The sequence below is a fragment of the Loxodonta africana genome, chromosome 18 (genome assembly GCF_030014295.1).
Source record: "Loxodonta africana isolate mLoxAfr1 chromosome 18, mLoxAfr1.hap2, whole genome shotgun sequence".
Classification (NCBI taxonomy): Eukaryota; Metazoa; Chordata; class Mammalia; order Proboscidea; family Elephantidae; genus Loxodonta; species Loxodonta africana.
In genome coordinates this window covers 69,529,568-69,668,595 of record NC_087359.1, presented here as the reverse complement: position 1 = coordinate 69,668,595, position 139,028 = coordinate 69,529,568, and the positions used below count along the sequence as shown (strand labels likewise).

Below are 139,028 nucleotides of genomic sequence, written 5' to 3'. Positions count from 1 at the left end.
AGAATACTAAGCAACGATGAAGAACAGTGACGAATATGTGAAACATGTTACAACATGGATGAATCTGAATGGCATTATGCTGAGTGAAATAAGTCAATTGGAAACGGACAAATACTATATGAGACCACTATTATAAAAACTTGTGAAAAGGTTTACACACAGAAAAAAGGAACAATCTTTGATGGTTACGAGGTAGGGAAGGTGTCATGGATTGAATTATGTCCCTCCAAAAATATGTGTATCCAATACTGTGGAAGCCAGCACAATTTGTACAAGGCAAGGTCATGGAAGCTCCGTAGACACATCCAAACTCCCTGAGGGACCGAATTGCTGGGCTGGGGGTGGGGACTATGGTCTCGGGGAACATCTAGCTCAGTTGGCATAACATAGTTTATCAAGAAAATGTTCTACATTCTACTGTGATGCGTAGCACCTGGGGTCTTTAAAAGCCTATGAGGGGCTGTCTAGGTTACTCCACTGGTCTCACCCGTTCTGGAGCAAGAGAGAATGAAGAAAATGAAAGATACAAGGGAAAGATTAGTCCAAAGGACCAATGGACCACATCTACCACAGCCTCCCCTAGACTGAGTCCAGTACAACTAGATGGTGCCTGGCTACCACCACTGACTGCTCTAACAGGGATCACAATAGAGGGTCCCAGACAGAGCTAGAGCAAAATGTAGAACAAAATTCTAACTCAAAAAGAAAGACCAGACTTGCTGGCCTGACAGAGACTGCAGAAACCCTGAGAGTATGGCCCCTGGACACTGTTTCAGCTCAGTAATGTAGTTACTCCTGAGGTTCACACCCTTCAGCCAAAGATCGGACAGACCCATAAAACAAAACGAGACTAAAGGGGCACACCAGCCAAGGGCAAGGACCAGAAGGCAGGAGGGAACAGGAAAGTTGGTAACAGGGAACACAAGGTTGAGAAGGGAGAGTGTTGACATGTTGTGAGGTTGTTAACCAGTGTCATAAAACAATATGTGTACTAACTGTTTAATAAGAAACTAGTTTGTTCTGTAAAACTTCATCTAAGTACAATTAAAAAAGAAAAAAATATGTGTATCAATTTGGCTGGGCCATGATTCCCAGTATTGTGTGAAATTCCTATATGCTGTAAATCCTGCCTTTATGATGTTAATGAGGGAAGATGGGTGGCAGTTGTGTTAGTGGGGCAGGACTCAATCTACAAGTTTGGATTGTGTTTTGAGGCAATCTCTTAACATATAAGACAGAGAAGCAAGCAGAGAGACCGGGGACCTCATACCACCAAGAAAGCTGTGCTGGAAGTAGAGTGAGTCCTTTGGACCCAGGGTCCCTGCGCAGGGAAGCTCCTAGTTGGGGGAAAAGATTGATGAGACGGTTGACAGAGAGAGAAAGCCTTCCCCTGGAGCTGATGCCCTGAATTTGAACTTTTACCCTACTTTAGTCTGTGGAAATAAATTTCTCTTTGTTAAAGACAACCACTTGTGGTATTTCTGTTATAACAGTACTTGATGGGAAAACACTAAATAGACTTTGGTGAAGGGTAAGATAGTACGCAATACCGGGGAAGTCAGCATAACTTGACCAAGGCAAGGTCATGGAAGCTTCATAGACACATCTAAACACCCTGAGGGACTGAATTACTGGGCTGAGGGCTGGGGATCATGGTCTCAGGGAACATCTATCTCAATTGGCATAACATAGTTTATAAAGAAAATTTTCTACATCCTACTTTGGTGAATAGCTTCTGGGGTCTTGTAAGCTTGTGAGCGGCCATCTAAGACATTCCACTGGTCCCACCCCGCCTGGAGCAAGGGAGGATGAAGAAAACCAAGCACACAAGGGAAAGATTAGTCCAAAGGACTAATGGACCACAACTACCACAACCTCCACCAGACTGAGCCCAGCGCAACTAGATGGTGCCCAGCTACCACCACCGACAGCTCTGACAGGGATCACAATCGAGGGTCCTGGACAGAGCTGGAGAAAAATGTAGAACAAAATTCTAACTCACAAAAAAAGACCAAACTTACTAGTCTAACAGAAACTGGAGAAACCCCCAGAGATGCCTTTTTAACTCAGTACTGAAGTCACTCCTGAGGTTCACCCTTCAGCCAAAGATTAGACAGGCCCATAAACAAAACGAGATTAAATAGGCACACCAGCCTAGGGGCAAGGACGAGAAGGCAGGAGGGGACGGGAAAGCTGGTAATGGGGAACCCAAGGTCGAGAAGTAGAGAATGTTGACATATCATTCGGTTGGCAACCAATGTCACAAAACAATATATGTGTTAATTGTTTAATGAGAAGATAGCTTGCTCTGTAAAAACTTCAACTAAATATGATTAAAAAAAAAACTTTTGCTTTCATAATATACAAAAGCTATTGATCATGGGAGAAGTTGCTAGGCACCCCGCCCCTACCTGTGGCCTGTGCCCATGAGGGGCCCTTGTGTTCAAACTCCATTAACCAGTTGCATCCAGTCTATTCCGACTCATGGCAACCTCGATTCATGGCGATCCCAAGTGTGTCAGCTCCTGGCAAGCACCAACCTGCTTTCTGTCTCTATGCATGTAAGCGAAATCATAAAATATGTGGCTTTTGTGTCTGACTTATTTCACTTAGCCTAATGTTTCCAACCACAATCTGTCCGTCAGTCTGTCATACTATGGTGGCTTGTGTGTTTCTATGATTCTGGAAATTATGTCACCTTTATTTCAAATACCAGCAGGGTCACCCATAGCGGACAGTTTTCAGTGGAGCTTCCAGACTAAGACTGATTAGAAAGAAAGGCCTGGAGATCTTTTTCTGAAAATTTGCCAGTGAAATCCCTATGGATCACAGCAGAATATCGTCCAATATAGTGCTAGAAGATGAGCCCCCTGGATTGGCAGGCACTCAGAATACACAATGGCAACCATTAATCTGTTCTCTATTTCTATAGTTTTTATGATTTCAAGAATGTTATATGAATAGAATCATACAGGAATTGAACTTTTTTACTCAGCATAATTCCCTGGAGAGTCATTCAAACAGTTCTATGTATCAATAGTTTGTTCTTTTTAATTGCTCAGTAGTATTCCACAGTATGAAGGTACCACAGTTTGTTTAACCAGCCACCCATTGAAGGACATCAGCGTTGTCTCCAGTTTTTCAATATTATGAATAAAGCTGCTGTGAACATTGATGTACCCGTTTTTGTGTGACCATGAGTTTTCGTTTCTCCGGGATAAATGCCCAAGAGTGCGATCGCTGGATCATATGGTAGTTACATGTTTAGTTTTAGAAGGAACTGCCAAATTGCTTTCCCGAGTGGCGTGCCATCTTATATTCCCATTGACAGTGTGTGAATGATCCAGTTTGTCCACATCCTCACCTGCATTTGGCCATTGTTACTATTTTTTACTTCAGCTATTCTGCTAGCAGTGTGGTGATATATCCTTGTGGTTTTAATTTGCATTTCCCTCATGACTGATGATAATGTACCTCTTTTCATATGGTTATTTTCCATCTGCATATCCTCTTTGCTAAAATGGCTCCTTATGTCTTTTGCCCATTTTCTAATTGGATTTTTTTTTTTCTCAAAATGGATGAGTTTTGAAAAGAATTTCAAATCCTCATGGAATCCAGAGTTTCTGGAGCCATGGAGGCTGAATGAACCCCTGAAATGATTGCCCTGAGATAATCTTTAAACCTTAAACCAAAAACATCCCCTGAAGTCTACTCAAAACCAAACAATAGTTTAGTTTAAATAGCAAAGAATGTCTGCCTTGAGCATGGTGCTCTTTTTTGTTGTTGTTGCTGTATGTGTGCCTATATACATATATTTTTTTTTACTTGTGCTTTAAGTGAAAGTTTACAGTTCAAGTTAGTTTCTCATACAAAAATTTATACACACATTGTAATGTGACCCCAGTTGCTATCCCTATGTCAGCACATTCCTCCTTTCCACCCCAGATTCCCCATGTCCGTTCAATCAGCTCCTGTCCCTTTCCGCCATCTCATTTCGCCTCCGGACAGAAGCTGCCCATTTAGTCTCATGTATCTACTTGAAGTAAGAAGCACACTCTTTATGAGTATCATTTTATGTCTTATAGTCCAGTCTAATCTTTGTCTGAAGAGTTGGCTTGGGGAATGGTTTTAGTTCTGGGTTAACGGAGAGTCCGGGGGCCATGTCTCCTGGGGTTCCCCCAGTCTCAGTCAGACTACTAAGTCTTGTCTTTTTACTAGAATTTGAGATCTGCACCCTACTTTTTTCCTACTCCATCAGGGACTTTCTGTTGTGTTCGCTTCAGGGTGGTCATTGGTAGCAACTGGGCACCATCTAGTCCTTCTGGTCTCAGGCTAATGGAGTCTCTGGTTTATGTGGCCCTTTTTGTTTCTAGTGGTAATATTTTCCTGGTGTCTTTGGTGTTGTTCATTCTCCTTTGCTCCAGGTGAGTTGGGACCAATTGATACATCAAAGAATGTTCTGTTCTGTGTTTAAGCCTTTTCCTGAGTTCTTGTAATAGTGGTCTCATGCAATATTTGTCCTTTCGCAACTGACTAATTTCGCTCAGCATAATGCCTTCCAGATTCATCCATGTTATGAGATGTTTTGCAGATTCATTGTTGTTCTTTATTGTTACGTAGTATTCCATTGTGTGAATATACCGTAATTTGTTTATCCATTCATCTGTTGATGTGCACCTAGGTTGTTTCCATCTTTTTGCTGTTGTGAACACTGCTGTAAGGAACATGTGTGTACATATATCTGTTTGTGTGACAGCTCTTAAATCTCTAGGGTATATTACAAGGAGTGGAATTGCTGGATGGTATGGTACTCCTTATGGTACTTCTATTTCTAGCTTTTTAAGGAAGTGTTAAATCAATTTCCAAAGTGGATGTGCCATTTTACATTCCTACCAGCAGTGTGTAAATGTTACAGTCTCTCTACAACCTCTCCAAAATTTATTATTTTGTGTTTTTTGGATTAACGCTAGCCTTGTTAGGGTGAGATGGTATCTCATTGTAGTTTTGGTTTACATTTCTCTAATGGCTGATGATTGTGAGCATTTCCTCACGTATCTGTTAGCTGCCTGAATGTCTTCTTTGGTGAAGTGCCTATTCATATCCTTTGCCCATTTTTTAATTGGGTTGTCTTTTTGTTGTTGAGGTTTTGCAGTATCTTGTAGATTTTAGAGATTAGGCCCTGATTGGATATGTCATAGCCAAAAATTTTTTTTCCCAGTGCGTAGGTTTTCTCTTTACTCTTCTGGTCAAGTCTTTTGATGAGCATAAGTGTTTGATTTTTAGGAGCTCCTAGTTAGCTGACTTGACAGCACTGGGTTTGAACTGGGTTAGTTAGCTAGTTTCTCTTTTGGTGTTTGTGCATTGTTAGTAATGTTACGTATTCTGTTTATACCATGTATTAGGGCTCCTAGTGTTGTCTGTATTTTTTCTTCCATGATCTTTATCATTTTACGTTTTATATTTAGATCTTTGATCCATTTTTAGTTAGTTTTTGTGCATGGTGTGAGGAATGGGTCTTGTTTCATTTTTTTGCACGTGGATATCCAGTTATGCCAGCACCATTTGTTAAGAAGACTGTCTGTTCCCCATTTAACAGACTTTAGGCCTTTGTCAAATATCAGCTGCTCATAGGTGGATGAATTTACATCCGGATTCTCAATTCTGTCCCATTGGCCTATATATCTGTTGTGGTACCAGTACCAGGCTGTTTTGACTACTGTGGCTGTATAATATGTTCTAAAATCAGGTAGAGTGAGGCCTCCCACTTTCTTCTTCTTTTTCAGTAATGCTTTACTTACCCGGGGCTTCTTTCCCTTCCATATGAAGTTGGTGATTTGTTTCTCCATCACATTAAAAAATGTCATTGGAATTTGGATCGGAAGTGCATTGTATGTATAGATGGCTTTTGGTAGAATAGGCCTCTTCACAATGTTGAGTCTTCCTATCCATGAGCAAGGTATGTTTTTCCACTTATGTAGGTCTCTTCTGGTTTCTTGCAGTAGTGTTTTGTAGTTTTCTTTGTATAGGTCTTTTACATCTCTGGTTAGGCTTATTCCTAAGTATTTTATCTTCTTGGGGGCTATTGTAAATGGTATGGATTTGATGATTTTCTCTTTGAAGTTCTCTTTGTTGGTGTGGAGGAACCCAACTGCTTTTTGTATTTTTATCTTGTATCCTGATACTTTGCTGAAATCTTCTATTAGTTCCAGTAGTTTTCTTGTGGATTCTTTGGGCTTTTCTGTGTATAAGATCATATCATCTGAAAATAGGGACATTTTTACTCCTTTCTTACCAATTTGGATACCTTTTATTTCTTTTTCTAGCCTAATTGCTATGGCTAGGACCTCCAGCACAATGTTGAATAAGAGTGGTGATAAAGGGCATCCTTGTGTGGTTCCTGTTCTCAAGGGGAATGCTTTCAGTCTCTGTCTATTTAGGATGATGTTGGCTATTGGCTTTGTATAAATGCCCTTTATTATGCTGAGGAATTTCCCTGCTATTCCCAGTTTGCTAAGAGTTTTTATTACGAATGGGTGTTGGATTTTGTCAAATGCCTTTTCTGCATCAATTGATAAGATCATGTGGTTCTTGTCTTTTATTTACGTGATGGACTACATTGATTGTTTTTCTAATGTTGAACCATCCCTGCATACCTGGTACGAATCCCACTTGGTCATGGTGAATTATTTTTTAAATATGTTGAATTTTATTGGGTAGAATTTTGTTGATAATTTTCATATCTACATTCAAGAGGGATATTGGTCTCTAGGTTTTTTTTTTTTTTTTGTGTGTGTGTGGTGTCTTTACCTGGTTTTAGTATCTGGGTTATGCAGGCTTCATAGAACGAGTTTGGGAATATTCCATCCTTTTCTATGCTCTGAAATAACTTTAGTAGTAGTGGTGTTAAATCTTCTCCGAAAGTTTTGTAGAATTCTCCAGCGAAGTCGTCAGGGCCAGGGCTTTTTTTTTGTCATTGGAAGTTTTTTAATTACCTTTTCGATCTCTTCTTTTGCTATAGGTTTATTTAGTTGTTCTGCCTCTGTTTGCGTTAGTTTAGGCAGGTAGTAAGTTCCCAGAAATTTTTCCTTTTTTTCTAGGTTTTCCAATTTGTTGGAGTAGAGTTTTTCATAGTATTCTGTTATGATTCTTTTAATTTCAGTTGGGTCTGTTGTGATATTGCACATCCCATTTCTTATTCGGGTTATTTGCTTCCTCTTCTGTTTTTCTTTTGTCAGTTTGGCCAATGATTTATTGATTTTGTTAATCTTTTCGAAGAGCCATCTTTTGGTCTTGTTAACTCTTTCAATAGTTTTTCTATTCTCTATTTCATTTAATTCTCCTGTAATTTTTAAATTTTCCTTTCTTCTGGTGCCCAAGGACTTCTTTTACTGATCTCTTTCAATTTGTTTGAGTTGTTGGGTTAAAGGTTTGATTGTGGCCTTTTCTTCTTTTTGGATATGTGCATTTATTGCTCTGAATTGACCTCTGAGTGCTGCCTTTGCTGCGTCCCAAAGGTTCTGGGAGGATGTATTTTCATTCTCATTTGATACTGTGAATGTCTTTATTCTGTCCTTAATTTCTTCTATAACCCTGTAGTTTCTGAGTAAGGTGTTGTTCAGCTTCCATGTATTCGATTTTCTTTTTTCCTTGCTTTTTCTATTATTGACTTTTTTTTCTTTTATGGCTTTATGGTCAGAAAAGATGCTTTGTAAAATTTCTATGCTTTGGATTCTGTTAAGGCTTGCTTTGTGGGCTAATATGTTGTCTATTTTCCAAGTCTGGAGAATGTCCCAAGCGAGTTGGAAAAGAAAGTATACTTGTCTGCTGTTGGGTGGAGTGTTCTGTATATCTATGAGATTGTGGCATTTAGATCTTCGTGTCTGTATTGAGCTTCTTTCTGAATAGTCTGTCCAGTGGTGTGTTGAAATCTCCTACTATTATTGTGGAGCTGCCTATTTCTCTTTTCAACGCTGTTAGAGTTTGTTTTATGTATTTTGGAGCCCTGTCGTTGGATGCGTAAATATTTATTATGATTATCTCCTCCTGTTGTATATAGTGTCCTTCCTTATCCTTTGTGGTAGATTTTGCTTTAAAGTCTATTTTGTCAGAGATTAATATTGCTACTTCTGCTCTTTTTTGATTGTTGTTTGCTTGATGTATTTTTTTCCAACCTTTGAGTTTTAGTTTTTTTGTGCCTTTAAGTCTAAGGTGTGTCTCTTGTGGGCAGCATATAGATGAATAGTGTTTTTTTTTTTTTTTATTATCCATTCTGCCATTCTCTGTCTCTTTATTGGTGCATTTAGTCCATTTACATTCAGCGTAATTATTGATAGGTATGAGTTTAGCGCTATCATTTTCATGTATTTTTTTGTGTGTTGTTGACAGTTTCTTTGTTTCACTTAGTTTTCTGTGCACAGTCGCTTTTCTTTATGTATTTTCTTTTCATCTTTTTCATTGTTGTTGATTTTGTATTGCTGAGTCTATGTTTTTCTTGTTTTTTATTTTGATATGTAGGATTGTTAGTTTCCTTTATGGTTACCTTAATATTTACCCCAATTTTTCCAAGTTTAAACCAATCTTTTATTATCTTTATATCACCTTGACTATGACTCCATTATTTAGTTCCTCTTTTTTGTTTTAGTGTTGTCATCTCTTGCATATTGATGTCTCTGTTTTGCTATTTTCAGTGTTTTAGCTTTGATTTATTTTTGCAACTTCCCTATCTGGGTTGATATCTGGTTGTTCTGTCCTGTTCTAGTCTTAGGTTGTTATCTGATGTTATTGATTTTCTAACAGGAGGATTCCTTTTATTATTTATTGTAATTTTGGTTTGGTTTTTACAAATTCCCTAAACTTCTGTTTATCTGGAAATGCCCTAATTTTGCCATCATATTTAAGAGACAATTTTGCTGGATATATAATTCTTGGTTGGCAATTTTTTTTCCTTCAAGGCTTTATACATGTCATCCAATTGCCTTCTTGCCTGCATGGTTTCTGCTGAGTACTCCAAGCTTAGTCTTATTGACTCTCCTTTGTAAATGACTTTTTGTTTATCCCTAGTGGTCTTAAAATTCTGTCTTTGTCTTTGGTTTGGCAAGTTTGATTGTCATATGTCTTGGTAATTTTCTTTTGGGGTCTACCTTGAGTGGGATTCAATGAGCTTCTTGGATAGATATCTTCTTGTCTTTCCTGGTATCAGAGAAGTTTTCTCCCAACAAATCTTCAACAATTCTCTCTGAATTTTCTGTTATCCCCCCTGTTCTGGTACTCCAATCACTCATAGATAATATCTCTTGATAGGGTCCCACATAATTCTGAGGGTTTCTTCATTTTTTTCTTAAATTATTTTATCTGATTTTTCCTCAGATAAGTTGGTTTCAAGTGCTTTATCTTCAGTCTCACTAATTCTGCTTCCCATTGCCTCAATTCTGGTCCTATGACTTTCTACTGAGTTGTCTAACTCTGAAATTTTATTGTCAATCTTTTGGATTTCTGTTTGCTCTCTCTCTACAGATTCTTGCAGCCTGTTAAATTTGTCATGGTCTCGTATAACCTTAAGTTCCTCTATTGCTTTATCTGTGTGTTCCTTGGATTGTTCTGTGTTTTGCCTCGTCTCCTTCCTGATCTCTTGAAGAGCTTTTTATATTAATTTTTTGACTTCTACCTTCAGTGTTTCCTAAAGGTTCTCTTCCTCTGGGAGGTTTCTTTATCTTTTGTTTTGTGCACTTGCTGAAGCTCTCATAGTCTGACTCTTTACATGATTTTATGTTGACTGTTGTCTCTGAGTCATCAATAAGTTATTATATTTATTTATTTATTATTTGGTTATTGTGTCCTAGCTTCTTGTTTTGTTTTGATATGCCCAAATAGGCTGGTCGTGTGAGCTAGTTTGATTATTGGTGTCTTTGAAGTGCTCACATCCTGATACCAGGTATTTAGAGCTGTTACTAGGTATGTGAGCCCAGGAATCCGTTTACTTTCCTTGTGTGGATTCAGCTCAGGTGTTCAGGTAGTTGATCACCAAGTGCTTGGTGCAGGCTCTCACCTACAGTTCTAGATGGGCTGGGGTGATTGGAGTAGGCACAGGTATCTGGCTGCAATGGGGGGTCATGCACTGAGTAATGCAGGGGCTGATGGCTGCCCCTGAGTGTCTGGGAGGAAAGTATATTCCTGTTCCCTATAGCACATAGGTGGGTGGGTTTTGCAGCCAATCTATGGTCACCCAGTGCTGTTGGCTGTAAGGTTTGGGAGGCACCACTTATTCTTGGATCCCAGTCATGGGTGGCTAGGTGACATGGGTGGAGCCCCCAGTCCTCAGGCCCCTGATGTGGGTAGGTGAGGACCCTGCTTAATGGACAGGGTGCTGTCACATGTCAAGAATCTGCAATTCCCCTTTAGAAATGATATAGTTGAAAATCTGAACAAAAAACCCAGTGCCAAAAATAAGCTTCAGGTATATACCCAGTTGTACTGTGCTAATGAGGGTCTACACTGTTGATATGGGCCCACACAGGTCTATGCAGGGGTGAAAGGCATTCAAAGTCTGTGGACCACTTACGCCTGTGCCTAGGCAAAGGTGCTGTGCCTTCTCTGAGTTCCTGGCTTAGGGGAGCTGACAGATTATTTTTTTCCTGTTTCCTAAGAATTATCTCTATGGGATCAAATTGGCAACAGCAACCCAGAAGACCAGATAGGAAACTTAGGGGCAGTAAGTTTGTGTTAACAGGAAGGAACAATTCAGAAAAGGAGGGTGAGAATGGTTGTATAACTTGAAGAATGTGATCAATGTCACTGAATTGTACATGCAAAAATTGTTGAATTGGTGTACATTCTGCTGTGTATATTCTCAACAACAAAAATAAATTATTTAAAAAACTGCTGAGTTTTGAAAGTTCTTTGTGTATTCTTTACATAGTCTAGATATCAGTCCTTTGCTAGGTACGTAATTTGCAAATATATCCTCCAAGTCTGTATCTTCCCTTTGTATCCTCTTAACAAAAAACCATTTTCAAAAAGATTAATATGATAGATAAAATCTTGGCAAGCCCAATTAAGGAACTGAGAAAAGTGACATGACCACATGAAACAGGAAGTTAACAGGTACTTTTCCTGTTTTTATGGAAATGCAACTGGATTCCCCAAACTGAGAATGATTGTTGATACATACTCACAAGTTTAAAACATAGAGGAGCTGGACACATCTAGCAGAACTCACTAAGAGGTGGCAAAACCAGCAACCACCACTAACTCTATGAAACAGAACAGAAATTTAGGAAATTATTTCAAGGTATAGAAAGGGTTTCAACTCTTTTTCTCTCCATAACAGGGAGGGGGATGCTTCCCCCCAACCCTACCAGCCAGATAAAGGGAACTACTTGTAGAAACTGGGGTTGTTTACAAGGGGGAAAGACAGGCATCTAACTACCAGGTCAGACAGTAGCTAAGAGGGTAAGGCAGGCATCTAACTACCAGGTCAGACAGTAGCTAAGCTGCAGATACTATTGAGGTCACATTGGACTACTATTTGAGAGCAGCAAGGAGGGTTTTGGGAGAGTCTCTGGATGTGTCCTCAGGAGTTTTAGGGAAATCATGAAGAAATACACTCATCCCTGATTCTCTTTTTTGAAAATTTTATTTTATTTTTCTCTGTTGTTATTGAGACTATACACAGCAGAGTATACACCAGTTCAACAATTTCTACATGTACAATTTAGTAACACTGATTACATTCTTTGAGTGTGCAATGATCTTCACCCTCCTTTTCTGAATTGTTCCTTCTCCATTAGCACAAATTCATTGCTCCCTAAGTTCCCTATCAAATATTTTGAGTTGCTATTGTCATTTTGATCCCATGTAGACAGTTCTCAAAAGAGCACCATGCTCAAGGCAGGCATTCTTCACTAATTAAGCTAAACTACTGTTTAGTTTAAAGAAGACCTCAGTGGATATTTTTGGTTTAAGGCTTAAAGATTATGTCAGGGCAATGGTTTCAGAGGTTCATCCAGCCTCCATGGCTCCAGAAACTCTGGATTCCACAAGGACTTGAAATTCGGTTCTTCATATTCCCCCATTTGATCAAGGTTCTTCTATAGAATCTTGGTCAAAACGTTCAGTAATGGTAGCTGGGCATCATCCAGTTCTGGTCTCATGGCAAAGGAGGCAGTTGTTCACCGGGGCAATTAGCTTCGCATTCCATTTCCTCCACCTATTCCTGATTCTCTTTCTTCCTCTGTTGCTCCAGGCAAGTAGAGACCAATTGTTGTACCTTGGATGGCTGCTTGCAAGTTTTTAAGACCCCAGGCACTATGCAAGGAATTAGGAGAGAACAGAAGCGATAAACACAATATGAGGCTAGTTAACTGGGCGTCGAGTGAAACCATGATCATAAACCTCCAAACCAAGAAACCAAATCCCATGAGATGTTTGGTTGTACATAAGCAGTATCAGCAGCTGCTCTTTTTTTTTTTTTTTGTAAATGTATGTATCACACAATATTTTCCAATTCAACTTTTTACAAATGTACAATTTATTGACATCAATTAATCAGTTGTACATCTTTTACCTTTAATCAATGCAATTTTCCATCACTGTAAATTGAAACTCAGTGCTCCATAAGCTATAACCTCCCCTTTCTCCTCCCTTCTGCCTCTGGTAACCCCTAATAAGCTTTGGTCTCTATGCTTTTACCTGTTCTTGACTTTTTACTTAAGTGAGGTCATACATTTGCCCTTTTATGATTGACTAATTTTACTCAGCCTAATGTCTTCAAGCTCTATGCATGTTGTAGCATATACTAGCACTTCATTTCTCTTTGTGGTTGATCATTCTTGCTTCTTCACGGTAGAAGCCTGTGAGCAAAAACCTGGGGTGGAGCTGCCCCATTCATCAGTTGATCAAGTTGCACTGATTGTCTGACAGAGCAAGGATGTCAGAGAACATGGCAGCCTAGCGGAATCCATGGATGTCAGGCTTGAGCTGTTTTGGAAGGAAGCTGCCCAAGAGAAGTACATGGTAGAGTGAGGCAGAAAGAGGATATGGATCTACAGCCACATTATGGGTCAGGAACCAATGGTGAATATCACAGAGGGTGTTCAGACAGTGTATCATCCTCGTGAGGAGCCGCGGTGGTGCAGAAGATCCCACCAGGGCCTCCAAGGGAGCCTCCAATAGATCTTCATGAAAGGCCAGTGTTTAGATACCTGCAGTGAAGAGCATCTCAACAGCGACAGCTGCAATAACATCAGATCATGGGCCTCTTTTCCTTTAATTCTCCTTTCCTTTCCTCTCCCTTGAAGATTAATACAGGGAGTAGAGGAAAGAAAAAGGAAAAACAGAACAGCCCATGACTCCTTTCCTAAGTTTTCCAGAAGCAGACCCTGAGAGGACAATTCTTGTAGAAGTCATTCATGAGGAAGTGTGTCTTAGTTATCTAATGCTGCTATAACAGAAATACCACAAGTGGATGCCTTTAACAAACAGAAATTGATTATCTCACAGTCTAGGAAGATAAAAGTCCAAATTCAGGGCACCAGCTCCAGGGGAAGGCTTTCTTTCTGTGTCAGCTCTGGGGGAAGGTCCTTTTCATCAATATTCTCCTGGCCTAGGAGTTTGTCAGCACAGGGACTCTGAGCATGTGATCTGCCCCGGCTCTTTTTTCTTGTTGGTATGAAGTCCTCTCTGCTCTCCTCTCTGCTCACGTGTCTCTCTTTTATCTCAAAAAGGATTGACTCAAGATACGACCTAATCCTATAGATTGTGTTCTGCCTCGTTAACATCATAGAGGTTACAATTTACAACACATAGGCTAAATGCATCAGATCACAAAATGGAGGACAGCTACACAATACCAGGAATCATGGCCTAGCCATGTTGACACAAATTTGGGGAGGACACAATTAAACCCATATCAAAGTGTTTCTAGGAAAAAATGGGCAGGGGAAGGGGAAACAAGATGAAGAAGAAGTCAAACAAGGGTGCAAAAGAAGCTGCCTGGGAGATGAGGATTCTTGTGAAAGTGATTCATTAGGAAAGATTTCCAGGCCATATCAAGTAAAGTCCCCTGGTAGTGTTGGTGTAAACTTTAGCTCAATCCCACAGGTGAGCAAGGAAGACAACATAGGTCAGTCATACCTCAGAGTTGTCCTCACCAGGAAAAAGGGGGCTGAAGTATTCTTACCCTTGTACTCAACAACCATTGGTTAAGAGCTGCTTATGGTTGGAGAGAGGTCCCTGGGTGGTGCAAAGGGTTTGTTTCTGGCTACTAACCAAAAGTTGGCCTTTCGAATCTACCCAGAGTTGCCACAGAAAAAAGTCCAGATGATCCGCTTCTGTAAAGATTACAGCCAAGAAAACCCTGGGGAGCTAAATTCTCCTCTGTAACACATGAGGTCGCCATGAGTCAGAATTGACTCAATGGCAAGGGGTCTGTTTTGGGTTGGTGGTTAGGAATGAGAAAGAGCACCCTAAAACGAAACTCTTCGGGGCATTTGACATGACTAAAAGAAGGCTACCTCTGGGTCTGAACTTAAGCCCCATTTTGAAAAAGCCTTCTTTACTTTAAGAAATCAATCTTTAAATAGAACTTAATCTGGTATCTAAGGAAATGTTTTCTTTGTAACCAAGCTATGCAAGACATTCCTGGGGACTACATTGTACAAGAAAGCTATGTTAGTGGAAAATAATGTCCTGTGATTATTTCGTAACTGCTGTGTAGGTTTGCAGAGCCTTAGCTCTAAAATACATGTTACATAAGGGACTGGGGTATTATTACCCTTGCAAGAATATTATTTTAAATTTTTATGATAATTATTATCATCATCCCACAGACCCCACCAGTTCAGTCTTATGAGTCACCAAGTGGTAACTAATAAGCAAAGCTCACATATCAGAGGTTCTTAAACCAACCATAACAAAAGCCTTGCTTTCAAATATCCCGCCCTCAACTATCTTACCTCACCAAGCACCCATCAGAATGCTGTTAGCTTTTTCCCAAGAAGCCTTAACACAAATAGCTCATCTCTATGGCTTATTCCTGAGGAGCCATAAAATAAAACTCTAAGTCACCAATTCGGCATGCCCACATACATTTGATGACCCTATCAGTGTAAAGCCCCTGCTTTTGTTAACCCACTTTGGACTTTTCCAAACCACTAGTGAGCCAAGCAGAATATTATGTTGTTAGTTCCTGGTATAATAATATCAACACTGCCTGGATGCCTGTAACTCTTTGGAGAACATAGTTTCCCTTTATGGACTCTGCTTATCCCCAGTTTAAACTCTCTCTTGCCTTCAACAAATCTCTCGTTTTAGTTCTTAATAGAGTCAGAGTTTTACTCTATAACAGGGAGAACATAAATTCCAAGGTATTTCCATCTCTCTGTGTGTCCAGACAAAGTAGCTTGAGGGCAGCGCCCTGAGAAAGTGACACAGGTCCTGGCTGGTAAGAATAAAACCACACTGGGAATCATTGTGCATGATCTGAGAGGAAATTCTTCAGGTAGAAGGAATATTACCAGATAGAAACATTAATCTATATGAAGAAATGAAGAGTGCCAGAAATGGTAAATATATGAGTAGATATAAAATATCTTGTTTCCCCTAAAGTTAGAAAACATAATTAATTGATATACCATGTTCATAGATCAAAAGGCTTAATATTATTACAATGACAATTCACCCAAAATTGATTTATATATTCAGAACAGTTTCAATAAAAATCCCAGCAGACTTTTTTTTTTTTCTTTTAGAGAAATTGATAAGCCTATTCTAAAATTTATTTGGAAACATAAAGGACCTAGAATAGACAAAACAATTTTGAAAATGAAAACAAAGTTGGAGGACTTACTACCTGACTTCAAGATTTAGTACAAAGCTACAGTAAACAACGCTATGGTATTTGTGTAAAGATAGACATATAGATCAATGGAACAGAACAGAGTTCAAAAATAGATTAACACGTTTTTTGACAAAGATGTCAAGATAATTAAATGGGAGAAAGAAGTCTTTTTAACAAATGATGTTTTGAGATAATTATATATATATATATTAAAAAACAAACAACTAACTCATAGTGGTCATAGACTTATAGGTAAAAGCTGAACCTATAAAATTCTAGAAAAAACATAGTACAACATCTTTGCACCTTTGTGTAGGCAAATATTTCTTAGCTAGGACACAAAAAGCATGAATCATAATAAAAAAATTGATAAACTGGACTTCATAAAAATAAAGAAAAGTCTGCTTCTTGCAGGACAACATTAATAAAACAAAAAGACAAGCCACTGACTGGTAGAAAATACAGTACTTATATCTAGCAAAGGACTTGTATTAAAAATACACAAAGAATTCACACAAGCAATTAAAATATGTGCAAAATTTTGAACGGAAACGTCACAAAAGAAGATATCCAAATGGCCAATAAGTCTATGAAAAGATGCTCAACATCATTAGTCATCAGGGAAATGCAAATTAAAACTACGAAAAAAGACTTATTAGAATGGGAAAAATTAAAAGTCTGAAAAATATTAACTGTTGGTGAGGATGTGTAGTAGCTGGATCTTTCATGCATTGCATTTAGGAAGGTATAAATGGTACAAATACTTTGGAAAATCTTTTGTCAGTTTCTTATAAATTTGAACAAACACTTACCATCCCAGTGCCGTCGAGTCAATTCTGACTCATAGTCTATTCGTAATAGCCCAAATCTGGAAACAACGTAAATGTCTATCAGCAGGTGAATGGGTGAACAAATTGTGACATAGCCTTACAATGGAATATTACACAGCAATAAAAAGAATGGACTATTGATACCTGCAACAACATGGATGAATCTGAAAAACATTATGGCAAGTGAAAGAAACCAGGCCCCAAAAATGTACATACAATATGATTGCATTTATTTGAACGTCTAGAAAAGGAAAACCTAATATACAACAACAGAATGAAGAACAGCGGTTACCTGGAGCCGAACGTCAGGGATGATTGACTGGGAAATGGCCCAAAGGAACTTTTGTGGTGATGGATATGTTCTTGATTGTGGTGGTTATCTGGATGCATAAACTTATTAAGACTTATTGAACTTAAACTGGATACATTTTATTGTACATAAATTATAACGATAAAGTTGATTAAAAAAACACAACGTGAGACAACTACATATCCTTCAAAATGGCAAAAATGAAAAAGAGAAAATCAAGTGTTACCCAAAATGAGGTGCAACCGGTACTCTCATACCCTCTTGGTGGAAGTGTAAATTGTTCCAAACACACTGGAAAGGTCTTCGGCCATAAGTACTAAAGCCGAACACACACATGTCCTATGACCCAGCAATTCCATTCCTGGATGTATACCCAGATGAAGTATTTACATACATTCACCAAAAGGCTAGTACAGGAATATTCATAGCAGTACTATTCAAAATAGTGAAAAACTGACAGTATACCAAATGCTCACCTACAGTGGATTGAAGAAATAAATTGTGGCATGGTTATAAAATGGACTTCCACACAGCACCGAAAATGAACAAACCACAACTACATGCAACAACATGGATGGGTCTACAAACATGATGTTGGTGTTCTTTTTCTTTTAATAATATCTTTTTAATAATATATAAAAATGTTATCACTTCAACATGTAATCAATGTAAAAATTATTTTAGATTCTTTTAATCTATGTAAAAATTATTTTAGATTCTTTTTCATACTAAGTCTTTGAAATCCAGTGTGTACTTTACACTTATAACACGACACGACTTAATCTAGCCACATTTCAAGTGCTCAGTAGCTGCATGTAGCTAGTGGCTACTGTACCGGACAGCACAGGTCTATAGCAGTGTGTCTCGGGGGCTACTTAAAAGACTAGCAGGAAGTTCAATAACTGGTTCAGAGGTGAGCGTGCAGAGACAACACAGGTCATCTGTTAACTCTTTAATTATAGGACTCACTCCTTAAAAAGTACCTAAAACTGTCAATCTCTTCGATAGACTACCTTCAATCAGGATACATGCCGAAAAACTCCTTTCTAGATTTTACGAGCATAGTAAAGAGATCAGTATCCCAATATCTGTCCCCCCAAAAAAGTAGCTGCCAGGCTAATAACCATGTTGTCCTCCACTTAAAGAATAACAGGCATAGGTGACAAAGCATTTACATATCGTAGTCAGTAAAAGATTGCAATATAATGCAGGCCGAAGACAGTTGTCAAATATACAGAAGTATGAAATGGTTGGAAGTCAGCCATGTGACCACCAGGTGGAGTTCTCAATCTCGTGCTGCAGCGCTCTGGCCTCTGGCCTTGGCAGCCCAGGCACAAGGGCTGGCAGAGGAACCCCGAGTTGGGGACGCTGGGGGACTGCTGCTGATGGGCTTCAGGCTGCTCTGGTGGTGGCTGTTGCTGTTCCCCTGCCATCCCTGCTGGGAGGGTGGGAGGGAAGATGGGGGGCCAGGAAGGGTGAGGGAAGAAGGGGGGCCAGGAAGAGTGAGGGAAGATGGGGGCCAGGAAGAGTGAGGGAAGATGGGGGGCCAGGAAGGGTGAGGGAAGAAGGGGGGCCAGGAAGAGTGAGGGAAGATGAGGGCCAGGAAGGGTGAGGGAAGATGGGCGGCCAGGAAGGGTGAGGGAAGAAGGGGGGCCAGGAAGAGTGAGGGAAGATGGGGGCCAGGAGGGGTGAGGGAAGATGGGGGGCCAGGAAGGGTGAGGGAAGATGGAGGCCAGGAAGGGTGACGGAAGATGGGGGGCCAGGAAGGGTGAGGGAAGAGAGATGGAAAGCGGAGGATGAAGTGGGGAAAGAAGGAGGAGAGGAAGGGGGAGGGGGAGAAGAGGAGGAGGAGTAGAATAAGGAAGATGGAAGGAGGAGGAAGTGAAAGAAGTCCGATGTAAAAAAAAGAAAAAGAGTATGTACCGAAGTCCGAAAAACAACAATAACAACAACAAACCCGGTGCCGTCCAGTCGATTCCAACTCATAGCGACCTTATAGGACAGAGTGGAACTGCCCCATAGGGTTTCCAAGGAGCTCTTGGTGGATTCAAACTGCTGACCTTTTTGTTAGCAACTGTAGTTCCTAATCACTATGCCACCAGGGTTTTCATAAAGTCCCAAGGTAGGCAAAATGATTCTGAGATGTTAGAAGTCTGGATAGCGTTAACTTTGGGGGGCTGTTCGTACTGACAGGTGTTGTGAGGGGGCTTCTGAGATGCTGGTAATGTTCCGTTTCTTGAACTTCATGCTGGTTCCACGGATTCACTTTGTGAAGATTAATCGAACAGTAAACGTATGATTTCTGCACTCTTCTTTGTGCATGTTACATTTGAATAAAAGTTACAATAAAATACAATATAAATGAACTAACATAAAAATTCAAGCACAAGACAGATTTCTGCTTTCACCGATAGTATTCAACACTGGAGCATCTAGCTAAAGCCACAGGCAAAAAAAAATTTGTATAAATGTAGGAATTAACCAGAATTAATTAGAACATGCGCTATTGTGGCTGGATAAGATATAAACATAAAAAACAAAGTACTTTATTTACATCAGTAATAAGTACCCAGCCACAACAGTTAAATATAGAAGAAACATCTATTAAAAATTCAAACAATGTTAGAGGATGAAAAGACAAGCCACGGATTGGAGACAATATTTGCAAATTACATGCTTAACGAAGGACTTGTATCTAGAATATATAAAGAACTCTTAAAACTCAACAAGAAAACACATCTGGAATGACAGAGTAAGGACTTCCAAAAATTTGCTGTTCAATAAAACAAATGATGATGCTGGCAAAACTTGTCAAAATCAACTTTCTCAGAAATCTGGAATTTAACCAAAGTCTTCCAATAAAGTAAGAAGCGTTTTTTCAAGAAAAGTGACTGAATTTTGGTAGTAACAGCAAAAAAATTTTTTTATTCTGATTTAGGTGAAAGTTTACACAGCAAATTAGTTTCTTACTCAAAAATTTATACACAAATTATTTCATGGCGAGGCTGCAATCCTGCATTGTGTCAGCACTCTCCCCCTTTCCCTTTCCACCATCCTGTCCATTCCCCTCCTGCCCTCTTGTCTTTGTACCTGGGCAGGTGTTGCCCATTTGATCTTGTATACTTGATTGGTCTAAGAAGTATGTTCCTCACGTGTGTTATTGTTTGTTACAGGCCTGTCTAATCTTTGGAGCCCTGGTGGCGCAGTAGTTAAGAGCTTGGCTGCTAACCAAAAGGTTGGCAGTTTGAATCTACCAGCCGCTCTTTGGAAACCCTATGGGACAGCTCTACTCTGTCCTACAAGGCCACTATGAGTGGGAATCGACTTGTCATCAATGGGTTAGTTGGTTGGTTGAATCTTTGGCTGAAAAATGAACTTCAGGAGTGGCTTCAAGTCTGATTTAGAAGGGTCCAAGGGCCATAGTCTTGGGGGTTCCTCCAGTCTCTGTCGCACATGTAAGTCTGGTCTTTTTTTCATAACAGCGAATTTTATAGTGTTTTAACTTGCTGTATTTCCACCCACTACTTCCCAGCTCTGCAGTTACCTTGAAAGCCAACAGCCTTGTAATTACCAAACTAAACTCATTACCGTAAAGTTGATTACGATTCATAGCGAACCTATAGGACAGAGGAGAACTGCCCCATGGAGTTTCTAAGGCTGTAACCTTTATGGAAGCAGACTGTCACATCTTCCTCCTGCTGAGCAGCTGGTGGATTCAAACCTCCAACCTTCTGGTCAGCAGCCGAGCACCTAAGTGCTGTGCCACGAGGGCTCCTTTTTGCAGCTACAGTAGCCGAGAAAATCAGCAGCCACTGCAGAGGGTGCAATGGGTCTGGAGATTTCTAAAAAGCCTCATTATTAGAGAATTTTTGTCATTATTTGATCTGTCTGACAGCTCCCTGGAAACCCCACTCTCAGAACTCATTTTTATTTGACCTGATTCAAAGCTTGTTCACTGAGAAGAGCCTTTCCCCTGGGGATTGTCTAAATCAATCATTGGCAATTGTTTGACATCACAGCTGCCTCAGGCTGCAATAATAGTTGGGACAAACAAGAGGCTGACCAAAAAGTTTAAAGGGAAAAGCTGGGTAATGAGATTTCCCTAAGGGGCTTTGAAAATTTCTGACATGTCTAGATTCTAGAAGGCAACGTGATTGTGCCAGGCTGTATGTTTGCCCAAGAAAGACCTCAGAAGACCCCAGACTCTCACCTTGGGCTGACCTTGAGGCTCTGCACAGGCAGGAAGCGAAGGCTAAAGCAGAGTTGTAAACTGCTAGTGTTAAAGGCATCCGCCCAACACGCACACACAGAGCCCATCAGCAAAGGCTGGGAGACCTATTTGTTCAAGACATAGCTGTTCAATTATTAGCTGACAGCTAGTCTAACTGAGGAGCCCTGGTGGTGCAGTGGTTAAGAGATCAGCTACAAACCAAAAGGTTGGCAGTTCAAATCCACCAGTCACTCTATGGAAACATTATGGGGCAGTTCTACTCTGTCTTACAGGGTCATTATAAGGTGGAATCGACTAGATGGCAAAAGTTTTTTTTTTTTTTTTTTAATCTAACTGAGCAGAGACCTCAGTGGTCACAAATGACAAATAATATATATTTTACAGAAGAGGCTCAGGAAAATCACTAAACAAACAACCCTGGGGATGAAGAAAATCTGATTTCTAGAATTGCTACATTGTTGTTGTTGTTGTTAACTGTCATCCAGTTGCCTCCGACCTTATGGGCTGGAGGAGCAAGGGCTGAGCCCTCCCCACCACGCACTGAGGAAGCTGGGGCTGGGGCTCAGATGCCAGGAGTCAGGCTGCTATTGAGTAAAACAAACAAACAAAAAATTGGGCTCTGTGGGACCTGGGTGTGCAATGACTGCAGACACCAACAATTATGGGAAATTGAGGCAGGAAGTGAAAGCAGGTCTGGGGTGGAGGGAAAATAACAAACTGCCCTGTGGCCTTTCTGGTCTGGTACTCCTTCTCAAGTGGTAAAAATGAGGAAGCCAGGAGAGCTGGAAGGAAGGGGCGAAGGAAGAAGGCACACCCTGGAGGAGGAGGCAAAGTTGGACCCAAACCAATCACACACACACACACACACACACACACACAAGAAATCTGCCTACATTCCAATTTAAATGCATTCTCATTATTATTCGTTGTCCAGAGTCAGGGAAGTGGGATGTTGCTGATTATAGATACCTGGGCTTTCAGATATAAAGACTGCTAAGACACCCGGTAACTGGTGTGGATCCTCATTTGGCCACCCCTGACCCCGGTTCTCCAGGGTTTAGTTCTTCCCAGCTCTGGTGACTGTGCTACATGAGGAACCCAGAAATCACAGCTCCAGACTTTCCACAGGTAACTGGCCTAGGGAGACAGATGGGACCAAGGGGGTGAGGAGGATGCAGGAGAAAGCAGAGAGAGGGGAAATTTGGGTCTTGGGTGGAACCAAATGGGAAGAAATATAAGGGGTCAGATTGGGGATTTAATTACTAAGTGGAGATTTGAGATTCCTCCCTCCACTGGATTCTAGATTGAATTATGGCAGCCACTACTCTCAGCTACAAACTAAGACTCAAACTCAGCCCATTTCTGAACCATCCTCAGCCCCAACACTAGCCACAGTCACAATCCCCAACACTAACCCCAACCCCAGGTTCTCCTTTAACTGCAGTGTCAACTTCAACCCCAGAAACAGCCTGAATCTTAACACCAGCCCAATCAAAAGTTGAGCTTTGACCCTATTCTATTTCCAACTTCAGTGCGAAGCTTAGGCCCAGTTCCATCTATGGCCCAAGATGAGTAATGGCCTCAGTCCTAGCATGAGACACAACCTCAATTCCAGCCCCCCAAATCAGATTAGGTTATAGCAACAAATTTAGTTCCAATCTTATCTTCAATTCCAAACTCAACTCCACCCCAAACCCTGGTCCCAAGCCCACTCCCCACCTCAGCTTCAAACTCAGGTCCACTCCCATTCCTAGCCCTAGCTCTGGGCTCATTCTCAACCTGAACCTCATCTCTTACCTCAACTAGGCCTTGACCTCAGTCCCAAAGCCAGTCCCAGCTGGCCTCTTGGCCTACCTCCTGCCCCAGCCTGGCCACTGTCCCTGCCTTCCTTTCAGCTCGGCAAGCCTCAGAGGTTGTGTGGGTCCAAGTATGTCAGTGAAGTATGAAGACCTTCAGCCCCTGGAGAGTGAGGAGAAAAGCCAGACGTTTAGGAATGGTAAGAGGAAAGAAGCCCCAAAGAAGCAGTCTTTCCTAAAACACCTTCTCCATGTGTCTAGGAGAGTTTCTGCTGTCAGATCATGTCTGTATCTTCCATGAGTACTGGTGGGGGGTCCCTGCTCTGGAGGGGGTCAGGGCCCAGGCTCTGGTGGTTCTCATCTGAAGAGGATCTGAGGCTCTCACAACAGACACAGGGAGGATTACAGTTGGCCTGGCTTCCTGGGCTCTGTGGGGGAGGGGATGAGAGGTTAGAGTGGGATGGGGGAGGGTGACGAGTAGTTGAGTTTGGAAGGGAAATTCATTCCTTAACTTGATATTACAGATGAATGTGAGCCTGATAGTGTCCAGAATGCCCCTGACTCTCTCTGTGTCCTTCTGTCACCTCCCCGAGCTCTGATGATAGGACTTTACACATCACCATTGTCCCCTACCTGTGTGCACATATGCCTATGTGTGTTCCCGAGGTGGGAGGGGGCTGTGTGCCTGAGAATTTTGCTGGCCCACAATTGGAAGGTCAAAGCCTAGGATCCCCTATCCCACAATCCACCCAGTCCAGCCCTTCCCCCTAGTTTACCTGTGCCCAGCCTTCACTCCTAGACAGCTTCCTCCAGCCCTCTTCTCCTGTTCCTCTCTTGTCCTGGACCCTCCTCCTTTTGACACCTTCTCCTCCTGCAGGGCCATGTTCTCCTCAGTCCTTGCTGCGGCATCTCTGGTCTGGACCCCACCTCTACCTGCTCACCCTGGGCCTCAGCCTCCTTTTGCTGGTCATCATCTGTGTGATCGGATCTCAAAGTGAGGGATGGGGCAGTAATGGGGTGTAGGGGTGGCAGGGATGGGTCAATAACAGGGTACAGTGGTGAGGCAGTGATGGGGGCAGTGATGAGGACCATAGCAGGAGCAATGATGGGGCACAGTGACCATAGCAGGGCAGTCATGGGGACAACAGTGAGGGTTAGTGACAATGGCAGTGCCATCAACAGTCATTGGGGCCTTAACGGGGCCACTGTGTGATGCAATGATGGAGGCATTTATGGGGCGATGGATGAGCAGTGGTGGGGGCAGCCATGGGGGTAATGATGGAGACAGTGATGGGTCCATGACAAGGATGGTTGTAGAAGCACTGGAGTTAGACAAAAAGGGTTGAATCCTGTTTCTGTCACTTATTAACTGGGTAATGTAGATAAATTAAGGACCCTGGGTGGCCCAAATTATTTGCACTCAAATACTAACCTAAAGATTGGCACTGGGACCCCGCCCAGAGGCTCTGAGGAAGAAAGGCCTGGTGATCTGCTTCTGTAAAGAAAGCCTTATGGAGCAGCTCTATTCTGCACACATAGGGTCACCACGTATGGAAATCAACTTGATGGCAATGGGTAGACAAATTATTTCACCTCTCTAAGCCTCAGTTTCCTCAACTGCAATATGGGATAACAATAGTGTCTGCCCCTTTGGGTCATCATGAGGACTGAATGAGATAATGCATGTAAGGTGCCTTGCTCGGTGCCTGGCACAGGGCAAGGAGGCCATCAATCTAGGCTCTGATTGGCCCATCCTACTAATCAGTTCCCAAGCTTCAGTGGGACCTGGTGACCCTGAGAACAACTTCCCACAACTTCACATCAAGCATCATGGCTGAGGTCCAGGCACTGAACTCCCACAGTAAGCTTGGGGGTGGGGGTGGGGCTGGCTGGGGGAGAGGGTGGGAGCTGACTCTCCCTGGCACTGAGCTCGCCCCTGTGCTCCAGGTGGCAGCTTGCAAGAAATGATAACATCTCTGCGAGGTGAGATGGAGGAACACAAACAGGAGCTGCAAGCAGGTGAGAGACCCTCCAGGAGTGTGTGTGGAAGGGTGGGGGCCCGGGAGCTCAGGACAAAGAGGGGTGCAGCCTAGTGGGTGCTGAGCTCCACTCCCCTCCAGCCCGCAGCTTGAACGATAAGGTGTTTACTCTGGAAAGCGAGCTGGATAAACAGGTGCAGGAACTCAAAGCAGGTCAGAGACCACTGCTCGGCTTCACCTTGGGAAGGTGTGTGGGAGGGCGTGATGGCTCCTAGGCTGGGGTCTGTGCATGGTCACCTGACCTCCAGGGACTGGTTGAGCAGGAACCACACCCAGGCCACTGCCCCCACTGTCCATCTGTCTGTGTTCCAGTTCATTCCAGTATATTCCAGCAAGTCCAGCAGCAGGCCAAGGACCTGAAATCCCTGACTTGCCAGATGGCTGCTCTCAAGAGCAACAGTGAGTAGAGGCGGGGGGGGGGGCGCCTAGAAGGGGGACTGGGGGCATTTTTCCCTGGGCTCAAGTTCAAGGGGCTGATAGACAAGGCTGGACAGCAAATCACCCCCCTCCCTGTTGACGAATCACCACTTCCCTGGGTGCTCATTACCCCTCATTCCTCTGATGGTGAGGACTGTGTGTAGGAGAACCTGGCCCCACATTCCTGTCCACAATTCCCTGGGCAGCATCTCAGACACACACCCACTCTGCCTCCTCAGGCTCTGGGAATACCCACTGTCGCACCTACTGGGTGGAGCATGAAGGCAGCTGCTACTGGTTCTCTCATTCTAAGAAGTCCTGGTCTGAGGCTGAGGAATACTGCCAGCTGAGTGGCGCCCACCTGGTTGTCATCAACTCCTTGGAGGAGCAGGTGAGGGCTTCTTGCATCCATGTCCCCAGAGGGCCTAGATTTAGGGCAATGGTTCTTAACCTTGGCTGCACAGCGGTGTCACCAGGGAGCTTTAAAAATTGCTGATGTCTGTGTTGCACCCAGAGACTTTGTTGGCTTGGGCATTGGATGTTTGAATGCTCCAGAACTGATTTAATAGATAGCAAAATTTTAGAACCGCTAGTCCAAGGAGTTGACTGGGGTCAGGAGAAGTCATCATTGCCCTTCTGTCCTCCCAGAATTTTGTCCAGGATTATATAGGCTCCTTCGAATCCTGGATTGGCCTCAATGATCCTGAAGGAGTTTGGAAATGGGTGGATGGGACAGACTATGACACCAACTTCAAGTGAGTATGTCTTCCATCAGCTGGGCCCTCAAGGAGCTGACCCTCAGCCCCTCTTCCCCACACCTGAATTCTGCACCATCTGACCTTCCTAACTTGATGTTCTCCTCTCCCCTCAGGAACTGGGATGAGAACCAGCCGGACGACTGGGATGGGCATGGCCTGGGTGGAGGTGAGGACTGTGCCCACATCCAGACCAGTGGCAAATGGAATGACAATGTCTGCCAGAGACGTTTCCACTGGGTCTGCGAGACCAGCTTGGGCAAGGCCAGCTAGGAAAATCATTGAGTTGCTTCCTGTTGACCCCTCAGCCCTGGAAATGGTGGGGGGAAAAAAAAATCTTTCCTAGAAATTACCCCTCCGAGGGAGAGAAATAAGCCCTGGAAGATTGGAAACACTGCCATTATTTTGCTTTTTTTCCTCCTTAACTTTAAAAATCTATATAGAGTTTGTGAGTTTTTATTTTTACCTTTAAAAATCAACTTTGTTGCGGTATAATTATCGCACAATAAAAAGCACCTATTTGAAGTATAGAGGTGAGTTTTTTCTTCTTTTATTGTGGTGATAATATGCATAACAAAACATATAGTAATTCAACTTGTACATGTACAGTCAGTGACATGGATTACGTTCTTCAAGTTGTACTACCATTCTTGCTATCTTTTTCCAAATTATCCCACCACCAATAACATAAGTTCAATGGGCTGTAAGCAAAAACTCCCTCTTTTCCCCTCCCTCCTACCCCTGGTAACCGTTAATAATTTTTAGTTTCTATATATTTGCTTATTTTATACAAGTGAGGTCATACAGTATTTGTCCTTTTGTGACTGACTTATTCCACTCTAGAGATGAGCTTTGACAAATGTCAATACCAAGGCAACTATCACCCGAATCAAGATACAGAATATTTCCATCACCCCAAAAAGTTCCTTCATGCCCCTTTGCAGTCTAACCCACCTCCCTGTCTCCAGGTAACTAGTGAGCTCCTTTCTTCAATAACCAATAGTATTGATTAGCTTTGCCTGTTCTAGAATTTCATATAATGAAATCATACAGTATAGACTTGTGAGATCTTATGTATTTTGTGTTGCCTATTGTTTTGGCAATCTTAAAATGGCAGAGTAAAGAAGCTCTGCGAGGCCTTGGAAGATCCTATATTATTGTGAAAAGAACGTTGAGTTCTTTCGTACGGATTGGAGTTCAAAATTTTCTGTCACTCAAAAGCTGTGTAAACTTAGGGTAATCAGGAAAGGCAATTCTTTAATTTCTCTGAAGTTGTCAGAGTTGTTGGGAGAAGCAGATAAGATCCTCAAGTGTATTGGTTAACTGTTGCTGTGTAACAAACAACCCCCAAACTGGAGTAGCTTAAAACAAAAGCATTTATTATAGCTCATGAGTCAACTGGTCAGTTGGGTGGTTTTCTGATGTGGCCAAACATGACTGATCTTGCTGGACGCATTCAGGCATCTGTGGTCAGCTGGTGGGTTCGTTGTAGGCTGGCTGATCTAGGATAGCCTCGCACCCACGTTTGACTTTTGGGTAGTGTCTTAGTTATCTAGTTCTGCTGTAAGAGTAACACCACAAGCGGATGGCTTTAACAAACACGGATCTATTCTCTCACAGTTTAGGAGGCTAGAAGTCTGAATGCAGGGTGCCAGCTCCAAGGGAAAATTTTCTTTCTCTGTCAGTCCTAGGGGAAGGTCCTTGTCATCAATCTTCCCCTGGGTCTAGGATTTTCTGAGCAAAGGGACCCCGGGTCCAAAGGACATGCTTTTCTCCTGGCTCTTTTTTCGTGGTGGTAGGATGTCCCCTTCCTCTCTGCTCACTTCTCTCTTTCACATCTCAAAACAGACTGACTCAAGATACAACCTAATCCTATAGATTGTGTCCTGCCTCATTAACATAACTGCCTCTAATCCTGCCTCATCAACATCATAGAGGTAGGATTTACAACACATAGGATAATGGAGGACAACTACACAATACTGGGAATCATGGCCTAGCCAAGTTGACACACATTTTGTGGGGGGACACAATTCAATCCAAAACAGGTAGCTATCGACTGGAACAATGGGGATGACTAAGCCACGTTAGGCTAGCCTGAGCTTGTTCATATGGTGGCTGGGCAGGGTTCCAAGAGAGTAACTGAAAGAGCGTAAGGACACTGGAGTCTTAGGCTTGGAACTAAAACACTACTTTTGCCCTGGTGGCACAGTGGTTAAGAGCTATAGCTGCTAACCAAACGGTTGTCAATTTGAATCCACTGCCGCTCCTTGGAAACTCTAGGGGGGAAGTTCTACTCTGTCCTATAGAGTCGCGGTGAGTCAGAATCGACTTGGCAGCAAAGGGTTTGGTTTTTGGTTTTTTATTGGCTAAAGCAGGTCACAAGGCAGCTCAGATTCAAGGACAGGGAAATTGACTCCGACTTTGACGAGAAGAACTACAAAGTCATATTGTGTAGAGAATGTATATCAGGAGATATCTGTAAATTTCTGTTGTTGCAAGCAATCTAGCATACCAGGGGAAGCATCCCAGCCATAAAAAACCAGCTCACAGCTAAGGGAGTTCACTAAGGAAGAGCAGGGCCTCACTCCTCACTATATTGCCTGCACCCAGAAAACTGTCTGGCATATGGGAGAGTCTCGATGAATATTAGTTAAAAATAAAGAGGATGAGATCAGAAAGAAAGTATGGGAAAGACAGGATTTAGCTCCCAGGGAGGCAACACCCCCTCACCCCTTCCTGCCCACCAGCATCACATGAAAGTCACGGGACTGGAGAAGAGAGAGGTTTTGGCAGAAAGTTCTCAGAGGAGACCCAGCACTAACAGGGGACCCAGTGTGTGAGAGATTCCACAAGAAGCAGCTTCACCCTGTGGTTCGATGGGCACCAAATACTATGCAGAGGGTCCATGAGTCTTCAAGTGATTCTTGATTTCTCTTTCATAGTTCTCTTCATTGGTGTATAGGAATCCAACTGATTTTTGTATCTTGTATCCTGCTACTCTGCTGAATCTATTAGTTCCAGTAGTTTTCTTGTGGAGGCTTTAAGGTTGTGTAGGTATAGTATCATATCATCCCCCAAAAGGGATAGTTTTACCTCTTCCTTACCAATTTGAGCGCTCTTTATTTCTTTTTCTTGCCTTATTGCTCTGGCTACGATTCCCAGCACAACGTTAAATAAAAACCACCAAACCAAACCCGTTGCCATCAAGTCAATCCCAACTCATAGCAACCCTATAGGACAGAGTAGAACTGCCCACAGAGTTTCCAAGCAGTGCCTGGTGTATTCGAACTGCTGGTCTTTTGGTTAGCACTTAACCACTACGCCACCAGGGTTTCCTAACGTTAAATAGGAGTGGTGATAAAGGATATCTTTGTCTTGTTCCTGTTCTCAGGAGGAATGTTTTCAGCCCCTCTCTGTTGAGAATGATGTCCACTGTTGGTTTTGTATAGATGCTCTTTATCATATTGAGGAATTTCCTTTCTATTCCTATCTTATTGAGAGTTTTGATCAGTAATCGGTGTTGGACTTTATCCCATGCCTTTTGTGTGTCAATTGAGATGGTCATGAGATTCTTTTGGTCTCAGGTGTGTCAAGGGCACCCCAACTGAATCCAGAGATTATGGAGAAACTTCGTTCTCATTGCGGTCAGTAGTCTGTGGTCAAGTTTGGGCTGAGGGCTGTGAAGAGGAGGAAGAACATCAGGAAACGTTCCCAGCCTGGAGATCTGATATGTCAGGTGACAAGGGGAGTCACGTCTCTAGTAGCGATGTGGCTCCCTCTGCTCAGGCTGTGCTTGACAGGATCATCACAAGGTGCTCTTGTGGTTCTTAAGGTGGGCAGTGGGTGATAGTGACCCAGCAATGGAACCCACAGTCAGAAAGATATAGGCTATGAAAAGGTGGAAACAACCTAAATGTCCATCAACGAATGAGTGGATAAATAAATTGTGGTATATCCATTCAATGGAATATTAACCCAGTGATAAAGAGAACTGAAGCCCTGATACATGCTACAACATGGATGAACCTGAAAACATTCTGTTGAGTGAAGTCAGTCAGTCACAAAAGGACCAATATTGCATGATCCCACTTATATGAAATAACAAGAATAGGCAAATGTATAGAGACCAAGGAGGCCCTGGGTGGCGCAAACAGTTGAGTACTTGACTACTAACCGAAAGACCGCCAGTTCAAATCCACCCAGCAGCGCCTCAGAAGGAAGTCCTGATGATTTGGTTCCGAAGGTCACAGCCTAGAAAACTCTATCGAGTGCAGTTTTATTCTGCAGCACATGGGGCCACATAGGGTTACCGTGAGTCGGAATCCACTCACGGCAACAGGTGTTGTTTGGTATAAAGATCAAAGTTTCTTAGCAGTTACCAGGGGCAGAAGGGACAGGGAAAGGGGAAGCCATTGTCTAGAAATCAGTGAGTTTCTATTTATGGTGATAGAAAATTTGGCAATGACTATGGGTGATGATCACATAGCATAATTAATGTAATCGATATCCCTATATTGTACAACTAGAAAATACTGATATGGGAAATGATGTTGTTATATATATTTTCACAACAATTACAAAAAAAAAAAAGACCTGGGCTGGAACACTCTGGCCTATGGCAAGTTACTTATCCCCTCTGAGCCTCAGTTTTCTCCTCTCAGAAATGGGAATAATCATGCCTGAATACACACGTACTCTCTCTCATCTCTGGTTAGATGGCTTTTCTTCCATTGCCCCCTCTTCCGCTTGTTTAAAATCTACTCATTCTTCAAATATTGGTTTGAATATGACTTCTTTAGGGCAGGCTGTCCTCTCCCTGGTAGAATGATGAACTCCTCCAGCTCTAAAGCCTTCTGTAGCTCCGTGCTTCCCCCCTTGGGGCTATCATCCACTCAAAATTACTAATCGAAATGTCTGTCCTGCGAGCTGGACAGACCCAGAAGGGAGGGACCCCACCTGCTTCTTCACTGATGTCCTCTCACCTCTTGGTCTGGGTCAAGGGAAGGAGGTTTCCCAAGGAGTAGACCTGGTCCCCCCAGTCCTGGGGCTCAGTGCTCCATAATGGAATTTCACTTCTTCTCTGTAACTCATCCTGCAATACCCTGGAGCACACCTTGTTTCTGTGGGCAGAAAACCATCCTGCCACTTCAGAATAAAGCCATCACTCTGAATTTTTGTCCGGGGACAATTCTATTCTCTCCTGTTCATTGGGGGTGAATTACCCTACTGAAGTGGCTTTCACATTTTCCCCACAGCGCTGAGGTGTCCACACCCCACTCTGTTCTCCAGGGTCCAGGTCCACACAGATTACCCCTCACTTTCCCTGCCCCAAACACCAGCTCTCTCTGGGTCTTCTGGCTCTTGCTTAGTCTCTTGCATATCCCCCCCAGGGGACACAGGAATCTTTAAATAACTCTCCTGGTGCTCTTCGGAGAGAGTCAGGGCTTTTCTTAAGGTGCCATCACACACACACATCAGCTGCCATTCCTACTTTCTGTCAATGGGGACTGTTGAATTAAGGATTTCTTCCTCATGGTAGAATTCTTGCCTTCCATGTGACTCAGGTTCAATTCCTAGCCACTACACCTCATGCGCAGCCATCTGTCAGTGGAGGCTTGTGCATTGCTATAATGCTGAACAGATCTCGGTGGAGCTTCCACACTAAGACAGACTAGAAAGAAAGGCCTGGCAATCTACTTCTGAAAATCAGCCCATGAAAACTGTGTATCATAATGGTCCAATCCCCAACTGATCATGGGGATGGCTCAGGGCCAGGCAGCGTTTCCTTTAGTTGTGCATGGGGTTGCCTTGAGTTGGGGCACAGGGTAGAGAGGGCAATGTGCAACTTTGGAGCAGCTGACAACACCTGAGAAACAAAGTACACACATCCTTTCTGCTTTGTTGATCCTCCAACCCAATCTGCATGCCATCATCCTTGTCCCCAGGGTTTCAGCCCCAGCAGTGATCAGGACTCTGACCTCTTTTACAGTGACCACACCAGTGACTCACCCTCTGACTCTCCTCTCTCTCTCTGACTCCTCCCCTCTCCCCAGTGGAACCATATATCACTGGCTCACCTCTGGACTCTGGTTTATAAGTAAGCCTTCGAATCCTCATCACCCAGGCTTTGGCTGTTGATTGTTTCTTTTAGTAATTGATACTGAGTCGATTGCCACTCGTGGCGACTGCATGGGTATCAGAGTAGACCTGCTCCACAGGGTTTTTAAGGCTGTGACCTTTCAGAAGCAGATCTCCAGGCCTGTCTTCTGAGGCACCTTTGGGTGGGTTCGAATTGCCAACTTTTCGGGTAGGAGTCAAGCGTTTAACTGTCTCACCCAGGGGTGCCTCTGGACTCTGGTTTATGCAGTAAGCCTTACGACCTGCCTCAGGATTTCCATCATCCAGGCTTTGGCTGTTGATATTGAAAGTCAGTATCTTGGAATGCGAAGTTATTTCTCTGCTCCACAACCTGGCTCTTTCAAATCTAGAATCACCTTGACTTTCAGAATGTTGCTTCTGTTATGAGTTTTAAAAATCCTTTCAGAAATTCAATTGACTTTGTCTCGGTTTGTGTTCGTACCCACTACCATTGAGTGATTCGGACTCATACTGACCCGAAATGACAGAGTAGAACTGCCCTATAGGGTTTTCAAGGCTGTAATCTTTACAGGAGCAGACCGCCACATCTTTCTCCCATGGAGTACTTGTGGGTTCGAACCGCTGACCTTTCAATTAGCAGCCGAGTGCTTAACTACTGCACCACCAGAGCTCCTTGAACTTTGGTTAGATGCCACAAAGTTGGTGGCAACCCCTTAACTGTATGTGTGTTTCAAGGGCTGAGGGCCTCGTCCATCCTTGTCAAGGGGAGTGCTAACCTCCTTTCATTTCACTCCCACCCCAACTTGGGGCAGCGAGCATCCCTGAGGCTGAGTGGTGGGTCAGGGCAATGGTTCTGCAGAGGTTGATGCTGGGGGCAAAGAGGCCTCACTTAGTGCTCTAAATATTACCCCCTGCCCGCTTGCCATTTCATAGCTGTCTGCACCGCTTGGGTTTTCTGACTGCAAAAAACGTATCTTCTAAATTAAAAAACAAGTAAATGACCTTGAAAACTCATCTAATTAGGAACTTCTCAAGTCACACACACCTTCCCAGTTTGAAATGAAGGCATCAAGGTCATGCTGTAATTGTAACCCCTCCAGCAAAGACAAAATCAAACAGGCCCGGGCAATGTGAGGAACGGGGCGCAGCAGGGTTACAGGTACCAGACGGGGGAGGCCGCCCCAGCTCAGGTTGGAACACTTGCGGGGGGGCAGGTTAGATGAAGGTGTGCAATTGGTAAGAGATTCTGGATATTAGGAATATTAATATCAAGGAAGTGGGCCCGGAACCAGGAGACAGCACGACTAACCTGGCATACCTGAGGCACCAGGGTGCTAGCAGACGGGACAGCCAAGTATTATTTAGAACCTACACTTTAAAAAATTAAAGAGGGAAAAAAAGCAACCTTGGATTTTCCTCTGTCTGGCAAGAATACATTTTTTAAAGAAGATGGTCCCTTAATTTTAGGAATCTTCCCATACTGGCCCTCGAATTATGCAAAAAAATCTCTGTTATATGAAGTTATACAATAGCATCTTCTGAAAAAGGACTTTGGTTCTAAGGAGATAAAACTGCTTGTGGGTGAGCATGTAAGTTTTTCCAAGTTGCTTCTGGAGACAGTCTTCGGTAAGGACGGAATGATGCCACGGTGGGGTGGGGAGATCCCGTTTACCTGGACAGGGTTTATGATTGATGGGTCACTTTTGTGTGGCCTTTTTTCGCCGTGGTCTTGTAACTCCCATCCAAGGATTAGGTGGGACTGCGCAAATAAGGTAAATGTGGCCTACTAAGGGGATTGATCAGTTTTGCCTTAAAAGAGAGCCAATTCCAGAGCAGAGAGAGGATCTCACCACTTCCAAGAAAGAAGAGCCAAGAGCAGAGCACGTCCTTTGGACCTGGGATCTCTGTACTTAGAAGCTCCTGGAACCAGGAGACTGAGAGAGAGCTGTAACACTGAAGATAGTGAGAACCAGTGGCAGAGAATGGCGGCAGGAAAGGCTGGAAGGGGACAGCACAGTGGGAAAGCTGAGCACCTTCGGGCAGGAGGCTTGCTGGGGAATAGGCTACCTCTGGGCACTTGGTGGAGCTAGGCTTGCCCACCCTCAAAGCTAGAGCTGAGCACTTTTGGTCCTAGGCTTACTGGCAGAGTGGGGAACACCTATCGGCAGAGCTAAAACAGCTTTGAAATACTTGCCTGAGCAGGGCAGAGGCCTAGGGCCACAGAGGCACGCCAGCAGGCACAGCTGGGATGAGGCTGTCCTGATGGGAGAAGTGCATCCGGAGTGGTCCTGAAACTGAATCGTAATTGGTTACTTCCCTAACAAGCCCCATGATTGTCAGTATGATTTGTGAGTTCTGTGTCACCATTGCAATGAATTATCGGACCCAGCAGGGATGTAGAAAGTGCCATGTGGGGGGTGGGGGGGAGGGGACAGTTGATGTCAGAATCAGTAAAACATGGTGGAGAGGGGAGGCATGTCTGACCTCCGCCTCATAGCAATCAGCCTTATGCTGTTGATCTTGATTCTTCTTCCCCTTGTGAAGTTAAAGGAGGTCAGACTCTGCCCCCACACCATTTTTACAGTGTTTGAGCCCCCATCAGAGTCCTACGTTAGAAGGGCTCTTCAGGAAATCAGGGGCAGTGGTGGTTTGGTGGTAGCATTCTTGCCTTCCATGTGGGACACCAGGTTTCATTTCAGCCAATGTATCTCATGTGTAGATACCACCCATCTATCAGTGGTAGTTTTGCATGTTGTTATGACGCTGAACAGGTTTCAGCAGACCTTCCAGACTAAGATGGAGTAGAAAGAAAGGCCTGGCAATCTACTTCTGAAAATCAGCCAATGAAAATTCTATGGATCACAACAGATCAGGCAGCGTTTTCTTCTGTTGTGCATGGGGTCAGCCTGAGACTGGGCTGATTTGGTAACACCTAGCAATAACAACATTGGTAGAAATGGAAGTTAATGCCAAATTTTCTTATTAATTCTGATAATTTTTAAAACTAGAGCCTCTTGTATCTTTTTACATTGTTTTTTTGTACTTACTAGAACCTCTAGACAATATTAATAATGGTGACAGTGGGCATCCCTGTTTACTCTTTTTAATGAAATAGATTTAGTTTTTTTTCTGTTTATTTGCCTTTCCCTAATAAGGTGAGTAGCGCCTGGGGTCTCAAAAGCTTTTGAGCAGCCATCTAAGATACAACTGTTACCGAACCCTAGAAGGTGGGTCCTTGTCTGGCGTTCAGACTTTCCAATAATCTGGACACTGGTCTTTGAGAAAGAGAAAGTAACTTTATTGCAATGTGCAGAGCAAGGAGCTGGGAGGAAGTTCCTCAGTTCCTACTCCCCGAGCTATGGGGGAAACAGGGCTTATATGTGATTTGGGCAAGAGGGTGGCCAAGCAGACATACTAACCCAACACTAAAGAAATAAAAAAAAAAAAAAGAAATAGAGAGGGCAAATTCTAGAAGGCGGCCAGGAAACAGGAAGTGATGTGGTTCTCGTCAGACCTCTCACTTTGGAATAGGGTCCAAGTGATGGTTTTTCTTCTGATTCATTCCACCTGTTGCTGCTTCCTCTGTTGAGGTCAATTATCGGTCACAGCAGGCCCTTCTGCGCATTCAGGACAGGTCAAATCTAGCTTGGGGTAGTTTAAGGACAAAGGGATATTTACTGGCATTCAAAGGGTCAGGTTACACAACTATTGGCCTCTAGTTACCAGGAGTAAATGAAGGAAACCAAAGTCTCAAAGAAGAAATTAATCTACAGGGCTAAGAGCCTACACAAGCCATGTCCTCATCTACGCTGAGACCAGAAGAACCAGATGGTGCCCGGCTATCACTGCCAACCATTCTGATCAGGTCCACAATGGATGGACCCTGATATAAAAATGTGGAACAGAACTCAGATTCTTAACAAGTCCAGATTTACTGGACCAGTTGTGACTGGAGAGCTTCCTGAGACTATTCCCCTGAAAAAAAAAAAAAAAAAAATTCCCCTGAGATACTCTTTAAAACCTTGATCCAAAATTATCCTCTGAGGTCACCTTTTAGTGACAAAACAGACTGGCACACAAAATAAAGAATATTACCTGTGCACACGGTGCTCTATTAAAAAACCATCTATATGAGACCAAAGGTCAACAAGTACTCTAAAGCAAAGATGAGAAGATAAGAGGGCAGGGAAAAAGAGTAATGGAAATTGAACAACCAGAACGAAACTAAAGAGAACGTTGACACATTGTGAAAAATGTAGCTAATGTCACTGAATAATTTGTGTAGAAATTGTCAAACGGGAACCTAATTTGCTGTGTAAATTTTCACTGAAAGCACAATATTATTTTAAAAAATATTTGCCTTTTTTGAGAAATAGCCTTTATTAACCTTAAAAAGTTTCCTTATATTCCCATTATAATTTTTATTAAATTAGAAAATGACTGCTGAAGCTCATCCAATGCCTTCTCAGAATTTACTGGTGTGATGCTACAGCCAAGTTCTAGCCATGTCCTGTCTATTCAAACTTCAGTCATTTACTCCTCTAGTGGGGCTGGAGCTGAGGATACAAGAGAGAAATTTGAAGACTTGATTTTCAGGCTTGATCAGATCATAAAGGGCCTGGTGCTCCTGGCTAAGGAGTCTGGGCTTGGTCCTGAGGGCAGTTTTTGTGGGTCAGATTAAATTTAAATTGGAAAAAATCGCTCTGGCTGCAGTAAGGACAATGGATTGCATGGGGCCAGCTGAAGCAGGGAGACTAGTTACGATGAAGCTGTGGTTATCCAGACTGCAGGGGAGACACATGCATTTACTTATTGCTGTTATGTTGATGCCCACTTCATTGCAGACCTTATTATGCCAGGTTTTCTACAATACCGTAGGTGGTTCTTCCTGCACCGTGTGTGTGTGTGTGTGTGTGTGTGTGGTGGTGGTGGTGGTGGTGGGTGAATTGGTGGTAAAAATCAGAACAAATCACATTAATAGTAATGAACAATAACAACAAAAAATGAGCGTCCCAGTTATGGGCCCTCCAGAATAACCTTCTGTGTTCCAACCTCCAAGTCCATTCGGGCACCAGTGGGCAGTTCATAGGTGGCTTAGCCAAGACTCTGGTTTCCTACACAACATTGGTTCTACCTTTTCCTTCTTTCCTAAACCCATTGCTGTTGAGTGGATTCTTATTCATGGCAAGCCCGTGTGTTACGGAGTAGAATACTCCATAGGGTTTTCTTGGCAGTAGTCTCTATGGAAGCAGATTGCCAGGACTTTGTTTCAAAGCACCACTGGGTGGGTTTGAACTGCTAACCACTAGATTAGTAGATGAGAGCAAACCATCTGCGCCATCCAGGGACCCTTCTCCTTTCGGTTGTGGTGGTTGTTGTTAGTTGCCGTCGAGTTAATTCCAACTCACGGTGACCTCAAGAAAGCAGAGCAGACCTTCTCCACAGGCTTTTCAAGGCTGTGACCTTTCAGGAGCATATCATCAGGCCTTACTTTCGAGGCACCTCTGTGTGGGTTTGAACTGCCAACCTTTTAATTAGTCGTTCGGAATTTAACCATCTGTATCACCCAGGGACTTCTCCTTCCTAGTGGACCCTAAATGATGTTTAGCAATCCAACCCACTCCAGATAGTGACGTGCTTCAGCTGAGCCATCTCCAGCCCCAGTCCCGGAAGCAGAGCCTGGTAGGAGTAGTCAATCATGTGGTTCCACCCCCCTTGTGAGCGAATGGCTTAATCAGGGGCTTGTGGTCCAGTTCTGGCCGTGGGTGAGGAGCTCACTGCTGGGGGCTGCAGGAAAAGATTTCCTTACTGCAAAGGGGGCCACGCTGCAAGAGATGTGCTCCTTTTCTGCTATACGTTGTTATATCTGGATGCCGTATCTGAAATGGCTACAGCCTTGTTGCCACCTGAAGAGGAAAAAGCTGCAACACTGAGGATGACAGACGGGAAATATGGGAAAACTCGATTTCTTGATGATGTTGCTGAGCATGGATTGTTCGGTCTTTGGAGTACTCCTACTTCTAGTTTTCTTGATAAATGATAAAATGTATTTCCTTATCGGTTAAGCCAAGTTCAGTAGAATCTCTTACCTGCAGCTGGAAACAACTAACAGATGATTTGTGCTGCCAATGTGTGCGCTGCTCGTGCTCGTCTGAAGGGCTTGTGACTCAGCCGATGACCTTCCCTTCCTTCTGGGGATGTTATGACGGGCTACACTGCCATCCACTGAGCCTTCTCGGTGCTGCCACTTCTTGTCACCATCCTCAATACTGGATGGGATCATGAGAAGTTGGACCCATCTCTGGAGACCAAAACGAAGGTGAAAGTTAGAGTCAGAGACTGGGAGGAAACTGGTGGTATGCGTGTTGTGTAAAGTGAAGTGGTCAGCAGAGACAAAGGTTGCTCAAGAGACCAGCAGGCACGTGCTAAAGTGCATCATTGAATTCAGGTGGAGTTAGGCAGACAGCTTTCTTAATAAAACCAAACCCAGAAACTCCATGGGTTTGCCCAGGTATAAGGGACACAAAAACTGGCCAGTAACTCTCTGGTCCGTGAGTTTTCCTTCTCTTTGGGGCTCTTTTTGCTGTCCTCTACCTGAAAGGCCCAGGTGTACACAGTTCTTCCTCAAGCACGTTACCGCAATTTCACGAGTTAGAGCCGCCTGCCGCAAATAGCCAATTCTTGAGACGGGGTGAGGTGGGTAGCAAGAGCTTTATTAGATATACTGGTATATGGAGACAGAGGGGAATGATCTCCTCCTAAAGTCATCTGTCCCACCAGACTACTGATCAGCTCAGGTTTTTAAGGGAAAACGGGTCATAAGTTTTAGGGACTTGTGGAATGCGCACTCTCTTTCTTCTGTTTGATTTCGGTGGTTGTATCTCAAACATGTTGATCTTTTCCTGCCATTATCCCATCAGCTCAGGGGGTAGCTGGCACCATCCTTCGTCTTATTTGGCAGGCTTAGATCAATATCACTTGTTTTCCACAGTCTTAGAGAAAACATTGGTTAACTCTTAACCATTTGGGGAGCTAACATCAGGATCTTACTTGGAGGCAGGGATGGGCTTGGGGAGGGAAAGGAGAGAAAGAAGAAAGAAGGAAAAAAATTGGCTCGGGTACTGTTCAAGATATGGCTGAGCAGCCTGTTTCAATCCCCCCTTTTTCTTTTAGGTTTCTCAGTCTTGGGAAACAGGGCGCCGTGTCTCTCTAGCTGCTTCTTGCTGGATGGGGGCGTAGAGGTCTAAGGGCTAGAGAAGTGGAACTCTTGTGCTGTCTGTGTTAAGCTATTGTATCTATCTTGTATCTATAAAAAAAAAAAATAGTGGCCCTTTATTAGGCTGTCGCCTCTCTTCTTGATGGGGGGTGGGTTGAAATCTCTGAGCAACTGTCATTTGAAGCTGGAACTTTTGAATCACCTGAAATGACTCTACCCTTCCGGGGAGAAGGCACCAACTCATTAAGGCATACAGCAAGACACATAAGCTTGTCTGGAGAGAGGAACAAGGCAAGCAAAGGTTAAAATAGAAATTAGTAAAAGGGCTAGAGCAAAAACAATTCTTAATATTTCTATAGTACTTATTTTGATGATACTTATTTACCGGTCTTTGTTTTGTCTCTTCAATAGCCACTTCAGTCTTTTTACTGGTTCGTATTTTTTAAAACAGCAAAAGTGGGAAGCAATCAAGCGTGTTGCTGGAGTCGTGTCTAAAAAGAATATTACAGGGTATAAAATGAGCAAAACTGTTGAAAGCTTTACCTTTTCACAAATTGGCTAGAAACTGTGATCTCATATCTTGGATTGTCATTCTTAACGATCATTGGTACAGGTTTCAGTAACGACAGTCAGGAGGGTCTTCATTGGTCTAACAAATTCCTATTCATTAGATGTTATTAGAAAAAGATAAGAGTGGACAGTCTTTTGTGTTCTGGCTTATGTGAAAGGCTCTCTAAAAGACATTTTCTGAGGTTATTTATTGTCTTTATACCTCAGGGCCCAGTTGCTGTGTCTTTGTGAGTCCTTGTAAGCCCAGCTCTAGCTGGGTCACATTCTTTATGCTCAAGGACAGGGAGTAATGACTCCAATATTATTTCTTAAATCATTCCCTCTTTTTGATTGGAGATTGGAGATACCACATTGATGATCTATACCTGGACTTAGTCAAGTTCCTAGATGGCGACCACGGCAAGTTCTTTAAAGTCACGGTGCTGGTTTTCCACCAGATACCATCTGGTTCTTCACCGGGATGGTAAGAGCGATGTTCTCCTCAATCGTATTGTTAAAGTGAGCAAACTCAATGTACACAACACTTTAGCCCAAAGCCTGCTTTTGTCTTTAGGTATGTAAGACAATAGAAGGTAAGTTTTATTATGCCTAATGCTATCAGGATGTAGACTAAGAATATTACTTGTAGCCGTGTAAATAAATCTGGTGTTTGTAAGGGTGTTACCGTGTGTAACCAAGTAACTTGTTGTCCAGTTCTATTTGTATATCTTGTTCTTCTCTTGTGTTATTTATGTAAATGTAACAAGAGATATTTGCTACAGCACATGTCACACTTTCTTGGACCAATAAATAAAATTTAAGGCTATTTTGTTATTTCATGTCACCTTGGCTTAATGAGGTCAGAGATCACTGTTGTGTTTCCATCCGACTAGCAACTTTGTCTGTCATTTGTCCCATAGTGATTGATAAATTTCTTAAAGATTTCTCTAATTCAAATATACTATAGGTAGGAATTAACGTTACCAACCATACCCTGAGTGTTCAACGATCAATGGGCTTTCTTCTGACTCTCGTTTTACAAAGGATAACAAATTTATCGTTACCTTTCTAGTATTTACTATGAATATCTAAAGATAATCTTAAAGTTCTCAAAGTGTATTGCCCACGCATTCACCAGGAATCTAAACGAGATTATCCATGTAAATTCACTGTTAGAAAGATATCATTTAAATTAGTATAGTTGGATCCACCACACAAAAACATATTTACAAAGCACACTAAGTTTGTCTAGAGAAAACAGAAGGTATAGAACCTTGTGATGAAGCAAGTTTCTGCTAAGAACACATGATTAGCAAGATAATAGAGGACAGACTTCTGTTGGAGGTTTTTAGTGAATTTGTGTAAAACATACTAAGTGTTCTCCAAGGCAAGCTCTCTCTTTGGTTTACCTATTAACAGTCATGGGTCACTTTTTTAGAAGCAGAAGTGAAATCTAAGACAGAATGGAGTCTGAGTCATGAGGTCGATCTCTTCCGAGAGCATTTTTTTTTTTTTTTTAAGACACACAATTCTTTGTACAGTAAAAAGGTGAGAGTTTGATTATAAACATTAGACAGGTATTTCATAAGCATTGTCTTGAAGGCTGATAAAACCGATTACTGATTTACCCTAAACATAACTCTGTTTACTGATCTTGGGAGTCAGTTTCTCAAAACAGACTGAATTCTTTAAAAAAAAACAAAACAAAAAAAACACAACGCTCAGAGCCAAAATGGTCTTGGCTAGTTTATCTGGACAATTGTTTGACTCAAAGTGGCTTCAGGAATTAGTTTTTTTCCTCAAGATTTGAGTTCAAAAGGATACCCAAAGGCGATGGCCTATGTAGATTGCGCCAACCTCTATGAAAGCCAGAAGTCTGGATGCCAGGAGAATTATATACACTCTCTTGTGGGTCCCTCCTTTGGATCACGATGTTGTTATAGAATCTTTGATCAAAAATGCTCAATAAATGGTAATTGGGCATCATCTGGTTTTTAAGATCTCAGGCACCACACACCAAATCAGGAGGTAGAACAGAAACGTATTAGACCAATTGTCTGAAATAATGGATGAAACCATGACCCTAAGGTCTTTGAACCAAGGAAACAAATCTCATGAGGTGTTTGTTTATGTCTAAGCAGCACCAGTAACTGTTTTCCATGTGCCTCTGTAGCAAGCACATTTGGTAAAACCTATGACTGTGTATTAATATAAATACAGCAACACTTATCTATTAAGGCACAAACCATTCCCTGAGAGAACTAACAGAAAATCTAATGCCATTCTAATCTGTAGAATCAATCATAGCTCAAATTTCAGCCACTTTTCTGGTTATGATATTTACAACTTTCTTAAGTTTATCAACAGGAACTTCTAATTCAAGAGTTAATAACTAAACCCATTAGTTAGATAATTTAGGAGAAAAGAGGAAAATAGTTTCTTATACCTAGAAAGTAGGACCTTAAAGCATTATTTCCAGAAAGAAAGACCTTAAAACATAAGAAATATTCTCACATAAAACTCATAGTATCGTTTTGTTTACTCAGTCTTATGTAGTTAACTTCTGTTGCAAGTGATCCTGGATCGACCACAGTCTGTAAAACCATCAGCTTCTACATAGAGGTTCTGGAAATCTTGACTGGGTCTAGTCACAGTCTTTTTCCTAAATCCAATATAGTCCATCTCTTTTTGTTGAGATATTCTGGTCAAATGTTTTCAGAAAATCAGTAAAATAAAAACTAACCTGTAGATGACAAAACTTAATATGGTCATGATTAATTTATAGACATGATTCTTTATAGTGAAAGACCTGATAGAAATTAATTACAAGCAATAAGGTAAAGGCCACATAAAATCAGTTAAAAAAAAACTTTAGATAAAAATATTTTCAATAATAACCATGAACCATATTTTTAAAGAACTTTAAATCTAACACATAATAACCTTGAGAGATAATGCCATATAGTCGGGTTATCCCAAGAACATTCTAAGATTATCAAGTTTCTAAATACCAGCATGGTAAGTCTTCATTTAATCTATTGGCTTTCATGTTGCTAGATTCAAAAAAATAAAGTTTTAACCAAGTTAGCAATCATTTGGTGCCTAATATTAGGCAAAAACACAAGAGGAAATACCAACATATAAATTTTAACCCAAAGAGAAAGAATCAGGCACTTCTCATGATTTTAACAATGTTCTATGTAATTTATAACATGTAAAATAAACTTTTTTTTAGCACTTTTTCTTTATAAAATTTTGTGGCTTCCCAACTTGTCAGGAGTTTATTATGTTACTAATAAACAATACTTTATTTAACCAAAAATCTTAAAATAAAAACTTTAGTTTTTTTTTTTTTAGCCATGTGGTTTGGTTTCTGACTCAGAAATCTTATTATAATGACAGACTGAACACCTTTTCCTCTTTGAAGCAGAATACACAAAGAAGAGATTAACTCTTTAACTGAGTAATCAAAGAAAATTTTGTTATTTTATCAGTGAGAAACTTAATTCTTTGTTTTATGTTATTTAACATTAAAGGTCTTAAAAATCTCATAAATTAAACCATTAACTTTAGTCAAACAGATAAAGCTTTTGACCATTATTAAATAAATTTCTTTTTTCAGTAAACCTCTTAAATGTTTTTGTCGTATGTCTCTTTATCTCTTATAGTAAAAAAAATCCCCTTAATTGGCAAAAATGAACTTGCTCATTAGCAGACCTAAATACACACACACATATTTTTCTTTTTGGCTTCTTAAAGTTCTCTTACAATAGAGAGGACTTGTTTACAGTTTTTTTTTTTTTTATGACTGGGATGTACCCAGTTTCTGATAACTATAGTAAAACAGCAATTTTCTTTATTTTTTGTCTTAAAAGAGTTTTTACCTAGTTGAAAGGAATCTTTTAGAAGATTCTCTGGAGCTTTAGGACCCTGGAGACTAGGACTGGGTGCTGAGAAGGCCTGATATTGTTCTGCCCTACCTGCTTTTTAACTCTAGGTAGAAGACAAGATTGGGTCATTTCTGATTCATTCTGATTCACGTTTAAATTGACCTAGGCATTTTGAAAGGCTGTTTACCCAGTAAGTACCAAAGTTCTTTAGCAATTTTGTAAATGAATCCGTCACTTTTTAGTTAGGGGGGCTGGGGGCTGGAGGGAGTCATCCCAGTTCATTTATATATGTTTAAGTGCACCTAGGCATTTTGAAGGAAACCCTGGTGGCGTAGTGGTTAAGTGCTACAGCTGCTAACCAAATGATCGGCAGTTCTAATCCTCCAGGCGCTCCTTGGAAACTCTATGGGGCAGTTGTACTCTGTCCTATAGGGTCGCTATGAGTCAGAATCAACCCGACGGCCCTAGGGTCTGGGTAGGCATCTTGAAAGGCAAAAGATAATTTTTTTCTCTTTATCTCAGTTAGAGTAAACTTGGCAGGTCAGTTCTATTAGCTAAGAGATTTTTAACCCTATACTTCTTTCAGTTTTTGAAGCCTTTTTTTTTTTTTTTTCCATAAGAAAAGAATTTCAGAATTTCTGATGTTTAAGGATGCACCCTAAGGGTGAATCTCTTAGTACGTTTTCTTGATTTTTCATTCTGTCTAACTATTCTCAAGAACCTGGTTTTTTATTTTTATGGGTAGTTGATACTACCACCTTTTTCTTTTAGTCTAATAGGAATTAATTTGTCCCACACACTGCAGCCAAGTTTTCTGAGTTCTGGGAGAGAGCCTCTTTGTAAAATCTTAACACTCTGCCCTGAGTGTTCTCTGTATTGTGATTCAAATCCCAGTCTAGACTGAAAATCTGATCTCCCCATGCATCTCTCCTTTCTTTTTCAGCCCAATCAACAAATCCTCAGGCGTCTCTATGTATTAATTTACCCTGAATATGTATTTTTTCACCAATCACTTTCTATGCATCACACATAAATTACACGTAAGACACAGACAGGCGATGGAGATAATCTTGCAGTCTCAACCTCTCAGCCAGCCAGGTTACAGAGGTGATCTTGGCAGCCTCAACCTCCCAGACAGCCCCAGTCACACATAAGATTCACCCATAAGATGAACAGACAAACGGAGCGCTGGAACCAGACAATCCAGAAGGGAAAAGGGGAACGAGGCTAATCTTAGTGAGGTCTAACACATTACTAGGAATGTCTCAATCTCCACTTCAATCCTCCAGATACCTCCTATCCCCAGTGCCAGACGGAGGGGCTTCAATCTCCCATCTAAACCGATAGAGATGTCTATACCCACTCCCCAAAGTCAGGGTGCACCAACCAGTGACAGACAACAACCCAAACACAAAAACCCACGGCGGATACACACTCATACGCCTGCCCTGCTCTAGAGTCACCAAGAGTCCCTCCTTGGGATCCTACTCACGGGGACGGTCATCCAAGGCGCCACTCGTCTTAGAAACCAAGGGCCTGGGTCCAGTTCCGAAAGCCACGCTGGTCCGCCCTGTCCGCCCCGGCCCTGAGCGCAACAGGGAGAGGGTCACGGACTCACCTCAGGATCCTGGTTAGGTCTTGCCTTCACCCATCTCTTTGGCGCGGTTGGGGACCGGTGGCGCTGCAGGGGAGCCCGGGTCTGGGGACAGCCTCCGGGGACAGAGTCCCGAGCGGCCGCTTGGTAGGAGAACTGTCGATCGGGCCCTGGCCCTGCCGCGGGGCCACGGCGTCTCAAACGGCTGGAGTCCCCGTAAGGGCCACCAAACTGTTACCCCAATTTCGCGACTTAGAGCCGCCTGCCGCAAATAGCCAATTCTTCTGACAGGGGTGAGGTGGGTAGCAAGAGCTTTATTAGATATACGGGTAAATGGAGACAGAGGGGAACGATCTCGTCTCACCAGACTACCGATTGGCTCGGGTTTTTAAGGGAAAATGGGCCATAAGTTTTAGGGACTTGTGGAATGTGCACTCTCTTTCTTCTGTTTGGTTTCAGTGGTCCTATCTCAAACATGTTGATCTTTTCCTGCCATTATCCCATCAGCCCAGGGGGTAGCTGGCGCCATCCTTCATCTTATTTGACAGGCTTGGATCAGTATCACTTGTTTTCCACAGTGTTAGAGGAAACTTTGGTTAACACTTAACCGCTACTTGGAGGCAGGGATGGCCTAGGGGAGGGAAAGGAGAGAAAGAAGGAAAAAAAGTTGGCTCAGGTACTGTTCAAGATAGGGCTAAGCAGCCTCTTTCAGGTACACCCTGCTAGGGTCACTAGCCCAGGTGAACTGGGAGAGAACCTTCTTAAAGAATTAAACACTCAGAGTTCAAAAGCTCTTCCACATTGATTTATTTAAACTCTTAAATAGCACTTACTTCTTGGTAGGAATATTCCAAACACTTTACAAATATTAACTCATTTAATCCTCACAAGAACCCTAAGAAGTTGTGTTAATAGTAAAAAAAACAAACAAGAAAACAGTTGTCATGGAGTCTGTTCAGACTCATGGTGACCTCGGGTATGTCAGGGTGCAACTGCACTCTACAGGGTCCTCAATGGCTGATGTTTTGGAAGTAGATCACAGGCCTTTCTTCTGCCGTCCTCTGGGCAGACTCAAACTACCAACCTTTTGGTTAGCAGCTGAGAATGTTAACTGCACCACCTGTAAGAAGGTACTATTTTTAACCAGGTAACCAGTTGCCTTGAAGTCGATTCCAACATATGGTGACCCCATGTGTTGCAAGTGGAACTGTGCTCCATAGAGTTTTCACGGCTGTGGACTTTTGGAAGCAGATCACCAGGCCCTTCTTCAGAGATGCCCCTGGGTATGTTCGAACCAAGTTTTCAGTTCAGAACCAAGTGCTTAGCCATTTGTACCACCCAGGGACTCCTGAAGGTGCTATTAACATCATCTTTTTTTTTTTTTTTATGAATAAGAGAATCATTGCACAGAGAAAGAGGTTAAGTAATTCACTCTAGGTCACACAGCTGGCAGGCGGCAGAGGCAGGATTTGAGCTCCAGCCTTCTGGTTCCAGGATCCATGTTCCTATCACCATGCTATATTGCCTTTCAATATTGATTATACTGAAATACACCCACATTCCACACCAAATATATTATTTTTGCTGTTAAGGTTTTTGAAAGAATGTTTACTATTTGGAAAAAAAAAAAGAAGTACTTGTCTATAAGGAACTCTGGAACCCTGGTGGCGCAGTGGTTAAGCACTTGCTTGCTAACCAAGAGGTGGGCAGTTTGAATCCACCAGCAGTTCCCTGGAAACCCCATGGGGCAGTGCTACTCTGTCCTATACGGTCGCTATGAGTCAAAATCAACTGGAGAGCAAATAGTTTGGTTTTGGTTTTATAAGGAACTCATTAAATCTATGATTGGCTCTGATTTCTCAGCAATCATTGTGACTACTTAGGAAATCCTCGAAAGTGAGAAAAATTAACCTACAAATTGTTTTCCAATGTAATAAAATAGTAGCAATACAAAATTTAACAAAGAAGTCGATTGACTACTATTGTGTTTTATAGACAGTTATTTAAACATTCATTATTTTAGGCTTTTGCAGTTTTCTTTGTTTATTTTAGAGCCAATAAATGTTTTAGCTCTTACAGGCATTTCTGTAAGCTTTTAGCCCTAGCCCTGTGCACTCAGGGGAGAAACCAACTTTTCTAAAGGACAACAGAGTCCCTGAGTGGTATGAATGGTTAATGAGCTCAACTGCTAACTGAAAGGTTGGAGGTTCAAGTCCACCCAGAGGTACCTTGGAAGAAAGGTCTCACGATCTACTTCCAAAAAATCAGCCACTGAAAACCCTATGGAATAGTTCTACTCTGACACATGACATCACCCTGAGTCAGAAGTGACTCAACAGCAACTCGTCAAGGACAGCGCGGGAACAGACCCAGAAAACACAGCCTCCTGAGAAGAGCCGGGTTTTCTGTGTCATGGAGCTCAGCCGCCGCCCTCTGCTCTCAGTGCTCATGTGTCATGGAGCTCAGCCGCCGCCCTCTGCTCTCAGTGCTCATGTGTCATGGAGCTCAGCCGCCGCCCTCTGCTCTCAGTGCTCACTGGCCACTGTCCTGAACCCCTGCATTGAGTGCATTTGGCATCTACTTCCTACCTCCCAGATCCCTGCGGCCATACATCAGGATGCCCCTCCTAGGCACCCAGGCCCTTCCACAGCCCAGAGACAGGTGTCCAAGGCCTTGCTTGCACCCTTCTGTTTGTAGGCTTACCCAGGTGTGACCTCCTTCCAGGCCACATGCCATCACCACATCCTTCAAACAAGGCAGGAGGTTTCAGACTCACAAACAGGCTTTAAACGAGGATCCGCCCCTTTGTGAGGGACTCCTGGTAGTGAATCGAGGAAAGGGAAATATAATGATAGCTTGAGACCCAGTAAGAGGTGGGTAAAGTCACTTGTCTGAACGGGATAGGCAGAAAGGAACCCTTAGGAAGACAGGCTGCTCATGACTGAAAACATTTTGAGAGGAGAGGCAGAAGAAGCCTTTGGAGAGGAAATGGTACTGGGTTGTGGGCAGGGACAAGGGGGATTCCTGGCAGAGAGAGGAACTATGTACAGAAGTAACCATGTTGAGAGGGAAAAGACCCACCCTGTGGAAGGACAAGGAGAGGAGTGTGCTGCCTAAGTGGCCCTGAGTCACAGCCTCTTCAGTGCACGGATCCTCTCTGGCGCCTTCAGAACTTTCCCAGAGCTTGATCAGCCCCTAACCACTTCTCCCTGTGTCCACACAGAAGTTCTTCCTTGGGGAAAGAAAACAGGCATCCTTGGATTACTCGGCTTCAAAAACTCAGCCGTACACACGTTAGCTCCTCCAGGTTGTATGATTTAAATCCTTACTGCTCCAGGAAAACCTGCTATCAGTCTCTCTCCTGCCATGGCGTCTGGTCCTGGTTGACATTATTTAGCTGGGAAGGAGAGACTCTGGCCAGGCAGGGCCACTGCAGCCTTCAGGGCAGATCTGGGGGGTTATCTGCCAAGCCCTCGAAGAGGCTGAAGCCCTTAAGTCAAACATTGTGGTCCAGCCTGGACTGGGCAAGAGTAGACAATGGGTCCAGAAAAATCAAAGGTAGCTGGAAGGTTGGGTAGGGCAGAGGGGAGATGGCAGACACCAACCTTGGCCCTTCTGGTCTGACTCCCTCTCTCAGATCAAGACATGAAGTGCACAGGGAGCTGAAGTAGAGACTTGATTGGGAGTAGAAGCAGGAGGTAGGTAAGGAGGTAGCTGCCTGCGGCCAGAAAACAGGAGGCCATGGAATGGAAGGTACTATACTTGTGGAGTACCCACCATGTGCCTGGAATTGTGCTAGGTCCTTTCCAAGCTTGATTTCACTGAAGTCTCAACAACCCTTCGAAGTATTATCTTCTTTGTATTTGTTGTTGTTAGGCATTGTCGAGTCAGTTCCGACTCATAGCGACCCTGTGTACAACAGAACAAAACACTGCCCAGTCCTGCACCATTCTCATAATTGTTGTTAAGCTCGAGCCCATTGTTGCAGCCACTGTGTTAATCTATCTTGTTGCGCATCTTCCTCGTTTTCACCGACCCTCTCTCTACCAGGCATTATGTCCTTCTCCAGGGACTGATCCCTCCTGAAAACATGCCAAAAGTATGTCGTCACCCTTGCTTCTAAGGAGCACTCTGGTTGTGCTTCTTCCAAGGCAGATTTATTCGTTCTTCTGACAGTCCATGGTATATTCAATATTCTTCTTCGACACTACAATTCAAAGGTGTCAATTCTTCTTCAGTGTAGAAAGTACTGAGGAGTTGGGACTCAAGAACTACACTCTTAACAATTCACCAGGTCGGAGTTTGCAGAATACAAGCACTGCTGCCTAAATTTGAATTCCATTTCCATTTTAATAATCCATAGTTTTTTTTTTTTTTTTTTTGGAACTATGACAAATATGGCATCTTTTTTGTGAGAACAATACTAATTTCATTTTACACATATCAAAATGGCTTAAAAACAATTCAAACTTGATTAATGTCCAGCACAATGTGTATGTATTATCTCTTTATAACTTATATTTACATGAGAATTACACTGTGAATGTTTGCAAGTTTATTTTAGTTATATTAATACATTTAAGTATTCAGGAGAAGAAAAGATGTCTCATCACTTTCCATGTTTTATTTGAACTATTATGAAAAAAAATTTTTTTCATTTCAAAGCATTTTTATTTTTTGTAGAAACAATCTTCTTTAGCAGACATTTTGGGCTGCCTTGCTGTTGTGGATTGAATTGTGTCACCCAAAAATATGTGTTGTAAATCCTAAACCTGTGGAGGTAATCCCATTTGGGACTAGGGTTTTTTTTTTCATAATTTTTATTGAGCTTTAAGTGAATGTTTGCAAATCAAGTCAGTCTGTCACATATAAGCTTATATACACCTTACTCCATACTCCCACTTACTCTCCCCCTAATGAGTCAGCCTGCTCCCTCCTTCCAGGCTCTCCTTTCGAGACAATTTTGCCAGTTTCTAACCCTCTCTACCCTCCTATCTCCCCTCCAGACAGGAGATGCCAACACAGTCTCAAGCGTCCACCTGATACAAGTAGCTCACTCTTCGTCAGCATCTCTCTCCAACCCATTGTCCAGTCCCTTCCATGTCTGATGAGTTGTCTTCGGGAATGGTTCCTGTCCTGGGCCAACAGAAGGTTTGGGGACCATGACTGCCGGGATTCCTCTAGTCTCAGTCAGACCATTAAGTCTGGTCTTTTTATGAGAATTTGGGGTCTGCATCCCACTGATCTCCTGCTCCCTCAGGGGTTCTCTGTTGTGCTCCCTGTCAGGGCAGTCATCGGTTGTGGCCAGGCACCATCTAGTTCTTCTGGTCTCAAGATGATGTAAGTCTCTGGTTCATGTGGCCCTTTCTGTCTCTTGGGCTCATAGTTATCGTGTGACCTTGGTGTTCTTCATTCTCGTTTGATCCTGGTGGGTTGAGACCAATTGATGCATCTTAGATGGCCGCTTGTTAGCATTTAAGACCCCAGATGCCACATTTCAAAGTGGGATGCAGAATGTTTTCATAATAGAATTATTTTGCCAATTGACTTAGAAGTCCCCTTAAGCCATAGTCCCCAAACCCCCGCCCTTGCTTCGCTGACCTTTGAAGCATTCAGTTTATCCCGGAAACTTCTTTGCTTTTGGTCCAGTCCAGTTGAGCTGGCCTTCCGTGTATTGAGTATTGTCCTTCCCTTCACCTAAAGTAGTTCTTATCTACTAACTAATCAGTAAATAACCCTCTCCCACCCTGCCTCCCTCCCCTCATCGTAACCACAAAAGTATGTGTTCTTCTCAGTTTATACTATTTCTCAAGATCTTATAATAGTGGTCTTATACAATATTTGTCCTTTTGCCTCTAATTTCACTCAGCATAATGCCTTCCAGGTTCCTCCATGTTATGAAATGTTTCAGAGATTCGTCACTGTTCTTTATCGATGCGTAGTATTCCATTCTGTGAATATACCACAATTTATTTAACCATTCATCCGTTGATGAACACCTTGGTTGCTTCCAGCTTTTTGCTATTGTAAACAGAGCTGCAATAAACATGGGTGTGCATATATCTGTTCGTGTGAAGGCTCTTATTTCTCTAGGGTATATTCCGAGGAGTGGGATTTCTGGGTTGTATGGTAGTTCTATTTCTAACTTTTTGAGAAAACTCCAGATAGATTTCCAAAGTGGTTGTACCATTTTACATTCCCACCAGCAGTGTATAAGAGTTCCAATCTCTCCGCAGCCTCTCCAACGTTTATTATTTTGTGTTTTTTGGATTAATGCCAGCCTTGTTGGAGTGAGATGGAATCTCATCGTAGTTTTAATTTGCATTTCTCTAATGGCAGGTTTTTTTTTCTGTTAATGAGGTCATTATCAATGTACCAAAACCAAACCAAACCTATTGCTGTGGAGTCAATTCCGACTCATAGTGACCCTTAAAGGATAGAGTAGAACTGCCCCATAGGGTTTCCAAGGAGCACCTGGTGGATTCAAACTGCCGACCTTTCGGTTAGTAGCCTTAGCTTTTAACCACTATGCCATCAGGGTTTCCTTATCAATGTAGGGTGTGTTTCAAGCCAATTGCTTTTTGAGATATAAAGGGAGCAGTTTAGGGACAGAAGCAAGAAGCATGAATGGGGGGAATATGAATGCCACACGGAGATCTCCAAGGGACGCCAAGGGGAAGCTGATACAAGGACAGAGAGAGCCCTCCCTTAGAGCCAGCGCCCTGAACTCAGACTTCTATCCTCCTAAACTGTAAGAAAATAAATTTCTGTTTTTAAAACCACCCTCTTGTAGGAGAGGGTGGAAGAAAAATGTAGAACAGAATTTAAACTCACAAAAAAAGATCAGTCTTACTGGTCGGACAGAAACTGGAGAAACCCGGAGAGTATGGCCCCTGAACACCCTTTTAACTCAGTATTGAAGTCACTCCTAAAGTTCACCCTTCAGTCAAAGATTAGACAGGCCTATGAAACAATAACGCACATAGTTCAACCATGTATATGAGAGTAAATGGACACACCAGCCCAAAAGGAAGGATGAGAAGGTAGGAACGAATACGAAAGCTGGATGAATGGAAAGAAGGGGAGAGTGTTGACACATCACAGGGTTGGCAACCAAGGTCACAAGTTGTGTATTGTTTAAGAAGAAACTAATTCGCTCTGTAAACGTTCACCTAAAGCACAATTGAAAACAAACCACCCACTTGTGGTATTTCTCTTATTAGGGCCCTGAGAAACTAAGACACTTGCGCCTGAACTTCTTCCTCTGAGAAATTCCCCACTTTATTTTTGATGGGAGGCCAAACCCACTTCCTGCACCCTGAACATGCCCGGTGCTCACTTTCCTCGTACCCTTTTCAACTAGAATAAGACACATGACAAAGATTCAGGTGCACTGACCCTGGACTTGGATTTGGGAGATAGTAGTGCAAAGAAGTGGAGTTCCCGGATGGTGCAAATGGCATTGTAGGTGAAAAAAACATCACAAAGTTTAGTAAAGCAAAAAGAATGTTTTATTCGGCATATATTCAAAAAGACAGAAGTGGGAAGTGGACAAGCATGCTGCCAGAGCTAATGTCAGCCTGAATCCAAGGAAATATTACAGAATAAGCAAGAATGGGAAAACAGACAAGCATGTTGCCACAGCCATGTCTGCCCAAGTCCAAGAATATTACAGAATAGACAGAAGTGGGAAAACGGATAAGGACACTGCCACAGCCATATCTGTTGGCGTCCAAGGAAGGTTACACTAACATCACGAAAATGGGTAGAACTATCGAAAGCTTCACCTTTTCACAGATTGGCTAGAAACTGTGGTCTTACATTTCTGAATTGTCTTTCTTAACAATCACTGGTACAGGTTTCAGTAACGACAGTCAGGAGGGTCTTCATTGGTCCAACAAATTTCTACTCACTAAATGTTAACAGAAAAAGATAGGAGTGGAAAGACCTTTGTGTTCTGTTTGATTGGTTTTATGTGAAAAGTTCCCTAAAAAATATTTTTCTTCCCCAGAAGATAATTTCTAAGATTGTTCCATCTATTGCCTTTATCTCAGGGCCCAGTTGATGTGTCCTTGTGAATCCCTGTGGGCCCAGCTTCGGCTGGGTCACATTCTCTTTGCTCAAGGACAGGGAATTTTTTTTTTTTTAATAATTTTTATTGTGCTTTAAGTGAAGGTTTACAAATCAAGTCAGTCTCTCACTCCAAAACCCATATACACCTTGCTAAACAAACCCAGTTTACACACTCCCAATTACTCTGCCCTTAATGAGACAGCCCGCTTTCTCCCTCCACTCTCTCTTTTTGTGTCCATTTCACCAGCTTCTAACCCCCTCCACCCTCTCATCTCCCCTCCAGGCAGGAGATGCCAACATAATCTCAAGTGTCCACCTGATACAAAAAGCTTACTCCTCACCAGCATCCCTCTCCAACCCATTGTCCAATCCATGTCTGAAGAGTTGGCTTCGGGAATGGTTCCTCAAGGACAGGGAATGTTATTTTCTAAATCAATGGTTAATGTGCTTGGCTGCTACCGGAAGGCTGGAAGGTCAAGTCCATTCAAAGAAAGGCCTGGTGATCTACTTCCAAAAAAAAAAGCCACTGAAAACCCTATGGAGCACAGTTCTACTCTGACACACATGGGGTCTCCATGAGCCAGAACTGACTCAACGGCAACTTTTTTTTTTCCGTGCAAACAAGCAAAGAGCATTTCTGAGCAGTGGCAGTTCTTAGGGCCAGTAGTAGCCAGAAGTAACATCTAGTGCCCCATGGTGGCAGCAGAGGCTTTAGCTATCCATTTAGGCCTATGGCAGTTCTTTTTCCTGTCAAATCTAACTCTGTAGACTTCTTGGTAATTTTGTAAGCTACTTAGTTTCCTACAATAAATCATTTCTCTCCTTATTCAGTCAGAGTTAGTTCCCATGGCTTACAACTAAGAACTCTGACATAGACATTGGCCGAGATCCTGAGACAGATAGGGTTAACTGCGCTGGTGGCTGAACAAAAGAGCTTTTAAAAGATTATCATCTAGAAGCTGGGTAAACAGGAACCTAGCTGGTCAACATGAGATGCTCCCCTCCTCCTTTGCAGGCTTCCTATGTGCAGAGGAGCAGAGTGTGACTGCTGTATGACCTTTCTTAAAAAATCTTAGCCCTCCGAAAATGGCGATGTAGTGCCGAAGATCAAGTGCACATGCGCTATATCCCATAATAAGTGATGCCAAGGGCTGCTGGAAGGACTCCATCTTGAATATCAGTGGGTTCCATCTTAGATTCCAGATGTACACGCAACCTAATTAACATACACTGGTAGCCTAATTAACATACACCGCCATTCTGAGAAGTACCCGCCCCTTGAAAGAAGACCACTAAATATTCATTACTCTGTTGTCTCCACCGAACCCATATAAGCCCTAGCCTTGCTTCCCTTTTCAAGTCAGTCTTTTGGAGAGGCTTAGATTCCGCTCCCCGCCCGCCCCCGCCTCCTTTTGCTTGATTCAAGCAAAATAAAGTCTGCTGAAGATAAAGTTTGTCTTTTGTGTGTATTCTTACCTGGGAAAAGACCAGAACCCTTTGAGTCAGACTGGCAATTGGTAACAATCCTAGAACCTGAAAATGCCAGGTAAGACACATTTGGATATTTAGATACACATGCTAGGCTCAAAGGAGTGCATGCGTAGTGCAAACAGTTAAGCTACCGCTACCAGTCGAAAGGTTAGAGGTTGGAATCCACTCAGAGATGGCCTAGAAGCCAGGCCTGGGGTTCTGCTTCCAAAAGGTCACAGCCTTGAAAACCCTATGGAGCAGTTCTACTCTGCACAACACAGGGTCTTCATGAATCAGAATTGACTCGATAGCAACTAACAACAACAACGTATTCTCAAAGCTTTTAGCTGGGCCCTCTCCCCACCATCCCTGACTGTCTACCCTGGAAACTGGGCAGCTCGGAGAAATCCAGGAGCCAGGTCTTGCAGACCTTCAGCATATAACAGGGCTGAGGGGTGGGGGGTGGGAGGTGGTGATAGAGGGGAGGGATAGGAACTGGCTTGGAAGAGGTATTGGGAAACAGATTTGGTAGAAAGGGTAAGAGAGAAGTAATTAGGGGAAGGACTCCCATCACATCCTGGGCCTTGCCTCCAACCTTAGTTCTAGCCTCAGCTCTGTCTCATCTGTGCCAAACCTCAGCCCCATCATCAGCCTCCCCACGGCCCAGCCCCAGTCCCAACAGAGGCTCAGGGGACTCAGCTTGTTTCTTCATTAACGTGTATTCATCCAAGCAGACATCTTACTTTTACAGAATGAACCACACTGTTGCGAGTGCACGCCTTTACTGCTTCATGTCCCCACTGCTATTCCCACTCGCCCAAGTAAGAGCAGGACAGAGACACTCCCCTGGTCTTGAGCCACAGAACCTGCCCATTTTGTCCTCATTCTCTTTCTAGGTCATGTTCTTCTTCTACTCTTTCAGGCCCAGGGCCTGGGCTTTGAGATCTATGCTGAGTGTCCATGGCCTGGTCTCTGGGTAAACTGGGGAAGGGGAGGATTATGGGGGGTTAGGGCTAGAAGACAGTTCTATTAGGCCCTTAGAAGCTGTGAAGAAATGAATTCTTTTATTTTGCCTTGGTTCTTCGGAAAACAGCTTGGGAGATTTTCCCCTAAACGCTGGGGAGCTACCTTTGCTCCGGGAACTTGCCGGAGGTGGGTGGCTGCCAGGTTGTTTTCTACCTCAGAGGGTTTGTCACTTTTGTTCAGGTTGATTGATATTTCCTGGGTAAGCTGTAAACAACTTTATGGTTTGACACTTTTTTGTCTAGCCCTGCCCTGCAGTCTGCCACGATTGTTCTATTTTACACAGTTTGCAGGGATTGGTGGGTTTACTGTGCAAGTTGTGTGACTTGCAGTGCACAGAGGGAATTGGTCAGTTTGTGATCCCCCTGGGAGGGCCATGCCTTGAAATTGACAAAGGAGTTTGCTTATATAAGCAGCCAACCCCGTGGACAATTTTTAAAGGCAGGAAAAAACAGAGAAAGAGAGGAGGTGAAGAACTTCCTATAAGAACTGTAGCACAGGTTAAGGGCTGCAATGCTGAAGACAGCAAGGAGTCCAGAAAGGTCCCTGAGGCAGAGCTGGTGATGATGGCAAAAACCTGCTGCTAGGAAGACAGCTAAGAGAGTTGAGCAAGCTGCTACACTGGCTGTGAGCTGGGCCAATTAGCAGTGGAAAAGCAGAAGGCAGTATGGGGGCTGAGCTGGCCTGCCTTTGGCAGTGACAGATGCCCCAGCTATGCTGAGTTGTAACCTTAAGGCCGAGAGGGGGCCAGACGTGAGGGCTGAGAACAGGCCTGTCCTGAGAGGGCCAAGAGGGGGTGTGCATAGCTGAGAGGGGGCATGTATGCCCAAGGGAAGCTGAGAGAGCCATCCTGCACTGAAGGGAGGAGGGGTGTACTCTCCACTTTTGGAAAGCCTTATAGACTTTACCTATGTGCTTCCTGGTCCTAATCCCAAATTGTAGCCTGTTACAGTTAAACCACTTAACTGTGAGCATGGTCTGTGAGTTCTGTGTGGCCATGGCAATAGATTTTATCGAGCCCAGCAGAGAAGTAGAGTGTGCCACGCGGGGAACAACTGCTGTCAGAAATATTAAAAATGTTGAAGAGTGGAGGTACATCTGACAGCCTCCTCACAGGAACCAGCTTTGTGGTGATTCTGATTCTAAACCCTCTGGAATCTAGATGAGTTCTGACACACAAACACAGAAGCCCAAGATCAGCGGGACCAAGCACGGGAGAGTCTCAAGTTTTTCAGTGCCTCAGATAGAGCTAAAATTTTGTGTGGGTAATGCCATCCATCTGACCTGCCGCCTTCCCTCCCTATCTCCCGTCTGCAGAGGGAGCCCCCTGGTGGGTGTACTAGGGAATGGCAGGGTTCTGAGCATGGCTTCCTGGAGGTCCTCATCTCAAGTTGCTCTCCACTCCTCCAGGGCTGCAGGCCCCAGGGGCCCCCCCAGAGGACCTCCAGTAAAGGCTCACATAAGAAAGCTCTTGAGCAGTTTTAAAGTTCTCAAAGACACACTCCCAGATGCTGTGGTCCCTAAAGCAAATCACGCCCAACCATTAACCTTTTCTGGTGATCTCCCAGAAGACCCTACCACCCTCTGGGGTTTTCTCAGTGTTGGCAGTCAAGCATTATCAGCGGGTCCATCAGCAACCCCTTCCTGTGATAATGCCACTCCCCCTGAAGCACTGAGCACTGAATCCGCTCATGCAGTGATTCCCTGATTCAGTATCCCTCTCATTCAGTGATTCATCGCTCACCTAACAAACATGTCAGGGTCCACGCTGGGTGTCAAACACATGGAAATCAGTAACGCAAGGTCCCACCTCCAGGGCCGGACAGTGTAGTGGCAATGTGAGGGGCGAGAGCAGCAGACAAAAAGGGATGACCTTACTGCAGGCTCTGGTGGGGGTTCGCATAGGCAGAGGGGTAGGCACCTAATACAGGTCAGGAGGGGTTGGTCAGGGAGGACTTCCCAGAGGAGGTGATGCCCAAGCCATCAGTGGCTCCCTGTTATCCAAAATGCACCCTGGTTAATGGCAACATACCAAGGAAAACAAAACCTTGAAATAAACACGCACATCTTCCTGGAGAGTTGTATTTTTTCCTGAATATTTGAGAAGAAAAAATAAAACATGACGTCCCTATGAACATAGGCACCAAAGACTATTGTGAAGTACAATGAAGTACGATGCAAAATTTCATGTAAATTTTTAATGTAAAACAAGATATTTTAAAGAAATCTCCCACTCACAAAAGGCCTATATCCTCAGTCTCCTCTGGCTCCTTCAGCTGTGGTATGAGTCCTTTCTCTTCTGCACTCAGGCTCTGATAATACCAAATGCTATTTCAATGGAAAATCTTGAGAAGCATCAGTCGCTGGGAAAAAAATCTAAATTCCTTAGCCTGGCCTTCCAGGCCGTTACCAACGGGACCCCCTGTCCCAGCACAGCTTCCTCCTACACTGCTCTCCTACATACTGTTCTCCACACAGCAGCTATTTACGGCTCCCCGATCAATCAGCAATGTGCCAAGCTGGTTCATGCCTTTGTGCTTTTCCACAAGCGGCTCCCTTTGCCTGGAGTGCCCCTGCCCACACATCCATCTGGCAAACTCCTACTCATCCTTCAAGACCCAGCTGAAGGGGCTCCTCTTCTGTGAAGCCTTCCCAGCAGGCTTGAGCAGAGTGAGTCAGCTCCTCCCAGCACCACTCTGTGGTGAACGTGCCTCCATTTCTTGTATTGAGGTTTCTTTCTTCTCTTTATGCGGCCGTTTCTCTGATTGAATTGTGGGGGTCTGGGTGGGAGAGACTGTATCTTACTCGTATTTCCATCCCCAGCCCTAAGCATAGCACCTGGCATGGTCAGTGTCTATAAATACTTTATAAAAAAAAATATAGGAAGGATTAAATGAATAAAACTGAATGTGATTCCTTTCTTCTCTTTTGCTTTTAGAGTCCAGATAGGGAGACCTGAATTTTCTTATAAACTTTGGAAAATGCTAAGGAAACCAGTGAATCACAAAGACACACACACACAAAAAAACCAACCCAGAAATATTCATTTAACCTCTTTATAGCCATTCACATTTTATAACGCACGTGGTGTTATTGAGAACTCACAGACCAACGTGGGAGGCATTAGAAGTAGCCAAGGGGGAGAATGAGGAGGGGCACTGCGGGATCGATCCAGGAAGTTGCAACAATAGCAGCAACAGAGCTAACACAGATCAGGTTCCAGGCACTTACCTACGTGTACACGATGACTCCTTCAATTCTTGGAACAGCTCTATTGGGTGGCTACTGCTATCCCCGTTTGATGAGGATACAGAGGCACAGAGAAGCAGAGTAACTTGCTTATAGTCATGCAGCTATTATGTAGCAGAGCTGGGTTTCAAACCTAGACAGCCTAGCTGAGGAGTCCTCTCTCCCAATCTCTACACTACGTTACCTGCATATGCACCAGGTGTATACCAACAAAACCAGCTGCTGTCGAGTCGCTTCTGACTCATGGTGACCCCATGTGTGTCAAAGCAGAACTGTGCTCCATACAGTTTTCAATGGCTGTGTGACCTTTCAGAAGCAGCTCACCAGGCATTTCTTTCAAGGCACCTCAGGGTGGTTTTGAACCGCCAACATTTTCATTAGCAGCTGAGTACATTAACTATTTGCATCATGTATGAACTCCTTTCACGATAGCTTTCAAGGCCTAAAGAATTGGCACCCCACATTTTTCCTCTGTGACTCACCTGCTCCTCTCCCAACGAGCTCACTCCTTTATAGGACAGCAAGTTGATGATCCTTGCACACGCCAGATCTCCCATCACAGGGCTTTGCACCTGCTGTGCCGTCTGCCTGGAGCGCTCTTCCTCCCAGAGCTCCTCCCCTTCTTCAACTCTTGCTCAGGTATCACTTTCCAGTCAGACCTTTCTTGACACCCTATTAAGAACTGATGCTATCTCACGTCCCTAAAGTGGGCCTTTTTTCCCCACAGCACTTACTTCTCACCATGTGACATGATACATATTTTACTAATCCATTTTGTTTATTATCTGTCACCCACTAAAACATAAGCTCTACAAAGGCAGGGCTTTTTTTGTCTCTGTTCACTTCTGTAGGCCTAGTTCGTAGACATGCGATTACTGATTTTTTGGAAGTAGGTTGCCGAGTCTTTCTCCTGTTGACTTGAACCATAAACCTTTTGGTTAACCAAAACCAAACCCGTTGCCATCAGGTTGATTCTGACTCATAGCGACCCTGTAGGACAGAGTAGAGCTGCCTCATAGAGTATCCAAGGAGCACCTGGTGGATTTGAACTGCTGACCTTTTGGTTAGCAGCCATAACACTTAACCACTATGCCACCAGGGCTTCCTTTTGGTTAGCAGTGGAGTGCTCAACCCTTTGCACCACCTAGGGACTCCAAAAGATGTATTGTTGTGTGCCATCAAGTCGATTCCAACTCATAGTGACCCTATAGGACAGAGTAGAATTGCTCCATAGGGTTTCCTAGGCTGCAATCTTGGTGAGAACAGACCACCAGGTCTTCTCTTTCTTGAAGCTGCTGGTGGGTTCAAGCCACCAACCTTTCGGCTAGCAGCTGAGCACTCAACCATTGCACCAGGAGGGTTCCAGCAAAAGATGTAAAAAAACCAAACCAAACCTGTTGCCTTCAAGTCATAGCAGCCCTATAGGACAGAGTAGAACTGCCCCAAAGGAATTCCATAGAGCACCTGATGGATTCAAACTGCTGACCTCTTGGTTAGCAGCCATAGATTTTAACCACTATGCCACCAGGGTTTCCAAAAAGATGTATAGTAATGGTAATTTTGGCTAAGAAAATAGGGAACATGAGGTAGAAGAGAAATGTGCCCTTTCACAACCAATCACTCCAGTCCCAGGCTCTGGGAAGCCTTTCTGGATTCATAAGAAAAGGTGATACGTATCCTCAAAAAGTACTCGGCATCATTTGGGACAACTTCCAGACCCAGAGGGACCAGTCTCTTATTTGCTCTGTGTGTTGGATTGAACTGTGTCCCCTAAAACTGTGTCCTGTAAATTCTAACCCCTATACCTGTGGATGGAGCCCTGGTGATGCAGTGGTTAAGAACTCAGCTGCTATCCTAAAGGTCAGTAGTTTGAATCTACCAGCTGTCCCTTGGAAACCCTATGGGGCGGTCTGGGTTGCTATAAGTCAGAATGGAGGCAATTTTTTTTTTTTAATGGATACCTGTGGATTTAATCTCATCTGGGTATAGGGACTCATACAGGGTCGCTATGAGTCGTTATCGACTCGGAATCGATGGCACTGGGTTTGGTTTTGGTTTGGGAACAGGGATATCTTTGTTATGTTAACGAGACCATGTCGTGTAGGGTGTCTTAGACAAAATACTTTTTGGGATATAAAAGATCAGATTAGGCACAGAGAAAGCAAGGATAAATGCGGAAAGATAGATGCCATGTGGAGATCTCCAAGAAATGCCAAGAACATTAGAGAAGCTGAGACAAGGATTTTCCCCCAGAGCTGACAGAGAGAGCCCTCCCTTAGAGCTGGCACCCTTAACTCAGTCTTCTAGCTCCCTAAACTGTGAGAAAATAAATTCCTGTTCTTGAAAACCACCCACTTGTGATATTTCTGTTATGGCAGCACTAAGAAACTAAGACACCCTACATTTCTACTTCACCGCCCAGAGGGAGTCATCTGAGTGGCCTCATTCAGTTGGGAGCAGAGTCCTCCACCAGCCTTCTCAGGAAGTTCCCAGAATGGCACTCTGGGGTGGCTGAGAACCTGCTGGCTCCACCTTCCTGGTGCCCTTTCACAAACACTATCCCTTGCTGGAGAAACCGGTGGGGCCACTTTCTTAGTGTGTACGTGGCAGGCCCTTAAGCTTTCATGGGCTCCTGTACCCCATCTTGGGCATTTCAAGCAGACAGCATGGCATATGCAATGATTCAGGAGTGAGAAAAAGCCTGGTGGGTTCCTGGAGCAGGTGAGAAGCTAATGGCTGATGGGAGGGCCCAGAAGGGAGGAGGGAAAGGGAATGGAAAGGTAGCATGGTCTCCTTTTCACTGTGAAAGGCCTTATACACCAAGTAGAGAAATTTCTTTTCTTTTTTTTTTTTTTCCCCAATAGGCAATGGAAACCATCAAAGGTCATGCTGTGCCTTTTAGGTTTAGTTTCTCACTGAAGAAACTTTTTCTTTACTCAAAGATGCTTTCTCAACAATTAGGAAACACTGCCATCATGTGGTTCTCAACTGATACATCTCCAACCTTGAGTTGCTAAATTTTATGATAGTTTAATAATTAAACCAAAGACCAAACCTCTTGATTTAAATAGCTGGAGCAATAAACCAGATCGAACCTGTTGCGGTCAAGTTGATTCCGACTCATAACATTAACCTATAAAAAGGATCCTTTTTTCTAAAGTTTTTCAAGAAATCAATATCTGGGTTCAATTCTCTTGAAAATCTGTTTCAAAAATCTTTAGAGATTCTGATCGAAAGGATCTTTTCTCCCCCAAACCAATAAAACCCAATCCGTTGCCTTGGAGTTGATTCTGACTTATGGCAGCCCCAAGTGTGTCACAGTAGAACTGTGCTCCCTGGAGTTGATTTTCCAGATGTAGACTGACAGGCCTTTCTTCTGAGGCACTTACGGGTGGACTCAAACCTCCAAGCTTTCAGTTAGCAGTCAGCTCTTAACTGTCTGCACCGTAAAAGGAATCCTTTTCTACTCCCAGTGACCCCTTTCTTAGAATCCCAAGCCCTGCAAAAGCTTTGCCCATTTTAGAGCAGTTTCCTATCAAGCCATCTCCAGACCACTTCTCTCAACTATAGCAAATTCAATGTCAGTCCCAGGTGTGTTCTCCCTGTGTGGTCCTGCAGTTGAACTGACCCAAGTTCGAATATTTCTACCAGTTTTTAGCTGGGTGGCTTTGGGTAAATCACCTAACCTCTCTGGGCCTTAGTTACTTCATCCTTAAAACGGAGATGGCACCGTCTTCATAGAGTTATTGTGAAGATGAAAAGATAACATGTTTAAAACCAAAACTAAACCCACTGCCGTCAGTCGACTGGACTCATAGCGATCCCATTTCCAAGACTGTAAATCTCTACGGAAGGAGATAGCCACATCTTTCTCCCGCGGAGCGTCTGGTGGTTTCCAACCGCCGACCTTTCGGTTAGCAGTAGATGGCTTTAACCACTGCGCCATCAGGGCTCCTTAACATGTTTAAAAGATAACATATAAAAAATATGTGCCTGGCACATCACAAGTCCTCATAGTGAGGGGTTCCTCCTCCTCTTTGTTCTTGAGGTCATGTTATTTGAGCAGAGAGCAGGCACTCAGTGGAGGTCTGCGCTTTGATATCCGAGACTTACCTGGTCCTCAGCTGCGTCCCCTAGGAACACAAACCCTCAGCTTCTCAGGCCGTGGGGCGCTATTTCCATGCCTTGCCTACGGCCCCTGGCCTCGCCCGGGACTGCAGTCCACTGGTCCCAGCCGTGCGCAGGAGCCGGCAGGTGCGTGGGCGTCAGCGGGGCGGGGCGGGGCGGCATTCACCCCGCCCGGCTCCCTTCCCGGGGGTTGGGGGTGTGTGTGGATAATTCAATGCCCGTGGGACTCAGCTTCTCGCCTCACCCGCAGCTCGGCGGATTGGCTGACTGTCTCCGCTCGCCCCCGCCCTCCGTACCCCCTGCGTCCCAGGTGGCTCAGGCCCCGGTGGTGATCTCTGTTTACCGAGAGATCCGGTTCAAATTCGGCTCCTTCTCGGCCCTCGCTCCCCTCCGGGGCCCCGCCCGCCCGGGAAGCGGGGCGACAACCCAGCCGAGCCTTCCTCGCCTTTCCCTTTCCCCCACCGCCCGGAGAGGTCGGTAAGGGGGAAAGGGGATGTGGGGGAGGGGTAGCCCCAGGCCTGGGGGATCCGGCCGCCCCCGTCCCGGTACCTCACGCCGACCCAGAAGCGCCATCTCCAGGCCTGTTTCTCGCTGCCCCCGCCCCCGCCCTGTCGTCTCGGGGTGACGTGCCCCCCCTCCGGGCTGGCAGCCAGGGACTGAACCTCAGGGATGCTAGGTCCTTAGTCGAGGCACAGACGAGGACACCTCGCTGACAGGTGTTTCCCCACCCCTGCAGACGGCGATGGCCCCCAAGCCGGCCGGACCCCCGGATGGGGGCTGGGGCTGGGTGGTCGCGGCCTCGGCCTTCGCGGTGAACGGGCTCTCGTACGGGATGCTACGCTCCCTGGGCCTTGCCCTTCCTGACTTCGCGGAGCACTTCGACCGGAGCGCTCAGGACACTGCGTGGGTCAGCGCCCTGGCCCTGGCCGTGCAGCAGGCAGCCAGTGAGGGGGGCCCCCCAGGAGGGAGGCGGGAATGAGGGTGGAGAGGCCGTGACTGGGGAGCCGGCGAAATGACCTGACAACCTGAGAAAGGGCGGCCGGTGGAACCCCGTTCCAGAGAACCGTGGGTGTTGGAGGTCAAGGGGAGGGGTTATTGTGCCGGGGGAGGGACTTAGGCCAGGCAAACAGCCAATGAGAAGTGCTGGGCCGAGTTTGGGGTTCAGGGGCGTGTCTTTCACTGACTCCGCCCCCTTCCAGGCCCGGTGGGCAGCGCCCTGAGTACCCGTTGGGGGGCACGTCCCGTGGTAATGTTTGGGGGCGTCCTCACCTTTCTCGGCTTCGTCTTCTCGGCTTTTGCCCGCAGTCTGCTGCACCTGTACCTCGGTCTGGGCCTCCTCGCTGGTGAGGGGCGGCGGGAATGCCCAGGTCCTTAAAGGAAGAAGGTGGGGGAGTGAGCAGGGTGGGGGCCTGCTGTGAGGATCAGGGCTGGGAATCCTGGGGCAGGCGCCCTGCTCCCTGCCTTCAGCCCGTCCTGTCCATTCGCAGGCTCCGGCTGGGCCCTGGCCTTCGCCCCTGCCCTGGGCACCCTCTCTCGTTACTTCTCGCGCCGTCGAGTCCTGGCCGTGGGGCTGGCGCTCACGGGCAACGGGGCCGCCTCGCTGCTCCTGGCGCCGGCCTTGCAGCTCCTCCTTGACACCTTCGGCTGGCGGGGCGCCCTGCTCCTCCTTGGCGCCACCACTCTCCATCTCACCCCGTGTGGCGCCCTGCTGCGACCCCTGGCCCTCCCGGGCGATCCTCTGGCTTCCTCTCGGGGGCCCCTAGCGGCCCTCGGCCTGAGTCTCTTCACTCGCCCGGCCTTCTCGGTCTTTGCTCTGGGCACGGCCCTGGTGGGGGGCGGATACTTCGTCCCCTACGTACACTTGGCCCCCCACGCCTTAGACCGGGGACTGGGCGGGTATGGGGCCGCTCTCGTGGTGGCGGTGGCTGCTGTGGGGGACGCAGCCGCGCGGCTGGTGTGCGGGTGGCTGGCGGACCAGGGCTGGGTGCCCCTCCCGCGGCTGCTGGCGGTGTTCGGGGCTCTGACAGGCCTGGGATTGCTGGCGGTGGGACTGGTGCCAGTGGTGGGAAGCGAGGGCTGGGGGGGGCCTCTGCTGGCAGCAGCTGGGGCCTATGGGCTGAGCGCTGGAAGTTATGCCCCGCTGGTTTTCGGGGTGCTTCCGGGGCTAGTGGGCATCGGAGGTGTTATGCAGGCCACAGGGCTGGTGATGATGCTGATGAGCCTCGGGGGGCTCCTGGGCCCTCCTCTGTCAGGTAAGGGCCTGAGTCAGCAGATCTGCTCCTAACCCTCCTCTGCCCCGGGGGTTCGAGGCTTCTGAGTTTCTTTACTTTTCCTCTCAGGCTTCCTAAGAGATGAGACAGGAGACTTCACTGCCTCCTTCCTCGTGTGCGGCTCCTTCATCCTCTCTGGAAGCTTCATCTACATGGGACTGCCCAGGGCACTGCCCTCCTGTGGTCCAACTTCCCGTCCAGCCACCCCACCCCCTGAGAGTGGGGAGCTGCTCCCCCTTCCTCAGGTTGCCCTTCTCTCCCCCAGAGACCCCCACTCCACTCTGAACACCACTTGTTGATCATTTTCTTTGAGCCCCTCCCCCAATAAAAAATATCGATTCTTTTTTCCTGCAAGCTCCACTGTTAACCAATATAGGGCCTTGGAAAGGTCCTAATTAAGATATACAAAAAGCCTGGTTGAAAGGAACAGGATTCCAATAGGCCTGGGGGGCGGGGGGGGGGGGCGCGGGGAGTCTTATCTGTCCAGCCTATTGAATTTTCTTTCCCCAAATTCTTGTCATCATAATATGGAATCTTCCAGAAGTTGTCTGCCCGTCAGCTTCAGTCTATCGGAGGAGGGGAGGAGTGGGGTCACATCCTTCTTTCCCCTGAGTAACCAGACCTCCCAAACTAACTCTTTGCCTGCATTTCAGTTTCCTTCTACTGGCCCATTTACCAAAAGGTTGGCAGTTCAAATCCACCAGCTGCTCCTTGAAAACCCTATGAGGCAGTTCTACTCTGTCCTGTAGGGTCACTATGAGTCAGAATCGACTTCATGGCACCGGTTTGGTTTTTTTTCCTACTGGCCTGAGGGAAATACAGGAATCCCAGATTCAGCTCTTTTCCCTCCTTCCAAGCTATCCCCTGCTGTTCTCTTAATTTCTTTCCTAAGTCACAGGGGATAGTGGGATAAAGGGAAGTAAGTAGGTGGGAGGCCCAGAGGGCAGAGTTCAGGGTTCAAATGCTCTGGGTCATCAGAGCTTCTGGACACCGGCCCTTCCACCTTCCAGCCATGACTCCATTTAGCCAAAAGAAGCAGATGGGTCCGAGCTCTGCTTGACGTTCTGATTGTTATCCAGTTTTCTCACCAGTTTTATTTCAAAGGGACATTCCTATTTCCCAAACATCTTTGTCTTCAGAGAAGAAGCTTAGAAGCAACACTAAAGATAAAACATGATAAGCCTCTTGGCCTTTGATTTCCACAGTTGATTCACAACTCAGTGGGGTAGGCTGAGCTCTGGATTCTTCAGAAAACGTTGGTGAAGCCAAGAAAAAGAGAAAGAGTCCTTAACAAAATACAAAAGGTTGGCACACATATGCAGGCACCCCACGCCTGCTCTGGGGGAAGCAGAGCAAGAGGCTTAAGGCACTGTGGTTCCATGGGGGCCAAGATGGGCCAGGAGGAGAAGACCTGCAATTCAGGCTTTCTGGGTCTGACTGCCCCTCCTTGGAGTTCAACCCTCTGCCATACCCTCCCTGGGCAGAGGAACTTTGGCATCCAGGGCCTCTGTTACGAGATTTTGGGGCTTTGAGGTAGGTGGTGAGAAGCAGAAGAAGCCAGGCAGGGTGATGAGAACTCCACTCCCTGCAAGGAGGAAGGCCCCAGCCACCACAAAAGAAGCTGTGTAGTTGCCTGTCACATCCCGGAGGTAACCTAGGCCCAAGAGAGAAAGAATACACATGGGTGATCTGTTCCCTGGGGCTGATGGCTAAGACACATTTTTGGGTGGAGACAAGAAAAAGAGTTGAATTCCAAAGGTTGGACTGAATGGAGAACTCTGGTTCACAAGGGGCCTCAAGAGGTAATTTCAACCCCTTTCCTGCCTTCAGAAAGAACTTCTAAACCAGCCAGTGGGGATTTGGGGATCCACATGAAGTCAGCCACACCTTTGCCTTTGTTTCTGGTAATGGTGGGCCTTCTCTACCTTCAGTTAATAGTTAAGAGGAAAATGTTAATGGTTTGAAGGTTCTGGCATCTTGAGCCTGGAGACCTTTGACCAGATAGCTCAGATACCTGAGCTGGGGCCCAGTGGGCCAAGGGAAAGGGAAGACACTGTGGCATGCTAAGTGTGGCCAGGCCCAACCAGGTCCTCTAAAAATTCAAGTTGGGCACCCTACCAAGGGTTACACTTAGCTCCCTGTGTCTTTCCACTCAATTTTCCAGCCCCAGTTTTCTTTGTCCCATGTGTGCGTTTGGGGGCTGCTATGAATGGCCATGCAGGCTGTGCACTGTATAATACCGGGGGTGGTATTCACATACACTCTAATGTGAATAATATCCCCTTCAATCATTGGCGGCACTAGCATTGGTGTCACCCAGTGCGGTAACTCATGGTGTTACCCGCCTGCCCCCGTGGACCCCCTCCCGTACCAGATCATACAGAGTCCTTAAGGTTTTTTGTACTAATGTTACTTGTGAATCATAATTCCTGTATATCACTCCTTTTTCTTTAATTACTACTTCATTCTCAAAACAGTTATTGATACAGGTTCACAAATACTCATTACCACAATATTGTAGCTACATCAAAAAAAATTCGACAAAATTAGTCCCTGTAAAAACACAGCAGCAACAAAAACAGTGGGTGCCTGTAGCATGTGCCTGTAGCACCTGCAGGGGAAACAAAGTGATTTGAATTGTCATTGTAATTGGGTAACAATGACAGCTCTGACTGGAGGGCATTAATCCTGTTGTTGCCTGTTGAGTAGATTCCAACTCATAGTGACCCTATAGGACAGAGTAGAACTGCCCTACAGAGTTTCCAGGGAGTGGCTAGTGGATTCAAACTGCCAACCTTTTGGTTAGCAGCCAAGCTCTTAATGGTTCAAAAAGTAAATTACCATAGAGTTTTATAGCCTTGTAATTATATTGATACATGTATGCTGGGCTTACAAAAAATGTCTTTGTTGTTATAGGGACTATAACTACAGTGACTTTTTATAAAAAATAATAATTTTCTGCTGAAACACTGCACAAAAGTTTTATAGACAAGTTATTTTGGTGTCGCCCTCTGACGGTGTCACCTGGTGTGGTCCTCACCCCCGCACGCCCCTAGTGACACCACTGCCTCCAATTGTGCAACACGGCACCCTGGCCCACCAGGTAACCTCATTCCCCTTACCTGACAGAGGAGCCCCCAGCAGCCCCCCGATGCTCTCTACCATCTGCACCAATCCTAGGCCGAAGTATATCCTTCCAGTCCCCACCAGTTCAGGCAGTACGGAGAAAGCCACTGGGGTCAGGGCCCCTGATGTGAAGCCGTAGGCCACAGCCAGAGCCACCAGGGCTGTGGGAGCCCGAGCCACGGGGAACAGGACCAGTGACACCCCAGTCAGGGTGGTCCAGAACATCAGGAGTCGTGACACGGGCCCTGGAATTGCATCTCCCAGCCACCCGGAGGCTACACGCCCCACAAGGTCAGAAATAGCAGCCACTGAGAGTAGAAAGGCAGCAGGCAGTGGGTCCCAATTCAGGTCCTGGAGATGGGCCACCAGGTGGACATAGGGAATGAAGTAGCCAGTGTTGATCAGGGTGAGGGCAACAGTATAGCGCAGGAAGGGGCCATGATGGAGGAGGGAGGCAAGCTGGGATCTAGGGCCACCGACAGCAGGGTCCTCAGCCAGGGAGAGGGGGCGGAGGAGAGCACCACAGGCCAGCAGGTGGAGGGAGAGGGCAGATACCAGCAATAGGGCCCCCCGCCAGGCATAGTGGCTGAGCAGCCACTGGAAGAGGGGGGCAAAGGCGAAGGAGGAGAGGCCCACGCCTGTCAGTGCCAGGCCCATGGCTAGAGATCGACGGCGAGAGAAGTAACGGGACAGGCAGGCCAGGGTCGGAGTGAAGGTCAAGGCCCAGCCAGAGCCTGCCAAAAAGGAAGAAATGGGGGTTGAGGGACTTAGAAGGCTCAGATCCCCCAGTAATTTCAACACTGCCCAGCAGCAAATATAGCACTGATTTAGGAGTCTCAAAGACCTGGGTTAAAGTCCTGGTTTTGATACTTTCTAGCTGTGGGACCTTGGGTGCATTTACTTGACCTCTCGGCCTCAATCTCCTCGTCTGCAAAATGGGGACAATGTATCTCACAGGATGGTGGAGGATTAGAGATAATGTTTGTAAAGTAACTAGCACAGAACTTTGGAGTTAGATGCAGGCTCTACCATTTCTGGCTGGGTGGCCTTCATTTGCCATGTTGCATAACCTTTTAGAGTCTTTCTTCATGTGTAAATAGGATGATGATATCTATTTCACAGCCACAGAACTTGGTATGATATTATAGTAGCACTTCCTTCTACACTCCAGTCCCACTAGCCCTAATTTTATACATTCTGATTCATCATTTTTGAATTTCCTAACTTCCCTATGGGATAAGTGCTAGCCATATTTTCCTTATTCTCCCTAAGCCTTTTGGAAGGAGCAGGAAGAATGTGAAAGTCCAGAGGTCAAAGACCCAGGCATTTTAATCTTCTGCTCTTGCTCAAGGTCTCACCTGAGAGCAGCCCAATACTCAGGTAGAGGTGATTCAAGGAGGTAGCAAAGGAGGCGAGCAGCATCCCCAGTGCAGCCAAGAAGCCCCCAGTCATCACCACGGGCCTGGGCCCGAACTTCGTGCTCAGGGCACTGCCCACTGGGCCTGGAAAAGAGCAAGGGGTTCTGCGAGAAGATCTGAGGAGTCCTTCCCCAGCAGCGCCCCCCCGCCCCCGCCCTGTCCCCACGTCCCCTCTCCCTTCCGACTCTGGACCCAGGCGCAGCACTCACTCCCAAACTGCTGTACCGCGATTCCTATGGAGGCGATCCAGGAGACGCGCGCCGCCTGCTCCTCAAACGCCGCCACAAACTCCACGAAGAAGACGCCGAAGGAGCGGAGCACCCCGAACACCAGCGCCGACTGGAAGAAGGCTGAGAGCACCACCACCCACCCCCAGCCCCCATCTGGGGGCTCAGCCCTGCGCAGCATCTGGGCGGTAGCAGGGATGCCGCCACCAACGGACCGGGCTCAGGACGCTTTACCTCTGCCCACCCGCCCAGCCACTCGGCCGGGCGGTCGGGGCCGAGCGGGGAACGAGAGGCTGGTAGAGAAGAAGGCAGTGACGTGGGCGGCGACAGGCGACTGCGACTCTCCCCCAGGGGGGCGCTAGAGGAGCGGAGACCCGGCCGGTGCCGGCCGGGCAGTAGGAGCCTGGGGGCGTGGCTCCTCAGGCCCGGAGAGGGGCGCCCAGGCCCGGGGCGGCAGGTCGGGGCGGGGCCGAGGTTCGAGCAGGGAGCCTGGGGCGGGACTAAGCGTGGGCCACACCCCTCCGGCGCACCACTCTCCCTTTGTATAGTCTCTTATCATTGGGGTTCTCAGCACCTGGCCCACCCCGGCCAACATCCCGGTCCACACAGCTCGCCAAAGGGGACGCGGGACTCGAAGGTAAGGCGGGGTTTAGGGCTTTGCGCTGGACAGGGTGAGTAGGGCGCATGCGTAAAGAGGGGGCATTAGAGGCCGATTAGATAGCGACCCCTGTTCCACAGGCACCTACCAGGCGTTCCTTCTGCTTCTATCGTTAATCTTGCGGGCCAGTTCGCCCAGATTTCAGTACCAAGACCCACTTGTAAAGAGTCCATGAGGCCAGTAGACACAGGAGACTATGTGGGCAGCTCCTGTCTGGAGGGGTGATGAGAGGGCAGAGGGGATCAGAAACTGGCCGAATGGACAAGAAAATAGAGTGGAGGGAAGGAGTGTGCTGTCTCATTAGAGGTGTATATAAATTTTATGTACGAGAGACTGACTTGATTTGTACACTTCCACTTGAAGCACAATAAAAATTAAAAAAAAAAAAAAAGAGTCCATAAGGGGTGGGAGGGTGAGGGGGGCTGATGGGTGAACAGGTTCAGGTATGGAAAGCGCTGAGTTGCTTAATGAGGGGCCCAGGAGTTGCATAGTCCTTGGTGGGGGAGAGAAGTTATGAGATGAGACTCAGACGACATTCCAGGCAGAGCTCCTGAGGCACTAACTCAGCTCCTACAATCTAGATGCCTGGATCCCTGAGTTCCTGAGGGGTTCAAAGAACAAGAGAAGAGAAAAGGGGAAGGAGCTGGTGAACTCCTGGTGGGAACTTTTGATTCTGTTCCTACCAACAGGAAACCTACAGGTCACAGAGAACAAAAATAGCTGAGAGGAAGGGTGGCTGTGAGTTCACCAAGGGCCCCACCAACACCACCTACCCCTTCCTCAGTGGGGCTGGAACCTTTTCCTCTGCCCTAGAAACAGCCACTTCCCAAGCTTTTTTTTTTTTTAAATTTCATGGTGGAAAGACTAAAGAGACAGGCCATGACCCTGGCCACTGGAGCAGTCAGCCCTTCCTACCTTCCCAGTACCCAGGTCCCTAGCAAGTACACCCCAGACCCTCCACTATAAATAAAACCAAACCAAACCCATTGATGTGAGTCGATTCTGACTCATAGCGACCCTATAGGACAGAGTAAAACTGCCCCATAGGGTTTCCAAGGAGCAGCTGGTGAATTCAAACTGCTGGCCTTTTGGTTAGCAGCCGAGCTCTTAACCGCTACACCACCAGGTCTCTCCCTCCACTATATATAGCACCAATAGTGCTGCTGTAAGAGAAATACTACAAGTGGGTGGTTTTAGCAAACAAAAGTGCATCATCTCACAGTTTAGGAGGCTACAAGTCCAAAATCAGGGTGCTGGCTCTGGGGCAAGGCTTTCTTTCTGTGTTGGTGCTGGGGGAAAGTTCTCATCTCCTTTCAACAACTGTAGGTCTGGCGTTCCTTGGAGATCTCCATGTGTCTTGGCCTGGACCTTCCCCTGGATCTAGGAGGTTCTCAGCACAGGGACCCCAGGTCCAAAAGCCATGCTTCACTCCCAGCTCCTCTTTCTTGGTAGTGGTGAGGTCCCTTTATGATCTTGCTTAGAAATCTCATCAGCCAGATATCCAAGTTCATCACTTACAAGTTCTACCTTCTACCAAACATCTGAACATAATTAAGTCAAGTTCCTTGCCACTGCATAAAAAGCATCGCCCCTCCTCCATTGCCCAATCACGTGTTCATCATTTTCTTTTAAAGTTTCACCGGAGGCACATTTGACGTTCACGTTTCTAGCAACATTCTGTTGCTTGGCACGGTATGTTTCCTATTCCTCATTATCATTCAAGCTCCCCAGGACCTCGAAACCTTGGGCTAAAGGGCTCAAACCCAGACCAGTGGGGAGAGAGGCATACCAGAAAGAAGAAAGGAGGGAAGCTGTATAGTTTAAAAGTCTAAGTCTAAGCCTTATAATTTTATATGTGGAAAATGAAAATAGCCATACCCTATTGTTCTTTCTTACTTTTTTTTTTCTGTAAGTAGAGACAAAACCTTGGCTGATGGGGAAGATGCCGAAAACACACGGAGAGGTATGGCTGTGTAACAGTGGCTAAGAGCTTACTTTCTAGAGTCAAGTCACAGTTGGTTTCCTCATCTATTAATTTGGGATAATAATAGTATCTATTTTTGAGGGCTGTATTTTTTGGGGGGAGGCAAGTTGAATCAGAAAATCATGCACTAAAATGCTTAGTTTAGGGCCTGGGATGTAGGAGGAGATAAGTAATAATAGCTGGTCTTTTTATTCTCAACAGGAGATAAACTGTAGTAGCGGGTAAAGACAGAAGTTTTAGTTTTGGTTTTCTTTCTCCTTCTCCTTTTTTGTTTTTCAATATTTAATCCAGGTCATGGGTTTTACAACATTGAGAAACACAACTGTTCAGGCTAGGAGGAACTTGAGAGACCATGTTAACTGATTTATCTCACAGATAAGGAATGTAAGGCCCAAAGGAGGGTAACTTATCAGAATTAGTGATCCTTTGCCCTTGGGTCAGAACATATCTGTGCACACCCAGGACACACCCAGGACAAGGGTGGGAGAGGAGCAATGCACTGGGCCTGGATAGATACCAAGACACCATTGCTGGGGAGGGTGGAGTTGGCATGTTGTCTCTAACTACACAGCCTTCACACTGCCCCCTCTAGCCCACTATCCTCAGAGGACCCAAATCCTACCCATTTCCCCCACTTCATCCTATTCCTCGGTGGTGGGGTCCCAAGCATTAAGATTCCCAGCACAGACTCATCCCCCAACTTCTTGGTGTTATTGGTGGGTTTCAGCTTTCTCCCTGACGCCTCCACACCTCAGGCAGGAAGTGACTTCAGAGCAGCAGGATGCAGGTGGCTCCGGAGAAACGTCATGAAGTCACAGGTCCCTACACAATGAACCGGAAGGCAAGGGCGGGGAAGGGGAGAGCAAAGGCTGTTGAAAATGTCTGGTGGGATGGGATGATAGAACAGGCACAGAATCTAAGACGGTATCCAGGAGGCAAGACCGTTCTTCCCTAAACTCCCAGCTTCCCTCAGTCCCCAGCTTCCCATTGGCAAGAACCCAGGACACACCAGGCAACACTGAGAGGCTTCTTTATTCCAAGAATCTGATCTTGCAAAAATCTAACATCTCCACAGTGGTCCTCCACCCCCAGGCACTTTCCACCTGCCCATCCAATCTACTAAATAAAAACCATAATTCCTTCTCACATCTCTCCTCTGTTTTCCCTCCCTCCTTCCCCAATTCTGCAATGCAGCAATGGGGAGCTAGAAGAAAAGAGGGAGAAGAGTAGCTTTCTCACCAGTCCCCAAGTGACACCCACTAGTACTGACCTATCTTGAGGAACCTCTACCTTACAAATCCAAAAGTGCTCTTTACCCCCACCCCATATCCCTTAATCAAATAATCCTCAGGGCAACAAGGTGCAGGACTGTAAATCAAGGAGTATCATCCAACATTCAAGATACTCCACCCAGCCAAGAGGTAATCCCACTCCCCCTACTTGGCCTACACCAGAAACTGTTCCCCTTAACCAACCTCTCAATCCTACCAGGAGACTGGTTAACTAGAAGGGGCCTTTGATCTGTCCGTCAATCAATCACAAGGAACCTTTTAAACTTTTAATCCCATCAGTAATATCAACCATAATCTACAGCAATCCCAGAATGGAACTCAGCCCTTTTTTCCTCCCTGTGGAAGGTTCTAGTGCACTCACTGGTGTCAGGCAGGAATGCAGTGACAGAAAGACTGGGTCACAGACCCAGCTTTTCTAAGGTAAGAAAGTTACCAAGCACCTGTGACTTATAGAGGCAAAGGAGAAGTTTCTGGAATCTAGACATTTGCCAGATAATATCAAAAAATCTGTTCAAGGAAGAAGGGGCCCATCTCTGGTAGAGAAAAGCCCAAGGATCATTCAAGATCCAGATGCCTCTTCAGTAAAGAATAGGTCATGTCTCAGATTTAGTCAAGGTAAAGAGTTTTCTAATTCTTCCGTAGGTCATAACATTCTTAAAGGCTGGCAGGATCAGAAGTCACATCACCTCTGATAAGGAATTTCAGATTTCTCTCCTGTGGAAGGATCTACCTGGAGCCAAGAACAGACCCCCATGGGAGGATTATGGGCTCAACTCAAGCCTCTGTGTGAGCTCTATCATGATAGATTTGTGTCTAGAACCCTAGACTTGTATGCAGAACCACAGTGAAGCCAGACCTCAGTGACCAGATTAGTGGGACAGTTTAGGTTCTAGATCACCTTGCAAGCAAGACTACCAACCACCATACCTACAGCCTCTAGGAGGCATTTACTACTTCCACCTCAGGCTCACCATAAAGGTTCCTATCACTCTTGAAGAACAGAGAAAAATCTAGATCCAGTTCTAGCCTGCTAGAGAACCTACAACATCCAGAATACCAGAGAGGGTTCCTGACCCAATTCTACAATCCCATGTTTCCAGAGCTGCCCTAGAGCAAATGAAAGGATCCAGACCTAGAAATAGCAGGGCAGAACATAGGGAACCCCTTTCTCCATTTTAAACAAACCAACAGGCACACAAATAGCATAAAGAACAATTCTACAGATACCTTAATATAAAATACTCAAGCCAAAGGAGAAGGCCAAATGCTAATCTCTGCCAGCAGAGCTGTGACCTCACATTCTGTGTGTTGGGTCACTTGTGAATCACACTTGTGGAAAAGGGAACTGGGAAATGCAATAGAATGAAGGCCCTGGTGCCTCCCAAAGGCCTCAATAAATTATATTTACACATAAACTGAATGAGATGGGGTGCGGGTTAAAGGCTGTTCCCTTAAGGCAACCAGGCCTCCAGTCTCTCCCCTCTCCTAGCCCCTAGCTTGCTCTCCTCAGAGACAATTTTGGTTGTGGGGAAGAGGTTTTGGCCAGCAAAACAGAGGCAGATCTAGCCGGGACCTGCCACCCCAGCTCTTCCCAGTAAGAAATCAAGGTGGTGGCAATTTCTGATACTGTTAGGGCCTTGCACACTCCCATGCCCAAGTGTGACCCGGGAGAAGCCAGGCCTGAGCCCACAGCATCTCGGTTCCCAGGAGGCAAGTGAGGCCGGGGTCCACCTCAACTAGGGCCCCCTAGAATGTGATAGTGCACTTTGGTGTTGGTGGCAGCTCCCAGGGGGCGAGTGGGGCCTGGGCCCGCCTCAGCTAGGGCCCCCCAGGATATGGTAGTGTACTTTGGTGTTGGTGGCAGCTCCGTGTTTCTGGCGCAGATGAAGCCGCAGTTGACTTTTGTGCCGGAAATGCAGGCCACATGGATCGCACTGTAGGAGAACAGAGGGTCAGGTACCTCCCCACCCACAACCATCTTTTAGTTCTTGAGCTAGGGGCAATTGTCCCACTCTCAGTCAGATAAGGAACGCTTTGGCCCTCCTGTCCTCACAAATCCCCAGGGGCGTCCTCCCAAATCCCCAGGGGCGGCATAGGTGATAGACCCTGCCTTCTTCAGCAAAGGGTTTCCCACTCATTAGTCCTCCCTCCTCACCTGGGAGTCCCTGGGTGGCACAAACGGTTAAGTGCCTGACTACCCACTGTCGGTTCAAACCTACCCAGAGACACCTGGAAAGAAAGGCCTGGCCGTCTGCTTCTGAAAATCCCAAGGAGCACAGTTCTACTCTGCACATACGGGGTCATCATGAGGGGGAAACCTACTCTGCAGTAACTGGTTTGGTTTTTTATTTGTTTAGCCCCCTCTAGAGGAAAAATACCGCTGGCCTCATCCAGGAGTATAACTTCTATGTCTGCCCTCCCCCACCCCATCCCTACCCCTGATTAACACTATCTCCAAGAGATCTAGGGATTGCAAGCCCTGCTCTTCTTAGAGTCCCACTCCTAGGCCAGGCCAGCTACCCACGTGGTAAGGCTTCTCTCCTGTGTGGATGCGAACGTGGCTCTTGAGGGTTTGTAGGTGGCGGAAGCACGTCCCACAGGTGGGGCAAGGATAGGGTTTCTCCCCAGTGTGAATCAGCACGTGTGCACGCAGATGCGCTACCTGGGAAGCAGGGGAGACCTTGCATTGGCGCTTCTGGGAGGGACAGAACCCTCCAGATATGGCCTGCCCTGCCCTCCTGCAGGTTTGCCTTTGAACTCACTCCCAGGCTGGCTCCATACCTGGACAAAGCGCGAGCCACAGGTCTCACACTTATAGGGCTTCTCTCCTGAATGGATGCGGCTGTGTGTCTTCAGGTTTGCAGGCCGGTTAAAGCGGGCTCCGCAGATGGAGCAGTGGTACGGCTTCTCTCCTGGGGACAGGGAAGAGGGGAGGTCAGGGACTTTGCCTCAGGACATCTGTGGCCACCAAAGCCACAGGACCCTCTCCTCCCTGCTCACAGCTACCTGTGTGCACGGTGCGGTGACTGGCGAGGTTGCCCTTGTAGCGGAAGGCAGAGCGACAGAGCTGACACTTGTAGGGCTTGTCCTCCTCCCCAGGAGCTGAGGGGTCCAGCCCCGATGAGCACCCAGCCATAGCCTCACAATTCTGGCAGCTGACAAAATCACTTCCTGGGCAGGGAGGTGGGTAATGACAACAATAGTTATTTACTGAGAGTTCCTGGGTACCACTGAATCCTCAAACCACACATTGGTAGGTTTTCTTTTCTCCAGTTTACAGTTAAGGCTTCTAGGGCTTTTTTAACTTGCCCGAGGCCACATGGTTAGAAAAGGGATGAGCCAAGATCTGACTTCACACTTGTTTGACTCCAGAGCACTCTGCTAATCTCCTCTCCAATAGTGGTGGTGATCAGTGGAGGCTCCTATTAGTGGGTGAAGGTTTCTGTTTCTCCCTCCTCTCTTGTACCACTCTAGATGACAGCCTGTCAGAGAGGCCCAGCCAAGCCCTGGGCAGACCACTCAGCCCTAGATGGGAGTAAGCCAGAACTATCCAAGCTTTGCTGCTCCCTTTAATACTACTAATCCCTGGTCCTACGTCTAGCCATTCTGATCTATGGGATGTGGCTTGGGCATCAGGATTTTTAAAAGCTTCCCCAGGTGATTCTAATTTGTAATAAAGTTTAGAAACCATTGCAATGGGCCTTTCCAGAGGCATTTTGGCCCAAAGTAGCCTGAAGCAGCCACAGGAGAAAAGTCGGGAAGGAGGGGCTCTCACCTGGTGGTGGACGGACCCGCTCAGAGGGTGACCCAGTGGTCTCTTGAGCCTGGGGTGTGAGGAGATGGGGGGTATTGGCTGGAGTTCCAGATTTGAACTGTATGGTGGCAGCAATTGGAGAAAGCCTAGCAAATGGCAAGGCCCAGGGAAAACGGTTAGAAGAGATTACATGGAGAGGGATTCTCCCTGAAGAACTTGGAGCCAAAGGCCTAGCTTCTGGAGGTAAGTTAATATTGACCAATGAACCATATCCAATTGTGCTGCCAAAGTCCCACCCGCTGAGTAAGCCTGGCCTCACTCCCTACGGTGGGCTACTGGTTGCCTTCGAGTCGATTTTGACTCATGGCAACCCCATGTGTGTCACAGTAGAACTGTGCTCCGTAGGGTTTTCAATGGCTGATTTTTCAGGTCTCCAGGCCTTTCTCCAGAGGTGCCTTTGGGTGGACTTGAACCTCCAACCTTTCAGTTAGCAGCCAAGTGCGTTAACTATTTATACCACCCCAGGGGTGGAAAGGTGGGCTAGTGTCTCTGAAAACCCAGCCCCCATCTCCCTGCCTCCAGACCACCCAGACCCAGTGGCTCTGCCTCCTAGCTGAGGCCAGTCTCTATGAATTCATGGTTCCAGGTTCTGTACCTGTTCTGGGGACCAGGAATGGGTCCTTCTTCACTGCTGCTGCTGCTACTGGAGGCCTCATCTCCACTAGGGAGCCTGGCTTGGGGGCAAGGTTGACCAGAACTCCTCTCTCCTGCCAGGCTCCCTGCTTGAGAGGCCTGAGAGTTTAGCACGATGAACTTATACTTTTTCCAGTTGCAGGCCTTGGGGTCTGGACTGGGGGGACCTTGACTGCAGCTGCGAGACTCAGTAGGTGGGTCTGGGTGCCCTTCGGAGCGCCTGGGACTGCCGGGAGGAGGGGCCGTCGGAGGTGTGGGGGGCTCTGTTTCCAAGGGACGCAGGGAGATGCCCAGAGGTTCATAGCTGGGAAAAATGCGATGGACATTAGTGTTACTGGCTAACCTTGGCCTCTGCCCTAGATATTTGGGGCACCACCTCACCCACGCTGACCACTGAGCCAGGGCTCCCTCACCTGGCCTGGATAAAGCGGTGGCATGCCTGGACTACATGTTCCATCTGCAAGTAGGTGGCAGCTGCAAGGACAGCTGGGGCAGTGGCCGGCGAGAGGCGCAGGCGTGAAGTGTACATGAAGTCCAGAAGGGGAGCAAAGCCTCCAGCTTCCGGGCCCCCAGGCAGGGAGAGAACGTCCACCCCCACTCCCGCACGGCTCCGGAAAATGGAATAGAAGAAGCCACTGGAAAGGGGGCAGTTAGATCATGTTATGGGATGGGGAACTAAGGGAGACTCACTCTGCAGTGCAAAGTCACACCTCTAGAAGCCCCGCCTCCGCCACTATCACCCCGCCCCCATGCCGGGAAGCTCCGCCTCATGCTTTCCAGGGTTTAGCTTCGAATCCCTTATGGCCCCGCCCCTTCCCATCTGGCCCCGCCCCAGCCCAAGAGCCCCGTCCCTCGAACCTGCAGGCGATAAGAACAGCCTTGTGCGCCCGGAGGGGTTGCCCGCCAACCAGCAGCGTGACGTCAGTGAGTATCCCGCGCAGGCGCAACTCATTCAGATTGCCGAGCACGTCGGAGGAGTGGCGAGTGAACTCGCGGACGTAACCTAGCGCTCCGTTCGGGGCTGCGGTGGAACCCATGGCGACGCCGGCCTGTGGGTGCCGTGGAGAGGGCTCAGGGATCCAGGCAGTCGTAACAGGGAAGACCCAACGCCTTCCCGTCCTCAGTTTGCCTTTTCCTCCTAAGGTGTAGCTAGAGTCCTGGCCCCGGCCCACGCACCCTCACTTAATTCATCTAGATCGTTCTGCGCTCCTCTCGCTCTTCCAGATCCCACAGCACTCGGGGCGGGTTGAAGGTTCCCAAAACCCGGCGTCGATGGAGAACGTGTGGAATCCAGCGCGCAGCGCCCTTCATTTGACTCCTAGTAACCCTCTGGCACCCCCACTCCCCTCTGCTGCGCTGCGCACCTGCGTCTCAGATATCCCACCTGCCCAGAGATCCCAGACGACCTGCGGTCCCCACCTCCTACTCCCAGTCGAAGCTCCGTTCCCTGAACCACTGAATTCTGCTTCTGTCTGGTCCCCGACTCCAAGTTGAGCCCAATTTTGGGGACTCAGTCTTCCTATCATCAACAAACTCCAACCCCTCTTAGGGTACCCAGGAGTCTGGCCCCCTAAGTCTCTCGCTCTTACCCCCGTCCCGCAGGGGCTGCGGCTTCTCTTCTCAAGGGAGGCGGGTCTATCTCCCCTCTTGGCCCCGGCGCCTTTATCGCGCCGGGATGTCGGGGGCGGGGGTGGAGGTGGGGTGACCGCCTGGATCTGTATCCTTCCTTCCTCCCTCGCTCTCCAGATGGCAAGCCCGGGGCGGGGTCTCCGGCTCCAGGGCGGGACCTCAGGAACGCGGGGTGGTCGTAACTGAAAAGTAAGGGGTCTTGAGCCACAGAGAGTGGAACTGAGGATGGGAATGTTGGAAGTGGGGAGGAAGCTGGGGACATCGAGGTTGGAAGTATGGGACCTGGGTGGTTGGAGGGCCTGGGACAGAAAATTGGTGTGGTGGCTTTTGGGAGAAGATACTAGGAGCCTGTTGCAGAAGAAAGTGAATACAGCAAAACTCCTCCGTCCCATGCATGGTATTAAGGGAAAAAGGAGAAAGGAGGAGCCCAGCGAGGCACCAGGTTAGGGAGGTTAGTGGGCTCCCGTGGGGTCTCAGATAGTGGGAGGGTGTGGTGTGAGTGGCAGGCTCCTCTAAAGGGTCCTCAAAAAAAGGGGTACTCTGACTGGGCGGGGTAGTGAGGTGGCGGATATGATTTCTAGTTGGTTTCCTTCCATTGTCCTGCGACCGGAGCCAGCTGCTTCCCCTCGAGGAGGTGGGGAAAGCCCCGGGTGGGGGCCGAGAGACGCTCGGGAGACCTAGGCGTCCGGCTTCTAGCTCCCGATTCTCTTCTGAATCCTTTTAGGGATCCAGAGGGACGTACTCAAAGCCCGGCCTTCCTCCCCCAATCCTAACTCTCTAGCACCTCGGGTACCCGCCCGCCGGTCGGCCACGCTTTGAGGCTGGCGGGACGCCGGGGTCCAGCGCGGCAAGTCGGTAAAGCTCTGCAATGTCTGGCTCCTTCCACGAGGGGGCAGACGAGCACTAGCCTCGCCTCGCCGGATCGTCTCCACCGGCTGGGGGTGCGCTGTGACAGAGGCGCAGGATCTGTTCGGTCCGGGCGGCTGAAACCTTCAGCCTCCCCGACTTTGCACTGCCTTTTTTTTTGCCTCTCTGTCTCCTAGGAGGGGAGTAGTGTTGGGCGGAGGGAAGGACAGTTAGGAGACAGAAGGAGCTTTCCCCCAGGTGGATTCCTACCTGGGGAAGGGAAGGGTGGATTGGATGTCTCCGATTCCCTAAGACAGGGGCAATGAGCTTGATCTCCTGGCCCCAAGCCCTTTGGGGACTTCCCCCCTACCCAGTCTGGAAGCCAGGAGTCCTACCTGGGGTGAAAAACCACGGGCTTTTGGGAACAAGGGCAGTGGGTGGGACAAGGAGGGGAACCTGAGTTCAGGACTTTCTTTTCTAATCAAGACAGACTTGCTATCCAGAGGTCTTCAGAGGTGCATTTTTATGAAAGTTGGGTGGGGTAAACAGAAAGAAGGGAAAACAGTGAGGTTTCCAGGAGGTAGAGAGGGCAGGAGGGGCCAGCTAACCCCATCTAGTAGATAGGCATGGGCACCACCCTTATATTTTGTTTGAGCAGATCTCGGGGATCAGGGTTCATTTGGAGAAGGGGAGCCAGAGCTAAGTCCAGCTGCAAAGCAGGAGCACCTTGGATTTGGGCTCAGGAGAGTCTACAGTTGACCAGGAACCACTGACCATTGTCTGTGAGGCTGCATGTCCAGGCCTGGCCCCACCCCTTTAGATTTGAGAGTGTCTATGTGGGGTGTACAAAAGAAGAGCTGAGAAACTGAGAATCAGGGACCACTAAGGTTTCAGGATGGTAAGGTGGTTTTGGCATGTGAGGGTTGCCTTGAGTGGTCTCTGCCCAGTTTGGGGGTGGGAGTTAGACTAGGGAAGGGCTTCCCTTTGGTATCAGGATGGAATCGATATTATGTTATCTGGTCAGTTGTGGGATGGGGTGCCTGCTTGTTATGGGGTGCTGAGTTGGTTTGATTGTTATGAGGAATTCATTCATTCAGACTTGAGGGCCTATGGTAATTTTGAGGCATTGGGCTCATCTTGAAGCTAGATTAGTTCTGGGGGTTCTGACACCTACAATTTGGAGGTTATACCCATCTCTGTCATCTTGAAATATCAGGAGAGCCTGCCGGGTGTTCTTTGGGAAGTGGATGAGGGTTTTATGTTGGGGGTTCATAGTCACTGGTGTATATGGGCAGTTGAGGTTCTTATCAGCCTGATTTCAAGTAGGGAAGTGGTGCTTATTTGGGGGTGCAACCTGTTTTGCGGTACAGTATAAATATCGAGGCTCAGATTAGATAGTCAGGGTTATGAAGTTCAATTTGGCATTTTTCATTAGCTTGAGTGGAACATAATAGGAACCTGGGAGCAAGTTTGAAGGCCTCTTGTGATCGAAACCAAACCTGTTGCTGTCGAGTAGATTCCGACTCATAGCGACCCTATAGGACAGAGCAGAACTGCCCCATAGGGCTTCCAAGGAGTGCCTGGTGAATTCGAACTGCCAACATTTTGGTTAGCAGCTATAGCGCTTAACCGCTACACCACCGGGGTTTCCCTCTTGTGATTAGGGGGTGCTGTTTTGGGGGGATTAAAGCTTTGTATTTGAAAGTTGTGGAAAACTTAGTTGGGGGGGGGATTCCTGTGTATGCATGATAGCTAAGAAGCCTTGTCTGGGGAGAGAAACAAGGGGAGGTCCCCCAGGGTGGGAGGCAAAAATTTTGGGGTACCCTTATTTTGGGGATATCTTGCTGCATTTTGGGTGCATTTGGTGAAGCTGAGGGGTGGAGCATCAGGTGAGGTTGATTTGGGGGCTTATTTAATTTGAGGCACGATAGTGCTTTGGTGAAGTCCTTTGCTTGTAGGTCTCAAGTCAGATTCTAGAAATCTTTCTTTACTGAACCCCCAAATAAGCCCAGTTTGGGGATGGGAGTTAGAACCCAGATTTGAAGGGAGAAGTTTGGAAAGGGAGTGCTTTCCCTTATTTTTATGTGTCTTGGCTAGATTTGAAGGAGTGGTTTCAGGCTCTGAACCCCAGTTTCTTAAGGGAGCACTCCTCGGTTTTGGGAAAGGTGGGAAAAATGGGGTATCTTGTGGTTAAGTGGACGCCCCTGACCAGAACAGTGATGTTGGAACTGTGGCAAGGAGGGGTAGTGGTGGGGTACAAGGAGGTGATTCATGAACCCTGGTTTTCTGGGATAAGAGCCCCAAACAGAAAGCAGACAGACGACCAGGAGTGTGGGTGAGATGGGGGGGAGGGGTTCCCAACGGCAGCAGGGGCTAGAGGGTAAGCCAGGCCAGCTCTGAAGCCTGGGTCCCTGCTCTTTTCAGCTCTCCTCCCCTCTCTCCCTCCCACCGCCCACCCCCCCAACCCAAGGAAAAAAACTGCCTGTGCAACAGCAATGGCAGATTCCAATCCTCCAGGCTTTCCTCAACCACCACCGAGACCAGCCAGGGGGAGGGGTAGGGAGGATCGGGCTTTCCTGCTTTCCTAAGACAGGGGCAATGAGCTTGACCTCCTGGCCCCTAACCCTTTGGGGAGTGCCCCCCGGTCTGGAAGCCAGGTGTCCTGGACCCTAGCCCCTGAGCGAGGGGGGGGGCCTGGAGAGACGGGGAGGAGGAAGGAGGGAGTGACTTCCAAAATTGGCATATGGACAGAGCAGGGCTGGCGGGAGGCAGGCGAAAGGCAGATTTTTCCTGAAAAAACGGGGCTATCTGAGGACCCCAAATTTGGGGAACTAGTCCAGGACCGTCCTCCCAACATCCTAGATTTTTTTGGGATTTTTTGGGGGCTCCAGGACCCTTCTAGATGGGGTGAGGAATGTAGTGTTGAGGGAATCTGACTGGGGCATTGCAGCTGCCTCTCCCGCCGAGTTGGAGACGGATGGGCTGGGACGGGTTTGGGGGGGGGTGTCCCCAATTCTGACTGGGAATGGAGAAGCCCCCTCCTGAGCTCTCTTGTGGGGGTCCCCCCTCCCTAGGGCACTCCCCACTCCCTAAGCCAGTCGAAAGGAAGGAGGCCAGCGATGCGACTGGGGCGGCTCCTTTCTCCTGCACCCCAAATGTGAGGGATGCACCCCAAATTTTTCTCCCTTCAAAAATAGGGGACCAGGATCTCAGGGGAGAGTAGCTGAGGTAAGTGGGGAGGACAGTGTCCCCTGTTTTCAGGAGAGACGTGGCGGTTGGGGGGGAGGTTTGGAGGTGCGTGCTGGGGTGGGGTTGGGCTTTGTGAGTCTTGGAACTGGGGGGATGATTGGAGAGACTTTCTCTTATGCCCCTAAACTGCAGTTCACCAGATGGAAACCAAAAGCTGAGACCAGAGGGCCCCCCAACATCTCCCAGCCGTTAATATAGTGTTTGATTTCTGTTTCACCCCCCACAAAGGCTTTGCCGAGGATGGGAGCTGGGGGCAGCTACTCAGTTTGGGGGCTTCAGAGGGTGAAGTGAGGGGCAGGAGGCCTTGGCCGGATTTGGTGTGGGACATATAGGGGTTTGGGGGGAGGGCGTCTGGCATTCTTCAGGGCCTAAAAAGACTGCTTAGACACACCACCTTAGAGCTTTTTGATTGCCTGGAGTTTTGGGGGGTGTGTCGGAGGGGGGTGGTAAAGGGTGGGATGGGAGGTTGGAGGATGACTTTTGGTTCTTAGAGGATATTATTTTGATTTGCATAAGGGATTTTGGTCCTTAGATTTTGCTTTCTGGGGGGTGCTTTTAAAAGAATCAAGTCCTGGACAGGAGAAAAAAGCTGAGGGAAGGCCCAGGGTGGGGGTGGGGAGAGGCATGTTTGTCTCAGCTTAAACGTGGCTCTCTGGGGTGGGCCCGCCCGCCTGGGCCTGGTGGATGGGCTGATGGGGGTTGTTGCGGGGGTGAGACCTGGGTCCTGGGGGGGCAACGGGGAGTAAGGACAGCACTGGGGGTTGAAGACCTGACCCCCATGTCCAGATGACCCTCTCCCTGGGCCTTGCTGCTCCCCTTTTCCCCCTGGCCTCCATTTCCTGCCTTTAGCCTCCATCTTGTGGCAGGCCCAGGGCCCAGGGCGACTTCCGGCCCCCCTCTCCCAATCATGTTCCGGCCCCACCACCTCTGGACTGCCAACTCCCAACCCTGCCGTCCTTGGCCTTCTTTCTCTCCTTGCTTTTCTCTTGGGTTCTGACCCAAGGAGGGGAGGAATGGACACAGGAAGCTTGGGTCCCTGCCCTTGCTGAGTCAGAGGCAGTTTGTTGGTCTCCCCCCACAGGCATTCCCTAGTTCTTCTGCCCCTGATCCCACCCTAGGGATCCCCTAAGGTGAATCCCTACAGGGGGAAGATGGCTCCAACCTTAGGATGCTGTGAGCTCATCCCTTAGGCCTCTCTCCCTCCAGTTGCCTGCTCAGCTCCTATCCCTGGTTTCTTGTTTTTCCCAACCTTTCTTGGGCCATGTTTGCCTTTGAAGTCTTCTCTATCTCCCTGCTCTTGGTGGCTCTAGTGGGGAAGGGGTCTTCACAGCCCCGTCTTGTCTTCCTTCCTGTCAACCCACCCGAGTCCTGCTCCCGCCCCAGCAGCACACTGTGGTTTGTACGGCACTGTGGCCACGTCCAAACCACACTGTGGTGTTAGAGCGAGGGTGGGGGAGGCACCGCAGAGGCCTGGCCCTGGGAGGCCACCCTGGAGACTCGACACAAAGCACATCTGGGGCCTGGGACAAACTCCTTGCAAGGGTAAAGGTGGCAGGGGATAGGAAAGCACTGGAAATAGCCCTCCAAAATCCCCAAGGTAGTCTCAGGAATGTGACTGCCAGAGACCCTGGGAGAAGTTCTGCCTCCAGAGAGCCTGAAGTGGAGCCTTTGTTGCCCACACCCAGCTCCCCTGGCTCTAGCAGCACAGAAATATTGGCACCGGGAGAAGAGTCTACCAATATTGGCTGTGCTGCTGCAGGCAGGGTGGCAAGCGCTACCCAGGAGGGGCTGAGCTCCCGAAGGCTAAGGAGAGGAGGTGGAACCATCCCTTGTACTCCAATAATGTCAAGCCAAAGGCACAAAGCTGAGAGGGAAGTCTTTATTGTTTTCTGTATAAAAATGTCCATCAGGTGGAAGTCAAAGGGGTTGGGGTAGATGGCTGCCTAGACAGGGACAGCAAGGTGGACCTTCCCAGCCCCAGCAGCCTTTTGACCTTCTCTCAGGCAGGCCTCCGTTTGAGTCCCAGACGATCCACAGGTCCAGGGCGAACAGTGAGAGGGGTCAGAGGCAGAAAGCTCAGTGGGAGAGTAGAGGAGGGTCAGCAGAAGTCATAAGAAGGCCAGAATCCAGGGTCAGGCTGTCTGGAACAGGAAGTCAAATGGGCAGAGATGGAGCGAGCCCCAAATACACTTCCAGGAAAACTCCCACCTCGCCAAAGCACCCCACTCCTGACTGACCCAATCCCCTGCATGGTGTATAAGAGAACACCTTCCTTTCCAAAGCCCCTGTACAAAGGAGGGGGCTCTGGCTGAGACCCGCCCATACCAGCAAGGTGAGCACTCCCCCCCGCCACCTGCCCCTTCAGCTAGTATAGGGGGAGGAGGACTCCTACCCTGGTCGAAGTTGAGTTTCTTGGCTGGAGGGGTTTCTCCTAGCCCTTCAATATCCACTAGGTCACTGTTGGCGTCCGAGTCGTTCAGAGCACTGAGTGTCACATCTGGGAGGGGGGCATAAGCTAGGTTCTAGCTTCCCCTGGCTACTCTCCAGCTTCCCAAAGCTTCATGCCCCCCACCCCAAGTCCCTGTCTGGGAACCTCCACAGGGAGAGGAAGAGAGGTTTGTCCTTCTCTGACCCAGGCCCAATTCTCTCACTGAACCTCAGCTGGGATCTTTAACCCCTAGGCAGTAACTCCACAGCCCTCACCAGCCTTCTGCTTCTTTATGGGGGGACCCCCGGCCTCAGGGACAATGGAGCTGCTGGGTGGAGGGGCTGCTGGAGGAGGCGACAAAACACCAGATGCCACCTTCTTGGGCCCTTTCTTGGGTGATTCAGCACGAAGGGGGATGCCAGAGTCTTCATATACCTTGCGTTTGACGGTGGCCTTTATCTGAGCCCTAAGAGAGAGGAAGGCGTCATCAGAGAGGCTGAAGGAAGAAAGGGAGGAGGGGATGGGGTAATGGGTCCCTCTGAAAGAATTCCGGGGATCCTCTTCCTAAGAATCTAGGTCAGGGCCCCAATCTTTGGTAGGGTTCTAATTTTCCTGATGCTTTGAACTCAGGGCAGGTGGAGTGTGAAGAGTGAAGTCCCTGAACTGGGCAAGGTCTATCACCTAATTCTCTTCTGGGAGAGAAGTATGGATGTGGAAGGCTGCTGGGTAAGGCTTGGTGATCTACAGGTAGATTGAAAATTATTAGTGGATCTTGGTCAACTAGTTCAGAATCACAGTGTTCCCGGACACACCGTAGCAGTCGCAAAAGATCTACATAAATAAATAACCAGGGAACTCGTGTTAACAAATTCAGTAGGTGGGTATCTCAGGCAACCTAAAATCAAGTTCTTGGAAGGCCCTGATTGCTCCAGTATTGTAGGAACGTCTGACCAATTGTGCCAATTTTTGTGTCCTTTCAGTCCTCAAGGGGACGCTAACACAATTAGCAACAAAGTAGAAAAGGTGTTGAACTGGGAGGGAGTTCTGAGAAGGATGGAACAATGGGTTTGGAGAAAGAAAGCTGCCCACCCCCCTTTCTCTGCCAGCCACCCTCCCTCACACTGTCCGTTCCTTGATGACACAGCTGATGTGATTAAGATCGTCCCCAAATCGCTTCACAGCAGCCCTCAGCATCTCTATTTCCGTCTCCGTCCACTTCGCACTGTCAGAAGGGAGAGGGGGGATAGCAAAAGTGGGAGGAGGAGGGGTGTGGAGCCAGCCCACAGCTATGCAGTCCCCAGCCAAACAGCCTCCTCCACCCCCATCTCAGGGGTCCCTCCCATACATCCTAAAGAGGTCCTTTATAAAAAGCTCTTAAGGTCCTGTGGGAATCCCGAGGTCCTTCGCACGCCACAATATCCCAAACCACCTTAGAACACCTCTCTCCCGCATCAATCTGCTGCTGTGCAAAGCCCAACGAAACCCGTTCAACAAGTAGAGTAAGAGATAGAACCCTCGAACAGAGTCTGCCGCAGTCTGAGGAATTCCACGTGATTTGGGGGGGGGGGCCGGTGGTCTGTGATCTCCTGGTACCCAGCCGGGTATAGCTGTGAAATGCGACTCGCGGTGATGGGCCTTAGTCTGTGTTTTCATCTGTCATTCATTCACTCAACCATCGTTTATTAACACCTACTCCTTGCTGTGCCAGACACAAAGGGAAACTAACATCTGCCCCTGCCCTAGAGTGTGTCCGTGTCTGTGACCGACTCCAAGCGTCCTCACTCGGTGTCCACGTCCCAGCCCGGGCTCACATACCCCGCGGGAGAAGAGTCGGCCACGGGATGCAGCTGCATCGTCAGCTCCCCGAGTTTCGTGAAGGCGGCGCCCGCCGCGGAGAAGATCTCTCCGACCTGGGGGCGGGGCAGCATTACCGGGAGCCGGCGCACACCCTGCGCGCCGTCCCGCCCGAAGCCCCTAGCCCCACCCCAGGCTCGGCTCCCGCCCGCCCCGGCACCCCGCCCCGGGCGGGTAAGTCGGCAGCCAAGTGGGGGGCCCGCCCTTCCTCGGCCGCCAGAGAGCGCTGTCGCAAGGGAGGCCGAACCTTGGTGGACGCTGACGTCATGGCCCCGCGCGCCTCCTCACGGAGACGCTGCTGCCGCCGCTGCCACGCGAGCCGGGACCACGGAGAGCCCGGCGACCGCACCGCTCCGGTCCCCGCGCAGGAAGTCCCGCCCCAGCCCGCCGCTGATTGGCCCGAACTCGCGGGCCGCCTCAACAACCGCAGTCACTTAGGCCGCCTCCGCGCCCCTAGGGAAGAGGAGGTGGAAGACACGCCCCACTTCCGGGTCCTCCTTCTATTTCCGCTCAGGGGTCCAGACCCCCCACTTAGAGGCCAACCTCCGACCTTAGTCCCGTGCCCGCCCCCTCACACAAGCAAGGACACAAGGCTTAAGAGAGCAGTTTTTTTCTCTTTATTGTGGTATGGGACGAGGCGAAGGGGCCGGGCGCCAGAGAGTGAAGAACAAGGGATTGGGTCCCTCTCCAGGGGAACCCAGTCCTGCAGGGGGCGCCAGATGCGTGGGGGCGCCGAGCGCAGGCAGTCTTTAAATAGAGGAGGGGGCTGCACCGAGGAACGGGACTGTGCCCTAGCGCACCATGTATTCCTTGCGCTTATTGAGCCGAACTTGGCAGAAGGAGAAGCCTCCGAGGAGGAGGTAAAGGCCGGCGGCGATGAAGCAGTTGTAGCTGACTTGCTCGTAAAGGTTGTATATGTTCTGGGGGCCATTCCTAGGGGCGGGGATGAGGCAGGTAAGTGTCAGAGATATTCACGGCAGCCACCATTAACTGAGCATTTACTAGGTGGCAGGTATCGTTCTAAGTGCGTTAACGGGTCTTACTCGTTTTCCACAACACTATGGGGCAAGCTCTATTATCATGGTGCGAGCTCTGTTATTACGGGGCGAGCTCTATTATAGCACCCATCTCGCAGAAGTGGACTGAGGCACAGCGAAGTCAGGTGAAATACCTGAAGAGGCCACACCTAATCAGCTGGGTTCAGGAATGCCTCTGAGGTCTGCCTCCCAAGACCAATCCCAGTAGCCTCGGGGGTCCCGAAGCACCCAGCTTCCCCTCAATTCCCCCGCTCATAATTCTGACCACTGGCTCAGCCACCTCCCACTGGCCCGCCTTCCTTCCCCGACTACTTACTCAAAATCTTTCTCCGTGAAGGGAACGTCCTCAATAAGGACCGCGGAGTGGACGTTGAAAAAGATTCCGAGCATTATCTGGAGAGAAATGAATGGGTTGGCTGTTGAACTCAGGCACCTGACCTCCAGGTCACCCCCTAAGCCCCTCCCACTTCTGATGTTGCCACAACACCTGGGCGTGGGAATAACCAGAACAAGCTAGATTAGGGGTGGTGGTTGCTGGATTCAGACTCGGGCACCCTGAAGAGGGTGTAAGGCGGTGACATTGAGATGAGTGGCTGCGTAAGTGCAGGAGTAGTGAGCAACCTCTCTTTCCCAGAACTCAGATAACCTTCCTCCTCGGGGGCGTCATTGTCACGAGACAGGGCGGAAGGCCCTTCTTCATCTGATTATATCCTCCTGGAGTGGGGGCACATAGGCCCCAGCTGTCCATCTCGGCTCCCTCCATGTAGCTCAAGCATCTCTCCTGAGTCTAGCTCTCTTTTCTCTCACTTTGAGGCGTCCCCAAATTTACTAGTCCCGGCTCCCATTCCAGGTTCCAGCATCCCCGCTTCCTCCCTCCGCTACGGGTCCCCATTTCTCAATCTCAGTTCGCCTCTTTCTCTAGAGGCCAGTTAATCGAGCAGCTCTTCCAGTCTGGCCCTGTTTTCTAAACCCCGTAGTCGTCGCCAGCCGTCCAGCCCTCCAACCCCGGAGCCTCTCAGGCCCTCTCTGGTTCCTGCCCCGCAGTCCCCTCACCAACATGATCACGCCCCAGGCGCTGAGGACAATGCCGCAGGCGGCCAGCTTGGGCCCACAGCACAGGAGAGACGCCATGGAGAAGGGAGCCGAGGACCGGCTAGATGTCGGCCGAGGAGAAAGGCAGGGAGAGAAAGCCTCCGACGCGCGGAGCGAGCTCGACTCGGGTGCTCGCGCCGCGAAGGACCGAGTGGCCGAAGGGCAGCTAAGGGGCGTGGCCTCCGGACCCAACCACCGTTCCGGGGGGGAGGCGGGCGGAGAACGCCGGGGGCCTTGGGGTTCCCGCGGACTTTGGCCTGAGGAGTCTGTGTGTGAAATAACAGAAGATCTCCTGGAGGACTTTTTTGGCCTGTGTTGCTGGGCGTGACTATCGGAGGAGCGAGGGCCTCCAGCCTCTAGAGTTCTCCTCTATGCAGATAGAATGGAAGGAGCCGACGCGTCACGTGGCTAGGCTTGCCTGGTCACGTGACGAGGAACAGCCGTAATCGGGCCTCGGAAAGAGTCTGGCTGTCGCGAGCTACTGGTGACCTGGGCTCTTGGGGGTGGCGGAGTAGAGCCGTCTGATTTTTCGCTCAGATGCTTTAGTTTGGGGTGGTATCCTGTGATGGGGCAATGGTAAGTGAGATACAGAGATTTACACCGGGAGACGGAGCGCCTGTGCCTTCTCGTTATTCGCCCTCCCCTTTTTTATAGATATTTTGACACAGTAAAAGGAGACTGGAACCCCTTCCAGAAGCCCAGCGTGCTGTGGTGGCCAGAACGCTTTAAATTGCTGAGGGTTGTCAGGAAAGGCACTGGAAATGTTTCTCTTGAGTAAGATTTTGTTACCCACACTTGGAATACTGGATGCCAAATCTAGAAAAAATATGGGAGCTAGGAAGAGTCCAGGGGCTTTTGAAGAGTGGATGAAAAAATTGTGAAGGCAAGCATCCCTGCTAAATGTACTGAAGAAGTGAAACTTTTTCCGGATATCATCCAGTCAGTTCTGACTCACGGCGACCTCATGTGTTGCAGAGTAAAACTGTGCTCCGTAGGGTTTTTGGAAGCAGATCACCAGACCTTTCTCCTGAGGCACCTCTGGGCGGGCTTGAACTGCCAACCTTTTGGCTAGTAGCTGCGAGCTTAAACGTTTGCGCCACCCAGGGACTCCTGGAGAGATGAATAAGTGCACAAAAAGTCACTTTGCTTCCTTACTGTAAACTTAGGAAACTGATTATAGATCCTTTGAATAAAGTAGGGTGTAAGAATTAAAAAAAAAATACATGAATAGTTCACCCGTTCAAAAAAAAAGTTTGTCTTCTTAACTAGTGAAAGACAGGTTTGTAATAACCACTCAGGGAAACAGAGGGGTTTTGAGGACAGAATTTTGCAGTGAGCTAGTGAGGGCATGATTGAGAGGGTCATTTTGAGCTAGAGGTTCCAGAACCGGAGGAACACTGTCAGTGGTTAGCATCACTTTGTGGTATTTTTTACTTATCTCGTTCAGGTTATACTTAAAGGAGTTGGCGCCAGAGAACTTGGAACCTGGGAAACTCAAGGAGATCCCAGGGTACTAAAGGGTAGGGTAAGTGGCTGTAAAACATGACTTTCCTACTTCTTTTTTTTGGGACTGCCTATCTGGGGAGGGAAGCCTATTTGGGGTGAACATTTTTATTCTGCCCTACGATTTTTTTTCATCATTGTAAAAATATGTATAACAAAAGATTTGCTAATTTAACATTTTGCACATATTTAGTCATATTAGGTACATGAATGTTGTGTAACTATCACTAATATCTGTTGCCAAATTTTTGTTATCATAAACTCAGTGCTTCCTAAAGAATGATTCCTTCTCCCTCTCTCTCACCCCTGGTAACCACTAATAAACTTAGGTCTCTACACATTTGTCTATTCTAGCTATCTCATATGAGTGAGATCATACAACGTTTGTCCTTTCGTGATTGACTTCACTCAGCATAACGTTCTCAAGGTTTGTCCACATTATACCATGTATCAGGACTTCATTTCTCTTTATGACTGAGTGATATTCTATCATATGTATACAGCTACCACATTTTCTTTTTTAGCCATTTGTCTGTTGATGGACCTTCAGGTTGTTTCTAGGAGCGCCATTCTTATTTAGGGGCTTTTGGGGTACATATGTGAATAGGAGGAATAGGGGTGGAGAGTAGGTTGTCAAGGAACAGAGTCAGGATTCTGTAGGTTAGGCGCCAAGCATGAAGTTTGGTTCCTGGGAATGGAGAATTCCCTGAGGTAAGTGATTTCTCCAGAAAGGCCCCCTCCCCCAACTCAGATGATCTGGGATGATTTAGAGGTAGGGTCAATGCCTCATGCTAATGCAGGGTACAGCTATGAGGGCCAGATCTAGCCTGTGCACGGCCCTCAAGCTAAGGACGGCTTTCGCATTTTTCAGATGGTCGGGGGAAAAAAAGGAACAATAATATTTTGTGATATACAAAACTCAGATTTCGGCATCCATAAATAAAATTTTATTGGAGTACAGTAATGTCCATTCTTCTACGTTCCGTCTGTGGCTGCTTTCTTGCTACAATGACAGGGTTGAGTAGTCGTGACAGAGACTGTGTGGCTCACAAGGCCTAAAGTATTTATTATTTGGTTCTTCAGAGAAAAAGTCTGCTGTACCCTGGACTAGTGGGATACTGATGTAGGTGGTTCAATTGGGGAAGGAAGTAGAGCCTTAGCAGCAGAAACTCAGGGGAGCATGAAACTCAAGATGGAAATACCAGTTCTGGAGCTGGTCTGAAGTCTTCCAGGTGGGGGCAGCTTAAGGGCTCAGATAGTGACACTGTTCTCTATGCGGCTGGGCTTCAGGTATTCATAGGGCAGGTCAAGTTGCTCATTCCGGGCTATAATCTCCTTTTCCAGGTTTTCCAAATCTGTTTGGAATTGGTTTAGCACAGCCTTCGCTTCGGGGCTTGAGAAATATTTTTCTTTGTGGTGCCCCAGAGGTACCTGAGACAGAACAAAGGATCAGTCAGCTCCCAGTCCCAAGACAGGTGTCCTTAGAGCCCAGCTCCTCACCTTGCTCTAATGGTTCCCTTCCAACATTTCCCCCTACCCAGAGTTCCCTCTCACCATGTCTGGCTGCCGCCGACCCAGATGCCATGTGATGGTCATTTGAAGACAGGCCTGCCGGACATCAGGTAGTGACCCCATCACTGTGGCCATTGTTATGTCTTCCTTGGTGGTGGGTGGGGGCATCCGCATTGTGCATGGGGCATTAGGGACCCAGGCATACCAGTCAAGCTGGGGGAAGAAACCGTAACCCTCGGAACCCTGGGACTTAGCTCCTAACCCTTACCCCCTCTCCCTTGGGCATCCCAAGGTCCAGACATTCCCCTCAGGGACCTGGGCTTTTGGCTGTCCCTACCTGGCCTTGGTTGATGGCTGAATGCTGGGCAGTGCAGGTGAAGACACACATGGTAAGGAAATGGCAGAGTTGAGCCCGGGACTGGAAGGAAACAGGGAAACCTGGGGAGGAAAAGAATAGGATTTAGAGGCTCCAGCACAAAAGCAAAGAAAGGCTGATGTCTTGGGATGGCCGTATTTTAACATTGATGGGTGTATGTTCATTTATTCAAATATATTTGTATCGGATATGGATTTCGGTCCTAGCTCAAGCTTTATAACTTGGCTTAAAAACTCAGTGCCATCAAGTTAATTCCAATTCATGGCAGCCCCACGTATTTCAGAGTAGAATTGCACTTCATGGTGTTTTAAATGGCTGTGATCTTACGGAAGTAGATCGATGGGCATTTCTTCGGTGGTGCCGCCGGGTGGATTTGAACTGCCAACCTTTTGGTAAGTAGCTGAGTGCGAACCATTTGTGCCACTCAAGGACGTATTGCTCGGGTTACCTTAGCTTGATTATATAATCTCTCTGAACCTCAATTTCTTCACCTGTAAAATCTGGACAATCCTACCTCGTAAGTGAGCAGTACTGGTGGCACAAACAAGTGCTCGGCTGCTAACTGAAAGGTTGGCTGTTCAAACCCACCCAGCGGCTTCAGGGGAGAAAGACCTGGTGATTTGCTTTTGTAAAGATTACCTCTAAGAAAACCCTGTGGGGCAGTTCTACCCTGTCACATGGGGTTACTATGAGTCAGAATTGACTGGATAGTGACTTGATGGCACCCAACAATGAGCTGATAAATGAGATAATGTATTGATTACCTGGCATGTAATAAGTGCTCAATAAAATTACTGTTATCATGAGAGAATTTGGGAACGAAAAGGTCTGAGTAATCAGATGTCCCCTGCCCCCAAAAGTGATTAAGAATTTAGGGATGCTTTCTCCTATTCCCAGAGAGGAGATTATAAATGTCTGAGTTATAAGGCGGGAATAAGAAAAGTCATGGGTTTCTAGTGTCGCAGCTAGAAGGGGCTTCCCAGACGGTTATCCCAGGCCACTCATTTTACAGTGAAGGTGGGGCTCAGAGACCCAATAATCTTGTCAGTTAGGTTGAACAAATACAGTTATTCCTCTTTTGTAGCTAAGAAAATTAAAGGCCAGAGAGATTAAACTGCTTGTCAGGATTGCATAGTTGGGAAAAGGCAGAGGCTGATCTTGAGCTTGAGTTCCTGACTGCAAATCCCATGCTGCTTTTGATTTTAGCACACTTCGTCTAAGAAGCGCATTGGGAAAATTAGGCAAAGGTGAACTATGACAACTGAGGGAGAGTAAGGGGGAGAGGATAGTGAGAGACAATTAGTGGACGTCAAAATGAACACGAGAATGTTTGTTTTAAATTTCCAAATATAGACATTGTTTACGGGAAAAGATGGCCAAGGGAAGGAAATAGGATCCTTTGGGGCCTGTGGTGCCTGATGGATAGTCCTGAGAAGTGTTAGAGAAAGTTTGGTCCTGGGATGGTAGGAAGTGGGAGTGCAACCCAGATCCCCCAGGGCATGGACGTTGGTTTATTGATCCGCCATCCGCAGGGCCTGGCCATAATAGCTGCCCTGGAAATGCTTGCCGTGGAGCCCTGGTGGTGCAGTGGTTAAGAGCTCAACTGCTAACCAAAAGGTTGGCAGTTGAAATCCACCAGCTGCTCCTTGGAAACCCTATGGGGCAGTTCTGCCCTGCCTTGTAGGGTTGCTATGAGTCAGAATCCACTCGATGGCAGTGGGTTTGGTTTTGGTTTTGGTCCGGCAGAGGCAGAGGATGGAATTCAAGGTGTTGGTCAGAAATACAAAGGGGCAGGGGCTGAGGGATGATTCAAAGCGCTCCAGGCTAGCTCATGTGTGCTAGAGGAGAAAGAGCCAGGGATGAGCTCAAGAGAGGCTACTTCTTCCTCACAGATTAAAATGGGGGAGGGAATAAAGATAGTGATTGCACCATAGTGATGGGGGTAGACTGACCGAAGAAATGTGAGCCCTGGGGTTTAGGTGCTGAGTTGAGGTTTCAACCAAAGCATGAACAGTATTGCATTTGCATCTAGAAATGACCTTGTACTGTGGTAAGTGTGGGCTACCTGTGTGTGCAGGACAGTAGCAAGCAGGAGGAGGAGGAGAGAGGGAAGGCCAGAGTGGGACATTATGGACTTCAGTAGGAACCTCTCCCCATTTATATCCTTAGGTAGGGAGGTAGGAAACCATGAAGAGATCTAACAGGGGCCAGACAGAAACCTTTCATTGGCTGTGGTTCTGGCCTGCTTGGGCCACACTATGACAGGTTAGTGGCGTCTATGACTGTGGCTGGGGAATGGAAGTAGGGGTTGACAGCCAGGGTGTCTGGGAGGACAATTCTTAGTTATCTAGAATTGTCCTCAGCTGGAACAATGTATTTCTTGGGTGTGAATGGGATTCAGAGGCTTTGGTGTGTGGAGGGAGGGGGGCGTGCTGAGGGGTTGGCATCTTGTCCCCAGAAGGGCAGGGCTGAGAGGAGCTCCCGTCTCTGGGGAGGGATCGTACCTCGGTCCTGGGCCTGGCACAGCCCCACCTCAGTGATCTCCCAACACCAGGCCTGCAGCTCAGGGTCCCCTCTCACGATATCATCCCTTTGGTAGAAGAGGTGGACGATCCTCTCCACGTACCTGCCAGGGGAGGAAGGTGAGCTCTTTGAGAGTAGGAGACTCTGACCTCTACTCCCCTTTTCTGTGGCCTCTGCCCAGCGACCCCTCACACATCATGGAACAGATCTTCCCAGACTTGCCTTTCGGCAAGAGCTTGCTTTCCCTAGCTCTTGCTACTCACTGCTGTAGAGGGGACAGGGAAGTGGGTTATTAGTCCCTGGAATTTCCTACACGTGTCTTCTAACAAAAACCTTGATTCCTCCAGATCCCAGAGTCTCCCCACCCACAGCGTTCCCCACCTGGGCTGTCTGCTCCATGCCAGTCTCTTCCTTTTCAGGACCCTGGTCTTTGTCTCCTCACTCTTCTTCATCCCTCTCCAGGCTTTATCTTTCTGCTGCTCCTGGTTAGACCTTTTTCCTTCTTTTTTTTTCCTTTTGCCTCATGCAGACCTCAAGCCAGAGTCTGTCCCCACTCACCCCCCTCCATTTTTCAGCTCCTGGTCTCACCCACCGGGCAATGATCTCCCAGAGCCGTAAAGCATCATGGGCATAGAGAGCACAGGGGAGTCCCAGCAGGCCCCGGTTAGCCAGGTCGTCAGGAACACAGAGGGAGCAGTAGGTCAGCTGGGCCCCTGCTCGACGGAGCAAGGCCACATGGCCCCCTCCTCCTGTGCTCACAGCCTGGGGCGAGAAAGTTGAGAGGTCTTGAGGGACAGAGCAGGTCTCAGAATCGTAGAATATTATAAGGGGTTCAGCTATTGGGTTTTCAGATTTAAAGTCAAGGGTATAAAAGGCGCAGGGCATTCATACATCATTGGAGTGGGACCCCGGTGGTAGCAGGAGGTCATAGATGGATAATTAGGTGTCCCCAGCCCATTCCCTCCTTACCTACCTTATCAAATATACCCCCTTCTGAGATGAGCTGGGTCCGGGCCCGGGTGTTGATTTCCATAGTGTATCGGGTGTGGGGGGCCAGGAGCTGGGGTGGAGGGGAGTTGAGGGGGTGGTTAATGGAGGCCATGGTTGGACCCTTCCTTGTAGGGAGTGAGGCCCAGGTGGTGGCCTTCTCTCCTGTAGATACCTTCCTCCCTGCGGCTACCTGGACAGACTGGTCTCCTGCTTCCCTGATCACTCACCTTCATGCTCTTTGACTCCCCTGTGAGTCGGGCTCTGGAGCCAGACTGACCAGGGTTTGAGTCTGTGGTTCACCACTCTCTTTGAAACTTGGCCAAGATTATAAACCCACTAATCAGTGACCTCGTCTTATGTCAAAGGGAAATTTACCTCTTACCTCAGGGGGCCAGAGTGATGCTTAGGTGAGTGAGTATGAAGAGTGTTAGCACAGAAGTCCTCAAGTAGTATTTGTCGTCATTATCTTTGTTATTTCCACCTTGAGTATAGGTGTCTGTTAAGAATCAGCCTCTTTTGATGTTTTTTGCTACTTCCTCAATCGGTCACATCCTCCTGGCTTAAACTAGCCTCTCTGCTCATTTTCAAAGCAGACCTCTGGTTGTTTTACCCTTGGTATTTTTAGTTTTTTGGGGGAGGAATAGATAGGGTATCTTCAGTCAGAATTAGAGGACCCATATCGAGCTACCTGCTTCCACAGAGGAGTGTCATCAGCCTGCCACAGCGCTAATTAGGCACCCTTAGGCCCTTGCTTTTCCTTAGCTAGTAAAAAAAGTCACTTGGTCCTCACATTTATCTCCTCTGTCTTAGACTATTTTGTCTTCGTATTCCCCCAGTTGGTGTACAGGATTCACGCAATTTTGGTATTTATCTGACTTACTCAGTCTATATGCTGAGCAGATAACCTGAAGCTGGACTATATGAAGAAGAACTTGGCATCAGAATTGGAGGAAGACTCATTAACAACCTATGATATTCAGACAATACAATCTTGCTTGCTGAAAGCGAAGAGGACTTTGAAGCACTTACTGATGAAGATCAAAGAGTACAGCCTTTGGTGTGGATTACACATCAACATAAAGAAAACAGAAATCCTCACAAGTAGACCAATAAGCAAACATCATGATAAATGGAGAAAAGATTGAAGCTGTCAATCTTTTATTTGGATCCACAATCAACACCCATGGAAGCAGCAGTCAAGAAATCAAATGATGCATTGCATTGGGCAAATGTGCTGCAAAAGGCTTCTTTAAAGTATTGAAAAGCAATGACGTCACTTTGAGGACTAAGGTGCACATGATCCAAGCCATGGTATTTTTAGTCGCCTCATATGTACACAAAAGCTGGACAATGAATAAGGAAGAGGAAAGAAGAATTTATGCATTTGGATTATGGTGTTGGCGAAGAATGTTGACTATAACCATGGACTGCCAGAAGAATGAACAAATCTTGGAAGAAATATAGCCAAGGATACTTTTTAGAAGCGATGATAGTGAGACAAAGTGTCACTCTCATGAGGAACCAATCTCTAGAGAAGAACATCATGCTTGGCAAAGTGGAGGATGAGCGAAAAAGAGGAAGACCTGGACAAGATGGATTGACACAGTGGCTGCTGCAGCAATGGGCTCAAACATACCTACTATTGTGAGAGTGGCGCAGGACCAGGCAACGTTTTGTTCTGTCATACGTGGGGTCGCTGTAGTCGGAACCTACTTGACGGCACCTAACAACAACATCTGGTTTGTTGATCCTGGACACAGGGAAGGACTCAAGCGATACCCCTGGTGCCCAGATTAAAGCAGCCCACCTTGGTCTGAAACTTTTGAGAAAGTTCATGGAAAAATGCTGACGGTCCTAGAAAGCCCAGAGTCCACATGAGGAGAGAAGATACCTGATGACAAACAACTTCTCATCCTTGCAAGAACTAATGTTTTTTATAGCATTTAGTCTGTGTCACATCATTTGTTTCTGTCCTTTAATCCTTTAGCAATCCATGATAGAGATCCCATTACCCCCATTTAGAGTGAAGACACCGAAGCACACATCTGGTAAGTAGTGATCCAGGATTCAGACCCCAACAGTCAGAATCCAGAGCCTGCACAGGTAACCGGATGACATGTGTAGCCTTAGCCCTCCTGTGGTCCTGGTACACCTCGGCTGTTTGCCATGGAGACAGATGGGGAGAGGCTGAACTAGCAAGGGGAGTTTTAGATGTGAAGAGTGGCTTAACCTATTCAGGGCAGAAGGGGGTGTTGCAGGAGACATCGTGAGCTCAATAAACCCAAGACTATTCATCAGACTGGTGTCCATCTTGTCTGTGTTATCCCAGAACCCAAAGAGGCCACATCTACTCTTGGCCAGGTTTGGGGATGGAGGTGGAAGCCCCAGCAGAAACAGATTCAGTTATTATGCCTGTCAAGTACTCACTTGACATCTTGCCAACACTTCAAACTCCATGTATCTAAAACTGAGCACCTCATCTTTGAGCCCAAACTGGCTGCTTCTGTTACCGTTTCTGTCAGTTGCCCTGGTTGAAAAACTTGAAAACATTTTTTAAACTATCAGAAGTCTTAATGTGTGGCCTTTTGCTTGACAATAGATACTGGACTTACTGTTTTTTAAAATTATAGTATAGGCTGGTGAAGCACACCTAGCTCCTGGAGGTTGCAGAAGCCCTGATCTTTCTCACTTCAGTTGTACACCCAGGCCTGCTGCAGCTGCTGTGTCCCCCATCCCCAAGTCCTTGATTTTTTCTCTTTCATTCCCCGCACCACCAGGCTAATGCATGTCTCTATCCACCTCTGTCTTAGGCACATGTGAGTAGCTCTGCTGGGCTACTCTCCTTGCTTTATGATCTGCTTCTATTTAGCACAATCTTTAGTTGGGTTGATATTGATATTTCTCTGTCAATACTGTAGTGTTGCTAGGTTGTCTTCATTACTTTTCAACTCTATTTCCAGATCTTGTTCTCTGGTTGGTTCTTACGGAGACTGTTTGTCTTCCTAGCTAAATAGTAAGTCTCCTAAGGCAGGAATAAGGCTTTTGTTTTACTAGCTGTATTCCAGCTATACTCCAAGCCCATTTCTAGGTTTTTAGATTTCTGAGAAGAGCCCTGGTGGTGTAATGGTTAAGTGCTCAGCTGTGAAATGAAACAGTTGTTCAAACCTACCAGTCGCTCCATGGGAGAAAGATGTGGCAGTCTGCTCCCATAAAGATTACAGACTAGAAAACCCTATGGGGCAGTTCTACTCTGTCTTACAGGGTCGCTGTGAGTCAGAATCAACTTGATGGCACACAACAGATTTCTGAGAATTCCAGGTGCCTGCCTTATAATACGTCCTGAAGAAACATTAAGTGACTTGACTTAATAAAAATTCAAGGATCAAGATATTAATACAGTCTTCCTTCTCTTCACCCCTTCTTCATTTGCAAATTGCTATAAAGATTTTTTGTTGTTGCTCTATCGTTTGGTATTAGGCTGTTTCCCTTCTCTGGGCTCTGAGACAGATGGGATTGGAAGGGTTGAGCCTGTACCTTGAAGAGAGGGTGCAGTTCTGAGAGGCACCTCATAGTGGCAACAGCGATGACCTCAGCCACCAGATGAGTGTTCAGCAAATGATATTGAAGCTGGTGCAGTTGGAAGTCTGCATTTCGGACCCAGGACTTTGCCAGAAGCCAAGCAAGTGGAGGATCTGAGGGCAGGAACAGTGGTGGGGTGGAGGAGCTAGAGTTGGGAGGCTGGAGCTGGGGAAAGAGAAATTTAGCATTTATTGAACTTCCACTGTATGTATGACACTATGCTCACATTCTGGAGGAAACAGATGACTAAGATAGGATTATTGTAATCTAGCATGAGGAACGAAGGCACTTCCATGCTGCCTCTAACTGGCTGTGGGGCTGTGTGAGTGTCATGTTGGCCAGCTTGGATGGAGGAGAGGCTGGAAGCAGGGACTGGTTAGGAGGACCTAGCAGTGGTCTGGGTGAAGTGTGATGGGGGTCTGCATTAGGATGGTGCAATGGGAGGAGAAGCTGGATATGTGAGTTGATTGACAGAACTTGTCAGCTGGCTGGTTGGTGAGAACAGAGGGAGAAAAGATATTCAGAGGGAATGGGTATTCAGAGACAGAGGCCTCTGAAAGATTGAGTAGTGATTCTCAAAGCATGAATAGCAGGGTCAGCAGCACTTTAGCACTTGTTAGAAATGCAAGTTCTCAGTCCCCATTCCAGACCTACTGCGAGTCTGGGGATGGAGTCTGGCAACGGAGTCTGGCAACCTGTGTCTCAACAAGCCCTTCAGGTGATTGCGATGCACACTAAGGTTTGAGAACTATTGGGCTACAGGATGAGGACTCAAAAGGCTATAAAGACTGTTGAACAAGTAATTCCAGTTGAGTGAGTCGAGGAAGACCAGGCTGCAAGCAAACACAGAGGGATATGAGGATAGGTTTTGCTGAGTGAGGTTGGGATTTGGGAGCCAAGAGCCAGGGGTCTGGGTCCACGAGGCAGAGGATGATGGTCCCAACAGTGTTGGGAGGAGGATGCCCAGGTGCTCACCTGAATGACCATGGGTAGCAGCTTCCCATTGGGTTCCATCTTCAGCATGACAAGGGGAGCAGCTAGGTACTGCTGCTCTCCTCGGATCACATTGGCTGGAATCCCGTCCAGCAGGATAAAGTCAGCCTCAAACAGGGAACCGTTCTGGAGAAAGGGGAAAGTATCCATGAGTAGAACAGGACAAAGGGCAAGACATTGACAGGTATTGAGTCTAGCTTCTTGCTATCATCCTGTATCAGTACCAGAATCCTACTGGAAGAACCATATCATTAGGTCCAATTCTTTCATTTTAAAGTGAAGAAACAAGTCTAGTGAAGGGAGATGCCTTGCCCAGGGATGTGTGGTAGCTGATACGAATTTAGGACCATGGGAGGTGTTGGCTAAGCTCTTCCTTTGTCAAGATGGCCAGGCCCGTTTCCCCATCATCTCCCCATCTGTTCATTGCCTGCTACCTGTGTTTGGTCCCACCAGCCCAGCAAATCCTCCTTTACTCCTTGCTTTTACCTCCCCTCAACTGTCAGAGAATCAGAGGAGGTTCCCCTAAATGCCACCAGACAAAGCACGTACATGCATATGCACACACACACATCTGCCTAGGCTCATCCTCCTCTTGTCCAGTTCACCTCTTCCAAACCCAGCTCTTCTCCGGGAAAGTTCTGGATTCTTCCCACCTGATGGCATACTCGCCCACCTTCTCCCTGCCCATGGACATTGGTGTCTAGGCACTGATATCCAGCCTGGAATGTTGTCTTCACTAATATCTCTGGCCCCATCCATGCCCTGGGGATCCATCCTATGGCCTTTGTGCTGGGAGCTCCTCATACGTTTTTCTCTACATACTTATCATCTCTAGGTTTTTCAAGATGCGCAGGACTCTGAACCATGGGCAGTGGGTTCCTGCAGCCTCTCTTCCACCACACTCATCTTTGGTTTCTCCCCTTCACCAGTTCTCCTTGCCACATTGCCAAGGAGAGAAAAACAGAGGGTGGGAGGAGGTACCTGGAGTTCTTTCTCCAGCTGGGCCTGAAGCTCCTCTGTCCCTGAGGGCAGCACTAGCCGGGAGGGCAGAGATGTGGAACGTCTCAACAGCATGGGGTTGGCGCCGTTGAGGAACTGGTAGCCAAAAAGCTCATCGTCCTGCCAGCACTGGTGAACCTTTTCTGGGAGTTGGGGAGGAGGATATTGACCACAGCCTAGATCTCTCTTCTCCAGACTCTACCTCAAGGATCCAGGTGCGTGACCACCCCTATTCAGCCCCCTATCTTTACATCCTTGAGGCCTCTGTGAGATGACCAGGCATGATAAGTTCTCATTTGGCAGGGAGTTATGGGGAGGGGGTGGGGAATATGGAATGTGATGGATGGGTCATCAAAAGGGGCCATCGGGGTTATGGAAACCTGGGGAATCACTGACCAGCCAGCATGCTCTTCTGGCCCCAGAAGATCTGATTGAAATTCTCCAGGTGGTTCCAGGAGCTCAGGAGGGTATAAACACGCTTGAGGGTGGTCTCTAGAACCCTAGGACAGGTATCCAGGCATGAATCCATAATCTGATCCCTCAGCCCCTCACCACTTACCACCCCATTCTTGGATCTCCCAGCCCTCACTCCACCCTGATCTTTTCCTTACCCTGCGTGCAGTGTGCATTCAAAGTCCAGTCTCTTCTCCTCGTGGAATCTCACATTTGGAGGTAGATCGTCCTTGCAGTTTGCAGCTATTGTCAGGGGTAATCCTTCCTTCCAGGAGGCCCAGCTAGGAATTAGGGATAAGGTTCAGGGAGGGGTAGGGGCAGTGATGGGCATAGGGTCAAGGAGGGGTGGGGCAGTTGGGAGGCCTGTGGGTGGGTGGTCACCGGTAGATCTCCCGTCTTTCTTCTAGTTCTTTCTCTCGATACTTCTGGAACACATCCAAGGGATTGGCTCCTGCCAGGCGGGCTGGAGAGGCGTTAAGAGGATTCACTACGCTGCTTGGTCTGGTCTCGTGCTATCCCCTGCTGTTATTTCCCATGTTTACTGTCATGTCTTGCTTTTATCTCCCCCTTTGCTTCTCTAGTTGGAATTGATTCAACGGCAGTTGGCATGGCTTTTTGTTTTTGTTTCCCTTGATTGATCCCCAGACATGTTAACCCCATCTTTGACAGCCTTGCACTCCTGTTTCACCTATCTCAGCCCTTGCATTTAGACAAAAATCTGTTTGACTGCCTTTCTTGTCCCTTAGCTCAGCTTTCCCTTACCCGATGTTATTTCATCAATATCTCTGATTGGATAAATCACCTCAGTTAAGGTGATAAAATCTTAACCACTCACATGCCTATACCTGTCTTTGATTACATATTAAAAAAAAAATTACTTTGGTTAATTTCACATGTCCTGGCCTCACCTGTCCACACCTTCACCTGTCTTTCTTTTCCTGGTTTCACCTTTCCTGGATTTACCATGGTAGTCTCTATTTCGTGACCTGCTCCTGTTCTCATCTGTACTTTGCTCACTTGTCCCTCAAAGACACATCATGTTCCCATCCGTACCTCCACTTGCCCTCAATTCTATTCCTCTCTCGTTTCCCACGGTAAATTTCACAGTTTCCACCTTCCTTCATCCCCACCTCTGCCAGTGTGCTCTCCTGTTCCGCCAATTGTCGTCCATGGTTTTCCAGCCCTACCAGCTCTCCATAGTCATAGTGCTTCTCTCCCTTAGCTGTCTCCTTCTTCCTGGTCACCTGTTCCCTCTTATTCCATGTGTTACCCTTACCTGTCACTGCCCTAACTCTTGGAGTCAGTAAAAATAATCTTTATACTTTTACTTTGGCTTTTCTGTTTCCAGTCATTGCTACAAGTCCGATTCCCTGTCCTCACCTTCTTGAAGGCAGTCTCCAAACCACTTATTTCCTGGCCCCAGCGTCACTGGCCGCCTCTTGTAGCAAACATTCGGGACTTTATTTCCCCGTTTGCTCTCTAGCGTGCTGGGTTCTCCACACTTAATCTGCCTCTGCTTCCCCCTTCTCTAGACCCCTCTGACCCTCCTCAGCCCACCCTGCCCCCTCCGGAAGTTTTCCAGGACCTGCACTCCCTTCCCGACCCTGCCCCCTCACCGGTGCCCTCGGGCACGCTCAGGATGCCCCGTCCCTGCACCCAGCGATAGCACGGGAAGGCGGCCTCGGCGCAGGCCCCGGGGCCCTGCACGGTGATGCGGTCGCAGAACCACGCGTCGTCCACCAGGGAGTGGTGCTTGCGCAGCTTCACAAACTGCAGTGGCCCCAAGTCGTCGGGGATGTCGTGCTCAAACTCCTCCTCCTGCGGGGCCAGAACCGGCGGGACTTACTAGCAGGGACAGCGGAGAGGCCGTTTTGTTGGGGGAGCAGCTGCTTAGTGGAACCTCAGTTTAGCCAGACCTCCAAAGACATCCTCGCCGCATTCTCTGCTCAGGACAACCTGCACCGTGGGTCTTAGATCCCCCTTTCACTGGGAGGACGTGTCACGAATCAATGTTTAAGCATCGTCACTCACATCGGAACCCTTAACTGAGCTCCCTCCCAGCTTTCCGGAGGCGCGTCCCGTCTGACCACTAATGGCACATTTGCACTGGCTCTGGGGTCACTTGGAGAAAGAGTTGGAGTCAGGGTTATGGAGAAGGGGCGTGACCCAGGAATCCTGACCCTTTCCCTGACCAGCCTTTGGCGCCGGCGCCCCGAATCCCTGGAAGACCCAGCCGACCCAGCCGCACCTGTCATCTTGTCTTGTCCCCGGCCTCCCGCGTCCTGAACCCCCTCTCCAGCTCGAGCCCAGCCTGGCCGGCCCGGCTCCACCTCTGACCTCTCCCCGAGCCGTCCGCAGCTGCAGCTCCAGCTCCGCCGCCCCGCGCGCCCCGACCAGCCACAGCTGCACGCGGTTGCGCGACCCGGAGAAGAGCCAGGCTCCGGTGGCCACGCGGATGCGGTAGCGGCCCATGGCGCTCGGAGCAGCACAGGCGAGTGGGATCCCGGTCCGGGGTGACACTCCACACTCCGGACCGCCCAGAACCACCTGCGGTGTCCAGGCACCTCGGGGCAATTCTGGACCTTAAAGAGATGGATCTGCGTCCCCGCCCATCGCGCAACTGGAAGGCGCTCCCAAGTCCCCGCCCTAGACTAGCCCGAACCTGTGCGTGGTGGAGCGGGGCTATAGGGAAGGGCTGCGCTTCCCCTTCGGAGGCAGCTGCAGGAAGATAAAGGGGACCTGGCTAGGGTAAGGCCAAAGAGTGGGTGCTGCGGGGCCTCCCCAACCCCATTCTCTATCCTGGGAGGTCTAGGGGGAGGAGTCTCGGGGCTGGAGGGAGCAAGGATGAGGGAACTTCGTCAGGTTTCCAGCCAGTTTGGGGGTTAGGAGGAAAAGCGTGTGTGCATGGGGTGAGTCTTAGGTAAAATGGGGAAAGTCAGCTTTTCTGGGCTGGGACCTGGGGAAGCCAGCTCTGTTGCTAGACTGGGACCCGGTACCCGCCGAGGCCCTTCAGTCCCGCCTTTGAGCACAGTCCCTCAGTAAATGACCAGGCTGCACAAACAAACACGGCTTCCGTGAAGTTGATTCTGACTCATAATGATCCTATAGGACAGAGTAGAACTGCCATAGGGTTTCCAAAGCTGTAATCTTTAAGGAAGCAGACTGCCACATCCTTCTCCCTAGGAACTGTTGAACGTGGGTTTCACCTCTGGGCTAGCAGGGGGGCACCTAACCACTGTACCAGCAGGGCTCCTTTTCAGGCTTCCTAACTCAAAGACTTGTTCTTCTTCCCCACAACCAACCCCATTTCAAACATCTGGCATTAGGACCCGAGGTGGAGTCCCTGGGAGGCACAAATGGTTGAGTGGAACGTTTGTGGTTAGCAACTACTCAGAGGTGCCTTGGAAGAAAGGGCTGGTGATCTACTTCCCAAAAATCAGCCACTGAAAACCTTTATGTGACACAGTGCTACTCTGGCACACATGGGATGACCATGAAATCAGAGTCCACTAGACCAGCATCTGGTTTTTAGGATGTCATGTAGACCTAAATGCCATGGACCAGATATCTTGAGAGGTCTAACTAAGGCAGGGCAGTGAAATCCTCATTTTCTCCAGCCGCTATAGTTGGTGGTTAGGAGCTACAGCTGCTAACAAGAAGATTGGCGGTTGGAATCTACCAGCACTCCTTAGAAACTCTATGGGGAGGTTCTACTCAGTCCTATAGGGTCGCTATGAGTCGGAATCGACTCTATGGGAATGGGTCTGTTCTTTTTGGTTCTATTGTTAGTGCAGAAAATGTTAGGGACCAGTACAGGTGTTAGGGTGCAGTGTGGGGTCACTTAGGGAATCCAGCATACAGTGGGCTATGATGATGAACTTTGTCTTTTCCAGGTGGATGCAGCCCTTTCTCCCTCGGTATGTTCCCGGTTCATTTGCATTCTGGCCTCAGCTAACTAGCCCTGGTGCTTTCTTCCCTGCCAGAGTTTCATTTTCTCCTACAAAAATTATATGTCAATAGTTTTATTGGGCATGAGGCTCTACTTCTTTCATCTTCCCTCTTGTCCTTATCCCACTCTCTCCCCACCCCCGCTCAGGCTATTTCTGGTCCCCCGTGGATCTCGGGGCAGGAAACCAGGGAGTAGCAGTGGGACAGGTGCTGGTTAAGGACGTTGTAAACAGGCAGTGGGTTCAGGGTCTGGCTTTCTCACCCCTGCAGGCATTAGATGAATCCTCCTGCACTGGTCTCTACCTGAATCTTCTCAGTCCAGGGTGCTATAAGCATTTGGCTCACGGAAGATGTGTCTGGTCACCTGGGTGAAGCCCCATACCAATTACCATTGAGTCGTAATGGACATAGCGACCCTATAGGACAGAGTAGAACTGCCTCACAGGGTTTACAAGGCTGTAATCTTCACGGAAGCAGACTGGCACAACATTATCCTGCCAGCCTTTCGGTTAGCAGCCAGGTGCTTTAACCACTGGACCACCAAGGCTTCTTAAAAATCTTCCCAGACCCTCAAAAAAGACTTGAAGCATTGGTATTGGTGGGGATAAGTGAGAGGGGTTCTAGTCCTGCCTTCCAGCCTTGAAGGCCCCAGAAGTGTCTGATCCTTCCTGGGTACCATTCCTCTTCTTATCTTCTAGGCCAGCTCCTGCTGACATCTTCTGTACTCGGAACTGGGGGTAGGTTACTTGCTAGTCCCCAGGTTTCTGGGGTCACCCTATTGGGTAATATCCACATAAAATGACTCAAATTCCCATCCCAAGTAGTAGCAGGAAGGAGCCCTGGTAGCACAGTGGTTAAAGCACTTGGCTGCTAACCAAAAGGTTGGCGGTTAGAACCCATCAGTGGGAGAAGGACGTGGCAGTCTGCTCCCGTAAAGATTATAGCGTTGGAAACTCTATGGGGCAGTTCTACTCTGTCCTATAGGGTTGCCATGAGTTGGAATCGACTCGACGACAGTGGGTCTGGTTTTGGGTAGAAGCGGGAAGGAGCCTCGGTGGCACAGTGGTTAAAGCACTTGGTTTCTAACTGAAAGGTCAGCAGTTCGAACCCACCAGCCACTCCACAAGAGAAAGATGTGTCAGTCTGCTTCCATAAAGATTATAGCCTTGGAAACCCTATGGGGCAGTTCTCTGTCCTATAGGGTTACTTTGAGTTGGAATCAACTTGATGGCAATGAGTTTGTTTTAGTTTGGTGGTAGCAGGATCTGGCCTTTCCTTACACATTCTTCATGGGTCACCTGTGCCTAGAAAAGATTTCATGCCATACCTACTTCCAAAATCATCCTGCTTCTCTGCTGTTTTGTAACTCCTTTTCTGCTCACTCTAGTGTACTGCAAGGTCACATGCAGAGGGGGAGTGAATAACTGGGAACAATAATCCAAGCAACCTCATATGCTAAATGAGGTAACGTGTGTAAAACGCTTAGAACAACCCCAGGCACACAGCCCCTGGATGTGTTAGCTGCTGTTATTCTGTTATTTACAGACAGGAAGCAACTTGTAACTGAATGCCAGCATGACTCTTGGCTAGAAGTCCCTCCGCATTCCCCACCACATGCTGTTTCTCCAAGTCCCTGCACAGGCTCCAGCTCTTGCCCTCAGGACCCTTCCTCCCACTTCTTTTTTTCTTTATCCGTTTTAAAAACATGCACTACTTTTTGTTGTTCTGTGTGCCACCAGAAGGACCAAGGGCTTGATTTTGCCTTCGCCTCTCACAGTAGCGATGCCCAGTGTGCAGGTCAGGTCAAAGCTGCACTCTGCTCTTCCAAACTCCTGTGACATCACTTAGCAGAACAATTTATCAAGACTCCTCTCTCTAGGCTATGCCCTTGGAGGTGTGGGTGAGGGAGATGGACCTCACATTTCATAGCCTTAAAGCTTGTCCAAGTGTTTTTCTAAACACGAGAATATTTTATCCCTTTTTTTTCCTATGCCAATTTGGCTCAAACTAAAGACAGTTTTGAGGATAACTCAAATGTCTCTTCTACATTAGTGTTTGGAGCCCTGGTGGTGCAATGGTTGAGAGCTAAGGCTGCTAACCAAGAAGGTCGGCAGTTCAAATCCAGCTGCTCCTTGGGAACCCTATGGGCAGTTCTATTCTGCCCTATAGGGTTGCTCTGAGTTGGAATCGACTCGACGGCAATGGGTTTGTTAGTGTTTGGAGCCCACATTTGGCACTGGGCTACATGTATTTGAATCTCTCCCTCGAGGGCACCTGTACATTGGACATGTTGACACGGCATTAGAAAGTTATGTAATTTTAAGCCATGTAAGCATACGAGCTGATTTCAGGGTAGAAATTGTATCACCTGTTTTTCCAGTTAGTAATTTGAGCACTCACCTGCCTCTTTGTGCAGGAAGTCCAGCACTTCCTTTCCCAGTGCTGTCACTTGCTTCTGGCACTGTCCCGTGTAGTTGGGAACCTTGTCCTGCACAATCCGATGAGTCATTTTCCAGTACTGCAGGGATTCCTGCACAGGCCACAGCAGCGACACACACTCGGACTTCCAAAGTCTTTTAGTTCACACAAGCTCAGGAAGGTCCCCAAAGCATGACTGTGGTGCTAGGATGGCTGGCCCAGGGGACCATGCCACGGCCATGTCCAGTCTCAGCCCCCTAAGCCTTTAGGCCTTGGTGTTTAACCTGCTCATTAGACCAGACACCCACTTCCTTCACAGAGGGTTGCCTTTTGGGATACACGGTGTTCTGTCCTGCTGGTGAACTTGTCTTTGGACCTTCCCAATCTTTCAGAGAGAATTAATATTGAAAAATGTCAAAAAGAATCAGGGCCTCAATCTCTTCCTCCAGGTGGTATCTTGGGCCCTGTAGGCAAATTTACTCCCTCATCCTCATCCGCTGGCTAGGTGGCACAAACGTTTTAGCTTGACTGCTAATCTGTTGTTGTTAGGTGCCATCAAGTTGATTGCAACTCATAGAGACGCAATGTGACAGAGTAGAACTGCTCAGTAGGGTTTCCTAGGCTGTAATGTTTTCAGGAGCAGATTGCCAGGTCTTATTCCCATGGAGCAGCTGTGTGAGTTTGAACTGCCAACCTTTTGGTTAACAACTGAGTCCTTAACCATTGTGCCAACAAGGTTCCTTGACTACTAACCTAAAAGTTGGCAATTTGAGCCCAACCAGTGGCACTGTGGAAGAAAGGGCAGGCAATCTGCTTCCATTAGGATTACAGCCAAAAAACCCTATGGAGAAGTTGTATTCTTTAATACATGGGGCTGCCTTGAGTTGAAATCAACTTGCTGGAAACAGGTTTGGTTTTTTGGTTTTCCTCATCTGTATACCAAGGGAGCAGTGGGGTGTGGAGTGGGGATGGAAAGGGCCAGGTGGGGGAGGGAGAGTCTTTGTGGGCTCCAAAATGTGCCCAAGAGGGAACACTCAAGGTTCAGTGAAGAATCAAAGAAGGTTTGCTTCCAGGTAGCTTTCCATGCCATTTAGAGAAAAAAAGATGACAGATTCTTTCCCTTTCAGTATCTGTCTCTTTTTCCTCCCCCGCCTTTGCTCCCCCAACCTGGCAGGATTCTCAAGTGAAGCCTAAAGGCTCAACTTTCTGTGTGTTCATAGAGGCATGCTCAAACACGTACACAAGTGGTTAGTTTAAAAAATCTGTGCCCCATTTTTATGGGTTGAATTATGTTCCCCCAAAATATGTGTCGTAAATCCTAATCTCTATGGCTGTGGTAGGAGCCCTGGTGGCACAGTGGATAAGCACTTGGCTGCTAACTGAAAGGTTGGCAGTTCAAATCCACCAGCCACTCCTTGGGAGAAAGATGTGGCAGTATGCTTCCATAAAGGTTTACAACCTTGGAAACCCTACAGGACAATTCTACTCCATCCTATAGGGTCCCTATGAGTTGGAATTGACTCCACGGCAATGGGTTTATGCCTAAAGTTATAATCCCATTTGGGAATGGGTGCCTTTCTTATGTTAATGAGGTCAGATTAGTGTAGGCTGTATCTTGAATTAATCTCTTTTGAGATATAAAAGAAATTAAATAAGCAAGTGAGTAAGCAGAGATGGGGGAAGAGAGATGCCAAGGCACATGAAGATCGTCCAGGAGTAGAAGCTCAGAGAGAGAAAGCCTTCCCCTAGAGCTAACAACCTGAATTCGGACTTCTAGCATCCTCAACTGTGAGAAAAGCTACCCACTTGTGGTATTTCTGCTATAGCTGCACTACATAACGAAGACACTGCAGTGCAATGGATCGGTTTCATATGGCCATTCTCACCGTGGTCTTCTAACTCCTACCCAAGTGATTGAGTGGGACTATGTCAATAAGGTAACTGTGGCCCACCAAGGGATTAGTCAGTTTTGCCATCCCAGAGGTGGGAAGAGGGGACCTCACCAATACCAAGAAGAAGAGCTAGAAGTGGAGCATGACTTTTGGACTCGGGGTCCCGGGCCTGAGAACCTTCTGGAGAGAGAGATCTGTAATACCTGAGATGGCGAGAAGCAGCAGCCAAGAAACAATGGCAGCAGAGGCAGCAGAACCAGGAGACAAGCAGAGCTGCAGGAGACAGTGCTGTGGGCTCCCTGGCCCATAGAGTGAGAGAGCTGAGGGCCTTTGGGCAGGAGGCTTGCTGGCTAAATGGGGTGCCTCTGGATACTAATTGGTGAAGCCAACCCATGGAGCAAGAAAGCTGAGCACCTTTGGGCCAAGGCATACTTGGAGTGTGTGTATGCGCAGGGTGCTTCTGGGCACTTAACTGGCAGAGCTAAAAGAGCTTTGTAACCCTGACCTCAGCAGGCCAGAGACCTGGCTGAGAGGCTGAGGGCCAGAGAGAGGCCTGCCTGTGGGCATGGCTGAGAAGAGGCTGTCCTGATAGAAGAACTGTATCTTGCATCATTTCCTGATCCTGAATTATAATCTGTTACTTCCCTAATAAGCCCTATAACTGTGAGTATTGTCTGTGAATTCTGTGTGACCATTGCAAGGAATTATCTAGCCTGGCAGAGAAGTAGAGAGTGCCGTGGGAGGGATGGCTAGTATCAGAATTGGTAAAAAGGTTGGCCACAGGAGTTATGTCTGACCTCTGCCTCATAGGAATCAGCCTTGGGCTCTTGGTCTTGATTCTCTTCCCTCCTTGTAAAGTTAGAGGAGGTCAGATGACGCCTAGCCACGCCATTTTTACAGACACCCACTGGATACGTTTTTTTGCAGTTTGCTTTTCTCACTTAAGACATAGAACTCACGAAAATCTCTGAAGCTCAGTTGTTATGCATCAGGCTCATTCTTCGAAAACAATTGCATGGTATTCCCTCCAACACCTAGTTGGCAGGGTAGTCAGCCTTTTCTCTGTCGATGTTTTGACATATCATAAATGCTACAAATGGTGTGGTTTTATTTGTATGGGTTAGAATCCAAGAAAAAGGGTTCAAATAATAAAAAACCACTAGATCTAAACACACACACACACACACACACACACATACAAAATAAAAAGAAACAACAAATCTAAGTTTCTTTGTTAGGCAGAAGAACACACCAGGGAAGACATTGACTGAGTAGTTCACGCAAGGGGATAAGTCAGGGATTTTTACTAGAAAATGAGTGTTCATAATGTTTATGTTAATGAAAAGTTAAAAACTTATACCCTGGAGAGGCTGGAATGAGTCCACAAGTTTGTACACAGTTGGCTGAAATAAGTCCCACTGTTCTTTAGTTAGGAGAGTTTTAATAGGTCCACCAAGGGTCTGGCATACCAGGGTTATTTAAAGTTCGTGGTCATTTCAAAGCTTCAGGGGCCTAGAAACAGTTGGGGTGAAACACAGCATTCAGTTTTGATATCTTGAAGTCCCTGTGTGGTACAAAGATTAACACACTTGGCTGCTAATCGAAAGGTTAGAGGTTCGAGTCCACCCAGAGGTACCTTGGAAGACAGCCTGGTGATCTACTTCCAAAAATCAGCCACTGAAAACCCTATAGGAGCACAGTTCTATTCTGACACACATGAGGTCTCCATGAGTCAGAATCGACTTGATGGCAACTGGTTTCAGACAAGTGCTGCTAAAACTCCTTTCATGTGGGATTGCTGGATCAAAGAGTATGAGTGTGGGAGGACACAGAGTTCATTGTGGTATTACGGAGAACGGGCTCAAAGGGAGATGGAGGCTGAATGCCGATTGGAATGTAGCATGCCTTTCAAGAAGTAAGGCTGTCAAGGGCACAGCTAGAGGGCCATAGCTGGAGGTAGGTGACCGGTAGAGCCACTGAGAGGGAGAGGTTGAGATGCAGGAGAAAGAGGGTGTAAATGATGAGGAGAACACCCTGAGGGAGGAGATGAAATTCCTAGAACGTATGGAGGAGCTGGTCTTAGGCATTTTCAAAGGGGACTGGGCAACAGCGTCTTAGATATTACAATCGTTTGTTGCCCTACAAAGAGTCACGGTACATAAACATGGCTTATCTGTGATATGAAAATTTCATGGGGTCAGGGTAGGGAGTGATTAGGAAAAGAATGTCACAAAAGGCTCCATGAACAAAACAAAACAAAAAAACAGTTGCTGTTGAATATATTCCTACTCATGGTGACCCCAAGTGCTGCAGAGTAGAACTGTGCTCCATGGGGTTTTCATGCCTGTGACCTTTCAGAAGCAGATCACCAGGTTTTTCTTTTGAAGCGCTTCTGGGTGGGTTCAAACTGCCAATGTCTCCTCAAAAAAAAACTTGTTGCTGTGGAGTCGGTTCCAACCCATAGCGACCCTATAGGACAGAGTACAACTGCCCCCATGGGGTTTCCAAGGAGCAGCTGGTGGATTTGAACTGCTGACCTTTTGGTTAGCAGTGGTATCAATTAACTACTGCACCCTGTTGCCCTCAAGTTGATTCTGACTCAAGGCTCTGTAGAGGGGCAATCATGGAAAAAAAGGATGAGAAACTCTGTCTTAGAAGGTGAGGCAACTCTTCGTTTGTAACAAGAGACAAAGGGGAAAGACTGAGCGTGGCAGCAGGTAAACTTTAAAATGAGGTGTGAGGAAACATCTCGTTTGGTGACTTGTAGATTCTCTGGTGAAGTGGTTGTCAAGGAGCTGGCTTTTAGGAGTGAAGGGCATATAAGAGAAATAAGGAGAGAGAAAAAGTTTAAAATAGACTCTGAGAGAAATGAGAGGGTGCTGACTGAAGAATTGTAACAGGGATGCTGGGCAAGCTTGAGACCCTAGTTAAGGTTGGTGCCCATGAATTTACCTGTTTGCTCAGGGCTGTGTTTTCCCTAGCAGTACTACCTGTCCATCTGTCTGTCTGTCATACTGTGGTGGCCTGCATGTTGCTGTGATGCTGTAAACTATGCCACCAGTATTTCAAATACCAGCAGGGTCATCCATGATGGACAGGTTTCACAGAGATTCCAGACTAAGACTAGGAAGAAAGGCCTGGTGATCTACTTCCGAAAATTACCCACTGAAAGCCTTATGGATCACAACAGAACATTATCTGACTCTCTTGCTTTGGACACATCATCCGCAGGGATAAACCACTGGGGGAGGAAATCGTGTTTGGTGAAGTAGAGGGCCCACGAGGGTGAGGGAGACCTTTGGTGAGAGGAGTTGGCACAGTGGCCACAACAATGGGCTTGAATATGCCCGTGATCCTGACGGCGTTGCAGCATTTCTTTCTGTTGTACATGAGGTCGCCATGAGTGAGAGCTGACTCAGTGGCAGCCGTCTATCAACTCACTGCTTGATTGCTGACGCAGGACAAATGAAAGTTTGCAGTTGTCCAGAACATCAAGGGATGAACAGGGATCCTGAGGCTCTACCTAGCGGAGACTGACTTAGACCCTTCTCCTGTACTTACCTCCCCGACACCAGTGGCAGAACAGGTACGACATCGGGCCTCACCTTTGTATGTTGCCAGTTTGCATTTTAAGCAAACTGGGTATCAAGACGAGCCTCTAGACCCCTTCTAACCAGATTGGCATCTCTAAACTACTGGATATACTTATTCTGGAACTGGCTTTACTCAAAATTTCTGTAAAGAATTTGAGAGGTTAATCTTGGTCCCTCCCTCCTACCCGTCCTGTTTGTCTCTATTCTTCAGGGTCCCAACATCCAACCCTCAGCCTCTCTTTTCAGGACTGAACTGGAAGGCCAGGCCTAGGGTATCTTGGGTTTCTCCTTCCATCTTGGAGAAACAAACGTTCTGGGACAAATGAGCTGTGGGGTCCACCAGCGTCTATAAGGGATACAGAAATTCTACCCAACCTCTGGGATCCTTGCTAACACCTCTAACTACCCCAAGTTCTGTTTATCTCGTTTTTCTAATGTTTACCTTGTAATCCTACATTCCTCAGATTTCTTACTCACGCTGGTTTCCAGATAGTTTTTATGCCTTGGCTTCTGCTGATGGTCTCTTTGCTCCACCCTGTGCTGAACCATGTTTAAAAGCTATTACTAATGCAAAGCTGTTCCGTGAACAGACTTTTAGGCAATAGCCAGGACCGGGACTAGGGTGAGGTGAGTGAGGTGCTCTCCTGGAGCACAAAATTGAGTGGAGCACCAAAAAATCTTAGTAATCAAGATAATATTTTAATGCAATATTAAAAAAAAAAAACCCAAATTAATGTAACTAATCCATTATGAACAAAATTGTAAAATTTTAGAGAGGATCAGTTGTAAGACTTAATATTAGCCAACTATTTTTTTATATTCTTAAACATCTTACTTCATCTTCTTTCTGTTTATTGCCAACCCTTCTTACTTTCCTTTCCCACCTTCACCCTCTCCCTAGCAAGGGACTGCTTGAGGAAACGCAGAATTAGTCTTATTTTATTATGCAAAACAAATAAATCGTCTCTTCTCCCTATCTCCCTCTCCAACTCTGCTCAGCCTCCTGTCTTTCCAAAGCCAAAATGGCTCTTCTAGACGTTTTGGAAACATAGGCCATATGCTACTTTAGCAGCATAAATAAATGATTTTCCAAGATCAAGTTCTCACGTATCACTGTCATTTCCATTAGTATCTGTAAATTGAAGAAAGCAGAGATCGACTCTTTTAAGATTTACACACTCTCACCCCCAACCCTAAAGAGTAATTGTGTGTGTGTTTGGCATAAGTAAGAAAATAAAGGCAATAATTTAACTGTAAAAAACTCTGAGAAGTTGATATTACTATCCCAATTTTATAAATTGGGAATAAAGCGTAAAGAGGGGCAGGTATGTCCTCAAAGTCACACAACAAGTAGGTAGAATAGCCCAGAAAGTGTCATGGGCTTGATTCATATTCTCACCATCCATTCTCTCTTTAACTCATTGATGTTAGCTTCTGCCCTCATCACTATAATGAATTCACTTCCAAAGCTTAATTACGACCTCTTGATTCTTAAATCCCAAGGCTTTTTCTGGGTGATCATGGTTGCTGAAGTCTATTGCTTTGACTAGGACTGCCCCTAGGTTGTGCAGGGTCTCAGACAAAGATATCTTTGCAAGGCCCCTGTCTATATAAACATTTTGATTAAGAATGTATGATAAAATTCATGGGCCTATGTGAGGTATGGTCACTTAATGAGTATTTAGAATAATGGGTAGAGAGGAAGTACTTACATATTTCTTTATTGTGTAGCCAGGGCACCTGGAGTCTGGTATGAGCATTTGCTCCAGTAGTCTTCTGAGAAGGAGTGCTTAAGACATATTTTTTAGACCGTACATATCTGAAAATGCCCTTATTCAATGCACACTTGATTGTTAGTTTCCCTAAGAATTGAATCCGGGGCGGGAAACAAAATTCTCTCAGAATCCTGAAAGTGTTTTTATTAGTGGACGTATAGGCTAAGCTTCAGTAACAAAGAAACCCCAAAATGCAGTGACTTAAACATCTTAAACCATATAGTTCCTGTATGGTCTCTTCTGATCTCCAACTCTGTCTTTTTCACTGCTTTCTTGGAGATTTCCTCAACTTCATCTCCGTTTCTTCTATTAAATTAAAAAAAAAATCTATCGAATCTTCTCTGTTTTGTTCTTTTTTACTTTTAGATAGCTTCCTCGTCTTGTTTCAAGGATGCTAAATCTTCCGAATACGGTAATTATAGTTTTAGAAAATCTTCTCTTCCTGTACTGTTCCTGTTTTCTTTGAGTTTCTTTCTCTTTTTAAATGTTTGATGATTCTTGACTTTCTCTTCATATTTAAGAGGGAGGCACTAGTAAGGTGATCTTGTCCATTGGTTGGGCTTTTCAGAGTGATAGACTTCATTGCAAGGTTAGTGGGCAGAGATCTGGCCATTTGGATGGGATCCTTAGTGATCAATATTTGTAGGTCTTTTCTATTGAGATGGTTTGATTCTCCAGAGACAAACCTTCCAATTTCCTGTTTGGGGTGTTTAAGCCTGACCACTGACATTCTTGGAAGCATTTGGACGAAGAGAACTGGAGACTCACTGTTCAGAATGTTGGTTTTCACTTAGATTTTCTGTTTTAATAGAGCACAAGGCTGTTAAAAGTTCAGAGTCCCCCTGCTGTATCAGAGGATAAACTTCTTGTCCTCTGTTAGTGAGAAGAAAGGAGAATTTCTTGATTGAATGGGTTGATAAAGAAATACGGGAGCCATTTGGTTATCATATAGATTTTCAATCAATTCTACTGTATTCAGCCCCAACTACACCCCAACCTTCAGGGTTCACTGAAACGCCAGTTCCTGCCTGAGCCTTTCTGGGAATTTGTGCCTATTGGTCCACGCATACCCTGTAAGCATTTGACTTTTAAATTTCTCTGGTCTGCTAAATCAGTCACCTGCCTTTCAGCTTTCAAAATATAGATGCCATCTCTTATGTACTCTTGTCTCATCTCTAATTTCCTTTGTCCTAGTGGGTTTATGCTTTTCTTTTTAATTCTTAACTGGCATTATACTGAGGAGGTGAGGAAGAGAAAAGAAGGGAACAGGGGTTCAATTTTTCATTATTAACTTCAAGAATATTATTTCTTTAAATATTGCCTCTCCATTTTTTTTCGTCTCTACTTCTGGACTTTTAGATGGATGTCGTAACTTCTAGATCTATTTTTCACATTTTTCAACTTTTACGATGTTTTATTTCTGTGTGTCGCATTTCAGAGAATTCCTTGGCCTAGTCTTCCAACTCGCAAATTTATTCTTCCTCTGAGTCCATTCTGCCCTTGAGTTATATTTCAATAATTATAATTTTTCACTTCCAATGTTTCTAATGCTCCATTTCATAATTTCCAGTTCTTGTTTCGTGATTGCACTGTTTGCCCTTATCTCTTTGAAGATATTACTTACTAAAAAAACCCCAGTTGCCATCAAGTCGGTTCTTACTCATGCTGACCCCATGTGTGTCAGAGTAGAACTGTGCTCCACAGGGTTTTCAGTGACTGATTTTTTGACAGTAGATTGCTGAACCTTTCTTTTGAGGTGCCTCTGAGTGAGCTTGAACTGCCAGCCTTTCGGTTAGCAGCCAACCACGTTATCCATTTGTACCACCTAGGGACTCTGATAATGCTTATGCTTGTTTTAAAGCCCTATCCAGATACCTCAAAGTGACATCTTTGCTTTTTAACACTTTAAAAGGGCCTTTTGCAGATTTGCCCGATGCAATATGTCCTTTGATTACTTGACTGCTGCTTCCATGTGTGTTGATTGTGGATCCAGTAAAATGAAGTCCTTGACAGCTTCAATATTTTCTCCGTTTATCATGATGTTGCTTATTGGTCCAGTTGTGAGGAGTTTTGTTTTCATGTTTTGTTGTAATCCACACTGAAGGCTGTGGTCTTTGATCTTCATCAGTAAGTGCTTCAAGTCCTCTTTGCTTTCAGCAAGCAAGGTTGTGAATTGATGCATTTGAATTATGGTGTTGGTAAAGAATATTGAATATACTATGGACTGCCAGAAGAACGAACACGTCTGTTTTGGAAGAAGCACAGCCATAATGCTCCTTAGAAGCGAGGATGGTGAGACTTTGTCTCATGTACTTCGGACATATTATCAGGAGGAACCAGTCCCTGGAGAAGGACATCGTGCTTGGTGAATTAAAGGGTCAGTGAAAAAGAGGAATACCTTCAACAAGATGAATTGACACAGTGGCTGCAGCATGGGCTCAGACGTAGCAATGATTGTGAGGATGGCACAGGACTGGGCAGTGTTTTGTTCTGTTGTACATAGGGTTGCTATGAGTCAGAATCGACTCCACGGCACCTAACAGCAACAACAAACAACAATTCGAATACCTTATTAATTCTGTTAAATTGAGTGTAAGTCCTCCAATTTTTTGAGTTTATGTCTCCCTTATGGTGTAAGAAACTTCTCAACTGTTTGGTGATTTTTTTGTTTTTTGTTTTTTTTTTTTTGCATGTGTGTGCATTTCTCTTCATAACTGATATTATTTGCTATGCTGACTGCTGTCTTGACTTTCACAGCCTGACTGGGGAGAAGGGCTGGCGCTGCTGTCAGGGTTCTCTCTGTATTGTCTTCACTGAAAGTTGGGGGTGTGCTGCTGGTGCGGTACGTGGAAAGTTGGTGTTCAGGGTGTGCATGCTCCATGTTCCTTGTGGATGGCTTCCTTGGGGCCACCCCGCTTCAGAGCATGGGCTTGCTTTATCCTGAAGGAGAGGTCTTCCTTATATTCCTGCCTATGTTCTAGACTATAGTTTCCCATTTCAATCAGATATAGTATGACTTCTGTCTTTTAGCAAGTTCTCTCTTTCCAGTCCATCAAGCATTCACTTTCTAATTTATTAATTTATTTATATTTCCTATTGTTTCTATGGTTAGGGTTTGGTGTAGGAGGGTAGATACCAGTATTGATCAGTCCCCACCATCTTGGAACCAATTTTGGATATTTATTCTACACCAAATCCCTACGTATCAGTGACTGAAAAGATGAAGCAATCTTGTGATGTTCAAAGTATAAATCAAAGAAGCAAAAAGTAGTTGAACCAACATATCCTGATTCACCAGTTTGTTACAAAATTAGGTCACATCGCTTTGAATATTCAAACTACCCTGAGCCCTCACTCTGCCTGTTAGGATGTGTCCTTTTTCCTTCTTCCATGATGATAGCCAACAGCTCTATAGTACTTACCTCTTCAAAGTACCTTTTATGTATATTAACTCACAGCAGCTCCAGACTCCTCAGGGAAGCTTATTCTGTTTAATGGGTTAGTGCTTGTCATCACTATCTTGAGAACAAAATCTGAAAACCTGCTCAGTCATCCATATATTCCCGTTCTCCTTGACTGTTGTTGCTTTTACTTGGATGTGGAGTTGCTGGTGTATCTCCCAGCTGTCCTGTGGTTTTGCTCCTTGTCTACTGTTCAACAGTTCCTTGAACACTGGTCAATAAGGGCACTGCGTCTTCTTGGACAGTAGAGGTTCAGAGGTTGACACATGGCCCAGGATGGGCTAATTAGTCAAAGAAACCCAGTGGTGGGACTTTGAGACCAATAGAGAGAACACAGGCTTTGTTTTCACTGTGGCGGCAAGGTGGTAGACTATACACCTGTTGACTCCAGCAGCTCCTGCTTGGAAAAAGCCTATCACAGAATAAAGCCAACATAGAGGAAAGCAAAGCTGGGTCATGGAGGGAGCAAGAGCGAGAGTGCTCATGGTATAGTTCAAACCCTTTGATCCAGTTATGCCTGAGGTCGGCTACCCCTGACCTTTTAAGTGACAGGAACCAGCAAATGTCTTTTCTTTTTTTAAGCCACTTTGAATAGGCCTGTCACTTTTGAACAAAAGAATCCTGACTAATGCAAGGGGTAAAGCAGAGGTATTGTCTCTGACCGTGGAGCACCTGGGCACCTGTGGACGGGGTCCAACAGATAGTGACTTAAAACAATGTGCCAATTTGGGAGTGGTGTTTTCCCCAGTCAGCCCAGGATCTATGCAAGTGAGTTTGGATGTGGAGTGCATTTATCACTATCCTCATACCTGGGTCTTTTCCTAGGTGGGACTCTTCTCTAAATTGCTGGGACCCTCTCCCTCAGGAGTGGGAACTGGGTATCTCCGGGCTTTTTTTTTTTCTTCATATTTCTAAAACATTTTTGTGTGAGTTACCCAGTTTAAAGGTCATTGCATTTGGGTCTGGGAAGACTGTTTGCATAGTCGTTAGCCTTATATTTTCACCTTGGCTCACTATTTAATATTTCTTTTTAAAAATATTTATTTATTTTTGGTGGCAATGTATACAACCAAATATATATCTTTTCATAATTTCTACATCAGCAGTTCAATGACATCAGTTACTACATACTTCACATTGTGTCACCATCCTCACTATCTCTACCCAGATTGTTTTATCACTGTTAATTTAGATTCTCTGTCCCTTAGAGTTCTTATCTGTGCTTTAGATTAACTTGGCAGTTTAAAGTCATATAGATAGAAAAGTATGATGCTCAAGGCAAACATTCTTTATTAAGTGGGCTAAGCTGTTGTTTAGTTTAATGATGGCTTCATGGGATAATATTTCTTTTTCCTTATGTAGTTGGAAGTAGCAACCTCTGTTTTTTCCTGAAGAATCAATTTTTCTTTTTTTGGTTGTGTTTTGTCCCGGTGGCTGCCCGTTGAGCTTAGGAAGGGTGGCAAGAAAGGTCTGTCTACCAGCTCTCCTAGGGGAAGTATTTTAAAGTAGGCCACCTTATTTGACCTTACTATTCAGTTTGTAAAGGAGCCCTGGTGGTGCAGTGGTTAAGTGCTGGGCTGCTAACCAAAAGGTCAGCGGTTTAAACCCGCCAGCAGCTCTGTGGGAGAAGGATGTGGCAGTCTGCTTCCCTAAAGATTACAGCTTTGGAAAATCCTATGGGGCAGTTCTACTCTGTCCTGTAGGGTCACTATGAATGGTTTGGTTTATTCAGTTTGTATTTGTTCACAGATAATATTCCCAATCTTTTTATCACTAGATAGAGAACACCTTTCCACTGGCCAGCCAGTTTGTGTTAGTTTTACAGTAGTACAAACAAAACAAAACAAACAAAAAACTCCACAAACCAGTTGCTGGTGAGTTGATTCTGACTCATGGCGACCTCATGTGTGTCAGAGTAGAACTGTGCTTCATAGAGTTTTCAATGGCTGTGATTTTTCAGAAATAGAGTGCCTCTGGGTGTACTGAGACCTTTGTTTAGCAGCCATGCTCTTAACTATTTGCACCACAGAGGGACTCCTTTATAGCAACATTTGTTACCCTTTTTTATAGTTCCTGGCACCCACAACTGTTTTTGTGAGCAGCAGCGTTAGTTAACCAGTACTTTCTGGGGGTGTATTTTGGGTACAGTTTTCTAAATCTCCATTCCACGAGTCTGCTCTCAAGCATTAATCTGTGAGCAGCTGTAGTCTGTAACTAACATCACAAAGAGGCATGTGACATCATGAAGGTTCGCTGATGTAGGTTCGAGAAATGCCACAACACCTGCTCAGGCCACGGTGTCACCAACATTTAAGAATGAAATAAACTCAGTGATTTATTTTACAAAAAAAAAAAAATAGGTTTTTAAAAAATAAACTTTTAATTTCAGAATAGTTTCAGATTTATAGGAAATTTGTGAAGATAGTACAGAGAGTTCGTTACCAACATTTTGAAATTTGTTTTAAAATTTTTAGGCTAGGGGTTCTCTCTTGGGTCATTTGGTAGTGACCTTATGCTTTTGTATACTGGCTGACGAAAGTATTTCAGGCAGTAGCTGGGTCTCAGTCTCTCATGTCATCTGGGTGGATTATATTAAAAAACTCTTATATTGAAGAGGTGTTTTCCCTTCATAATATCTGTGCAACTGTGCTTGTTTTTTTATTTCTGGTGGGATATGCTTCTGCACAGTCACAAAGTGATGGAGCAACACGAATAGCTTGTAAGGTTCCAGCTCTCAGGCTTTGAGGATACTATGAGGACACACAATTTGTGTACATGACTTTGAAAGGTATTACGGACAAAGTGTTGATGTTAGCAAGGTTTTTGCGAATGCATTAGTTATGTTTTACAGTTGGATTTGATTTTCTTAGTCATGTTATACCAAAATGGCAAAGTATGCAATATTTCATAACAAAATGTATGAATAAATATTTTACTGTGTCTTAAAATATTTAGTACTTTTTCTATTTACAAAATTGTATGATTCGATTCTCTTTTTTGTTTTATTGTGAAGTGATTTTAAATTAACTCCATTGAGGTATAGTTTATGTACCATAAAATGTATTCATTTAAAATGTACATTCCTATCAGCTTTGAGAAGTTTATACACCCATGTATCCATCATCACATAAATATATGGAACATTTTCACTACCCCAGTGGTTTTTTTGTGCTCCGTCCCAGTCAACCTTCCTGGCCCCAGGCAACTGCTGGTCTGCTTTCTGTCAATGCAGATTAGATTTGTACTTTCTACAGATATATATAACTGAAATCATACATCAGGTATTCTTTTGAGTGTGGCTTTATGCATTCGGCATAATGCCTTTGTGATTCATCCACTTATTGTGGGTATCAGTAATTAATTCCTTTTTAAAAACTTTTCATTTTGAAATAATTACAGATTGATAAGAAATTGCAAAGATAGTACAAAGCGGTCCCAAGTACATCTCAATATAACTGAGTACAATATAAAAACCAGGAAATTGACATTGGTACAATGTATATGTATTTTTTTTTATATGTATAGTTCTATGCCATTTTATCACATCTGTAGATTTACGTAACCATGATTGTAATCAAGGTACAGAGCTATTTATTTCATAACCACAAAAAATGTTACATAAATGGAATCATACAATATGTGACATTTTGAGATAAGCTTTTTAATTTTCACCCAGCATTGTTGTTAGCTGTCACCCAGCATAGTGCCCTTGCATATAGTTGGGTCATGTTTTTTTCCCCACTCCACCAATATATGTCTTTTAATTGGTACTTTTAGACCATTTATATTTAGTGTAATTATTGATATGTTATGACTTAAGTCTGCCATTTTATTTTTTGTTTTCTCTCTGTCCCCTTTGTTTTTTGTTCCCCTGTTTTCTTTTTCCTGTGTTTCTGTGGGTTTAACAATTTTTAGAGTTCCATTTTTATTTATAGTATTTTTGAAGATCCCTGGATAGTGCAAATGATTTGCACTTGACTACTAATCTAAAGGAAGCCCTGGTGGTGTAGTGGTTAAGTGCTACAGCTGCTAACCAAAAGGCCAGCAGTTCGAATCCACCAGGCGCTCCTTGGAAACTCTATGGGGCAGTTCTACTCTGTCCTATAGGATCGCTATGAGTCGGAATCGACTCGGCAGTGGGTAGTGGACTAATCTAAAGGTTGGTAGTTCAGACCCACTCAGCAGCACTGCAGAAGAAAAGCCTTGGGATCTGCTTCTGTAAAGGTTACAGCCAAGAAAACCCTATGGAGCAGTTCTACTTCGTAAGATGTGAGGTTGCCATGAGTCAGAATTGACTCAACAGCAATAGGATATAGTGTTTTTGAGTGTTTTCTCTTTGTATAAATTATTTTGGTGGTTGCATTACATTATACATTCATAATATATCATGGTCTACATGTGTTGACATTTTACTAGTTTGAGTGAAGTGCAGAAAAATTACCTCTCTTTAAGCTCCTTTACCTTTCCCCATATATAATTGCCTTGAACATTTCCTCTACATACATGGAGAACTACATCATGCAATATTACACTTCTTACTTCAACTCTCAAACATAACTTAGAAAACTCAAGAGGGGAAAGAAAGTCTATTGGTGACAAATTCTCTTAGTTTTCCATTATCTGAAAATGTGTATTTCCTCTTCATTCCTGAAGGATAATTTCACCAGATGCAGTATTTGGGGCTGGCAATTCTTTTCTTTCAGTGCTTGAAAAATGTTGTGCCATTTCCTCCTGGGCTCCATGGTTGGTGATGAGAAAACCACTGTCATGTGAATTGTTTCTCCCCAGTGTTTTTTCTTTCTCACTACTTTCAAGCTTTTTTTCTTTGACTTTAGTTTTCAGGAATTTGATTATGATGTGCCTTGGCATATATTTCTTTGGGTTTGTCATGTTTGGAGTTTGCTCAGCATTTTGAATCTGTATGTTTAGGTCTTTTGTTAAATTTGGGAAAATTTAAGCCATTATTTCTTCAAATACTTTTTCAGCCCCACATTCTTTCTCTTCTCCTTTTTGGACTTCAACGATAGGAATGTTAGATTTTTTGTTATAGCCTCTCAGGTCCCTGAGATTCTGTTCATTTTTCTTTTCTTCAGTCTGTTTTCTCTCTGTTGTTCAGATTGAATAATTTCTGTTGTTCTGTCTTCCAGTTCATTGATGCTTTTCTTTATCTCCTCCATTTTACCATTGAGCTTTTATCTTGGTTATTGTATTTTTCAGTTCTAAAATTTCCATTTGGTTCTTCTGAATATCTTCTATTTCTTTGCTGAGACTATGTTTTTTCAAGTGTGTTCATGATTGCTCACTGAAACATTTTTATGATGGCTGCTTTAAAATCTTTCTCAATTACTTCCAACATATATGTTATCTTGATGTTTGGTATCAATTGTCTTTTCTCACTCAAGTTGAAATTTTCCTGGTTCTTGTGTGATGAATTTTTTTTTTTTTTTATTATATCCTAGACATTTTGTGTATTATGAGATTCTGGATCTCATTTAAATTGTCTGTTTTAGTAGGCTTCCTCTGATACCATGTCAGTAGGGAAGGGGCTATGGCTTCATTACTGCCAGGTGGGGGTGGAAGTCCAGGTTCCCCATCCAGTCTTCATTGAAACCCTCATTACTGTTAGGTGGGGGTGGGAGTTTAGGCTCCCCCACTAGGCCTTGCTGACACCAGTGTGGCTCCCCACATGGCCTCTACTGACATTGGGGTGGATGGAGGGAAGCCTTGTTACCAGTAGTGAAAGTTCTGGCTTCCCACTCAGTCTCATTTGACTCCAGTGGGGAGGAGAAAGGCATCTCGTTATGGCTGAGAGGGGATGGAAGTCCAGGACCCCCAAGTGGCCTTCCTGACATTTTGGAGAAAGGGCTCATTATTACTAGGCTGAGATGAAAGTTCCAGATCCTGGCTTGGCCTACTCTGATACTGCAGTGTGATGGATTGCTTTTATACGGCCTTTCTCGCCATGGTTTTGTAGCTCCCACCAAATGACTAGGTGGGACTGTGCAGATCAGGTGCTGGTGGCCCACCAAGGGGATTGAATAGCTTACTAATAATGTAAATAAGGTACGTGGCACTCTTGTGGGGGTGGGACCATGCAAATAAGGTGTATAGAACCCTAACAAGGGGATTGGCCAGTTTTGCCATCTTGCTAAGCTTAAAGGGATATGTGGAGTGACAGAAAGAGAGAGAGAGAGAAGCTTAACACAGAGGACAATGAGAGATGATGGTGTGAAAGGCAGGAATCAGGAGACTGGTGCAAGATGGCTGTGGTGGGGCTAGCTGACCCACAGAGCTGAGAGGTGCAACACTTGCCTGAGAAGGTCCCCAGCAAGGTCCAGTGGCAGAGGCCCCCAGCAGGGCCTGGTAGCAGCAAGACCCCGGCAGGTCCCAGCAGCATAGGGTGAGAAGTAGCTGTCCTAATCAGGGAACTGCATCCTGAGTTGTTGTTCCTGTTATTTCCAAGTTGATCCCAATCTCAAGTTGTACCCTATTACTTCCCTAGTAAATCACTTAACTGTATGATTTGTCAGTTCTGTGAGACATTGCAGCAAATTACTGAACCCAAAGATGGGAGGGAGAGTACTGATGTTAGAGATGATGGAATGGTAGAACAGTCTGGAAAAGTTGGACGTTTGGGACATTTTTAATCTCTGCCTCATAGGCACCAGCTTTTGCTGATCCTTATAAAAGAAACTATTCATTTAGTTGGCATCAGAATGGCGGGGTTCACTGCAACAGCTCAGATTCACTGGACTGTGTGGTTTTGGAAAAAATGGGAATAAATGGGATAATGAGAAATCTTTGGTTTCTGTATGGGATAAAAAAACCCATGGATTGAAGCAGCTGTTATGTTGCAGTCAGTTACCCAAGGCAAAAGCTATTCTTGGGAATTAGGAGTGGCACATCTAACTCCTGAGGAATTGGCTAGTAGGATGCATATGGAAACACAAAGTACTAAGGAAAGAGACATACAATTCCTTGGTTTCTGTTGTTGGTAATAGCTGCAGTGGTAGGGGAAAAGAATGTAGGGGTGAATTTCAGCAATGAACCAAGCCCAGATCTTATCTAGTCAGAGTTAAAACTGCTAGCCTCAGGGCCAACCCAGAAAGGAAAAATCATGTTGGAACAAGAGGAAGTACACCTACGACTGCTGGTCACCATGAAGGTAGTCCAGGAGGGGAACAGGCAAAATCAAGAAACTGCTGAAACCCAGGGGTATACTGCAAAGGAATGGCTTGAATTTGTAGATTGGTGTTGTCAGCTTCCTGAGGAACCATTACTGAATGGACTGTTAGAATGACTAATTTTGGGGCGACGTGTTTAGTTCTGAATGCTACAGAATGGAAGAGTCTGTTTCAGTTGATGCAAGACCCACAACTCTAATGGAACAAATAATGATAAATCCAGTTACACACCAGGTGAACCCAGAGGGGAGAGCCGGCCTGGTGGACTGGATAAAATTTGCAGTAAGATTTGTTTACCCTGTGAAAGGAAACTGCCCCTTGCCCTTTCTAAATACCCAATGGAACACTCCAGAGGAAGAAGCCGATGTGCTATTTATGCAAGCCATGCTGGAATGGCTTTATGGTGATCAGGATATTCCCCCAATGAGTACACCCCTTACACACGTCATGGCAGATATGGTAATCAAGGGAGTCCCTTCTACATGGGCACCCTATGTAACCTTGCTACGTGAAACAAAAGCAATCTGAAAAGCCCCTTCAGATCTGTTGGCAGAGCTTCCTTGCATGGGTCTTACAGATGGTGCAAGAAACATAAGGGTGGTTTATAAAAGAATGGGAAGAGGCAATGGAGAAAGAACTTACCTCAGCAGGATGGAGATTTTTAGATGGTTACCCTGAAATGGCATGAATATAGTGGACATTGATGGAGTTGAGACAAAGGTTTTAATGCAACACTACAGGAGGTTGGGTGGACCAATGGGAACTCCTGCTGGTCCCCCAACGTTAAAGAGGTCTAAACAAAACAAGTCTGTTCTGTTCATCCCAGTCAGGAGGAATTTAATGATGGGGAGTCCCACCTGGTAGCATTTGAAGCAGAGGCTTAGCTCATTGATCAAGATAAGGATTGATAAGGGGGCTAAGATCTTCTAGTCCAGCCACAGCAGAGGACCCGAGGCCATATGCACATGTGTGGGTTAAATGGTCTGGGGGTGTGAAGAGACCTTTTTGGGGCTCCTAGACACAGGAGCCCAATGTACTGTAATCCCAAAACCTGTCAATAAAATCTTAAAGGGGCCTAAGGAAAGACTGGAGGGATATGAAGATATAGTGGTTGATGGCACTAAAGTGAAAGTTTGGATGAGAACTAGAAAATTTAAACAGATCTTTTATGAAGTATTTGCATCTCCCTTACCTCAATGTATTATTAGTATGGATATTATGTCTAATTGGGGAATATCCACCTACCTGATGTTGTAAAACCGAAGGTGTGTAAGTCTGCCCTTAGGCCAGACTTGATTGAACATGCTAAACGGGAACCAGTAGAATTGCCTAAATCCACTCAGGGTGTTGAACATAGGGTATCTGGTGACAAAGGAGATTATTGCTTTGATAAAAGGCATGCTAAAGGCTGGAGTGTTGGTGCCAACAAATTTTGTGTATAACAGCCCTATATGGGCCATGAAAAATGCAGATGGCTCTTGGAGGCTGACAGTAGACTATCAAGGGCTAAATAAAGTAGTGCCATCTGTGGCTTCAGCTATTCCAGACATGGTATCAATGGTGCAGAAAATACAGCAGGCTAAAGGAGACTGATACTCAGTGAATGATCTTGCAAATTTTTTTTCTCAATCCAAATCTCAGAAAAGAACCAGCTGCAGTTTGCTTTCATGTGGGAAGGATCCCAATTTACTTTTACTATATTGCCAAAAGATTACTTGAATTCATCAGCTTAGAAGAGACTTGGACTTGGTGTAGATCTCAAGTGGAATGGTACATTACATTGATGATATTGTTTTTAATATTAAACACCAAAGAGTAGGCTAGAGCTGATTTGAATACAGTGGTGGCCCACATGATCAACAGAGACTGGTTAATAAATCCAGCAAAAATCCAAGGCCCTGCCCAAATGGTGAAATTCTTGGGAACAAGTTGGGCAGAAACTACCTGTGACATTCTGCAGGCAACATTCTGCTGTTGCTACGTACCCTCAAGAAAGCAGGAGGCCCAATGTTTGGCTGGTCTATTTGAATTTCGGAGAATGCATATTCCACATCTGGGAATATTGCTGGCTCCCATCCATAAATCACTTGGAAGAAAACTGCGTTCGAATGGGGACCAGAGCAACAGCAGGCTATGTCTGGATTGAAAAAAGCAGTCTCACCGTCCCTGCCCTTAGGCCCTTATCATCCATATTCAGACATGGTTTTGGAGGTGTCTGTCTGCCACTTGGGCTTATGCCGATTGGAGCTTATGGCAAAAACCTGAGAACACTGCCCTATGATGACCATTGAGATTCTGGGCCAGATGCTGCAGCATGATACACTCTATTTGAAAGTTTATTACTCACCTGCTATTGGGCATTGATTGCAACTTTCTCAGTGACAGAAGGGAGGGCATAAAATCATCATGAGACTCGAAATACACATAATGTCTTGGGCGATGCCACAGAAACACTAATAAGGAAGGTAGTGCCCAAAATAGTTCCATAATAAAATGGAAATGATTCATACAAAAACAAGCTACTGGGGGAATGCAGGGAGGCACCCACCATATCCATGAGTAGGTAACCGCTTTTCTTATAGATCCTACCCTGAAATCACCTGAGAAGTTACCAGAGCCCATTGGCACATGGACAGTGCCCTGTGAACAACTTTCTGCTGACCAGCAGAAGGCTGCTGGGTTCATGGATGCCAATTTTAGGGTACAGAGACAACTTTGACGTGGAAAGCTCCTGCATTAAGACTAGCAGATGGAAAGACCCTGATTGAAGAAGGTAAGAACAAGTCAGCTCAATGGGCTGGACAGCCTGCTGTCTTCCTAGCTGTGATGGGAGAATTGGGCAATGGTGACTGCCTGTATGTTTGGATTTTTACCGATTCATGGGCAATAGCCAATGGCCTGACTATACGGTCAGGCAAATGGGCAATGGAAAATTAGACTATTAAGAGGGCCCCGTGTGGGGCATAGACTTATGGAAAGCACTCTGGGGATTTACTTATTTATTTTTTAGTGTTTCCTTTCGATAGTTTTTCCTTTCTTTTTTAACTTTGAAAAAAAATTGTACTTTACATAAAGGTTTACAGAACAAACTAGCTTCTCATTAAACAGTACACATATTGTTTTATGACACTGGTTAAGAACCACACGACATGTTGACTTTCTCCCTTCTCAACCTTGGGTTCCCTATTACCAGCTTTCCTGTCCCGGTCCTGCCTTCTAGTCCTTGCCCCTGGGCTGGTGTGCCCCTTTAGTCTCCTTTTATTTTATGGGCTTGTCTAATCTTTGGCTAAAGGGTGAACCTCAAGAGTGACTTCATTCCTGAGCTAAAATGGTGTCTGGGGCCATACTCTCAGGGTTTCTCCAGTCTCTGTAGACCAGTAAGTCTGGACTTTTTTTGTGGGTTAGAATTTTGTTCTACATTTTTCTCCAGCTCTGTCTGGGACCCTCTATTGTGATCCCTGTCAGAGCAGTCGGTTGTAGCCAGGCACCATCTAGTTGTACTGGACTCAGTCTGGTGGAGGCCGTGGTAGTTGTGGTCCATTAGTCCTTTGGACTTTGCTTGTGTCTTCAGTTTTCTTCATTCTCCCTTGCTCCCGAAGGGGTGAGACCAGTGGAATACCTTAAATGGCTGCTCACAGGATTTTAAGACCCCAGACGCTACCCGCCAAAGTAGAATGTAGAGCATATTCTTTGTAAACTATGTTATACCAGTTGAACTAGGGTTCTCTGAGACCATGTCCTCACAGCTCTCAGCCCAGCAATTCGGTCCCTCAGGGAGTTTCGATGTGTCTATGGAGCTTCCATGACCTTACCATGTACAAGGTGTGCTGGCTTTCCCAGTATTTTGTACTGCTTCAAAGTTATCACTTATCTATTATTTATTTAGTGTTTTTCCATCCCCACCCTTTCCCTCCATCATAATAATCAAAGATTGTTTCTTTTGTGTGTAAACCTATTCATTAGTTTTTGTAGTAGTAGTCTCATACAATTTTGTGATTCACTTATTTCACTCAGCATAATGCCCTCCAGATTCATCCTTGTTGTGAGATGCTTCGCAGATTCATCACTGTTCTTATTGCGTAGTACTCCATTGTGTGTATGTATCATAATTTGTTTTTCCTTTCATCTGTTGATGGGCATCTAGGTTGTTTCCATCTTTTTGCTATTGTGAACAATGCTTCAATGAACATGGGTGTGCATATGTCTATTTGTGAGACGTCCCTTATTTCTCTAGGATATATTCCTAGGAGAGGAATTGCTGGATCATATTTGTATTTCCATTTCTAGCTTTTAAAGGAAACACCATATCATTTTCCAAAATGATTGCACCATTTTACATTCCCACCAGTGGTGCATAAGAGTTCCAATCTCCCCACAGCCTCTCCAACATTTGTTATTTTCTGTTTTCTTAATTCATGCCAGTAATGCCGGAATGAGATGGTATCTCATTGCGGTTTTGATTTGCATTTCTCCAATGGCTAGTGATCGCTAGCATTTCCTCATATGTCTGTTAGCCACTTGAATGTCTTCTTTGGTGAAGTGTCTGTTCATTTACTTTGCCAATTCTTTGGTTGGATTACTTTTTTTTGTAGAGGTGTTAAATTTTCCTGTAGATTTTAGAGATTAGACCTTTGTCAGATTTGTCATAGCCAAATTTTTTTCCCCAGTTTGTAGGTTCTCTCTTTACTCTTTTGGTGAAGTCTTTTGACGAGCATAAGTGTTTAAGATCTCATTTATCTTGCTTATCTTCTGGAGTTTGTATGTTGTTAATTGTGGTTTTATCCTGTTAATGCTGTGTGTTAGGGCCTTTAGCATTGGTCCTACTTTTTCTTCTATGATCTTATAGTTTTTGGTTTTATATTTAGGTCTTTGATCCATTTTGAATTAGTTTTTGTGTATGGTGTGAGGTATAGTCCTGTTTCACTTTTTTTGCAGATGGACATCCAGTTTTGCTAGCATCATTTGTTAAAAAGACTGTCTTCTCCCTATTTGATGGACTTTGGGCCCTTGTCGAAGATCAGGTGACCATAAAAAAGATCAGGTGACCATAGGTGGATGGATTTACATCTGGGTTCTCAATTCTGTTCCATTGGTCAATGTATCTGTTGTTGTGCCAGTACCAGGCTGTTTTGACTACCATAGCTGTATAGTAGATTCTGAAGTCAGGTAGTGCAAGTCTTCCTACTTTATTCTTCTTCTTCAATAGTGCTGTACTTATCCGGGGCCTCTTCCCTTTCCATATGAAGTTAATGATTAGTTTTTGCATCTCTTTAAAGAACGTTGTTGGTGTTTCGATCGAGTTTGCATTGTATTTGTAGATTGTTTTGGGTAGAATTGACACTTTCACAATGTTGAGTTTACTTATCCATGAGCATGATATGTTTTCCCATTTATGTAGATCTCTTTTGGTTTCTTGCAGTAGTGTTTTGTAGTTTTCTTTGTATTTTGTCTTTTACATCCCTGGTTAGATTTATTCCTAAGTATTTTATTTTATTTTTTTAGGGGCTGTTACAAATTGTATTGTTTTCCTGATTTCCTTTTTATTGTCTTCTTTATTGGTGTATAGGAATCCAAGTGATTTTTGTATGTTTATCTTATATCCTGCTACTTTGCTGAATCTTTCTGTTAGTTCCAGTAGCTTTCTCATGAAGTCTTTTGGGTTTTCTATGTATAGTATCATATCGCCTGCAAATAGGGACAGTTTTACTTCTTTGTTACCAATTTGGATGAAATAATTCTTTTTCTTACCTTATTGCTCTAGCTAGGACTTCCAGTAGGAGTGGTGATAAAGGGCACCCTTCTCTTGTTCCTGTTCTCAAGGGGAATGTTTTCAGCCTCTCTCCATTAAGAATGATGTTGGCTATTGGTTTTGTACAGATGCCCTTTATTATGTTGAGGAATTTCCCTTCTATACCTATTTTATTGAGAGTTTTTTTATCAGGAATGGGTGTTGGACTTTGTTGGATGCCTTTTCTGTGTCAATTGAGATGCTCATGTGGTTCTTTTTATTTATGTGGTGGATTACAATAATTGATATTCTAGTGTTGAACCATCTTTGCATACCTGGTGTGAATCCCACTTGATTGTGGTGTGTTATTTTTTTGATATGATGCTGAATTCTGTTGGCTAGAATTTTGTTGAAAATTTTTGCATCTATATTCATGAGAGATATTGGTCTGTAATTTTCTTTTTTTGTGGTGTCTTTGCTTGGTTTTGGTATCAGGGTAATGCTGGCTTCATAGAATGAATTTGGAAGTATTCCTTTCTTTTCTATGTTGTGAAATAGTTTGAGTAGTACCAGTGTAAGCTCTTCTCTAAATGTTTGGTAGAATTCTCCAGTGAAGCCATCTGGGCCAGGGCTTTTTGTTTTGGGAGTTTTTTAAATTACCTTTTCTATCTCTTCTCTTGTTATGGGTCTGTTCATATTATCAACATCATTTTGTGTTAGTTTGGGTAGGTAGTGTGTTTCTAGAAATTTGTCCATTTCCTCTGGGTTTTCAAATTTGTTGGAGTATAGTTTTTCATAATACTTTATTATGATCCTTTTTATTTTAGTTGGGTTTGTTGTAAATGTCCCCCATTTCATTTCGTATTTTATTTGCTTCCTCTCGTGTTTTTCGTTTGTCCGTTTGGCCAGTGGTTTGTTGATTTTGTTGATCCTTTCAAGAAACAAACTTTTGGTTTTCTTGATTCTTTCTATCATTGTTCTATTCTCTATTTCATTTATTTCTGCTCTGATCTTTATTATTTCCTTTCTTCTGGTGGCTGTGGGTTCTTTTGCTGTTCTCTTTCTATTTGTTCAAGTTGTGTAGCTAATGTCTTGATTTTGTCCCTTTCTTCTTTTTTGATGTTTGCATCTATTGCTATAAACTGACCTCTGAGCACTGCATTTGCTGTGTCCCAAAGGTTTTGGTGTGATGTGTTTTCATTCTCCTTTGATTCTAAGAATTTTTTGATTCCATCTCTGATTTCTTCTATTACCCATTGGTTTTTAAATAGGGTGTTATTCGTTTTCCATGTAATTGATTTTTTTTCCTGTCTTTTCCTGTTGTTAATTTCTACTTTGATGGCATTGTGATCAGAGAAGATACTTTGTATTATCTCAGTGTTCTGGATTTTGTTGAGGGTTGCTTTGTAACCTAAGATGTAGTTTATTCTGGAGAACGGTCCATTTGCATTGGAAAAGAAAGTGTACTTTGCAACTGTTGGGTAGAGTGTTCTATATATGTCTATGAGGTTTAGTTGGCTGATTGTGTCCTTTAGATCTTCTGTATCTTTATTGAGTTTCTTTCTAGATGTTCTGTTCTTTACTGAGAGTGGTGTGTTAAAGTCTCCTACTATTATTGTGGAACTGTTAATTTCTCTTTTCAGTGCTGTTAGAGTTTGTTTTATATATTTTGGAGCCCTGTCATTGGGTGTGTAGATATTTATTATGGTTATGTCTTCATAATGGATCGTCCTTTTAATCATTATATAATGCCCTTCTTTGTCTTTTATAGTGGGTTTTGTTTTAAAGTCTGTTTTATATGAGATTAGCATTGCCACACCTGCTCTTTTTTTTTGGTAGCTGTTTGCTTGATATATTTTTTCCATCCTTTGATTTTTAATATATTTATGCCTTTGTTTCTAAGGTGTGTCTCTTGTAGGCAGCATATTGATGGATCCTGCTTTTTTATCCATTCTGGCACCCTCTGTCTCTTTATGGGTGCATTTAGGCCCTTTATATTCAGTGTAACTATTGATAAAGTGTGAGTTTATTGCTGTTGTTTTGTAGTGGTTTTTTGTGGTGCTGATGTTTTCTTTGATCCTCTTACTCTTCTGTGCTGAATTCCTTTTGTTTGTGATTTTTTGTCATTTCTTTTGTTTTCATAGTTTTTGTTTCTACTGAGACTTAATGTTTTCTTTATTTTAATGAGTAGATTTGTTAACTTTCTTTGTGGTTACCTTGAAATTTACCCCTATCTTCCTAGGTTTGAATCTGTCTATTATTACCTTACCTTCCTCTTTATTAGAAAGTTCTATACCTACACTGTTTATTCTCTCTTTTATTGTTCTGATGTTGTTGTCACAGATTAACCTCTCTGGTTCCCTGATGTAAATCGTTTGGTTTTGAATAGTCCTTGAGAGTTCATTTCCTAGGTTGGTGTCTGGCTGGTTCAATCTTGTGTCCTGGATTTAGGCTGTCATCTGATGTTGTTTGTTCTCAAACTAAAAGACTCCCTTTAATAATTCTTATAAGTTTGGTTTTTACATATTTCCTTAATTTATGTTTATATGCAAATGTCCTAATTTCACCATCATATTTGAATGAGAGTTTTGCAGGATATATCATTCTTGGTTGACAATTTTTTTCTTTTAGGTTTTGTATATGTCATCCCATTGCCTTCTTGCCTACATGGTTTCTGCCGAGTAATTAGAGCTTAGTCTCATTGTTTCTCCTCTGTATGTGACTTTTTGTTTTTCTCCAGCTGCTCTTAGGATTCTTTCTTTGTCGTTGGTTTTAGTGAGTGTGATTATGATATGCCTTGGTGATTTTCTTTTGCGGTCTATCCTATATGGGGTTCGTTGAGCTTCTTGGATGGTCAGTTTTCATCTTTCATGATATTAGGGAAGTTTTTTTTGTCACAATTCTTCAATGATCCTCTCTGTGTTTTCCGTTTTCTCCCCATGATCACTCGAAAAGTTTTGCTTTTGATTGTATCCCACATCATTCTCAGGATTTCTTCATTTTTTTTCCTCAAACAAAGTGGTATCCAAGTATTTGTCTTCAATTTTGCTGATCCTGTCTTCCCTTGTTTCACATCTGCTCCTCAGACCTTCTATGACACTGTCCATTTCTGTAATTTTGTTGTTTATCTTTTGGATTTCTAATTGTTTTTATATGATTTCTATTTGTGAATTTATTTTGACATTTTTTCTTGTGTTATTTTCCTGAATTCTTCCATTGTTTTGTCTGTATTTTCCATGCTTTTGTCTACATTTTCAGTGGATTTGTCTCTCTTTTCCTCATTTTTGTATGCTTTTTACTTAAACTCTTGGATAGCTCTGGATATTAGAGATTTGAATTCCCTATCAGATAATTCCAATGCCTTTTCTTCTTCTGGATAGTCATCTGGTGTTTTATTTTGGACGCCTACTGGAACCATCTTGTCCTTTTTTTTTTTTTTAAACATGTTTTAATATTGTCTGCTATCGGGACATTCAGTAGTTATTTTCTTCATTTATCAATTGTAGATTTGTTTGTTTCATCCTGATTTTTTGTTTTATTTGGTTATGTCTGAGCAGGCAGGCTGTGCGTTCTTTGTTGTTTGCTCGTCTGTGGGCGTGGTATTTTTTACCTCATTGTCCAGTGGGCAGGGCAAGTCACTCAGCTATGGTGCAGCAGGGCAGGTCCAGCTGAAGGGGATGGACTGGGGTGGTTTGTTTGTGGCACAAACTGGGCTGACAGGGTGGGCCGGGGGTCCGTGCGGGGCAGGTTCCGGTAGGTCATGCCTATGCTGCTCGGGGCTGTGATGTTCAGCATACAGTGGAGATAAGCAGGCATGGGGGGGGGTAGGTTTTGATGTGTGGAGCTAAGTTGGATATGGGAAACAAAGACAGGAGAGAGAAACAAGAGCCAAAAAAAAAAAAAATAGTGATGAGAGAGCCTGACATTGGAGTGGAGAGACGAGAAACTGAGGAATGAAGAAAAACAAAAAGAAAAAATAAATAAGTTAAAAAAAAAAGAAAGAAATATCCTCACAGATCCCACCAGTGACTGGGGAAGTGGCTCCCAGGCCTCAGGGCACAACCTGTCTGGAAGGGGCAGAGATGGCACACAGCAGCAGGTATTCAGGAGACAGGAAAAGAAGGGAAATAGAGACAGATGGGAAACTGAGAAATGAAAAAAAGAAAAATAAATAAAAGAAAAATGAAATGCTCCCAGGGATCCTACAGGCGACTGGGGAAGTGGCCCCTAGGCCTTGGCGCACAGCCTGTCTAGAAGGGGCGGAGATGGCACACAGCACCAGGTCTTCAGGAGACAGGAAAAAAAGGAAAGCAGAGAGAGAGGAGAAGCTGAGAAATGAAGAAATACAAACAAGGAAAAAATAAAAAGAAGTGCCCCCAGGCATCCAACCAGTGCTGAGACAGACGCCCTTAGAGCCCAACCCTTCTAAAAGACACCTGTTCTGGCTTATTTTCCTATACAGAGCAATATAGGCTCCACATTCTTCTGAAATTGTCCTTGAGAAGATAACTATAGAATGGGCCATAGATGGCCTCAACTCACTTCTGAGTGGAGACTTAACATCTTAAAAAAAAGAAAAATCAACCCCTTCCTCCATCCTGGAGAATTGAACCCTTGTCTAGAGAAAATGCATAGTCATCCCCAAGCTCTGAGTACCTGTATGAAGGTCAATCCTGATATTCATGATGAATTTGTATTTCCTTGTCTGTTCCCTGTAAAAGCCCACCTCCCCAAGCTGCCTGTGAGCAGTCTTGGAGGCAAAAGCCCTGATTTCTCCTTTCTTTGTACGATGAAATAAAGCCGCCTTTCTGATCTCCCACCTTGACTTCTTGTTTATTGGCTATAACAAGTCACGCTGAGCAAAACCTGGGCTTTCACTCAGCAACATTTCTGGTAAGCCAGCCAGGAGTCATCACTTGGTTCCTGAGATGAGTTGTGCTGGGGACACCTGACATCTGGCACCACCCAGAGAGTTCTTCAGGAGCTCTCATGGTGGTCCTAAATGCTGATATGCCTCGTACCCAATGATGACTTCGT

At 45.9% G+C, this 139,028-nt stretch overlaps 7 protein-coding genes, 2 long non-coding RNA genes and 1 other non-coding gene across 17 annotated transcripts; 3 read left to right on the top strand and 7 right to left on the bottom strand.

Annotated features, from left to right (window-relative positions):
- The first annotated feature begins 22,126 nt into the window (after positions 1-22,126).
- On the top strand, positions 22,127-26,755 carry LOC111752513 (C-type lectin domain family 10 member A-like). Its single transcript, XM_023556374.2, has 10 exons — positions 22,127-22,334; positions 23,102-23,202; positions 23,880-23,996; positions 24,768-24,863; positions 24,950-25,021; positions 25,123-25,194; positions 25,354-25,440; positions 25,698-25,849; positions 26,107-26,213; positions 26,330-26,755. Exons 2-10 carry the CDS (start codon positions 23,136-23,138, stop codon positions 26,484-26,486), a joined length of 927 nt encoding a protein of 308 aa, XP_023412142.2. The 5' UTR covers positions 22,127-22,334; positions 23,102-23,135; the 3' UTR covers positions 26,487-26,755.
- A 6,232-nt stretch (positions 26,756-32,987) lies between these two features.
- On the bottom strand, positions 32,988-33,112 carry LOC111752535 (U6atac minor spliceosomal RNA). Its single transcript, XR_002787443.1, has one exon. It is a non-coding gene; the product is annotated as a U6atac minor spliceosomal RNA (small nuclear RNA).
- Positions 33,113-34,789: 1,677 nt separating this feature from the next.
- Positions 34,790-64,102, bottom strand: LOC111752512 (uncharacterized). 3 transcript variants are annotated; one of them, XR_002787425.2, is made up of 4 exons: positions 59,862-64,102; positions 45,589-46,195; positions 39,917-40,022; positions 34,790-38,616 (listed from the first exon to the last, which is right to left on the bottom strand). It is a non-coding gene; the product is annotated as an uncharacterized LOC111752512 (long non-coding RNA). The 3 variants fall into 3 exon arrangements; XR_010318449.1 differs by having other exon boundaries at positions 63,493-64,102; XR_010318450.1 differs by lacking the exon at positions 59,862-64,102 and adding an exon at positions 48,268-50,212.
- A 121-nt stretch (positions 64,103-64,223) lies between these two features.
- SLC16A11 (solute carrier family 16 member 11) lies at positions 64,224-66,224 on the top strand. The gene is made up of 4 exons (XM_023556373.2): positions 64,224-64,451; positions 64,707-64,850; positions 64,995-65,759; positions 65,847-66,224. Exons 1-4 carry the CDS (start codon positions 64,250-64,252, stop codon positions 66,074-66,076), a joined length of 1,341 nt encoding a protein of 446 aa, XP_023412141.2. The 5' UTR covers positions 64,224-64,249; the 3' UTR covers positions 66,077-66,224.
- A 604-nt stretch (positions 66,225-66,828) lies between these two features.
- On the bottom strand, positions 66,829-70,953 carry SLC16A13 (solute carrier family 16 member 13). Of its 3 annotated transcripts, none has more exons than XM_003416742.4 (4): positions 70,531-70,953; positions 70,262-70,405; positions 68,900-69,637; positions 66,829-67,431 (listed from the first exon to the last, which is right to left on the bottom strand). In XM_003416742.4, exons 1-4 carry the CDS (start codon positions 70,727-70,729, stop codon positions 67,232-67,234), a joined length of 1,281 nt encoding a protein of 426 aa, XP_003416790.1. In that variant the 5' UTR covers positions 70,730-70,953; the 3' UTR covers positions 66,829-67,231. The 3 variants fall into 3 exon arrangements, with proteins under 3 accessions (XP_003416790.1, XP_023412140.1, XP_023412139.1); XM_023556372.2 differs by having other exon boundaries at positions 70,547-70,650; XM_023556371.1 differs by having other exon boundaries at positions 70,262-70,425; positions 70,531-70,643.
- Positions 70,954-71,618: 665 nt separating this feature from the next.
- Positions 71,619-81,427, bottom strand: BCL6B (BCL6B transcription repressor). The gene is made up of 8 exons (XM_023556370.2): positions 79,788-81,427; positions 79,343-79,564; positions 78,892-79,233; positions 78,258-78,382; positions 77,489-77,653; positions 77,264-77,394; positions 77,007-77,144; positions 71,619-76,416 (listed from the first exon to the last, which is right to left on the bottom strand). The coding sequence occupies exons 1-8, from the start codon at positions 79,964-79,966 to the stop codon at positions 76,297-76,299; spliced, it is 1,422 nt and encodes a 473-aa protein (XP_023412138.1). The 5' UTR covers positions 79,967-81,427; the 3' UTR covers positions 71,619-76,296.
- Positions 81,428-86,518: 5,091 nt separating this feature from the next.
- On the bottom strand, positions 86,519-89,406 carry C18H17orf49 (chromosome 18 C17orf49 homolog). Of its 4 annotated transcripts, none has more exons than XM_003416740.4 (6): positions 89,183-89,406; positions 88,897-88,991; positions 88,202-88,303; positions 87,357-87,547; positions 87,046-87,150; positions 86,519-86,794 (listed from the first exon to the last, which is right to left on the bottom strand). In XM_003416740.4, exons 1-6 carry the CDS (start codon positions 89,201-89,203, stop codon positions 86,730-86,732), a joined length of 579 nt encoding a protein of 192 aa, XP_003416788.1. In that variant the 5' UTR covers positions 89,204-89,406; the 3' UTR covers positions 86,519-86,729. The 4 variants fall into 4 exon arrangements, with proteins under 4 accessions (XP_003416788.1, XP_010594851.1, XP_010594853.1 ...); XM_010596549.3 differs by having other exon boundaries at positions 86,519-86,790; positions 89,183-89,314; XM_010596551.3 differs by lacking the exon at positions 87,046-87,150.
- Positions 89,407-89,529: 123 nt separating this feature from the next.
- Positions 89,530-91,226, bottom strand: RNASEK (ribonuclease K). The gene is made up of 3 exons (XM_010596548.3): positions 91,026-91,226; positions 90,289-90,365; positions 89,530-89,868 (listed from the first exon to the last, which is right to left on the bottom strand). The coding sequence occupies exons 1-3, from the start codon at positions 91,101-91,103 to the stop codon at positions 89,727-89,729; spliced, it is 297 nt and encodes a 98-aa protein (XP_010594850.1). The 5' UTR covers positions 91,104-91,226; the 3' UTR covers positions 89,530-89,726.
- A 1,672-nt stretch (positions 91,227-92,898) lies between these two features.
- On the top strand, positions 92,899-99,303 carry LOC104846515 (uncharacterized). The gene is made up of 3 exons (XR_010318448.1): positions 92,899-93,278; positions 94,109-94,189; positions 98,805-99,303. It is a non-coding gene; the product is annotated as an uncharacterized LOC104846515 (long non-coding RNA).
- ALOX12 (arachidonate 12-lipoxygenase, 12S type) lies at positions 93,760-106,789 on the bottom strand. Its single transcript, XM_064271679.1, has 14 exons — positions 106,330-106,789; positions 105,609-105,810; positions 104,374-104,455; positions 104,151-104,273; positions 103,936-104,039; positions 103,522-103,682; positions 102,523-102,666; positions 101,503-101,712; positions 97,952-98,038; positions 97,571-97,740; positions 96,960-97,081; positions 94,417-94,517; positions 94,122-94,292; positions 93,760-93,998 (listed from the first exon to the last, which is right to left on the bottom strand). The coding sequence occupies exons 1-14, from the start codon at positions 106,462-106,464 to the stop codon at positions 93,819-93,821; spliced, it is 1,992 nt and encodes a 663-aa protein (XP_064127749.1). The 5' UTR covers positions 106,465-106,789; the 3' UTR covers positions 93,760-93,818.
- Between the last annotated feature and the right edge of the window lie 32,239 nt (positions 106,790-139,028).

Coding starts and splice junctions, on each gene's coding strand:
- LOC111752513 (XM_023556374.2), top strand. CDS start 23,136: ATGTCAGTGAAGTATGAAGACCTTCAGCCCCTGGAGAGTGAGGAGAAA. Junction 23,203..23,879: donor AAGCCAGACGTTTAGGAATG/GTAAGAGGAAAG, acceptor CTCCTCCTGCAG/GGCCATGTTCTCCTCAGTCC. Junction 25,441..25,697: donor GGCTGCTCTCAAGAGCAACA/GTGAGTAGAGGC, acceptor CTGCCTCCTCAG/GCTCTGGGAATACCCACTGT.
- SLC16A11 (XM_023556373.2), top strand. CDS start 64,250: ATGGCCCCCAAGCCGGCCGGACCCCCGGATGGGGGCTGGGGCTGGGTG. Junction 64,452..64,706: donor GGCCGTGCAGCAGGCAGCCA/GTGAGGGGGGCC, acceptor GCCCCCTTCCAG/GCCCGGTGGGCAGCGCCCTG. Junction 64,851..64,994: donor CGGTCTGGGCCTCCTCGCTG/GTGAGGGGCGGC, acceptor GTCCATTCGCAG/GCTCCGGCTGGGCCCTGGCC.
- SLC16A13 (XM_003416742.4), bottom strand. CDS start 70,729: ATGCTGCGCAGGGCTGAGCCCCCAGATGGGGGCTGGGGGTGGGTGGTG. Junction 70,406..70,530: donor CGCGGTACAGCAGTTTGGGA/GTGAGTGCTGCG, acceptor GCTCTTTTCCAG/GCCCAGTGGGCAGTGCCCTG. Junction 69,638..70,261: donor GAGTATTGGGCTGCTCTCAG/GTGAGACCTTGA, acceptor CCTTTTTGGCAG/GCTCTGGCTGGGCCTTGACC.
- BCL6B (XM_023556370.2), bottom strand. CDS start 79,966: ATGGGTTCCACCGCAGCCCCGAACGGAGCGCTAGGTTACGTCCGCGAG. Junction 77,145..77,263: donor GTGGCTCGCGCTTTGTCCAG/GTATGGAGCCAG, acceptor CCTGCTTCCCAG/GTAGCGCATCTGCGTGCACA. Junction 76,417..77,006: donor CAGGAGAGAAGCCTTACCAC/GTGGGTAGCTGG, acceptor GTTCTCCTACAG/TGCGATCCATGTGGCCTGCA.
- C18H17orf49 (XM_003416740.4), bottom strand. CDS start 89,203: ATGACGTCAGCGTCCACCAAG. Junction 87,548..88,201: donor GTCATCAAGGAACGGACAGT/GTGAGGGAGGGT, acceptor CCTCTCTCTTAG/GGCTCAGATAAAGGCCACCG. Junction 87,151..87,356: donor CATAAAGAAGCAGAAGGCTG/GTGAGGGCTGTG, acceptor CCCCCCTCCCAG/ATGTGACACTCAGTGCTCTG.
- RNASEK (XM_010596548.3), bottom strand. CDS start 91,103: ATGGCGTCTCTCCTGTGCTGTGGGCCCAAGCTGGCCGCCTGCGGCATT. Junction 90,366..91,025: donor CCTGGGGCGTGATCATGTTG/GTGAGGGGACTG, acceptor ATTTCTCTCCAG/ATAATGCTCGGAATCTTTTT. Junction 89,869..90,288: donor TTCACGGAGAAAGATTTTGA/GTAAGTAGTCGG, acceptor CCCCGCCCCTAG/GAATGGCCCCCAGAACATAT.
- ALOX12 (XM_064271679.1), bottom strand. CDS start 106,464: ATGGGCCGCTACCGCATCCGCGTGGCCACCGGAGCCTGGCTCTTCTCC. Junction 103,683..103,935: donor CCAGAAGAGCATGCTGGCTG/GTCAGTGATTCC, acceptor CCCAACTCCCAG/AAAAGGTTCACCAGTGCTGG. Junction 94,518..96,959: donor GTGCCAGGCCCAGGACCGAG/GTACGATCCCTC, acceptor TTTCCTCCCCAG/GTTTCCCTGTTTCCTTCCAG.